Genomic DNA, 144,179 nt, shown 5'->3' with positions numbered 1-144,179 from the left:
AAAGATGCATTAGAACTCTTTGGCACTTACCTAAATATAAGTGGCCTGGTTAGCAGGGGTGTTGACTCACAGGTCCTACTGAAGTCAATGCAAACTGTAGGTGTTCAGCATCTCTGAAAATGAGGCCACTTATTTAAGGGTCTAAGCTAAGTTAAGGCACCTAGGATTGAAAATGCTGGCCTAAGTGACTGGCCCAAAGTGACGCCACAGTAGAACCCAGGAGGGGTGTCTCCAGTGCTCTGCTTTAACTGGTAGGCTCTACTGCCTCTTTAACTTAGATTGGTACCTTTCAGGGAACATTTATTGTGTCTATAATCTAGACCAATCATTTGGAAAGAGAAGTTCAAATGCACATTCCCATGAGCAGTTAGCTGGAATCCTGATCAATACCTGGACTCACTGGGTGACTCAACCAGGGGCGGTGCCAGGCACCAGCACTCCAAGCGCATGCCTGGGGTGGCAAGCCGTGGGGGGCGCTCTGCCGGTCGCAGCTAGGGCAGCAGGCAGGCTGCCTTCGGTGGCTTGCCTGCGGAGGGTCCACTGGTCCCGCGGCTTCAGCGGACCTCCTGTAGGCATGCCTGCGGGAGGTCCGCCGAAGCCGCAGGACCAGCGGACCCTCTATGCTTGGGGCGGCAAAATGTCTAGAGCTGCCCCTGGACTCAACCAAGCCAACTGCAGCTGCTAGGGGCAGGGAGCCATTGCAATATATCCTGCTTGCACAAGGGAAACTCCTTCCTACGTGAGTGGGGCATTTGGACATTTCTTTCTTTCCCTAAACTATTGGAAGGGGTTGGCCACACGCCCATCCTGATTGTTATTAAGCAGGGGCTAAGGGTTTGGGCTCTGTTCATTTCTTGGTGTTCTTAAGTGGGCACAAAAGCATGAAACATTTGCTCTACCCTGACTGTCTGCAGGCAGCAGCACGGAGCTGAAAAGATGGGCAACAGGGAGGGTCCTGAACACTGAAATTTCCAAAACCACTTTTATTCTTCAATTCACTCACTCTTTCTGCTGCTTCATCTTCCTCCTGTCATGTTACCCAGGCTCGGTAGAATTCACTCACTCTTGCTCTTTGGGGCAGCTCAGCAGGGGCTGCATTGTGAAGCCAAAGGAATTGCTCATACTTACGGCATGGGTGGTAATGGGAACAGAGTTAGGCTAAAATAATAAATAAAACAAGAATAATAACTAGCGCTTATATAGCACTTTTGCAGCACTTTTTGCAAATCACCATGTCAGAGGCAGGTATTATTAATTATTATTATTATTACTTACATAAAGTTTTACAGAGTTTGGTTTAAACTCTCTTCTTTCAACCCCACCCCATTCCCAAGCGGTTATAACCCAGAAACATCTTACACCATTCAGAAGGAGAATCTTAGCTAAGCTGTACAGTGAGCCTCATGCCCCCTAGCCATGGAGCTGGAAGTAACCAAACTCCTGTGCTGAGGGTCAGCATGCAGCTTGTGCACACTTTAAGTCCCATGCTGATTTCGTAGCCTTTGCACTTCTGTAAATGACTGTTCAGGGCAAAGGTTGTTCAGGCCAAAAACTCAGATAACCTGTAGCACTGATTCAATCTTCATTATATTCTCCTCCTAGAGACAATAATTATGGCTCTGGGTTATTGGAAAATGCTCAATTTTTCTTGGCTAGCTCAAGTTAACATTTTTTTAAAAAAGGGAATGTCCTGCCTAGATTAAACTGTTTGTTCTAAGTTTTCCCAGTGGAGGTTACAGAAATTCCCAACAACAACGTTGCTCTAATATTATTTGGACTAATGAACAGCACATATGTAGCATGTGGTTACAGCAGAGAAAGGAGAAAGCTATAGCCCCACCTCACTTCTACTGCATGATTGATACTCAGATTGTAATTGTGACCCTCTTTTTGTTACATGTTTGGCCAGTGCCTAGCCCCGTGGAGCCATGATCTCAATAGGGGCCGCTGGGTGATACCTTTGTGTCTAAATTAATAACCATAATAATGAGCAGGCCAATTTAAAACAGGCGCTGTGATTATCCCCAGTCATACTGACTGGGATCTGAGCAATTAGCTGCTGGTAACAGGAGAATCAGCAGAGAGCATAGGGCAGGGGCCTGAGAAGGAGCCAGAATTTACCAGTGTACATTGCCAGAGAGCCACAGTAATACGTCAGCAGCTCCCCATCAGCTCCCCTGCCCTGGTCCCAGTGCCTCCCACCCACCGGCACCCCCATTGATCAGCGCCTCCGCCTCCCTCTCCGCACCTCCCGATCAGCTGTTTTGTGGCGTGCAGGAGGCTCTGGGGGGAGGGAAGGGGAGGAGCGAGGGCACTGCAAGCTCAGGGAAGGGGGCAGGAAGGGGTGGAGTGGGGGCAGGGCTGTGGCAGAGCCAGGGGTTGAGCAGTGAGCACCCCCCCAGCACATTGGAAAGTTGGCGCCTGTAGCACCAGCCCCAGAGTCGGTGCCTATTCAAGGAGCCGCATATTAACTCCTGAAGAGCCAAATGTGGCTCTGGAGCCGCAGATCGCCACCTCAGCTTAGGGTCTGCACGCCACATTTGCACTAAAAGCCTGATCCAAAGCCTACTGAAGTTAGTAGAAAAACTCATTCAGCAGACTTTGGATCAAGCCATAAGAAGGGCCAAAGGTCTTGTGCTGGATATCTGCATTGCAGGAACCTCACCCTGGGGGGCTTATTGTTAGCACGGCCACTCTAAGTGCACCCAACGAGTGAGGTGAGAGTGCACCTAATAATCCAAACAAATTTAATGCAGCCAGAGCCTGCTCGCAGCAGCACTTGCCTCACCTAGAATTGGCAGCATGTGGCCCCACCCATCACAGGAACACGCTGTTTGAGTCCTCTTGCCCCTTTCTGGATCCATACCCACGTGCAGCCCAGCTCACAGAGACGGAGAAGCCCAATACAACCTCTCATGCCCTGATCCTGCAAAGGGTGATACATGTGCTTTACTTTACACAGGTGAGTGGTCTCGTTGAAGCCAAGAGGAGTATTTATTTATGAAAAATTAGGTGCACGCAGATACCATTGCAGGATTGGTGTCAAGCAATCATTGGTCTCCATAATCACTTGGGGGGATGGTTTCATTTTTTATGATGTTCTATGTTTTAACTCAACATCTGTTGTTGCAAAACCCCTTCTCCAGGGGGCCCTACTGATGTGCATGTTGCTCTGGCCTCAGCCAGGTGCTCCTCTCGAGTACAAATCTCTCCTCTCTTCCATTCCCAATTCCCCCCCCCCACACACACACCCATCTCCAGGAGTGATTTATGATCCTTTGCACAGTGTAATCTGCATTTCTATCACCTGCCAGAGCTAATGGAGCGTGCAGAGACCAGACGAGATTGGCCAGTCTCACTCATTCACTTTTCTTTTTCCTCTTCAGCCTCCTGCTCTGCCAAAAAAGTGAAGGGCTGAAAACTGAGATTCAGTGATGAGTCTATTAAAGTGTTTTTTTTCTTGGGAAAACGTGCTCCCATACCTTCGTTCTAGATTTGGTGTCTGATCTGCACACCCTCCCTGGATTGACATGGCTGTTGCTCTTTGCTAGCATCCTTCTTGTTGCAATAGTAGCTGCACATGGAAAATAGAACTTGTCAGTCATGTTCTTTCTGGTGGCAGGGGGAGGTACATCTTAGAACAATGAAGTGAGTTTAACACAGACATGGGACAAGCAGAATAGTGTAGACGCAGCATGGGTCTGGATTTCAAAGTTCAATGATGCTCTGTCCAGAGGTTCAATCCATTCTCAGAGACCTGATACTCCCATTCATACACATAGAATCATAGAAGATTAGGATTGGAAGAGACCTCAGAAGGTCATCTAGTCCAACCCCCTGCTCAAAGCAGGACCAACCCCATGTTGACCTTGGACTTAGATCCAGAAAAGCACCTAAACAAATGCATTGTTTTAGGCACTTTAATAGATCCATTGACTTCCATGGACCTACTCATGCTTAAAGTTATGCACATGCTTTGCTAGACTGGGGTGCTCCTCCACACGCAGACCCTATTGCAGCTCTTAGACTTTTAAATATTCAAAAATCATGTCAGGTTTCCCCTTCTCCTGCAAAAAATCATGAGATAGGCTTAAAAATCATGAGCTGTTTATTTTTTAATACATTAAATAAATGTTGGTTGCTTTTTACTTTCCTTCTGGGTTTTGAACCTTATGGGCTGATGTTTTCAAGCTTTTCTCTATAACTGTGAGGGCTAGAAACGTACTTTTTTTTAACTGAAAGCTGAGATTCTCACTTTAGACTGCTGCATCCCATCATCAGCCTGGGCAAAATAATCAGCCACACCCAGTTCAGTTTTTACCCCCTACTTCAGGACTCTATTTATTCTTTGCCAACACACACAGACATACAAAGAGAAACATTGAGCAATAATATAAAGCAGTGGGCAGGGGTGGTTATGCAGAGGTCTTCCAGGGGGTACATCAACTTATCTAGATATTTGCCTAGTTTTACAACAGGCTACATGGAAAGCACTAGTGAACTCAGTACAAACTAAGATTCCATACAGACAATGACTTGTTTATACTGCTCTATATACTGTGCACTGAAATTTAAGTACAATATTTATATTCCAATTGATTTATTTTATAATTACATGGTAAAAAGGAGAAAGAAAGCAATTTTTTTCCAGTAATAGTGTGCTGGGACCCTTTTGTATTTTTATGTCCGATTTTGTAAGCAAGTGAGGTGAAACTTGAGGTAAGCAAGACAAATCAGACTCCTGAAATGGGTGCAGTAGTCTGGAAAGGCTGAGAGCCACTGACATAAAGTAACAGTCGTGTTTCTAATCAAGCCTGTAGGGCCAGCTTAATGTCCAGAACCATCTGCAATCTAGGGGGTTCCACAGTGCCTGCTTGTCCTCTCATAGTCTTCTGCTGTAGCCACAGGAGAGTGTACTCCAAGCCTTCTCCTGGTCCTAGCCTCCTGCCTGGAGCTAGGCCCCTCCATTATATCCCCTAGCTGGGAATCATCAAACACAATTACTTCATGTTGTTCAGCTGAGTCAGATGATTCCCAGCACCTGCTTGCTGGGCTCCTCCCCGGCCATAAGGGGGCAGACCACCCTGATGTTAACATAATCCCGTGACTCAAGGAGCTGGGACTTTAAGATAAATATCAAATACTGTGAGACTCACCATAAAATCATGGCAGTGGTAACACCACTACTGCCACCAATGGAACTACTTGAGGAGTAAGCTACTATTCAACATGTGGCGGAATCTGGCCCAAAGATAGATGCCATTTGCAAATTTGGATCCTGATTCTTTTCCAAAATTTGGGTGTATGCACATGGATAAGAACTATGTCTCATTTTCAAAGATGCCACACTCCTCTGAAATCTGATATTAATATGAATATGAAATTAATATGAAATCTGATATTAATATGAAACATCTGTCACATAGCAGAATGCCTTTCCATCAGCGTTTGTAAGAGATTGTGAATCAGATCACAGACCCATACACACCCCAACTTTTCACTCATCTTTTTCAGGACAAAATGTAGGGCAAAGAACCCAGAAAGAAGCATACAAGAGAAATAACACAACAGCAACTACTTAAGTAGAGGTGCAGGGTCCATTCCAGAAGCATACACAAAATTTCGTATGGCTTCCGTTAATGCTGCAGCAAATGAACTCATGGCAAATACTGTAACTTGGCTGGGTTTTAAAGAGTCTGGATAATTTTATGGCCATCAATAATATTTGTGGGTTTGCAGTTTTTTTGTTTTTTTTTTAAACCCTCATCAAATTCCCTGCTACCAGCTATTGAGGTCAAGAAAGAATATTCTCTCCCATGTACAGTATTGCACAATTGACCTGGTGTAATATATGGGGTTCTATGGCCTTCATCTGAAGTATCAGATCAAGGTCTTGGGCCTTATCTTCACAGAGCTCCATGGCTTGGGCCCAGGGTACCTGAAGCTCCAGGACAAAGACCACGGTTGACAACTATGCCCCTCTGGAGCTGGAGGAGCAATGTGGAGTGTACCTACGGTGGCATGAGCAGAGGGATGGGCTAGCTGCCCAAGTACACACCTAGGGTGTCTGATGGGATCATGCTTGCGTGGCTATCCAATCCTGGTACTTGCACCACTGTGGCTCACTCTATTGTTAGCATGTTAGCTCAATCAGAGCTAGTGCAGGTATGTCTTCTCAAGCTGGAATTTATACCTTCCAGCTCCAGTGTAGACCTAATTTATGTTTGGCCTCTTCTTCCTTCCCCCATGTAGGCAGGGAAAGGGCTCCAGCAGGAGGCTAACTGGCATGGAATGAAGAATATGCAGGGATAGATTTTGCAGTGCCTCAGAATTTCACTCTGCTTGTGCCCATGACACTCCTCAGAGCCTGCGATACTGGGAAACCATGAGGTATGAACACACAAACAAAGCCTCAAGGAAATCCACCTTGGTGAAAAATCCCCTGCCAGAAACCTTTTGGGGATTCTGACTGGGGAGTTTGTGCAGGGAAAGTTGGGATTGTGGCCTTTTCCTCCCAAATAAAATCTTTGAGAAATCAATTCACTTTGCCTGCAGAGGAACTTTAGATGCCCCCTCACCGCCTAAGGCCAACAACCTACATGGCACTCTAGTACTCTCAAAAGGGCGGCTTTACATTGCGTCATGTAGTAAACAAGAACCGCCTCATGTCAAAGGGTAACTAGGCAAGCCATGCTGGTTTCCTAACTACTTCACTTCAGAGATGGCACAGCTTTGGTCTGGAGGCAGAAGTTGGAGGTTTCTATTCTACTTCAAAGTGTGTGTGTGGGGGGGGGGGAGGGGGGGGGAGAGACGGGGGGCAGAATCTGACATCCACATGGACCACAGTGTACTTTCAATCTCTTGGCAAAGCCAGGTTTGTTTTGTGTCCCCTTCTTCACCTTTTGTCACCACAGTGTTTTTCATATAATCAGCCTGTTTGTAATATAAATGGTGTGAAATGACAGCGACTTTGCAAAGTTCAACAAGGAAATTAGACCAAATGTCAAAAATTTGGTACCAAAGGGGAGGTTTTCAGAGGTAGAAATAGGAGTTAGGTACCCTTGACTTTCAACTCTTTTTGTGATCCCTGGGCCTTTGACAATCCACACCCCCTTCCAGCCAAATTTAGACAGATGATCAAGTTGCCCTGATTTGCAGAGTTGCCTTGCCTATCGGTACCCAGCCACAGCATCTTACGAGAGATTAAAATGACTAAGCATGATCATCAGGCAAGGCCTGTGCAGCCCAGAAAAGAAAAGCTACAGAATCTCCTCACATTTTTTAATCCTCATAATCTGCTTCTTCTCCCTTAAGCGTTTCAAAGCTCCAAGACCAGATCCCCATCTGAGCCCCAGTACAGTAAAGCATCTAATCATATGCTTAACTTTAAGATCATCCTTAACTTCCATTTATTTCAATGAGACTTAAGCATGTGCTTAAAGATAGACACATGCTTAACCATCCTTCCTAATTAAGTAGGAATTCATGATCTGGGGCCCTTGTGATGGTCAGTCGAGCCAGCTGAGACTCTGTCCTCTTCTGCCCTCTTCAAGATTCCCTATGAGGATATGACCTAGTTTCAGAGAACTCATATTGTTTAGGTGACCAGCCAAAACAAACTAACATGGATTTTGTATAATCAGGTATCGAATGATCACAGTGAGCTGTTTGTGATCAGTCCACTAAGTAAAAACAATAAAATTCACAATACTAAATTCTTGAGTAAATCCCAGGCATTTACAATGTGCTTTCAGAGATTTCCAGAGCCAAGAGATGTGAAATTCACCGAATCCATTTTTTGCTATGAATCATTCAGGAATCTCCAATGCTGCATCGCACAGAGGGCTGTGAGAATCCATCAATTGCTATTAAAAAAGCAAAACAGATTTATTATTATAATCATTATTGTGGTAACACTGGGTAAAATTTTCAAAGGCATCCACGTGCCTAAATCAATGGGACAGGCTCCTAGGTCACATAGCCACTTTTGAAAAATTTACCCACTATAATAAGACATCATGTTTGCAGCAAACCAGAGGGCAGTGGGCTAGAATCCAAGAGCTTTCTTCTTCTTCTAGCTCTACAGGGAAAGTCACTTCACTGCTCTATTTCTCTGTTTCTGCTCCTTCTCTTTGACCTGGTCTACACCTACATTTAGTTCAACCTAGCTACTTCACTCAGGGCTGCAAAACATTTAGCGCCCTGGGTGATGTCATTAGGTTGACCTAAACCCCACTGGAGACACAGGTTTGTTGATGGAAGAATTCTTCCATTGACCCAGCTATCGCTTCTTGAAGAGGTGGATAACCTACATCAAAAGAAAAATCCTTTCTGTCAATGTAGGACATGTCTACACTACTGCACTGCAGCTGTAGCCACTGCAGTGGAGACATACTCTTTGTCTTGTCTATTTAGATTATAAATTCTTTAGGGCAGGGACTTTCTCTTTTACTGTGTGTTTGTAATGTCTAGTATAATGAGGTCCCAAGGTGCTATTGAACAAAGAAATAACAACAATGAAGGGTTTTTGAGAAGTTAGCAATATTTAGCTATGTTGTGGAGTGTTCTGAGCCCTTTGGATGAAAGGTTCTATGCAATGCCAAGTACTGCATTATTATTATTGCTATTGACAGTGTAAATGGCAGCACCATAATAGGACAACAGCATCAGGTCTCTGGGAGACGCTAATGCACGCCGTCAAGTTACATCTTGTAGTATTGGAGCATGCTTGTGTGAGCGGTTCTGACATGTAGAACATGAACCAGATGTCCCCTTTCTTATCCCATATGATGTAGACTAGAGATTTGAATTAATTTATGTAGAAATGATGGCTATTTTGCTATTGCTGAAATTCCGGGTAGCAAGCAGGGTGGCAGTAGTTAATGGCAGCCTTCCTGTTTTAAAAAATTCTAGAAACAAACCTCCTCATCTCTGTTGCTAACCAACCTTTCTTCATCTCCTGCCCCACCATCACCATTCTCCAGGAAATATTCTGTTGAAATATTTAATTCTGGAGAATAACAAGGATGGAAAAATTATGTTATTTTCATTTTCACTGAACTTTTTTGCATAAAGTTTTCAGGTTTTCATTGAGACTTTGTTTTTTAAAAAACCATCATGTTTTGGTTGTCAAAAAATTGATGAGTGTTGGCATTTTGTGGGTTTGTTTTTTTCAATAAAAACGTGAAAATTTCAGACAAAGACAGATATTGTCTCATGCCAATTTCTGATTTTTTTAAAACCAGATCTAATGATGAGCCATTTGATTGGGAGACAATTGGGTCTAATGCTAGAGCAGTGGACTGAGCATCAGGACTTTGGGCAAACCACATCCCTTTTCTGTGCCTCAATTTCTCTATGTGTAAAATGAGGATAATGACAGTGGAAATAACAGAGGGATATCGAGAAGGTTAATTATGTAAAAGTTCTTTGAGATGGTAGGAAGGAAGATGGGAAAGGATTATTATATCCTTAGCAGTTGTGGTAGCACTAAGGGAGAGGGATTTGGGGTTGATAAATGCTCAGCATTTTCATGTCATAATGCACTCAACAGCTGGCTTCTAAGCTCTGGGATACACTTGAGTGTGTGTGTTTGGGGTGGAAGAGGCTGGGGATTGTGGTTATGATGGCCTCTTCACTCCTTTTCACCTTGAGCTGAGTGACATTTTTTAACTGTGTGTGTGTGTGTGTGTGTGTGTGTGAGAGAGAGAGAGAGAGAGAGAGATGCGGATTCAGTGACATCAAAACATTTTACTAATTTTTGTGAATTTCATGAAGTTGTTTCATTTAACAAAAGCAAAAAACTAAAAACCCATGAACCCTAAAAAATTGTTTTTATTTCAACATTTCTGAAATTAAACATTTAGATTTTTTGATGTGTGCTGACTTTGTGTTTTTTTTAACATTAAAAAATGCTCCAGATCAAAGTGAAACCTTTTGCTTTATTTCAAATGAAGGCTTGAAATCATCACATTTTTATTGGTAAATGTCGATTTCACCATATGCATACAAACCAATGGAAAAACATTTCCATCAATAATAATCAAAGTTTACAGAGAGGCAAAGTAAGAAAAATTCTGCTTGAAAACTTATTAGAGTTTGGTTTAAGGATATTTACTTTGTTTATTTTGATGTGATGTTGACAATTTGTGTTTTAACTGTTATAAAGCTTTAACTTTCTGAATCCCAACATCTACCATCATTAAGTAATTATTGTCTGACCCCTCATAATTTCCCACAACAAAAATAAAAAAATGCTTAAAATAATCAACATTGTCCATCAAAATTATAAAAACATAAAAATTGAGTTCTACCAAGTCTAAGTATCCTGCACCATAGGAGGAAAAGCATCTCTGTCATTCGGCCTCCACTCAGTCCTATTTAGAGATGTTGCAATTTCCTGAATTTTGACATTCAAACTTTTTAAATTTTTTTTTTGGGGAGAAAAGAAAACAAAGTTTCATTTAAAAATACTGGGTCTTCTTTCAAACATCGAAAGAACTGGTTGAAATTTTTTCACCAGTTTAAAAATATTGACAAGATACTGAAATTTAAAATGAAACAGTAGAATCTTTCAAAAAGTGTCCATGAAATTGTTAATTCCCACCCCCCCCAACCAGCTCTAGTCACCCATTGTGCTAACTCCTATACACTCCATGTGCGCATCATAAAAAACAGTGCCTGCCTCAAAGAACCTGTGATCTAGACAGACAAACGGTGTGAGAAAGGAGTACGATCATCTCTGTTTTATAGATGAGGCGTTCACAACCAGGGCTTATGGTCGGAGCAGGCATCAGAGATGAGCCACGGGTCAGAGATGGCACTGGGAGTCAGAGACCAGAGGCAGGGATCAAGAACAAGCCAGGAACCAAGAACGGGTCAAGAAGGCAGGAGTCAGGCAAGAAAGCAGGGTCCAGTGTAGCAGCCAGCCAGGGAGTCACCTAATTCTAGAGACAACTTCCTGTAGCTCCTCTTGCCTTAAATAGTGCAGCAGGACCAATTGTTGGTGCTGGGTGCTCCTCCAGCCAGGACACCCAGAGGCGGTGTCTCTGTGGGGAAGGGGTTCCATTAGCCAGTCAGCACACTAGTTACTAGGTGGCAGCTGGGATGTGACAGTTGCCTGGGGACCCGCAGACCCCAACACGAGACCTGTGGATCCCCACCTTGAGAAATTAAGTGACCTTGCCAAAGGGAATCTGTGAAACCGGATCTCCTGAGTCCTACTCCATTGCCTTATCCACAAGCCCATCCTTCCTCCTTTTGTAGAGATGCAGTTGATTTGGGGCCCAGTACAGCACAGTGCTTAGATCCCCAAGCTCCTCACTGACACTGGTGGGAACAGAGGGTGCTCAGCACCTGGTGGCATTGAGCCTTTCCAGGACTGTATATGGAAAGCACAAAAGCCTCTTGCAGTTGGCAGCTCACCAAAGCATTCTTGGCACCACAATCTGCATTGCCTGGGCTCCAAGTACCCACTGCTACCGGCACTTTCTCAATCATACATTGTCTGAATACGAAGTGATCCACAAGATACTGCCTGCTCTTCCCATCTCAACCATCCCTTCCCCCCCACACGGCCATTTTTCAGCACCTTCCCCGTGCAGCATGGCTTCCGCTGAAACATCCATCACCCGCTGTATCGAGTAGCCAACATCATCTTTCAGTGCGTTAGCATGCGCCAGCGCAGCTAGAACACATCTTTGACAGGGGGTGGAGGGGGAGAGGACGGTGTGTATGCAGGGAGACTCGTACACAAGACAATGCCCCACAAAAGCACAAGCATTTTTGTTTGAGCAGGCAAAGCCTGGCTGTGCTGAAGCCTCCCTTTCATCACCCGGTATTAGGCCCAAAGCTCTACCTCTTTGAATATGTACACAGCACATTCCATATCCTGTCACCAGGATGACAGATTTGTCAGGCTTCTCAGAGGCCTGGCACCTGGGGTGCAGAGCAAAGCCGGCTTTTCGGCTAAGAGTGCATAATGCCTTGTTTTTTTCCTGTCGGGGAGCGTTCTCCTCCCCGCTCTGCTTCCCCACCGTTTCCCCTCCCCAACCTGAATGAGCACTTCTTTCAGTAATGGGTTTTTTCCACCTGGTTGACTTGATGAAAGGTTTATGAGTTGACATTATGTGCGAGAAGAACAAAGCGAGCGTGGGGATGTGTGTGTGTGCAGGGGTGGAGGTGGAGGGAGGGCTCGACAGAGCTGCTGAAAACTTTATTACAAACCAAGAGACATTAGGAGCAATAAATCAGACGGGTGCTCGCTATTAACCAGTGGGAAATGCCGCTGCAGAATTGGATGGAAAATATGCAGGGCCTTGTTTCAGAGGCGCTGGACACCAAAAGCTTCCATTGACTCAGCACCTCTGAAGATTGGACCAGTGAGATAGAAAGAAAGAAGGAGAAACTGCTGAGCACCCATCGCTGAAAAGCAGGCCCCTTTAAAGTGTCTCAATTTGTACATCTCAAAACTGAGCCATCCAGAACCCCATTCCCTACTCATGTTTGAACATTTTAGGGTATATATAAAATAGGGATGGGGGAGACCGTCAAAGGCACAAATTGAAATTAAGCACCCAACTCCCATTGATTTTCAATGGGAGCTGGGCATCTATCTGCTTTTTGAAAATCTTCCCATCTCTACCTACAGAAGTTGGGAACCTATCCTGCTTAGAAGCTTCTAATGTACTTTTAAAAATTGCTGTTAATTTTTATGTCTTTTGCTAGTTGCTCTTCAAATTTTTTTAAATTTTTTTTTGGCCTGGCTAATTATACTTTGACACTTCACTTGGCAGAGTGTATGTTAGCTGAAATCCCCCATTATTAATTGGTTAAGAACAAGATCACATTCAAAGGAAACTACTGCAAGGGAGACATCATTTAATTAGCCCAGGGGGATACGGCTGGGAAACCAGAGCTAACAAAATCCGTACTCTTATGAAAAGTACCATAAAAGCCCAAGCAACCATGAGTGCCCACGAGCATGAGATACTTACTGTGATAACCAAAGGCCAGCTCCTCTAACTAAAAGCCAGCCTGGAACATCCTCTATAGCGAGAACTTGGAACTGGCTTGGAGGGTGTTGCCTGTGACACATTTGCAAACAAGGATGGTTCCAGCTTGTAAATATGTGCTGTTATTATTTAAGCAGGAAGAATTTTCAGATGGTTGGTGGTGGGGAGGTCCATGACAGGCTTCTCACAGCCTCATGCATGGGTTATTCCGTGACAATTGAGTGAGGATCATCTGGTTTTGTGCTTTGTTAAAAACTAGAGCTTCAGTCCAGTTTTCAACCTTCTGATAAACCACAAGCTCAGTAGTTGTGATTAGTGGTGTCATAAACTCTATAGGCCTGACTCTCATCTCACTTTTGCTACTGCTATTTAGGGCTAACGCTATTGAAGTCAATGGAGTTGAACTGGTGGGAGAGAGAGGAGCTAAGGTGTCCCCTGTCTGTGTCATCTCAATTACTCAGAACTTCCTCCTACTGTGAAAAGCAGAGCAGATCCCATCACCTGTTCCCACAAGCCCCTTTGAACCGTACAACTGCCAAGTGCCAGGCGATTCCGCTACGTGCACTCATTGCGATTTCTCCCTAGCAATCGTTTGCTCTACACAAAGACAAACAAGTTTCTATTTTAAACACTAATCCATGGCTACTTTGTGCCTTTTGGAGAGTGGATGTCCTGGAAATGTCACTGCAGAGCGACATGCTCAAGGGATTAGAGAGGTTTCACTATGCAAATGACACTGCACAGTCACAGATGTTTCTCTGGCCAGAACATTGAGTGCTGCTGCCCAGGCTTAACTTGCCGGATTTTGAATTAAAAACAAGAAAGACCAGATCCTGAGAGGTGCTGAGACTTTGTGAATTCCATTGACTTTGAGTTGTAGGTGCTAATCTCTCTAAGGCTTGGGCCCCAAATAAATAAAGCTACATTCCTCTAGCTCACTCAATAGGCATTTCCGCCTCTAGGCAGCTGAGTTCAACAGTGATTTGGCTCTCAGGTGAAAATATGTTTGGTGTTTCCACCCTTGCTGGATGTGGATGTTGGCCCACCCGTCAGGACAGACATACAGTTTGACATGGCTGACAATCCTTCTCAGGAAGAGGCTCCGACAGAGAACAGCCCCAGGACATGGTAGCTCAAAATTAAGGGGTCTCGGCGGACCTGGGTGTTGAGCCCAGAACTGAGACATCAGTCGGGGGAGGGAAGGGGAGCGAAGGTTTAAGTTAGGGCTGGAGTGCATTAGAAGAGCTAAAAATAGCAGTGTAGACATTTGGGCTCAAGCCGCAGCCTGGCCTTTGAGACCCACTTCCCTTACGGGGCCTCAGCACACAGACTCCAGCCCAAGCCCACAGGTTTGCGTGGCTATTTTTAGCCCATTAGTGCGAGTCCTTTCAGCCAAAGTCAGTTGACCTGGGTTCTGGGATTGGTGGCTGTGGGTCTTTTTTTTTTGCAGTGTAGACATACTCTAAGGTGTATGGGCAGAGCTGTGGGGAGGGGAAGCCTGTACAGAATCTGCCTGAAGTCTATGGGCCTGATTCTCCTTTTGCCCTGCATCTTGTGTTGTCATTTACACCTGCACAAAGTGGGTGTAAGACACTACCAAATCCAAATGTCAGCATTTTACACACAGGTCAGTCTTGACACATGCTGCAGATCAGAGGAGAATACGGCTCTAAGGGCAAGATTGTCAGAGTCACTAGTCATTTTGCATGCCTCTATTTTTGGCTGCCTAATGAGACAGGTTACAGGGGCTTAATTTTCAGCAGGTGGGCGCTCAGCACTTTCTGCAAAGCAGACCCCTCTAAGATCTCTGAAGTCGAGCACCTGAAAACTGAGCCTCCCTCAGTCACTAGCCACCTCGGAAAATCTAGTCCTATATCTGCAGTGCTACTAGCCATTCACTCTCAAGAGTGAGCCTTGCTCTGGCTGGCGTGCAATGACATGCACCAACCACAAAAACTCCTCCTAATTGTGAGTATCCTGAGTGTGCGATGGGAAGTGTTGAGTTGCACTTTAAAAAAATAAAAATCAATAAACAAAACTGCAGCTCAAGGGAGGCTGCCTGTGTGCTCAGCATTAACTGTTTGCTCCTTCCCCATGGCTCACATCTGCTCTGTATTTTGCATCGTGAGGGATTCTGATGCTCTGTGAAGCACAGCAAAGAACTACTGACAAGCCTGAAATTAGAGCCAGCACCATACTAAGGTTCTGGTTACCTAGAGCCTGAGACACACAGAGACAGTAATTATTCAGGTCATCTAGCAGCTGCGAGAATGTGGGAGGGTGCAGTGCCTTACCTAGTTATCTGAATTTTCCAAATCATAATTTGAGTAGGGTCGCCAACCCTCCAGGATTGTCCTGGAGTCTCCAGGAATTAAAGATTATGTTATATAATGAAACCTCCAAGAATACATCGAACCAAAATTGGTAACCCTAAATTTGAGTCAAGCACATTGGCCAAACCCTGGTACACCAGAGCAACCTCACTGAGACCAGCAGGGTTGCTTAGGTGGAAACAAGAACAGAGGTTTGTCCCTGTTCTCTGAATTGTGATTACAGCTTTAAAGGGTCACATGTGACCTCTTCATTTTTTTGTTTCAGCTGGAACTGGATGGACTAAAATGTCATGAGCAAGGCTGTTCCACTGTACTTAAGAACATAAGAACGGCTCTACTGGGTCAGACCAAAGGTCCATCCAGCCCAGTATCCTGTCTGCCGACAGTGGCCAATGCCAGGTGCCCCAGAGGGAGTGAACCTAACAGGCAATGATCAAGTGATCTCTCTCCTGCCATCCATCTCCACCCTCTGACAAACAGAGGCTAGGGACACTGTTCCTTACCCATCCTGGCTAATAGCCATTAACAGACTTAACCTCTATGAATTTATCTAGTTCTCTTTCAAAGCTTGTTATAGTTCTAGCCTTCACAACCTCCTCAGGCAAGGAGTTCCACAAGTTGACTGTGCGCTGTGTAAAGAACTTCCTTTTATTTGTTTTAAACCTGCTGCCCATTCATTTCATTTGGTGGCTCCTAGTTCTTATATTATGGGAACAAGTAAATAACTTTTCCTTATTCACTTTCTCCACATCACTCATGATTTTATATACCTCTATCATATCCCCCCTTAGTCTCCTCTTTTCCAATCTGAAAAGTCCTAGCCTCTTTAATCTCTCCTCATATGGGACCCGTTCCAAACCCCTAATCATTTTAGTTGCCCTTCTCTGAACCTTTTCTAATGCCAGTATATCTTTTTGTACACTGTAAACAGTATTCAAGATGTGGGTGTACCATGGATTTATATAAGGGCAATAAAATATTCTCCGTCTTATTCTCAATCCCTTTTTCCATGATTCCTAGCATCCTGTTTGCTTTTTTTTTCTCTCCTTCTGGTCCAGGTAGGAGAAGTGATGGGAATCACTCCAGGAAACCTATTGTAGTGGCAATTCCAGATGAAAGACTTTCAGATAAGTATTAGTGTTCTATCCATCCTTAGATGGTTCTTCCAGATTCCTGAGTGGGACTTTGGGAACAAGCAGCCAAAAAAAAATCCCAGATAATGTTTACACTGGGCATGGTGCATCTGAGGTTGGGATTTTGGGACAGATATTGACAGAAAGTATATATGATTGGGAAAGTTCAGGCATGTACCCCACTACTGCATCTATGTGGAGATGCAACACTATCTAAAGCTAATTAAACAGGGGAGAAGTTAGTGAATTGCAACTCATACTAGATAATACTAGAGGGGCTGTGGGGAAAGCATCAAAGGGGAACAAAGAAGAGAATGGTGAAATGAAAATAACTCTTGTATTTAGGAGTGAAGCTGGATGAATAACTGATTTTTCAGTTTCCCCAAAATTGGAGATGTCGGGGGTGAAATCTGTTCAGATTGAACTAAATCTAAAATTTTTCAGAATTTTTGGTGGATCAAAAAAGTCCCTATTTCAGGACAGGGATTCAAACCAACCTCAGGTAAGTACCCTAACTACTGAGCTAAAGATTATAAAGGGGGAGGGAGGGTGGGCATGGCACCTTCCTCTTCCTCCTCTGGCCATTTTGTGAATTTGCAAAGAGTTTGGGGGTCAATCGAAATTCCATTTTTCATCAAGTAAACTTTGTCTGAAAAACGCTGCCCAGGTCTATTTATGAATTTGATGAAGTGAAGAATCCAGTTTATCCTGCTCTCTTGCTCACATCAGTCATGATACAATCACAAGATAAGGATATGAATCTCTTGGGGCTTGTCCAAAATCATCTAAACCTATGAAATCCGCCAGCGGCTCCTGCAATTTAAATCTCTCCATGATGAACGTTCACCATGGCTACTATTGATCTTCTCTGGTGGAAAATCATGCACAGGCACATGGGTGTTGCCATACTTGACAAGACCAGTGGTTCCTGTAGTCTTGTTTTCCTGCCTCTTGTCAGACGATTGCTCCTCAAGTCCCGATTCCTGCCTCCTGTACACTAATCAGGCCAAATGTCTCTTTAGTTTGGTATCATGCAATGGGTAAGGTCAATGTCCATCTAGTACAGTTTCTCACTCCTTGTTTTTCCAGACCAGATTGTTTGCCCACCAGTTTGTTATCCTGCTTCTTGCCTTCACTCACTTCCCAAAAAGTGACATTAACTCACAGTGCGCTGACAGATTCCCGACTCTAAATTTCTGATTTTGCAACCTTAAACCTGCGTTTCCCTTTCTCTTGATAAGGCACCTAAGCCTTGTGTTTGCTGACTAATGCTAACAAACTAGGCCAATTCTCGCTTACTGGAATCACCTCTCAATGAGGAGTTGACAGCAAGAACAATGTGTTTGTTTGCAGCCTGTGGAGGCCGCCAGGAGTATCTGTCATCAGAAGAACTACATGTCAAAAGGGGTTTCAGGCTCTGAGTGATTCTCAGAATAGGAAGAAAGAGAAAGGCATGTACAGACCTGTAGCTGGACTCCTGACGTGTCTTTGGTGGAGCTTTCATCTACCCCTTCTCTTTGTTTCCACAGAGGACTTTATTCTATAAGATGTGGCTTTTAATTATGAGAGCTGTATATACAATTAGTGGTTTACCTGAAGGGAAATTTGAACCATGTAAATAGGCATCCTTTTGCTATAACCCACATAGGCTGGAAGAATTCTCTTTTGATATTTTCCATGGTGGAAAGGGACATGAATGTGTTAGAAGATTCACTCCAGCTAGTTCAGGTTTTATTGGAGGAAGGAGTTTAGTAGATCTAAGTGCCACGGGCAGCATTGTAACTGGTCAGGTGAGAGAAAGTCAACTAGCAATCACAATATAGGCAAGAGAGGTGACATCAAAGAGAAATTCCTCTGGGCCCTTTAACGGTTAGTAAACCATGTATGTACAAAACACTAAAGGAAGTGTAATAACATCTTCCTTTTATATGGGGCCATGCTGAAGGATCATAAAGCACTGTGCAAACTGTAGATGTAAACACTAGGGTTGGTCTCTGGATTTTTTCCCCCCCTTCAATTTAATGAAGATCTTCAGAATTCTGAAACTCTTGTCATCTTGCAGGATCACAAACAGACCCAATTTTTGACTTTTATTGAAAAATCAATTTTTAGCAAATGAAAAATTTCAACCACGGTATGAGAAAATTTTTGATTAAATAATGTTATGAAAATGGAACATTTTGAAAAAGTCCAGTTTTTCTTTTGTTGTAGAAAAAAGTCTATTTTTCAAAGAAAAAATAATTTCATTTGAAAAATTTCAATCAGCTACAGTAAATGCCAAGGGTGATAATAATAATACCCAGCACTTACTCAGGCAAAACTGATGAGGACAAAGGGGTGATGGCAATATAAAGAAGTATTATTTTAATGTAACCAGCTAGCGTAGAAGTTATTTGAGTGCCTGTAAGAGTATTTGGAGCACAGAAGTAACTAGTATCTTAGTGTAAACTCAGGGCCAGATCTGCAGCTGGTGAAAATCATTGTAGTTCCCTTGACTCCACTGGAGCTATGCTGATTTACACCATCTGAAAATTGGGCCTCCAGGTTCTGTTCTGTTTCTGGAAATATCTGCAGGTCCCTATGTCCTTGTGAATTACACACATCCTGTTAATCAGCCTTTCCTATGCATTGCGGCTTTTTTGTCTCATAATGGGGTCAGGTTTTCAGAAGGGCTGGGAAGCCACAAACACCACTGAACTCAACCGGAGCTGTGGGTGCTCAGCACTTTGGAAAAGCCAAGCCAGGGAAGCAGAGGGAAAAAATAAAAAGGCTGGATGGAGAGCAGCAAAGAAGGTTTTGCCTGAGAATGAAAAATAAAATCCTCTGCATTATTTAAATCACTCCCTTAGGTGGTGGGGCTCCACTGGGAGGTAATTGATCCTGATGCAGGAGTGGGTCTGCAGCCAGCCTCATCCGTCTCCTGGCAGAGCCCCATTTGGTGGGGCGTGGGGAGCTTTGCTTCAATAGAAATCAACTAAGTATTTTAAGTTAATCTCTGTCTTCTGCTGGGAAGAAACATCGTTAAGCGCCCTGAACTGACCAAGGCTGTGGACATTCAAATTGCAATTCCTGTTATTAAAACTATAAACTGTGAGACCATTAAAACAAGGGAGGGGGCTGGTGGTTAGGAGATTTAGTAAGACTTTGCTCTTCTAATCTCATCTCAATGACCCTGCAGGGATTTCAGATCGTGTAATCCTCCAGAATGACCCAGTCGGGCGGCTAGTTTCCCCCCTCTTGCAGACAGGCCAATAAATAATATGTCTCTCCATATGTAGAATTCTTCTTAGTGTAAATTCTGTTCTCCTTGCTATCTTAGGCTCACAACATTGGAGGCTCCTTTATGCACACAATGAGCATCTGCCTTGTGCTAGAAAGAGAATCAAAAAAAAAAAATGGTTTTGAGCAATGCTCGTAGGGACAGCCCTGTACCTTGGGCTAAAGTTGTGCAATTACCATATTGCTAGAAAATGTTGCAATCTGAAAATGTTTTAATTACTACTGTTGTGTTTGGTTGGTTGGTTGGTTGGTTTGTTTGTGTTACGGTATTTCCTAGGAACCCCAGGCCGGGTTCTGTGGTAGGTGCTGTTAAGACAACTAGCAGAGAAGACAGTCCCTGCCCCAGGGACCTCACAGTCTATGGTCAGACAGAGCAAAACAGGTAAATGGGGGAGCGGTTTGAGAGGAGGAGGTAACAATAGAAAGAACAGAGTTTAGTAGAAATCAGCAGTCACAGCAAAGCAGATGATGCCATTTAATGCTGGTTGGAGAAGCTCCATCTTGCCTATGTGAATGTTTGTGTATTTCATAGGCAGTATAAGATATATTGCCCTGATTTTCAGAGCCTTCTATTAATTATAATGGGAATAGCGATTCCGCTGAGTCCTATGGAGCACAGAGCATTACCCACCTTCCATTTCACATCTGTATCTCTGCAGATTTTACCTTTGAACATCTCTTTCCCCCTTGCCTATGTTTCTTTTCTCTTCTCTCCTTCTGCTTTTGCCTTGGGACTCAATCCTGAGAAGAATAAGATGATTATGTGGGGCTTGGGGAAGCAACCGGAGGGAGTTGGCAGGGGTTATAACAGTTCCCCTGACGGAGGTGTTTGGCCCATTATTTGTAAGCAATATTTGCAACTGGTGGGATGATTAGATTCCCCTCTGTTTTTTAGATAACCAAACAGCAGCTGTAACCAGGAAAAACTTTTGGCCAGGAGGTTACAGACAATCCCGTTGGATGCAGACCCAGCTCCTGTGAGCCATGGATGGGACTGAGCCTTCAATGCACTCTACACCAGTGGAGTCACTCCAGATTTACTCCCATCTGATGGAGAGCAGAGTTTAATCCTAGGAGTCTAGGGTAGTTTCTTTCATACCAGTGCATTATTATGGAGACATGCGTCTGACAGGGCTGAGACTATAATGAAGAATGTTTATTTTGTCTGTAACCCAACTGGCTGATTCACTGTATTTCAAATCCCTGCAAGTAAATAAATGAGGGGAGTCCACTTTCCCCCTCTACACTACAGCGTGTATACATGAGTGTTATTTCGTCTATCAGATTCCTGTACAAAAGACGCTGCCGGACCATTAATAATCTGGAGAAACACCTTGAAACTTGACTCAATGAGGGCACATTGCAAATGGGCTCTAATGGCTTTTATTTCTCATCCCTGTCATCTCAGATCTAATCGGCCACATTCTCATTTTTTATCCTATCTGCTCCCTTCTAAAATCATCCAGCAACTCTTCCCTCCGTGCTGTGCAAAGCACCAGGGTGCTGAGTGACAGGGTCAGCAATTATTTATTAGCAAAGAAAGGTCAGGCGTATCATGTAGCAGTGAGCAGAATCCCAGAGCAGAGGGGAGAGGATTTGGTGAATGTTGGCTGCTTTGCACCCTGGTGGAGACCAGAACCAAAGGGAGGGGAGAGGAAAAGTGATGGATTTGCCTTAGAAGGCAAATATCATTCCAAGCCATGGAAGGGCTTTTCCTCTGGAAACTGCAGCTCTTTTTATTCTGTGGCCCTCAAGAAAAGGCTTCATGGAGTAGGAGAGGCCTCATGCTCACTGGCCACAAGAATGGGCTCCCAACAGCAGCCATCGGGGTTCAGCCCAGAACTGTAGTCTATAAAGAAATAATAGAAAAGGGTCTGAACTGGATCCCTGGGTACTGGCATGCCTGAATTTTAAAGTGGTTCTCCATTTCTGGGCTGAACCAACCCCTTGATCCAGGATGTGGTTCAAAAGCTGGAACCTAGTCACAAGTAGGCAGCTTGGGCACCTCGCTATAAATGACTAATCATGCTCAGAATCATGGTATAGCTCTTCTAATCTGCTGAATGCTTAACAAATATTAACTAGTTATTTAATTAAGCCTTACTTGCCTCTAGACAAACCCAGTTTGAATTCCAAGTGTGAAATGAAACACAAAACCAGACTATTTGCTTGTAGGTTTGGGTTTCACTGAGAACATTTCACATGGCTCTAGTAATTACTTTAATTGGACCTGGGCCAGGGGACTGGGGTTAGCACCTCTAGGCTTACAAAGGGATAATTAATTACCTTAAATGATCAAGGCCTTGGGTCTATATCTCACAAAGCAACGGGCTTTTTAGATTTTTTTTTTTTAGAAAACAAAGCAAAGGATATTTAGTTCTCTTTCCTCTAAAAAAATAAATCAAAGGGAGAGACTCCTCACCCCTTAAGAAGATATTGAACAAGCATCAACTGCATTCTAGTATATGAATTGGGTCCTGGATAACAACATGACAGATAGATAGATAGATAGATTAGTTACAGGGGAGAGCAGGGAAGCAGTCACCTGAGATATACAAGTTCAACAACATGTGGCTCTTGGAGAGAGGTCTTAAGCCCTTCCCATCTTAACCCACCTGATATTACGATCTGTTTAGAGGTCCCATTATTTCTGTTTTATTTGATTACACAAACATTGACTTAAGAAATATTTCCCAAGCCTCTGGTGGGAATACAACCTGGTTTTCATAGACAATGACTAACATTCCTCTTTCAGGAAAGGAGGAGATATAAGACTTTTGACTCAAGGTTGTTGGGTTGGTTTGTTTTTTTTTCACTCCTTCTTCTAAGTATCTCTTTAGTCATCACTTTAATTACCTAATCATAAATTTCTTTAGGGCGTTACTTGGAAAGAAAATTAGCATCAAAGCTTGGCAGTAAATTCAGAGGTTTTTGGAGCAGGTCCAAGCCGTTTCACCTGTGATTAATTAGATGATTTTTTTTTCTTTAAGTGCCAGAGGGCTGTTGAGGTCTTTAAGCAGTTACATGACTGCTGGCAGCTGAGGAAATATGATTGATGTATTAGTCAAACGTTAGGGGCTGCAGCTTCTTTTTGGTGTGTGCCCGTGTGCATGACAGTGTGTGTGTTTGTGTGTGTGAAATATTGGTATAGGGCTAGACCAAATTTTTCAAAAATGGATGTGTGAACATAGGCCCCTAAATCCACATTTAATCTATAAAAGTGTCCTGATTTTCAGAAAAGCTGGGCCACCAGCAGCTCCTGTTCTAATGGGAACCGCTGACTACTCAGCATTTCTGAAAATCAGGCCACTTATTCTGGCATATAAATATGAGCCTTCAGCCAAGATTTTCCAAAAGGAGTAGGGGTTTTGGATATCCAATTTAAGACACCTTAAAGGGGCCTGATTTTCAGAGGGTGAGTGCTCAGTAACGAAAAATGGAGGCACCCAACATTTTCAGTCACTATTAAATAACTTGTTCCAAACTTTATGTAGCTATTTCTGAAAATTCAAGCTCTTGTGTCAGTGGGATGGGGAGGGGGCGAGGCTTTCGTGTCAACGTATGTTTTAAAAGCAGGATGGATTCAGAGACACCAGCCAGCTTCTGTTTCTACCCAATGTCCTTGCATAAAAACACAAACTTCAACAGTAGCATACGAGGGGCTCCTGGCAAAGGGACTTGGCTGGGGAAGGAGGAAAATGCCCACAAGTCAATAAAGATTAAGTTCCCAAACAGTAACAGGACTGAGTCATGGCAGCACTTTTTGTTTCAGAAGCCTCCAGTAGTGCGAGTCTGTTAGAGGAAGAACACGAGAAAAAATAAACAAAAATAACTCGCCCACCCCAGTGCTTGAGAAACAAAGCCTCCTGTAAAAATACGGGGGAGGGGGGTTTCTTCTGGGTCTGATGGTGCATCTTGGCTTGTTCTGTATCTGCCACCCAGATGGTAAGCTCTCTGGGGCAAGGACCATCCTTGTCTGTGTCTCAGACTGGGCCAACTTGTAAGTACGTTGTCAGTGCTAATCAGACATTAATTTTTAATAGAGTTAAGTGGAAATGTGTCAGCAACAAAGACTGCTGGCATTGGAAGCCCCAGAGAGAGGTCAGGGATTGAATTGAGAATGAACTTCCCCCCCTCTTCCCTACTGCTGGTTACAGATGAAGCGCAGTCATAGAATTATAGGGTTAGAAGGGACTGCAAGGGTCATCTAGTCTAACCCCCTGCCAAGATGCAGGATTTGCTGTGTCTAAACCATCCAAGCCAACTGGCTATCCAGCCTCCTTTGGAAAACCTCCAGCGAAGGCTCTTCTGAGACAGCCTGTTCCCTCAACAGTTGTGCGGTGAGGGATAAGGATAAGAGTTCAACTCCATCACTTTTCACCTGTGTGAAATTCATGTAGAGCCATAAACAAAAATTGAGAGACCAGGAAAAAAAATCCAAGATTCTATTAAAAGTTTTGTGGAACTTTTAATGAAGAGCCCCCGCCCCCAGGAAATTGCAGTGATACCTTTCAGGCAAAGCAACATAAGCTACATCCTTAGTTTCCCATTTCCGCCACCCATGGACCCCCACCAGTCCAGTGGGGTGCATGCTGGGTAGCAGTGTGATAGTAGAGGCCTTCTCCCACAAGCAGAGCGGACAGCGGCTGAGGTTGATGGACAGGAGCAGCAATGAATAGGCCCCCCTCTCCCTAGTGGATTGGAGACTGGCATGAATGGATGGAAGAAGGCAGCAGTACAGAGCCCTCTGCCCTGCAATGGAGCAAGTAATGTCTGGTGGGGGTCACCGGCCAATAATTCATTACAGGAGAGACTTCATGCAGCTCTGGCATGGCTCTGGTGTCAGTTATTTGGAATTTGTCTGGAGAGATGAACATTTCTGCAGCTCTCAGGCGGGACGCATACTCTGGGTGAGTGGTCATGTGTGCTCAGAGGTGCTGCTCCTGCTGCCATATACCATTGCCATCCAAGTGCTCCCAGATGGGTGAGGAGAAGCCTGCTTGTATCAGAAAATGGTTCTTCAGGACCCTTGTGAAGTAGCTTATCTCCACGGGGGCTCTCACGGTCCCTGCTTGGACAATAATGAAACTCAGTGTTAGCAGCCACCTCTTGTTTTGTCAATGCCCAGCTGGCCTCATCCAACATTTATAGAATCTGGGATTTTCATCAAATATCTGTCAGTCAGTACCTGCCACATGCTGCACTGTAAAACGCAACACAATGCACAGCAGTGACACCGCTCACCTCTCCCTGTGCTGGATTACAGGTGACGGGGGAGGGGGAAGAGGCAGAGTGGGGCTGGCGAACAAGTTACAGGCCGAGAAAACACAGAGATAGCTGCATGTGTGTATGCGTGTGCATGTGTGTCTCCACAAGCATGGGCTGTGAGTGTAGGGGTGTGCAGAGTCTGCACACGGGTATGGGTGTGCATGCATGGATGTCCCCAGGTATGGGCAGTATGTACAGTGTGCACACATGTGTGTGTGTGTATAGGTGTGAATGGGTGTCTGGGGTGGATGGGTGTGTCTGGATAAGTGTCTATGCAGGTCCGAGTGCATACATGGGGAGTTTACAGGCACAGATGCCCAGTTCCCTGTCCACAGATGCCAATTCCTCACCTACCAGCCTGAGATCTCTTTGTCGATCATACCATAGTGTGGCCCAGTGGACAGGACACAAGTATCTGGGAGTCAGGTGACCTGCTTTCTATCCCTGGCCTGCAAATGACCTTCTGGGAGCTCTTAGGGAAGGCACTTCCTCTTTCTGTCTCTCAACTCCACCCTCTGTAAGAAGGGGGCGGTGACGCTCACACCTTTGTAAATTGGTTTGACATCGCATGTGCAAATTGCTACATAGTAATTTTATTAATGTGCCCTCACTGCCAGCCAGCCAGCTCTGAAAATGTCATTGCTTTCGCATGGCGCTCTTAGCCCTGGGTGCTCTCCACCAGAGGGATATTATAAACGTGTGCCTGGGGACAGGAACGAGGCAGGCTGTACACCCTCAGGGGTTGATGACTTTAATAGCCCCTATTCAGTCTCTGTGGTGGAATTAATTATTAGGCATTCTCCACATAGATCAGAGATTTAGGATTGAGTGGTAGAGAGGCAGCGCGGACCAGTGGATAGGGCACTAGACAGGGCATTGGGAGAGGTGAGTTCTCTTGGGTGGCCTTGGCAAGTCACATCCTCTCCTACTCTTTTTCTATTTTGTCTATTTAGATTGTCAGCTCTTCTGGGCAGGGACCACCTCTCACTATGTACATGCACACCCCCTGGCCCAGTGGGCTTCTAATCTCCTTTGGAGGCCTTTAGGTGCTACAGTACTAATTAAAAAGAACAAGTTGTCTTTCACTCACAGCGGTGACCTTTGCAGCTTAGGACAGAGGCAGATCAGCAGGGAAAAGTTGTGGGGTGGGGAGATTGGACATCTATTGTCTGTCCTGTGCCCACTTTATGGAATTCACCCACCAGGGCTTTTGACACTGGCTCTAAACCACTTAAAAAACATAAAATAAATAGAAACCAGACCAATGCATTAGAAGATCCTGTAGCTGAAGAGTCAAAGTGAATAGCTTCAGAGCACACATGCACACACACAAAGATCCTCTCCTACACCTTTGCTTCTCATAGTTTTGTGACAACAGAGATTATTTCTCACTGGAATAATGCAGCATTGTTGACATAAAAAAAAAAGTCCCCTGCTTTGCTTGAACAGCACATGCCGTCTTGATCAGCTGTCTGAGGCGCCTCATCCGTACAAAGCATTTAAAGCTGTCTAACATCAAAAGTAAGGTAAGACAAGTCACTTTGATGCTCCACAGCACATGCCTAACATGATTATTGCAGAATCTTCCTGGTGATAATAGACTTATGCAAAGGAGGCCTTGACTCATTAACTCTTTTACCTTTCTTAGAATCCCCCTCACCTCACCCCCCACCCCGCGCTTCTTTCTCTCTTGCAAAGCAAAAATACATTTGCACATAAGTGACAACCAAACAACAAGCTGGAGTAAGCAATGTGAAAACCACCCAGTCCCCCTCCTGAAAAAGAACCCTACCAGGGATAAGAAGTAGAGGCTCTCAGGTAAGGCAGGTGGAAATATGCCACAGAGGGAAAGCTCCCTCACTTGAGATGGGCTTATTCCTTTTTCACTTCCCATATCACCCCTTTATCTTCCAGAAATCTTATGAATGTATGAAAATAGAGCATCTGTCACCAGTCATCAGCATGGCTGATGACTGACAGTCTCTGGAACATGACTGACAGTCCCACATCTAAGGAGCCCTTGGAGGCAAAGTACATAAACAAACAAGCAAAACAACTAGCTTCAGGCTTCTCTTTTAGCTAGAAAGAAAAAGGGCAGATTCACCCTGGAGTTATTCCAGTTTTGCACCATGTAATGTAACCCAGTGGTAAATTGGGCCTGGAATGTTTAATGTGTCTTGCAGCTGGATAAAACAGAGTTCTGAGAACTATAGATACCTCAATAATGAAGAAGCTCCTCCAATGTTTATCCATCCATTCTAGGGAAGGCCGATGATTTGGGACAAAGGGAAGGTTGAAACTCTGCTGGCAAGAAAAAAAATTAAATTTCTCACATGCTTTGAGAGGGGCTGAACATGGGGAACCTCTGAATGAGCGGACTTTGATGTTCTTCAGAGTTCTCTTGGTTAAAATCTCTTCTCAATGTGCAGGAGCCCGTTAGAGAAGCAAATAAGATGCCTGTGTGAATGCCTTTTCTTTTTAAGCAATAGAACAATAAAGAATGAAAAAAACTGGTGCTTCCATTCTTCATATGTGCCTGGATTTGGCTGAGGAATCTGCTGCTGAGATTGAAAATGGATCCAGACAAACAGTGTAGGTGGTTAGCAGTGAGCTTTATGTTTGAAGAATCCACAGGCTCCATGTAGAGTCAGAATTTACTGCCTCTCCTTCCCCTTCCTAGGTGTTTGACTTACAAAGACAATGCAAAGTCCTGCCCAAGAATTCTCCCCAATCTAAGTTGTTCCTTGGGTTCTTTAAGACTGTTCAGTCCAATCCCTATGTCTTCTCTGCCTTAGACTTAGAGCAGGTCTACACTACCGCTTAAATCGATATAACTTTCATTGCTCAGAGGTGTGAAAAAGACACTCCCCTAAGTGACGCAAGTTGCAGTGACCGAAGTACTGTCCACACCGGCACTATGCTGGCGGGAGATGCTCTCCTGCTGAAATTGCGAGAGGCAGAAACTGAGATGGAGGAATTATGCCTATGGGAGAGTGCTCTCCTGTTGGCATAGCATGTCTTCACCAGACGCGCTACAGTGGCACAGCTGCACCAATAGAGCTGCGCCAATGTAGGGCTGTAGTGTAGACTTGCCCTCTGTCTACCAATTTACAGTGTTTAAATGGCCCTGTTATCATAGTATCTGAGAGCCTCGTAATTTTTAATGTACTTATCCTCACAGCACCACTGTGAGGCAGGGAAGTGCTATTATCCCCATATTGCAGATGGAGAACTGAGGCACAGAGAGGTGAAGTGACTTACCCAAGGTCAGACAGGCAGTGTGTGGCAGAGAAGGGAATTGAGGACTGATCTCTCAAATCCCAGGGAAGGACCCTAATCACTGCACCATCCTTGTTCTTTAAGACCCAAGACCTCTCATTCAGGGGAGCTCAGCTCTGATACCTGCTTTCTCCTTTTCTATTCCCCTCCAGGCTTTATACTGCAGGCAGATGTTTTGGGGAAGGGCAAGCTGTCTCCAAGAGAGAACATTAAACTCTTCCTTCTCTGATACAGTATAGGGTTTGTCCATCCAGCCCATCTCAGCAAACAGTGCAGCTCATGAGTGAACCAGCCAACAGTACTACTCAAATAGGCCATTGACCAGCCAGCAGATACTATAGATATCCCGATGCTGTAGATCTGCATTCCAGCTAGTGACAGCAAAAGGCCCCACAGCCGATCCCCCTGAGCCATCCAGGTCCCTTGGCTTGGGTTCTTTTTTAATATTTACTACAGACTCATGCATGAGCCACAGTGGAAATCAATGTGAAATCAATTGACCATGTTAAAGAGTAACTAACGCATTAAGACAATCACTTTTCGCACTTGAAAATAATTGGGCTGTGCTAGTCTGTTGTGGGAGGAAGCAGAATATATGCCATCTTGGTGGGTTTTCTTCTTTTCTCTGTATAAGAAGTTGTCCAGCCCTATTTCCATCAAAGGGACCCTGCTCCACAGTGACAGGCTTGCAAAGTTTCTCTTCATATTACAGGTCTGGGATTTATGTATTTATTTTTAAAGAGAAACTACACTAAAGTTTTAGTTAAGTGCCCCAAAGTTAGGCGGCTTCTCCGAACTAACAATCTTCTGAATCTGGGCAAAAAAGTTCAGCGTAGTTCTAATTTCACTTAGAGCAATTTTGCTATCCTCCATTGAAGCCATGTTGATTTTGGGCTGCACAAAAGGAGTTTGTGTGGAGGATTTCATGGTAAGTTAGCTGGTGCCATAGCAGGAATCACTGCATGAAATTCTCAGGCCGGTGTTATGCAGGAGGTCAGAGAAGATGCTCACAATGGTCTCTTCTGGATTTAAAATCTCTGAATGGATCAAGCAAAACGCACCCTAAAAAAGCCCCACATCGATGAGCAAAGCCAGCCAGCTTGGCTGAATGCAGTGATGGAAATTCCCAGCATGTGTTATGGAACCATTGAGCTGTAAACCTGTCCTTCAGTGATATCTGGGTTTGCCTGTGACTCTCCATCCCCCTCCCAGAGATTAAATCTGTTACTGTCACGTACCTTTTCAAAAAAACCTTTTACATTTAATTTCTGTCAGCACCTTATTCTCACCTGCCGCAGGTGAGACCCCACCTCAGAGTCTGCCACTTACACAGTAATTAGTGCAATCTCATGGGATTTTTGTATGCATGCGTACAGCTGTTTTTCTTACACATCCCTCCTTCTGAGAGGAATTTTTCACCAACTTCCTATGGAAACATCATGAGCCACAACAGCTCCAAAAACAGATCCCACAAGAGCAGACTGAAGGAGTTTTTAAAATAAATTATCTAATTGCTACTAGTTAAAATAATACAGGAGTAGCTTGAAGAATGCTGCAGAAGGATGATCCTGTGGTTAAGGGATGGGACTGGGGGTCAGGAGACTTAGGGTTGGTTCTTAGTTCTGCCACAGACTCACTGTGTGACTATGGGCAAGTCAATTAATCTCTCTCTGTTTCATTCCTCCTGCTGTAGAAATGGGAGAAGAGTATTCTCTTCTTCCCACCTTCTGATTGTCTTGCCTATTTAGATTGTAAGCTCTTCAGGACAGATCTTGAATTACTTTTTGTCAGTACAGAGCCTAATACAATGGGTCCCTGATCTCAATTGTGGTCTCAGTGCTACTGCAAACAATAAAATAATAATAAAAATAATTAATAAAGAACCTTAGGTCTCTACCTTTAAATTCCAAGGGAACCCAAATATGTTTCTCTAAAATAAATTCCATTTTCTATATTGGCTAGGAGACATTCTTTGTTGGAGGCAGGATCCTGGACTAGATGCAGTGCTGAAATGCTGTAGTCTAGCAATTTCTATATTTTTAGGGATGTGTGCAAGTTCCAGTGTACTGATTTGCCTTTGAGGCTTACTTATAGTGGGTGGTTTTTTCCCACCAAAAAATCAGCCTACAGTCTTGGTCAGGTTTTGTTCTACAAAGGGCTGGCAAGGGAAATGAGTGCTTCCTATGTTATTTTGTTTCCTCTGAGCAGGTTTCTCCCATCCCTACTTGCAATCTGTCCTGAACAGAAAATGCATGATTAGTTTGTTTCAAGAGAGCTGAATCTGAGTCATAAAGCTCAGATCTGTCTCCAAACCCAAGACCTCCCCAAAGTTCAGGAATGGTCCCATAAGAATGGCCATACTAGATCAGACCAATGGTCCATCTAGCCCAGTAGCCTGTCTTCTGTCAGTGGCCAATGCCTGTTGCTTAAAGGGAATGAACAGAACAGGACGAATTATTGAGTGAGCCATCCCCTGACATTCAATCCCAGCTTCAAGCATTCAGATGTGAAGGGACACCCAGAGCATGGGGTGGCATCACTGAGTGTCTTGGTTAATAGCCATTGATGGACCTGTCCTCCAGCAACTTGTCTAATTCTTTTTTGAAGCAAGTTACACTTTCGGCCTTCACAAAATTCTCTGGCAATGAGTTCCACAACTTGACTGTGCGCTGTAAAGAAACACTTCCTTTTGTTTGTTTTAAACTTGTTGCCTATTAATTTCATTGGGTGACCCATGGTTCATGTGTTATCTGAAGGGGTAAATAATACTTTTTTGTTCACTTTCTCCACACCATTCATGATTTTATAGACCTCTATCATATCCCCCTGTCATTTGTCTCTTTTCCAAGCCGAACAGTCCCAGTCTTTTTAATCTCTTGCTTCACATGGAAGCTGTTCCATCCCCCTAATCATTTTTGTTGCCCTTCTCTGTACTTTTTCCAATTCTAATATATCTTTTGTGAGATGGAGCAATCAGAACTGCATGAATTATTTAAGGTGTGGGCGCACCATGGATTTATATAGTGGCTTTATGATATTTTCTATCTTATGATATTTTCTGTCCATCTGGAGTGTTGGCTAAAACCTGTCTCTAGATGCTTATTATTATTATTATTTCTATCATGGTAGCACTTGGATCCTAGATCAGGGTCCCATTGTGCTAGACTCTACACATGGTAAGAGATAGACCCTGACCTAAAGAGCCTACAATCTAAATAGACAAAGGACCAATTATTATCCTTAATTTACAGATGGTGAATTAAATCAGAGAGATTAAGTGATTTGCCCTGATCACACAGAGTGTTTGTGGCAGAGCTGGGAAATGAGCCCAGATCTCTTGAATCCCAGTTCAGTTCTGTAGCCTTCCTCTCAATAACTGTGTAGGCTTGGATGTGTCCATTGCATAGGCCACAGAGACCTGGCACACTCCTTCATTTAATTCAACCTTTTTTCCCCCTTTAAAATAGAAAAAGGGCTAAGACTTTCTTCCTGAGCTTCAGGGATCCGTTAATTGGCTCCCTAGTAAAATTACACAGAGTCGGCTGCCTGATAATGATTGTAAATGACAGAGACTATCAGGTTTACCTTGTGATGTCCCTGGGGAGCTTGCAGTTAGTTTAGTCTGAACTCTGCTTCAGCTGTTCGGGTTCCTTTCTTCTCGGCATGCGGTGGCTGGACTCAAGCTGCAGTCTTTCAAACCTAATTAGCGTTAGGGGAAGAGGGAAAAAAAAACAATACCCTTTTTCCTTCCCTCGGCTGACTTTGTAATGTAAGGACAAAGCCTAATTTATGCCACAAGTTCCTTTTGAGTTTTTATATTTCATAGCAATATCTTCTGTTGTGTTCGCATGAGAAGAGTATTTTAGAGTATTTGAACTGTGAGGTCCTTTCTCCCTCGGCATGGTTAAGAAGAACTAATCTCCCAAGAGTAGTTAATTATGGCTGTTCCATGCATTGTTCAGCAGAGATTTAGGTATCTTCTGCCTCATATTAGAGAAAAGATATTATCGTACTCCTCCTCTCCCCGGGTGTGCTATTAGCATTTGAGCTCATCAACATCTTGAAACATCAATAACAATTTAATTTTCAAAATCCATCTCTCACCCAAAAAGTAAAGCAAAACCAAAAAAAAGGACAAACATTCCTTCCACATGCCCATACTTGGACAAACTCAAGAGTTGGTTGGCCTTTTTTGGAATTTCAATTTTTTATTTTTATTTAAATCACATTAAGAAATTTCAAATTTTGAGGAACTTGGAATATTTTCTGGGAGAAAAGGCCTGATCCTCTAGCCTTTTTTCCTGAGCATTGTCATGGGTTTTTGAACATCTTTGTTCAACTGTCCTTTGCCCAGATCCTTAGCCTTCCAGCTGACCCATTTGTTGCTGTTGTTTTACACTTGAGAAGAGCAGCTTGCCAGGCAAGGAAGCTTTTCCCCCTTGGCACAACTGGCACCTATAAGATGGAGGTGGGGACTACCTTCTCTGAAGTATCAGGTATTGGCCATAGGCAGAACACTGGGCTTGAAGGACAGGTAGTCTAACCACACATGGTATGTTTCAAAGAATCTATATTTTACATTTACTTGGGAGGAAGCTCAAAAATAAAGGGAAAGGGGGAAATGAGATGGTAAATGAAAGATGAGAGGGGAAGACAGAGTGGAAGAGAGACAAATCAGAAACGTGTATTTCACAATTAGGAATGCAGTGGGGAGCTCCCTCTGAGTCTGCTGCTCCATTGAAGTCAATGGGAGTTTTGCCACTGATTTAACAGCACAGGGCCAAGCTCTCCATGCCATCTTCCACAGAAGGGCAGCAGATAGCTACACTTGGCTTTGCCCCTCTTCTATCCCTGTTTCTGTCTAGAAGGGAAAACTGTTACATGCCTTAGCTTTGTGTGTGGCCTGAGAACCAAGGGGGAGATACCTTATCAGTAATAAGTGGGTAATGCTAATTGGGGACAGATGGGTTACTTTCAAAGGTAGAGCTGGGAACTGGGAGCCCAACTTCCATTGAATTGCCTCGCAAGCGAGGCAATAACAGCCTCTTTCTTTGATGGCTACTTAGAGATTAATTATGAAGAAGATGATTGGTGAGACACAAAGAGATTTCATGAATTTTATTAATACCACAATCATTATAAGCGAAATCACAGGATTAGAAAAACATGAACAGCAGCAGAATTCACATATTGTATACTCATGAATCCATGGGACTGTGGGTTCCCCTTAAGGAGAGAAAAGCATTAAGGTTGACACCATCCTGAATTCTTGCCATGGTTCAGGTTCAATACCCCTGTATGCACCTATTTCTTACATCCACCTATTTCTGAGACCGTATTTGATTAAGTCTCGACCTCCTGTCTATTCTTGGGCATTTGGGCTATCTATTTTGGGTATTCCCACTATTGTCGTAAGGGTAGAAGGTTCTCTGTTCAATGACATTAAGGAAGTCTGGCTAAATACAGCCTTTGCAGGCTAACAGTCTATCACAGGATACATATTGCTAAATCTTCTAATCCAAGGTTACTTACCTATGCTAACTTACATTAGGCCTAACGTGCCTCATGCTAATAATTACTACTACTAGGCCCCAAGCTAAATATTGTACCCCAGGTCTACTGCAAAGCCTATTTGAAAATAATCCTTACATTTCTTTGGTTACTCCTACTTTGCATGAGAACTTGAGTTTCATTGGTGTTAATTTAGAAAGAGTTAAGATGCTTGCTAAGTTATAAATGATTATTTACCTAATCATCTGAGTTCAGGTCATGGGTCAAAGGTTAACATGGATGCCTAACTTCTGTAGGCACTTTTGAAAATCCCAGCCTGAGTGGTTACACAGTTGCTCATGTCAGTGTTTAAGCATTTCAAACTGCCTGCTACATCCCTAGGAAAAAATGACCAAGAAAGCTCATTGTGGGGTCTTATTAACCAATACATTCTTTTTTATTTCCAGGGAATACATCACAATATCACGTCATTCTGCTTTCTGGAGCTGACCATATGGTTCTGATGCCTCCTTGGTGAAAGATCCTCACAAACTGACAGGTCACTAGTTGCTGTGGTGCCGAATGGGACAACGCAAAACAGCATATCCGTAGGTAACATCTTGAAATCATTTGGGGGCCGAGCAATTGCATACCTGGAAAAGCACCAGAACATGAGAATCCAACAGCTCTGTGGGCTCCTATTACCTTTGCTAAGTAATGCTCAGGACAGCTAGGGAATAGCAGCTTTTTGCAATGTCTAACTACACTTGAAAAATCCTTTTGAATAATTAGAACAGGGACTGCGAATGGCTAGCCAACTACAAAAGCAGTTTCTCCTTCCTTGGTGTTCACACCTCAACTGCTAGAAGAGGGCCTCATCCTCCCTGATTGAACTAACCTCGTTATCTCTAGACTGATTCTTGCCTGCATATTTATACCTGCCTCTGGAAATTTCCATTACATGCGTCTGACGAAGTGGGTATTCACCCGCAAAAGCTTATGCTCCAATACATCTGTTAGTCTATAAGGTGCCACAGGACTCTTTGTTGCTTTTTACAGATCCAGACTAACACAGCTACCCCTCTGATACTAGAACAGGGATCGGCAACCTTCAGCATGCAGTCCATCAGGGTAATCTGCTGGCGGGCTGTGAAACATTTTGTTTGTATTGACTGTCTGCAGGCACGGCCCCCCTCAGTTCCCAGTGGCCATGGTTCACCGTTCCCGGCCAATGGGAGCTGTGGGACACGGTGGCCAGCACGTGCCTGCAGCCCACTGCTTCCCGCAACTCCCATAGGCCAGAAACAGCAAACTGCAGCCACTGGGAGCTGTGGGAGACTGTGCCTGTGGACAGTCAATGTAAACAATTTGTCTCGTGGCCCGCCAATGGATTACACTGATAGGGGGTGGTAACCTTTGGCATGTGGCCTGACTTAGAGGGTGCATACTATACAGTACCATTCATAGGCTTTCTTCGCCCTCAATTATACCTAGGAGTAAGATGTAAGTTTTTAAGTGAGGTTAATTAATCACTGGAAGAGATTACCAAGGGATGTGATAAAGTGCTTTATCACTTGGAGAGTGGGTGTCTTTTTAAGAGAATTGCTCTAGTTCAACCAACATTTTTGGCTCATTGCAGGAATCACTAGGTGGGATTCTCTGGCCTTGGTTATGCTGGAGATCAGATTAGATGATTATTGTGCTCTCTTCTGACTTTAAAATCTGTGGAATCTATGAATTTGGACAACCCCACTAATGTCACATTCTGGCCTCTCGCTAACGGCCAGTGTTCACATGTAAAGAATAATCAGACATTAAATAAGCATCATTGTCTCTCATGCTAGCCCATAGTAGGCACTGTAACCACCACAGAATTAGATATATCTAAAGGTCTTTGTTCAGGGGATATCCAGGGCCATAACAAGGGTCCTTAGTTTGACTCAGAACTGGGGAAGGGACCAGAATTAGGATATCATGGAGGCACAGCACTGGAACAGATGGGGCTGCTCTAGTTTAAGATTAAGGTTAGCATCTTAGCTGCAAACCAAGACTGAGGTGTCTTGTTAGAGCCACATGAAGGCTTCATCTGCCTGCACTGCACATGTAATTAGTGAATGCTGTGACTCCTTTGTTTTCATGAGCAGTCCAAAATTGATTGTATCTCCTTTCCCACCATCTAAAATAATTGCTGCATTATGATTATGCTTGATTAAACAGATATTTTTTGGATCTTTCTTTCCCAGCTCAAACTGAAGTAAATATAAAACACTGTTTCAAATAAAATGCACTCCCCTATTCCTGTGCGGATTGGACTCTTCTGTCAGACGGTAGAGTCCAAAGCAAAGGATTCCAAACAAGTCTAATGCTTTGCAGTAAATGTCTCCAAAGGAATCCTGCAGTGAGAGAACAAAAAGTATTCTTATCTGGAGTGGTCGTTCAGCCCTCTGGTGAGGTCAATTAGCAGATTTATTATTATTGGTATTTCTGTAGCACTGAGGAGCCCCAGTCATGGACCAGATCCCCATAGTGCTTGGTGCTGTAGAAGCATAGAATAAAAAAAAAGGACCCAGCCCCAAAGAGTTTTTACAATCTAAGTAATATTAAGTAAGGATATCTGACACCCTTAGCCACAGATTCAGATCCAATTTAATGAACCTGAATTTTACATATGTCAGCTCAGTCTTATATCTCCACTAGAGCATGTGGGAATGGTTGTGTTTCATACTCAGCAGCCAGAGAAAAGCCAAAGCCAAATAAATTAGATTCAGCAAAGTACATAAGCATGTTCTTAACTTTAAGCACTTGCTCAAGTCCCATTGACTGAAGGGCTTTGCTGAATCAGGGCCTTTATTTGGAGAGTGGTTTTCAAAATGCTTAATAAGGATGATCATTGCCTAGTCTTGAAAGTCACATTCACTAGCCTTGGTACATGGTACATGCCAAGATTCCTCACCTACCACCCCCCTCCATTGGTCCCTGTGGATTTGTATGAAGGATACAATAATGACCACTGGAGAGATGACCATGGATAACAATCAGGGCCAAAGGAAGCCAGGTATCTTTGGAAGACACACATTTAGGCCAGGCCCTGGTCAGTAGGCACCAGCATTTTGGTAAGAGAACAACAAGAGGATAAGTTGATAGAGGCAGGGGCGGCTCTAGGGATTTTGCCGCCCCAAGCATGGCAGGCACACCTGCAGGAAGTCCACTGAAGCCGTGGGACCAGCAGACTCTCCGCAGGCAAGCCGCCAAAGGCAGCCAGCCTGCCGCCCTCGCAGCACCGGCAGAGCTCCCCCCACGGCTTGCCGCCCCAAGCACATGCTTGGCGTGCTGGGGCCTGGAGCCGCCCCTGGATAGAGGGTGATTCAGGTGATATTTCACTCTGAGACTTGCAGGAGACCAGAGTGTCAATATCATATTAAGACACCAATATCCCAGCTACACAAGTGATTCATGGGATATTTTGTACATCGTCATATTCTTATTAAAGTTCCAAAATATCTTGCTGTAAAAATAAAGGATATTGTTGAGACGGTCACCGCTGGCCACTCATGGGCTATCTCAGGTCAGTGTCACATGAGTGTCTGAATTTGAGTCCCACTCTTGATCCTGCATCACTGCTAGCCTGTGCTATTCCTTAGTTAGTGATATTGTTTCATGGAGTGGAAATGGTGCTTGTTGCATTGTGTTGCCGTATAACCCTCAGGCCACCCTGCACTTGTATGCAATGGTACTTGTCAGCACATGACTTAATACAAAAGACTGAAGAAGCAGGATGATTTATCCTGTGATACAGGTGTGGCCCAAACCAATTGCACTTGTATCTTAGTGGTACTGGAGCAGGTCTTTGGCAGGTGTAAATCGGACAATTTACAGCCATCTGAGGATCTGGCCCACTGTTGCCAAGTAGTAATAGAAGTTGGCATCAGACTACTGTGGCAAATTGCCGGTACTGTTATGCTGGGCCTCGCGCTTTCTCTTCTTTGGGGAAGGTTCAGGGCACCATTGCTTGCCTCTGAACCGGTATTTTTAATTACCCCACTAGTGTCCTTGAGGAGTGGAGTGGAGAGGCAGGGACCTGGGCCCACCCTCTTCTCCAGGTCCCAACCCAGGGGCCCTGAGGTTAGTGGTAAACCACTTGTACTGGTGGTTCCTTCCCCTGGGTTACTTCCCTCTCCTGCCCTTCAGCTTGTGGAGGGGCTTCTTGCCTTCCTTCTACACAAGCCAGGTGCCCCTTACCTAGGGTTTTTGGACTTCTCAGCCCACCGCAGCACTCTTCCAAACTTTCCTTTTGTCTCTCTTCAAAACTGTTCTCTGCTTCAACTCCTTCAAACCACTCTCTGCTTCAACCAAACCTTCCTGCTCCAACAACCCACACTGTCTGACTGAAGCAGGGGTTTATATCATGTGACTCACTGCTGGTACTCTAATTGGCTTCAGGTGCTCTAATTGGCATCAGGTGCTCTAGTTAATTTATAGCAAACCTTCCACCCCTTGCAGGGAATAAGGCTCCCTGCTAACACTCTCCTGCTGCCCTCTGGCCATGCTGTATCACACTACGTACGTGGTGAGGTTGCGTAAGGGAGGAGATATTTACTGACTGCACTTGGTAACCAACCCACTATTCAGTGAGAGGTCATGAAATATTTACCCCATAAAACACTGAGATACAGGACATGTCATATACACAGGATAGTCTGTTCACACTGCTGCACTGAATAGTGATATGGGACCTGATTGTACTCTCAATATTGGTTTTTCGTTGACTTCAGGGGAGTTACTTCTAATTTACACCAGTGTGAGATCAGAACCAAGCCCACAAATAGCAACACTAGCAAGACTGTGCTATAACTCACCCGGGAGTCTGTTAACAGTCTCTTAGACAGTGGCACAAGTGCAAGTTTGCATCTAGCTCTGGGGGCCACGTATGCCATGCTGTTGAAACTGCCACTCAGCATATTCTTCTCTGCCAGCTGTTCCTCCAGTTCAGGGTTTGTCCCACCCGTCACCAGAGTCTGGAGCAGAGCCAAGATGTGGTGGTTACGGTAGGTCTGGAAAGGAAGGTGACAGCAGACAGGAAAACCTCCAGTTCATATCAGGCTGACAAAAGCGATCACCCTATTAGTTTAAGATAGAAATGACCTTTGGGTACCTCTAGTACAGTAATCCCTGCAGTGCAGGATTATTCTCTACAGTGTGTGCTCCAGTGGTTTGACTAGACCTGGTCAGAAAATGGGACTTCTCCCCACTACCTCACCAGCCCGGCCACCTCTCCTCCAAATTAGATGAAAATGAAAAAGAATTCCTGTCCTGAATCAGGACAAAAGTGAAAAAAATCTCAGCAATCTTAATGAACCAGAAATCTGGGGGAGGGGTGTGTGAAATTGAATTGGGTCAACAGAAACGTTTCATTTTGATTTTGAGCTTTTTATTTTCTTAAATGCTTTTTGCAATAAATTATCTTAAATTTCTAAACAAAAAATTGTTTGGAGTAAAAAAATGGAACACTTCACTTAGAAAATGTCAAAAAGGGGACATTTTGGCAATTTTGAAACTTCTACTTTTAAATATTTTTCAAAACAGGATATTCATTGAAACCAACCCTTTTCTGAGAAAAGTTTTGGTTTTGATGAATTTGTATTTTCCAATGAAAAAATATTTAGTTGACAAATTCCCATCTATCTCTGATTACAGTCTAAATAGACAAGTCAGACAATGGGTGAAAGGGGAAACAGAGGCAGCAAGTAGTGAAAAGACTTGCCCAAGGTCACACAGAGGTCAGTGATAGTAATGGAAAGAAAACCCAGGTCTTCTGATTCCAAGCACAGCACCCTAATTATGTGGCTATATTTTTTTAAAGTTATGCAGCATGCTTTAGCTTCATGGGCCCTCTGTTTTGGAAAAAGACTGGTGAAGACAGAACTAACACATAGAGCTTTCAAAATATCACCCCAGAGTGGCGAAATAGAATACTCAATAAGTGTATAGTCCAAACTCTGCAGGACGCAGTGGGTCTGGTCCTCTATTGTCCTGCACTTTGTGAATTCATTTATACCAATAATAGTAGGCAAAAAATACTACCAGCTCAGAAAGATAGCTTCTGAAACACACTCTTCACAATGTAAGCAACTCCACAAGGAGAATCAGTGCCAGCCATTTAACCTAGAGAAGGAGGCTCTCTGGAGAAACTGTAAAGCACACCTTGAAACAAGGTGGGGTGGGGGGAGGGAAGACAACTGAGCTTTTGCAAACCTGAAAAAAAAAAGTGTCTGGTTCAAATTCAATTTTTTTTGGGGGGAGGGGAAAATAGCATTTTTCTTATATTTATCTGAATCAATTCCCTCTGCCCATAATCTCAATGCATCAAATCATTTAATTTCTACTCTTTCTCAAAAACTCATTTCCCACATGTAGCAATCTTATGGAATCTGTCACCTGCATTCTCAGGAGGAAAAACTAAACAAGCTGTGGAGAAGGAATGGTGTTACTAAATCCAAGCTAAACTCAAATCCGCTTAAGAACATATGAACATGTTGTTGGGCAAAAGGCTATAATGCTGTTAGAGTAATTATCAGCCTTTTAAAGTAAGGAGCTGTAGTGCAGGGTTATTCTGAAGTGATACTGTTCCAGAGGAATCTGCATTTTACATATTTAACTGAAGAGCACTGAGCTATTTAACATATCATTGCTGTACTTTTTGACATCAAAAGAATTGTATTTCCATACTTGGGTGAATTAATAGGATTTGCATGTCACCCTCATTCTGTACTTTCTTTGCTCAGTTATAATGTAGAAGTTTGAAAGGGGCAAAACAAGTAAAGAGATGTGTAAGAGTATATGCACGCAGGCAAGTTTCAGCGTGCATAAAATGGATCTCCAAGCTCACTGTAAAAGAGCCAAGTTCTTGTGATGAAATGGGGAGACACCACTGACTTCTCCATCTGTTATTTGGTTACAGCCTGAAGAGTGTGGATGTCCTTGGAATGCCACTGCATAGAACAGGACAGGCTGTGAACCCTATTCTCACATTACTGAGCAGTTACCTTGCTGAGCATGATAGGAAATCCAGACCAATTGTAGGTGCTGAGCATTTGCAAACCTGGCCCTGCATGAGTTGCCCCCCATCATGCAGAAAACCTGTGGCAGATCCATTAATTGCACTCTTTTCAGTGCCTTACCCACAAAATCATCCTCTCTCTCTTCTTGCGCTATATAGCTCCTTTCTGCCCAGCTAGCCATCAAGTATCAGGTTAGCGCGAGAGCCATTTCTACTTTGGACTTCCGAGGGGGTTATGCTTCACTTGACGGAATCTACTGTCGTTGCTTTTCCTCCACACTGACCTCTCTAGCACCGTCCTTTCCAGTTACAGGAAAACAACAAGCTGGCTCTCAGGCAGCCTCAAAAACCCAGGAACTTTCAGCAGATCTTCACAATGATGGGAAAGCAGAGATGATATTTAACAGCTGAATGCTTTCCTCTAGTCTTTATTCTCATTCGCTTGCTTTGCTTTTCCCAACCCTCTGCCTGACTAAACAATATCATGTCTCTTTTCCTTCTTTCCTACATTTAATGACCAGCTGAATCTGACCAAAGACGTTCTGCTGAAAAATTAGACCTGAGAGTTGATCATTCCTGGACTGACTTGGGATCTGAAGCCTGAGTGAAATTTTATCCTTTAAGACAGGTCATGCTAGATCTCAAGTTACTTTTACACTTGACACCAGCAATCCTTAATTACAGTCAGGCTGACTGACATATCAGTGACTAGCAGCAATATAATACTTTCCCTAACACTGGAGCCTTCTCAGGAAAGCATAACTGGACTTGACACTCTTTTTTTCTGGACTGCTTATCCCTTCAAGAGGTTTGCTGTGTATTTATTCAATTTCTTTAAAACTGCCGCCCAAGCAGTATCTTGTTACACCTGAATCCAAGGCACGTCACATGTAACTTGCCTGCAGCACTGAAGGTCGAGGGGGATGGGAGGTGGCACAGTTAAGAAAGAAGGGCAGCCAGTTTGGGAGATGCAGGCTTATTATGAATTGAGCTGCTGTCTTGCTGACAAAATGTTGGCTTAACTGTCCCACACTTTCCATCATCTGTGTCACTACCATCAGGATCACTCACGTCTGTCAGCGATCTGACATGAGTACGTTATGGGGGCGGGGAACTGTCATATTCTCTCTGCTCTCCTTACATTTTCAATCCCGTGTACCATGTTAAACACACTCTTAAAGATACAAATGTTATACGGAGCCATTGCCAACAATTTCTGCAGGTTCACAACTTTACCTCTTTTGTAAGGGTCCTAATCTGATGTGGCTTGCAGACATCTGGACCACATAGGGTCTATGATTGTGGCAACACGTGTAGCATTAGTTGTACACCTAAATCTCTTTGTAGAAAACATACCACTGTCATGATACATAGCCCACGGAAGTCAATAGAACTACTCCCATTGACTTCACTTTTCAATCCAGCCAAATTGAATTTCCATGCTGGTGCCAGACGGACATCCCTGGAGAATGAAGTGTTCTGTTTATCCCCACATCAGTTATAGCAGGGTAGTGGTCATGCAAATGTCCCCCACACTTCAGCTCACCAATGCACCTCAAGCCGGACATGGAGGTACCTTCTCCCACTCCCCTTGTCCCCCCCTCCCTTGGATGAACAAGAAGTTTGAGTCTTCATGGGCCATTCAGTTTTTGGCACTACTATTGTGATTTCCAACAAAGGGTCCAATTGGTGTCAAAGGTAATGATGGTTTGAACAAATACATTTCCCTTCACAGGAACAGCTTGCTCCTGATCTAAATCATGCTTAAAAAAAAAGTCATACTAATCCTAAATATCTTTTACAGCAAGTAAGAATTCTTTAAAACAAAACAAACAAACAAAAAACCTCTAATGAAAACACTATAAAATAACTCCAGATAACTCTTATTTATATAGCGTAGGGCAGCGGTTTTCAAACTGTGCGTCGGAACAGCCTGTTTTAATGGGGTTGCCAAGGCTGGCCTTAGCCTTGCTGGGGCCTACGGCCGAAGCGAAGCTTGAGCACCACTGCCCAGGCCAGAAGTTGTTGTCCAAGGGCTTCAGCCCTGGGTGGTGGGGATCAGATTACAGGCCCCCCACCTGGGGCGGTGGGGCTCAGGCTTTGGGCCTGCCCACCCCCACCCAGGGCAGTGAGGCTTGGGCAGGCTCAGGCTTTGGTCCCTCCTCTTGGGGTCGTGTAGTAATTTTTGTTTTCAGAAGGGGGTTGCGATGCAATGACATTTGAGAACCCCGGGCATAGATAATGAGAGTGCTGATAATGGTGTGCACTGAATGAGATGTCTCTTGGAACTTATGGTTCTCCAGATTCCCTTAACCCTGTGGAACTCACTGCCACAAGATATCATTGAGGCCAAGAGCAGGATTCAAAAAAGGAGTAAACATTTCTCTGGATAACAGGAATATCTAGAGCTATAAAATGTAAAGGATTAAAAATATACAAGAGTTTTGGAAGAGCTATAAACCCTCCTGCATTAGGGCATAAGACAAGCTCTAACTAATCCAATCACTACCTACTGCAGGGTTTCTTGCACCTTGGTCTGAAGTAGCTGGTATTGGCTGTTTTTGGAGACAGGATGGGAGACTTAGTGGATTTATCCCATATGGCAATTGCTATGTTCCTTGATCAGTTGTCCCTGTCCTAGCGAGTGGTTGTTTATGAGGCAACCAGTTACAGGAGTCAGTGATGTACTTACAGTGGACAAGAGAGAATCCAAAAAGCTATCTGAGAAGATAGCTTCACTGGAAAAGGTGGTGGTGAGATCCAGCTCCTGTCCTGGGATGTGAGAGGTGCTGCTAATGTTGTGATCAATGAACTGGACATTCGATGTAGCGTCTGTAGAATCAAGCAAGCAAGCAATCAATAAAAGAAGGAACACTAAAGATCTTAAAAACACTGTAGTTACCATACAGGATGAGAACAGAACAATGATTCATCTAACCTAGCCCATTATCCTGTCTCCTGCACTAGCCAGAATCTATTGCTTTAGAGGAAGAAGAGAAAAAAAGCATTTAATGAACCTGACCAGTTGTGCACTGGGGCAAAAGTGTATCACACCAAGAACCCCCACCTTAGAGACACAGGGAAAAAGTTTCCAAAGCACTCAAATGACTTAGGAACTAGTCTCATTTTCAAAAATTATCTAAGTCTTAGGTTCCTAAGTTCCCAAGTCACTTAAATGTTTTGGAAACTTTTACCCATAATGCCTCACTATCCTGTAGCAGTGAGTTCCACTAGTTAATTACATAATCATAAAAAAGAAAAAAAATGCTATGTGTTTAAATGTATCTAGTTAATTTTTTGAAACCCTTGCCCCATCAGTTCTTATGTTATGGGACATGGTGGGACGTCAGGCCGTCTGTCAGTCTTGCCCACATTTAAGAGCCAACAGAGAGTTTTTGAAGAAATCCTCATAATAAAAAATGGCATTGCTTTAACTTTCTTATCTATTTTTAATCGACTGTGTAAATCCATCCAGGCAGAAGGCACCTGCTGTGCTCCTGAATGCACTAGGTATATGCTAGTATTTTAGTGATGCCAGTGAGAATGTTGATGAATGACAGCAACACAGCTGGAGTGGGACAGAATGAGCAAAGGAATTAAGACCAAGAACCCATTTTTCCCATTAAAAATAAAACCTTAACAAGTAACCTTTCTGTGATTACTGATTAATGTATTTTGTGCCCTGCAGAGCTAGGAGGCATTTGAACAGATACTTAAAGCAGATGACTAAAATTGGCCAGTTTCACATTGCTGTTGAAAGACTTCTGATACCCAGTGACACTGGCGTTATCATTCAGCAGTGTATATAGAAATTTAACCAAACCTAGATGTTGGGGGTCAGACCCTCAACTGGTATAAATCAGCATCGCTCCATTGATGGGCCCATAAGAATCTGGGTATAAAACCCATGGACATACTAGCATAGATTGAAATAACCTGTTTTGTTTTTTCACCCATTCTTTTCCATTTAGGGGGGTTGTTATTGTTTATGTTTTTTGTTTCACTTATTGGCCTCTTGTGCCAAGGGTATCTAGCTGCCGGAACTCCAGAGGAACATCCAGTCATCCTGTGTTTGAGGGAGTAGCCGAGCAAATCAGAAGTTTGTTGCGTTGAAAATCCAAGCTCTGCCAGCCAGTTCCCAGGGCTGAACAAAAGCCCACTGCACTCAGTGAGAAATTCTATTGACTTCAATGGGCTTTAGATCAGCCTGATGGGAGTGGCTGGTTTGGCTAGTTCCCTTCCTTGAATACTCCTCCTCATGTCCCCATAAGTCAGGGAAAAGCAGCAGTCGATCAGAATATAAGGGCAGTAACACAACTCTCCAGATGTGGGAATGATCCTCCAACAGCTATATCCATGCCTATTTCCTTCATGGGTACTCAGGCCAGTGTACTTGGCCAGCCAAGCTTGGCAATGCTGAATCAACTAAGATATCATATTGCTGATGAGAATCCTGAGGAAACGGCTTGGCTCCTTTTAATACAATGGGTCTGAGTTCCTGGAGAGCATTTTTTAACGTAGAAATTGGGTCTGCTGATGCCTTCTTATGCCTGTTGGGAGCTGGGAATCTGTAATGGGCTTCCTTTGGTAGGTGGTGACTGAAGAACTCCTAGGAATTTACTAGTTACCCGTTATATTGTGGCAGCTCCTAGAGGCCTTTGCAGTCAGTACTCCATTGTGCTAACTATTGTATGGACATAGAGCAAAGGCCAAGCCTTGACCAAAAGAGATGGCAATTTGAAAGAGAGAGGATGAAATCCTATCCCCATGGAGATTAACGTCAAAACTCCCATTGACTTCAGTTGGCCCAGGATTTCACCCAAAGATACTAAGGGTCTAAGATATTAAGGGATACCAAGATGCTTCTTTTGGCAGGTTTTGAGCAGCGTGTGACTGGTATCCAGAAGATGCCTTTGGTAGATGGCAACATTGGTAATGGATGTCCTATTGCTGACATTGGTATGTAGTACCCAGCAGTGACCAGAGGTTAGCCACAGACCTGATCCAAAAAGCATTTATGTATATGGCTAACTTTAAGCACACAAGTAATTCCTCCATTGGCTTGGAACTAGTCATGTGCTTAAAGGTAGGCACAGGCATAAGTGCATCACTGGACTGGGGGCTATATGATAGACTTTTTGCAAGACAACTGTTTTTGTGCTTTCAGGTCTTAAACTCTTGAGGGCATTTGCCTTCCTACCTTACCCCCGAGTCTGAAAACAGATTCCCAATCTGTTCTAGGCCACAGTGGGGGCAGAGAAGCATGTGCTAAGGGACTGGCCTCAATTCCTTCCTTTGTCAAAGATCTAACGTGACTACAATGCAAAGCCATATCAACTGATTGCAGGTGTTTTCCCCTCCACTGCCACGTGGAATCCTGGAGGGAATTGTGCACTTCGTCCATTGCCTATCTTAAGCCACCAGCTTGACAGCATATTCTTTCCTCAGTGGGGCTGGATCGTAGCAGCCTGCTTAAAACATTCTGAGATGATGGGAGGCCAGAGACATAAAAACACAAACCACAGCACAAGTGAATATCAAAGCATAACTATGGGAAATTCAAGTGTCAGAGTGGTCCATAGGTCTGAGATGCTGGTAGGAAAAGTGTTATTATTTGATTATTATTTCTATTGCAATATTGGCTAGAAATCTCAGGCATGGATAGTACCCCATGGTGCTAGGTGCTGTACAAAAAGATGGTCAATGCCCTGAAGAGCTTACAACCTAAGTGAGGTATCATGCCCTAAACCTATGCTTTGTAATTGCTTCCAAACTATCAGTACCAAGACATGGGACAGAACACTGATGAAATCAGGCTGGAACCCTCAGAGCTCAACCTTCTTTCATGATTTTTGCTGCTTCCTGGCACCTATGGGAAGTTAAGCTGTGATAAGGCAGCATCAGGACCATAGTAAGATGTTCTGAGGATGTAAATAAGGATAGTCTTGTGGCTAAGGCACTGGATTGGGACTCAGGAGAGCTGGGGTCAATTTCTGGTTCTGCCCCAGACTTCCTATATGACCTTAAGCAAGTCATGAGATCTCTCTATACCTCAGGTCTCCTTCTGTACATAAAAACGGCCATACTGAGCCAGACCAATGGTCCATATAGTCCAGTATCCTGTCTTCCAACAGTGTCTAATGCCACATGTGTCAAAGGAAATGAACAGAACTGGGAAATTGTCAAGAGATTCATCCCCTGTCAACCAGTCCCAACATCTGGCAGTCAGAGGCTTAGGGACATCCAGATCATGGGGTTGCATCCCTGACCATCTTGGCTCATAGCCATTGATGGAGCTATCCTCCAGGAACTTAACTAATACTTTTTTGAACGCAGTTATACTTTTGGTCTTCACAACATCATCCCCTGGCAATGCATTCCAACGGTTGACTCTGCATTGTACTTAGAATAATAGAATCATAGAATATCAGGGTTTGAAGGGACCTCAAGAGGTTCATCTAGTCCAACCCCCTGCTCAAAGCAGGACCAATCCCCAACTAAACCATCCCAGCCAGGGCTTTGTCAAGCCTGACCTTAAAAACCTCTAAGGAAGGAGATTCCACCACCTCCCTAGGTAACCCATTCCAGTGCTTCACCACCCTCCTAGTGAAAAAGTTTTTCCTAATATCCAACCTAAACCTCCCCCACTGCAACTTGAGACCATTACTCCTTGTTCTGTCATCTGCTACCACTGAGAACAGTCTAGATCCAACCTCTTTGGAACCCTCTTCAGGTAGTTGAAAGCAGCTATCAAATCCCACCTCATTCTTCTCTTCTGCAGACTAAATAATCCCAGTTCCCTCAGCCTCTCCTCATAACTCATGTGCTCCAGCCCCCTAATCATTTTTGTTGCCCTCTGCTGGACTCTTTCCAATTTTTCCACATCCCAAAACTGGACACAGTACTTCAGATGAGGCTTCACCAGTGCCGAATAGAGGGGAATGATCACATCCCTCGATCTATTGGCAGTGCTCCTACTTATACAGCCCAAAATGCCGTTAACCTTCTTGGCAACAAGGGCACACTGTTGATTCATATCCAGCTTCTCGTCCACTGTAACCTCTAGGTCCTTTTCTGCAGAACTGCTGCCTAGCCACTCATCCCCTAGTCTGTAGCAGTGCATGGGATTCTTCTGTCCTAAGTGCAGGACTCTGCACTTGTCCTTGTTGAACTCCATCAGATTTTTTTGGCCCAATCCTCTAATTTGTCTAGGACCTTCTGTATCCTATCCCTATCTTCCAGCATATCTACCACTCCTCCCAGTTTAGTGTCATCTGCAAACTTGCTGAGGGTGCAGTCCACGCCATCCTCCAGATCATTAATGAAGATCTGAACAAAACTGGCCCCAACACCAACCCTTGGGACACTCCACTTGATACCAGCTGCCAACTAGACATGGAGCCCTTGATCACTACCTGTTGAGCCTGATGATCTAGCCAGATTTCTATCCATCTTATAGTCCATTCATCCATCCCATATCTCTTTAATTTGCTAGCAAGAATACTGTGGGAGACCGTATCAAAAGCTCTGCTAAAGTCAAGGAATAACACGTCCACTGCTTTCCCCTCATCCACGGAGCCAGTTATCTCATCCTTTTGCTGGTTTTAAACCTGCTGCCTATTAATTTCATTGGTGACCCTTGGTTTCTGTGTAATTTGAAGAGTTAAATAGCACTTCCTTATGCACTTCCTTATTCACTTTCTCCACACCATTCATGATTTTATAGACCTCTATCATAGCTCCCCTTAGCTGTCTCTTTTCCAAGCTGAACAGTCCCAGTCTTTTTAATCTCTCCTCATATGGAAGCTGTTCCATCCCCTTAATAATTTTTGTTGCCCTTCTCTGTACCTTTTCCAATTCGAATCTCTCTTTTCTGAGATGGGGTGACCAGAACTGCATACAGTATTCCAGGTGTGGAGGTACCATGGATTTATATATTGGCATTATGATATTTACTGTCCTACTATCTCTCTCTTTCCTAACGGTTCCCAGCATTCTGTTAGCTTTTTTGCCTGCTGCTGCACATTGAGTGGATGTTTTCAGAGAACTATCCACAATGAATCTAGGATCTTTTTCTTGAGTGGTAATGGCTAATTTAGATTCTATCATTTTGTATGCATAGTTGGGATTATGTTTTCCAATATGCATTACTTTGCATTTATCAATGCTGAATTCCATCTGCCATTTTGTTGCCCAGTCACCCAGTTTGGTGAGATCCCTATGTAACTCTTTGCAGTCAGCTTTGGATTGAGTAATTTGTGTCATCTGCAAACTTTGCCACCTTACTATTTACCCCTTTTTCCAAATAATTTGTGAGTATGTTGAACACTACTGGTCCCACAGATCCCAAGGGATACCACTATTTACACCTCCCCTTTCTGAAAACTGACCATTTATTCCTGCCCTTTGTTTACTGTCTTTCAACCAGTTACAGATCCATGAGAGAACCTTCCCTCTTATCCCTTGACTCCTTATTTTGCTTAAGAGCCTTTGGTGAGGGACTTTGTGATAGGCTTTCTGAAAGCCCAAGTACCCTATATCCACTGGATCACCCTTGTCCACATGTTTATTGACCCCATCAAAGAATTCTAATAGATAGGTGAGGCATGATTTCCCTTTATAAAAGCCATGTTGACTCTTCTCCAACAAATTGTGTTCATCCATGTGTCTGATAATTCTGTTCTTTACTATAGTTTCAACCAATTTGCCTGGAACTGAAGTTAGGGTTATTGGCCTGTAATTGGCAGGATCACCTCTGTAGTCTTTTTTAAAAGTGGTGTCACATTAGCTACCTCCAGTCATCTGGTACAGAAGCTGATTTAAGTGATAGGTTACATACCTCAGTTAGCAGTTCTACAATTTCGCATTTTCAGAACTCTTAAGTGAATGCCATCTGGCCCTGATGACTGATTATTGTTTAATTTACCAATTTGTTCCAAAACTTCCTCTATTGACACCTCAATCTGGGACAGTTTCTCAAATTTGTCACCTAAAAGAAATGGCTCAGGTGAGGGAATCTCCCTCACATCATCTGCAGTGAAGACTTTTGCAAAGAATTCATTTACTCTTTTATTCATTCATTTACCTCTGTAAGATGAGGTAGTCATACATCCCTACATCTTGGGGTGTTGCGAGGGTAAATTAATTAATGGATGTGAGCTGATAATATACTATAGGAATGGAGACCTATATGGGTAGAATGTACAGTCACTGGACCTTGGGTAGCTTTGGGGAGGATCATGTTTATGTGGAGAGCTACGTTTTTCTCTCTCTCCAGCTGGTGCAGCTTCAATTAGCTCAGCCAAATAGACTCTCCTAATAGAAATTTTGTTATTTTTTGAAACTGTCTCTGGATTCTTCATTAACAGTTATTCCAAGTGTAATGACTACCAGGTCACAAGCAGCACCACCACAGCCATCCTTGGAGCTTTTCCGTACTTTTACTTCCTGCCCCAGCTGGAACTGGGAAGCACAGGGGATCATGGAAATAGGAGAAACAATAAATAAAAAATAAATACATAAATAAAATAATATTATTGTCAAACCTCAGACAAACAAGTAAACCTCCTATTCAAACCATCTCAGCCATTCCTACCGCCGCCTCAGGGGATCCAGCTTTGAAAGGGTTACCATAAGCTGTGCTGCAATGATCCTGAGAGATGGTTACAGATGGACAAGAAGGAAGGGTAGGTCATTGGTTCTGGCTCAGTTATGAATGGAGGGTGGTTCTGGAATTGACAGAACTGTCACTGAGTTGTTCAGTGCACATGGCACTTTTAAAGGATCATGCCAAACAAAACAGTGGCCGAGGGAGTCAGGGCCCAGTCAGGACGCCTAGCAACACACTATGCTAATTTGATGAGTACTGCCTTGTGTCAGCACTCTAAATGGAACTAAACATCCGCATCCCTGGAGACTAGCAGCCCAGCCATACCACTCTGGTGTCACACTGCCTGCTATGTTGGTAGTAATCAGTTAATCATTGCAGATGTTTCTAATTAATGGATTTAGTATGTAATCACCAGGGGATGAAGATGAAACTGCCAAGAGTAGCATGAAAAAGCATTGTGGGTTGTCTCTGTTATAAATGAAATCCAGAGTGGCTGAACAATATGGGATGTGAAGGACAGACGTATTCACTGGGTCTGATACTAAAATGCGCCGAGCTCTCGAGCTGTCTCCAGACTAATATGGACCCCATCACAGCAGTGTCTGAATCCCTCACAGTCATTCTGAATTATCTTCACAGCACACCCCTGTGAGGCAGGCAGTACTTAGATTGCATGCTCTTTGGTACAGGGACTGACTTTCTGGACAGTGGGCTGAAGCCTCCAGGTGACAGTGTAGTACAAATGAGATGAAAGAGAGAAAAGTGTTACTAGCCCTAATTTTACAGATGAGGAACTGAGGCACAGAGAGATTAAGGGACTTGCTCAGGTCCCAGAGGGAGTCTGCAGCAGAACCAGGAACTGAACCCACATTTCCTGAGGTCTAGGTCAGTTGCATAGCCACCAGGGTATCCTTTCTCTCCTCAATAGACTCACTATACACTGGGGATTTTGTAACACACAGTTATAGGTTTTTTTCCCTGACTTCTTCAAAGCCACCAAATTAACATTTAAATCAACCCTTTTAATGCTCCTTGGACATGCAGTGCTTGTTGTTTTCTGTCTGTGAATTTTAAAGGGGGTCTGGGGTAAATAAATAATGCAGTACGCATATCGCTTCTGTGAAATTTGTTCCCAAAGAATAACTTACTCAGCTCTGTGATGACGGGGATCCTTTTATAACTTGGCTGTGATTCATTCTCCAGTGTTCTCACTCTGCCAACTGCCTCTGCAGAAACAGTCAACAACAACATGAGGAGAGAAGAGAGAGGTAAAGGCGGAAGACAATGGTTCAGAGACTGACATGTGCAGAAAGGCACTTACCTGAGCCTAAAAAAATGTCATTGTCATGTAAAAATCCCAAAGCACTTCCTATAAATAGAAAATTTCTTGCCTCGGTTTGCTTTTCCAAGCTGCATTTTATTCACTCAGAGTTTCAAAGGATTAAAAAAGAAAAGCTCTCCTGGGAGCCGCTTATTGACATCGTAACTAAAATATAATTACCCTCTGGGGAGCAGCAGGGCTGGTAATAGTGTTGTTAGGCACAAAGCCCCTCGTAAGCCCATTTGCACTCCGAGGGGTTTTTTTTTTCCCTTGAAGGAGACTGTAAAGAAATGGGATAGGACATGTGCAGCAAAAGTGAAGGGGAAAGCAAACAGGCCTGCGTTTTGGAACTCAAGACCTAAGCCAGTGGTTTAAGCAAGACATGTGAAGGCCTCCTGGAAAACATTAGACCGGATTCTCCTCTTACTTTACACTCTCCGGGTGCCTTCAAGGAGTTAGTTCTGAGTTACATCAGTGGAAGTGAGAGGAAAACCAGGCCCATTTTATTTAAGGACAGTTTTCAGATACTGTGCTAGATTGTCTGCTTTCCCCATCTCTTGTTTGGATAGGATCTGATTCTGTCTCCCTTATTTATTTTCTATCAATCAACATCTAAGTGCGTATATTAGTGCCCATCACTGTAATATCTGAGTAGGTGACTATTAATTGAACCTCTCATTGAGTAAGGCATTATTCCAAGTAAAGATGGCAGAATCCAAACTGTACTAGGGACTCTGACTAAAAGCAGGGTCTCGTCTCAGTCAGAGACAGGATATTGGGTAGTGGATCATCTCTCTTACAAATCCTATATAAAGTGGCTGAACAAACGGGGATAACAGAAGTATTATCTGGGTCTGGAAGTAAAATGCATTGAACCTTCTCTCTGTCTAGACATTGATATGGTCCTAGATGGGCCACTGATCTAATCTATCCTGACAATTCCTAAATTCAGGTGACAGAACTGCCCAAAAACATTTGAAATATGGGGCAGAGAAGCAACACAAAAAGCACCTCCTGGGCATGCACTGGCATTTCTGAACATCTGCTGGTGACATCAGCTGAATGCCTGAAAATGAATTATTGCCTTTATTCTATCTTTGCACATAGTGTAGTAGCTGATTTGAATGTATGTCAGATCATTGCCTGGATACATTTTCCTTATGTCAATATTTTTGCTACCAAACAGTACACAGCACTGTACCTGAAATCTTACAAACTGGCAGGGTGCTATTACAAAAGATTACTTAATTGTAGATTACTACTGTACATTTGAATTTCAATAGCATATTAAGTTGTCAGACTTAATTACTGTTATATATTTAGATTATGCCACAGATTATTTAGTTCAGTACCTAGGTTTGCCAACCTGTTCACTTTGTGACATGACAGGGTGATAATTACAGCATTACTGGAAAACCTAAAAGTTTTCATGGGAAAGACTAGGAGCCCTTGGCATTCAAGCTGACCCTAATAAATGGTCACTCCTGTGGGCGTAAATAATGTTGACCTCCATGGGGGCCTGGTTCACTAAGAGCTCTTCAATTGTATACCTCTGGGGACAGGTAATGTGTGGAAGAGATGTGGTGGGCTCAGATGGAGCTCTCTGAAATGTTTATGATGAAATCCAAAACCACAAGACACGTGACTGGTTCAGGCTTTGTTACAAACTCCAGACTCAGATCATATAGCTGCAATGTTGACATAAGAGGCAATGTTCACTTAACTTTTGAGGAACCTAGCTAGGACTTCTGCCTCAAAATCATGACAAATGTCCAACTTTTGCAAGGTTGCGGATTTGAAATGAGGTGGTTTTATTTACAGCTGCAAAGTTTAGGATGATGGAGAATTAGGGTCAGTAAGGTGGCTGGATGTCCAGCCAAGTAATTGAATGGTCCATCAGCAACTGATAAATATTGCACAGAAAAGTCCAGCTTTTAACTGTCTTTTTTAAAACCAGGCTTGCTGCTTCATAACATACATAAATAGCTATTTGAAATTGGTCCCTTCTGTACTTGCTAGCTCCTCAGATTATGATGATGTTAAAGAAAGATCTTCATAATCTATGCTCTCTCCTCCCAGACCAATAGTTACTGTCAGCCAATGCTTTTCTACTCTTGGTCCCCAAGATCAATCTGGGTCATACCAGGGGCAGGTCTTCATCAGTCATTGGTTCTCTGGTATGAACCCCACATCCCCTAAAAACAGAATCTTGCATTCATGGGTGTGCTGCAATCCCACTTATTTCAGATGGACTAATTTGGACTATTTATTGGTTCCCCAGCACTTACTTTAGTTCTGCTTCTCTATTTATCTTCTACATGTCTCCTCCCTGACCCCAATTCTGTGAACAGTTAGATTCTGTATACATTGGGTTTTTTTTTTTTAATTTTGTCTTGGAACTGTCAAGCTATGCCAGTGAAAACCTCAGTCTAGATGTGCTGCACTGGTATAAAATGGAGCTTGTACAAGCTAGTGCAATTTATTCTAGTGAGTTTCCGTGGTGGGTTGCAACAGTAGAAGCCCTGATTTGCTTCTACTGGGGAACAGGTCTGCATTACTATTTTCATCTCAAGCATCCAAAATATAACTATAGGTGTCTATCCTGTGCTGTGGGCACCTACTCCACACATTAAAAAAATCACTGAATAAGAAAATGGCTGCCTATAAATACATCCATTCCTTCCTCCAAAGCGTCATCAAAGAAAAATAAAGGAGCTGTGTTAGGGGTTTGTAGCAGTGCAACCATTGTGTGGTATATAGACTGGTCCAAATTTCCCTAGTCTAAGCCAAACACCCATTTAACTTTAAGAACATAGTGGTCCCAAGAAAGTCAATGGGACTATCTGCATCTTAAACTTAAACATGTGTCTAAGTGTTTGCAAGATCAGGGATCTTTTGAGATAGAGCCCCCGCATGAATGGTTTTGCCAGCCTCACATCAGCTGAGTTTAGCAAACTGTTTGGACATTATCTATCTCTGTGGGCTCTTTTCTCTCCCCTATCCCCTTCTAGTTCTTTTACTTGGCTTAAATCAAGTACCCAAACTCATTTCTTTTCCCCCTCACCTCACCAAAATGGAGACAGAGAATAGAAACCCCCCACCCTTCCTCATTTATATTTGGATCATCAGCTGACCTCATGAGGTTCCTTAGTTGCTAGCATTATTCAGCTGTTTCACCTGGAAGTATTCCCCTCAACTAATGCCACCTGAGATAATCTCAGCAGCAGGGAGCTACCTGCTAGAATTTTATTGCAAGAGATTTTAAACCCCTTCAGCACCACACACAGTGGCCCTGCTGTAACAATGCTCATAAAGAAAGGAAAGATCAACCCTAATTTGCACTTGAGGCCAGATTTTCAAAGGTATTTAGGTATCTAAATATGCAAATAGGCACCTACTGGGAATTTCAAAAGTGGCTAATCAAGTTAGCCACCTAGGGTAGGATCCATGAAGCAATTTAGGCATTGCAATGCTGAATGTTATAACACCTAACTTTTTAAGTGCCTAGAAAATCACAGGGACAACACTGTGATCAATAAAGCCAGGTTAGGCATCTAGATTCCCTACTAACAATGCATGGGGAAAGAGAGGTGCCTCAGAATGTGATCCACAAAAGCCACCTAAGCTAGCTGATGGGGGGTGCTAAGCCCTGCTCCTCCCATGGAACAGTCAGAGAGAAAGAGGGAATGACCCTATAGTATAGTGGTTAGGGATCCACCTGGAAGGTGGGAGAGGACCCGTCTACCTACTCCAATCACTTGTTATTTATCCACAGTGGAACAGCTTCAGCAGGAGACACTGAAGGAGCCCCACATCAGACTATCCCATAGCTCAGTGGTTAGACCCGCTCCTGAGAGGTGGGACCCCCTCTATTCAAATCCTTTCTCTCTGCTGACAGATGGGGGAATTAAACCTGGGTCTCCCACATGAGTAACAGTTATAAAGTGGGTACCACTACCTTCTCCTCCAGCTGGCTTTTGAATGGGACCCAATCCAGTAGATGTGCTCAGAGGAAGCCTACTGGATTGTGCCCTGTACATGACTTAGGCAGCCGAATGCCTATCTTCCCCCAGCTCCGGAGTCACTCTGAGGTTTTGGCAGGAGATAGGTGGCACAGCATAGACAGTGGAGCAGCAGTGAGTGAATGCTAGGGTCTAAAGCTTAGGCACTTATGGGATTTTTACAGAGGAAAGCTAGGCACTGAGTTAATTTAGGTGTCTACAAAGTTAGGTGGCAGCCAAGCAGGAGATTTGGTGCCACACCTGGGGATTTAGATACTTAATGCATAGGTACCTTAGTTACTTCCTGGATTGACCCTTCAGACAGCCTAAGGGCAGCTTTCAAGTACAGGACTATTTGATCTAGCAAGGCTGGGAACTTTTTTTTCTATGTGTGAGGTTATTAAAAAGAAATAGTCATTCAAAACAGTAACATTTTTACTGTATCTTCTGTCTTTAACCACTGATGCCTTTACTGACCACTATTTTGATTTTTACAGGTGGACTACAAAATAATTAAGAGGAAACAGTGAATCTAGTGGTTATAGCAGTGGGAGCTGGGACACTTGGGTTCTACTCCAACCTCTCTCCACCTTAGTTCATAACCTGCTGGCTAACCATATAGCCTCTCTGTGACTTGATTTACCCATTTGCAAACGGAGTGTAATAATAATTTACTTCTTCCTAGGGGGCGAATGTCTATAAGACGGTTTTGAGATCTTCATATGAAAAGCCCTATAGGAGTGTAAAATATGGCTTCAATCTTTTATCGGATCAGCAGGGACTTCCTACAGGTGGACCCAGGTGCAGGATCTGGGCCTATAATTAAAAATAATTACAGCAGCAAGGAAGAAAGTGGGCTGGATATTTTAACAACACATCTAATGAATCTAGAAAGAGGAAAGAGCTAATTTATACTCAGAAGGTGAATCACTAAACAGATTTAATGGCTGGCTCAGGAAAAAGGTTTTTTTTTTTTTTATTGATGATAATGTCCTTTAAGTGAATACTACTTTTCTGTCCCCAGAAAATAGTGTAAATCTGAGAAATGACCTTAACTGAGTAGCCAAGGATTTATGAAATTGGGATTGTAGTCACTTTAGGGATCCAGAACTCACTAAAAAGTGAGTTAGGAGAGAGGCACCTTATATATACCTGAGTGAAAAACATAGAATAGATAGAAAGGGATCATGTTGGGGAACTCTGTCTTTTGTCAGAAGATGTCAAAGCTGTTCGACTCAGTGGTGATAGAATCTCTTTCCTTTTATTCAGATTATTTTTTTAGAAAGAACTGATCACAGTAATGAGTAATAAAAACAAGAATAATTTGCATTTCCACATTGCCTCTCGGCCAAAGATCTCAACTCATGTTGCCAACGGTAATTAATTTGGCTTCACAACAATCCTATAACTTTGATTACAGACGTGTACAATTGGGGTGCAGAATGGCTAGGTAGTTGCCCAAGGACACACAGCAAGTCAGTGGTAAGGATAAGAATAGACCTGATGCCAGGATTCTTGCTCTAACCACTCCTTCCCAAACCCATAAATAGAACCCAGGAGCCCTGACTCTCAGTTCCCTGCTCTAACCACTAGCCCACAGTCTATCCATAAGTCAGGAAGAGAACCCAGGAGCCCTGATTTTTAATCGCCCCATCTCTAACCAGTACACTAGACTCCCTCCCTGAAACATAACCTAGGGGTCCTGGCTCTCGCTCCTATGCTCTAACTACTAGCCCTTTTCTCCCTCTCCAGAGAAGCAATCTGATTCCTTATACTCTTGTCAGTATCCCTGTTTCTCCTATTCTGGGGCTGAGCATTGACTGAGCTTTTCCATTATCCATGATATAAGATTCTTTTCCCCCATCCCTCTTGGTCATTTTAATGAATGAGGAAATCAGAGGCATCTTATTCCACATGCTCTGCTTCCGTGGAACAAATCATCTTGTCATCTGTCCATCTCCCAACAGAATTGTTGTAAAGCGACATGGTGTGAGGAAGGATAGTCTTGTAGTTAAAGCCCAGGAGTGAGGATCTGAGATCTATTCCTGCCTTGTTGCTGACATGATGTGTGACCTTTGGCATGGGCCCAGATCAACAAAGGTATTGAGCCCACAATGCCTGAATACCCTTGAGGACTTGGACCATGTTGCCTAACTTCTTTATGCCTCAGTTTAAAGAACTGTTTAAAGAATTGTAAAACATTGATAATACGCACCGGCCCAGGGGCTTACTGGGGTTAATTAAAGTTTGTAAAGGGCTCTGAAATCTTCTGATGGACAAAGCTATAGAAGTATTTCCAAGAGAGGTGGGTAAAAATGTACTTGAGGAAACTGCCCAGATGGGGTGGGAAGAGTTGTTTTTCTATTTTTCTCTATTATTGTTATTGCAGGTAAGGCGTTTGGATTCTGCTTATCACAAGTTTTCATGATAAAGGCAAAAATGCTGAAGAGAAGAGAGCCAGTGATTGATAGTAATAAATGTCTTTTTATTCCTGTAGATCGATTGATCGATCGATCTATCTATCTCCATACGTATGTACAAAGATGTATGTACAGTAGCTATATCTATCTATTATGGATAGAGAGATACAAACATATATATATATATATATATATATATATATATATGCATACATGTATGTATATACGTATATACACATACACACACACACGGTATATCTATCTATCCGTATGATCGATATATAGATCTATAACTATAGATCTAACTTTATATCTATGTACAGATCGCTTTTTAACTAATATATCTGTTTCAGCTACATGTACCTCTTACTCAAACATCCCTTATTAGTCACTTTTTCTTCTTTTTTAGTCCTATATTCATATTGTTTTGTCAATTTATTATTTAAAAACGTGTCTCTGCCTTACTCTAATCTTTCCTTTGGCACAGCAATTGTTTTAAAAGTCTTGTGAATGATAATAAAGTATGGGAAAACACTTAGGAGAGCCATATATTTCTCAGCCCGTTTTCAGTTAATTAATACTTCTCCTTTCCCAAGAGGAGGACAAATCTTGGCTCCTTTTCCAAATGAAGGGAGGAAGAGAGATGCAATAAATATTCTGCTGGACTGGATGTTTTGCTTCCATGGCAATTCTGTGCTACAACTGCTGCTTAGATGAAAACAGCAGCAACCCCCCCGCCCCAAATCCCCCATGGGGAAACATACAAATCTCTTACCTGTGTTGAAGGTTAGGGAATAAGAACATAAGAACATAAGAAAGGCCGTACCGGGTCAGACCAAAGGTCCATCTAGCCCAGTATCTGTCTACCGACAGTGGCCAATGCCAGCCCCCCCCCTGAGGGAGAACACACTAACAGGCAATGATCTCTCTCTCTCTCATCCATCTCCATCTTCTGACTCTGACAGACAGAGGGATGGGGGGGACCATTCTACCCCATATGGCTAATAGCTATTTACCATGACTTAGCCCAGTATTTTTCCCCTTTTAAACATTGTTATTATAGTAGCCTTCACAACCCTCCTCCAGGTAAGAGTTTGACTGTTGTTTGCTGCGTGAAAAAAGAAAGTTTTTTTTTTTTTTTTTTTTTTATAATTTTTTTTTTTATTTTTCTGACCCTAGTTCTTGTATTATAATTAATAAAAAAAGTACTTCTCTTTTATCCTCCCACTCATCATCATTTATACATTTATTATATGTCCCCTCCCCCCCCTCTTCTCCTCTCCTCTTTGAAGAGTCCTTTCTCTCCTTTCCTTTCCTCTCTTAATCTCCTCTCTAAACCCCTCTCTATTTTTTTCTTTTTTTTTTTTCTTTTTTCTGAACCTTTTTTTTTTTTGATTTGAGGAGACAGAGACTGTACACAGGATTTATATAAGGGCAATATATATTTCTCAGTCTATTTCTCTATCCCTTTTTAATGATTCCCAAACATGTTTTTTTTTTTTGACCGCTCTGCACACACTGTGGACATCTTCAGAGAACTATCATACTATATAAGAGATCTTTTTTTTTCCTGACTAGAAAGCAGCCCCCCCCATGTTGTGTGTATAGTTAGTTGGGGTTTTTTTTAATGTGTTACTTTACATTTTTTATCATTTAATTTCATTTGCCATTTTGTTGCCAAAATCACTAGTTTTGTGAGATCTTTTGAAGTTTTTCAATCTGCTTCTTATCTAACTTCTTCTTTCTCTTGTTGGTGTCATCTGCAAACTTTGCCCTGCTCTTTACACTCTTTTCTCCAGATTTCTTGATCATTTATGAATAATTGAAATAGGATGGACCTGAGGACTGACCCTGGGGGGATTCTACTCCATTACCCTCTCCATTCTGAGAATTTACCATTAATTCCTACCCTTTTTCCCCTGTCCTTTTAACCATCTCAATCCATTTAAGGACCTTTCTTTATCCCATATGACAGCTTAGCCTTTGGTGAGGGACCTTGTAAGGCTTTCTCTAAATCTAAGTACACTAAAATCTAAGTCCCCCTGTCCCACCCCCTGTGTTGTTGTCATAAGAACTTCTAATAGATAGTAAGACACGATTTCCCTTTTTAGACACCCTTTACAGAATTGAATGTGTAATGCATCTGCCATCTACCACTGCCCATTAGCTCCATTCACATAGGCTTTTGCAAACAAAATTGAAGCTACTAAAGCTTCAGAAGTAAGCATGGATGCACCTCCACATTCCCCATCCTCAGAAGGTGGAAACCCAAAGTATTGCTCTGAATTTGGAAGAGTCACTGATGTATTTATCTTTTGCAGGGATAGGCTAATTACCAGAGCAGTGGTAAATGAGGGGGCAATGCCCAGTGGGTGGTGGAGAGAGAGAGGACACAGATGATTCCTCATAAAATTTTTCAATTTGACTTTGTCGTGTTTTGCTATAACACACTGGGTAGCTCTCTGAGCACGTGGAGAATAGGTCCCAGAGACCTTTCCTTCCCATTAAACACCTGCTTGCCAAGCAGAAAAGTGTCCTTCCCCACTCCCTGACTCACCTCATTACTTAAGCTTTCTCTGTTTTTAATTTTTTTTTACAATTATTTTATGCCAGGGGTTTCCTAGAAACCAAAGGATGGCCTGTGGGACACCTATGCCCCTATGGTTGTTCCTGGCAGTGGTAGTGGGTATATTTCCCAATACACACTGCCCATTGGTGAGAGTAGTCAGGTTCCTATTCTCCCTGACCCTTGCCAAGGAGTTGCTCTTAACTGGTGCCCCTCACCTCAAAGCTGCAAGATAGTGGGAACTGCTACCTTGTGTCCCTTGATTACTACCAAATCTGACACCAGTACTAAGGCAGACAGAGGGCAGTGGCTGCATTTTTTACTTCTTCATGTTGGACAAAGCAGGACAGGAACTGTGGCAAGAGCTTCAACCTACAATCCGTCACTGGTGGGACCTTGAAAAACCTTAAAATTGCCGACAAAAAGTGCATGTTACCACCGTGGATGGTGTTAGTGCAAAGTCCTGACCCCTTTCAAGGTTTATGCAAAAGTAAACTGAAATATTCCTCTTCTAATGCTGCTGCTTGAGAGAGGAGACAGAGATTATTTTATTTTCCCTTGCTTCATCACATCAAGATGCTCATCTACATAACTGAGAAGTTCTTACCTCCAGCAGTTGAACTGCACTTAAACTGCATGGACCGGATGTTAAGAGTGGCTAAAATGCTTTCTGTGTCCACCAGAGTTGGGTTGGTGGAAGCCCTCAGGTTAGAAGACAGGATGGTACACATGGTGCAGTACCTTATGTTAACTGCCCTCAGATCTGCACAGGAGAGAGCGCTGCCCTGGTAAAAAAGGACAGATAATTGGAGTATGAGACTGAGAGAAGGGTGAACATTAAAGGGTCATAGGTTTGGTTCAGATAAGCAAACACATTTCAGAAACTTCTCCAACATTCCTCTCACCAGCAAAGGTCCAGAAACAGAAGTAGAAACTGCAAAAGCTTTGAGCTTCTCCTGTGAAATTTTGGATACCTTCCCACTTCTTCTGGGGAGCAGGTTCTCTGCGCTTCTGCAGGAAACCAGAGAGTGCAGAGGCACCCGTAAAAGAAAACAAACTTTGGAGAAGTGAAAATTTCTCAAGAAATTTTTGGGTTCAGGTTCAAGTTTTGGGGCAGAGGATCAGTTAAGTTCTTGTTGGATCTGAACGGATTTGTCCATCCCTGATGAGAATACAGAATTGCAGAAGGAAAATCCAGTGGAAGTCAAAAGAAGCAAAGTCCCATCATAAGGGGAAAATGTCAACATTGGAGTTTTGCACATGGTTACTAAAAACATATTGAACTTTAAAACTGTCTAAAAATGGTGTGAGTGTGTGTATATGAGAGAGAGAGACAGAGAGACAGTGAGAGACTGAACAGAGAAATTCTTACCGGGAATAATAGCAGCTTTGGGAAATTCTGGATAAATTTCCACTCTCTTTTCATATATTCCAGAGACCCGACAAAGACGATGTCTTTCAGCTCCTGGTAAGTGAAGTTACTGGCTCGTAAAGGCATCACAAAGTTCCGTAGCCCAATCAATGTCGAGTTAGCATCTCCAAAGACACAAACCACGATATGATCATGCAGAGGTGAAGTAGTTTGTCCCTGGTGCTTCTAAATTAAAACAGAACAGCCCCCATGCTGCTAGTTTTTTACATTTTTCTTGGATCATTTCCTTACTGGATAATACCCCTGCCATGGAATCAGACTTTGTATAAAATGAAACAATTCCTCATAAGTTCTTTGAGTCCAAACTCACTCCCCTAAAGTTTTGGTGGCAGGAATACAACATAGCAGAGAAGATAGCTTACAAGGGTGAGGTGAGCTACATGTTCAAATCCCAACAGTATCTGCTGAGCCCTACAGTCTTCTAAGATGGTAAAATAAATGCTAGGCAGTATTGTATTTATGAGTCTTTCAGGTGAGCCTTTAAAAAGTAAGGTCCTGTTAGCTGTGCATGGATATTACAGATACAAGGAACTTTTTCACTAAGGGTTGAAAGTTCACCTTGAAGTTGTGGTCAAAATCTCTCCCCCCACCCACACATACATTGCTGTGAAGTGTGCTCCTCTCAGTACACATGAGCAGTAAATTCCATGAAGCTTGCAACTTCCTGTCAGAAAACACAGGCTGATTGCTGCAAACAGAAGAATTTTACCTAGACACCAGATTAGAACCCATTCCTCTGGATTTTAAAGTGACACTCTCCACCCTTTCTGCACTGGCTACTCCTACAGAGCTAAGGTTTTGAGTGTGTTCCATATCATAGCTAATCAGTACTTCATTGCAATGGTGGGATTAGAACTCCAATCATCTTGCTCCAAAAGCACAGAGCAGTATTGCTTGGAGCAAGCTATTAGCAGTATAGGGCCTACAACGCACAGTGGAGCAGTTCTTAGTCCCTCCAGTAGAGAGCAGTGGTGTACACACACAATTTTAAACCCTCTTCATTCCCCTCCCTCACTGTCTATTCACCTCAGCTTTACTGCTCCTCTCATCTGTGTCCCCCTCAAGCCCCTTCCCTTCAGGGTCCCCGCTCCCTTCTTTTCTGTCCATTTATCCGATATCTTCCCAACCAAACCCACCCCCAAATAAATAAATACATACATACTTTGAATTGTAGCACTAACGTGACATCTGCTGCCTGCACACTGTTCTCTCTGCTTGTGTTTTATACCATGTTCCCCATGCTGTGTCTGCTACCCTGTGTTTGTGCATGAGCCCCCATTCTTGCTTGGTTCCTAGGCACTACTGCAGTCAATATGATTAATAACAACAACAACTTTGGCCAATTTGTTATTTGCATAGGATCATATTTATCCAGTTATGTATGTATTATTAATTTCAGGGTTGGGGCCCCATTGTGCAAGGCAAGGTACAAATGCACAGGAAGACATGGTTAGTCATTGTCATCTCATTTAAAGCACATAAATCAGGGGAGAGGCAGAGCAATCATGTTATGGAGTTTGTTTCCCTATTTTTTGACCAGATGTATATTTGGGTTTTGCATTTCTGGTTCTGTGACGTCATGTTTCCTTGTGACACACTACACCGTTGTTTTCATCATCCTCTCTGCATGACGAAGTGTTGAGTAATGAGATGTGACTGAGGAAGCCTTACTTGATTGGTACATGGTATGTGTCCACATTAACCAGTCAAGAGCTGTCAATGTACATGGTGTGTGTCACCTTAGCCAATGAGGTGTCAAATTAGTAAGTCCTCATAACATTCTTTCCCCAACCGCTTTTCTTCCCAGAGAAACAAAAGCATTATGGCAGAGGAAACTTTCCTGATGAGAGATTACAATCATAACTAAATTAAATGATTGTCTCTAACTAATTGGATTAGTTTATATTGAATAATGAAACCTTCAGCTGTATTTAATGCAACATGCCTTAAGTCCAATGGTTAATTTGTTGAATGGAGCTAAACAATTAAAAAAACACAATCTATTATATAGTGTATTTAATAGGAACAATTGGAAAAACTATGGCTGCTGGAATCTGCAGAAAGAAATACTGTATGCAACTGCTAGATCAACAGGAGCAAGTTTGGTATAATAAGTGAGCAACAGGGACTGGCATGTCATTTTGGAGAAACAAGTCTACACGCTTGGGGTGTAATTCCCAGCTTAAAGAATCACACTGGTGCTAGCCCTGATAGTGCTAGTGCACTAAAAATAGCATAACATGAGTAACGGGAGGGGCTCACCACCCTAGTGCGTATCCACCTGAGACGCTAGGTATGTAGCTGTGTTGGTTAGCACCCCAGGCTTCTTGCACTGCTGTGGCTACACTCTATTTTTAGCACACTGGTTTGATCAGACCTAGCGCTGATATGATTTCTCGAGCTGGGAATCCCCAGCCCCAAGTGTAGACATACGCTAAGTATTTGAAAATGGGACTTAGGTGCTTTTGAAAATGCTACACTTGGTTTATCTGACCTGAGCCTCCAGGCCTTTCGGATATTTATCCCTTTCTATTTTGGAGGTTGATGGGTTTTAGGATCCTTTTACATGCTCAGAAGGAGGATGCTGCATTTCAAGCAGCATGAATTCCAACCGGCTGCAAGTCTCCCAGCTGGCGGAACAGCTTGAACATTCTGTATGTCTGATGAAATCTTTGATCACCTCACTGCAAGATTTGGTTGCCTCCTCTCAGCATCCTGGCAGCTCAGAGCACCGCCTGCCATTTCTAAATGGAATTTTGTTCTTTTAAAAGACTAACACTTATAGTAAATAAATGAACTAAAAAAAAAAGTTTAAAGATTCCCAGACTGGTAAAATCAGAACACAGAAAGTCTTGAAATTTGCAATTAAGTCATTTTAAAAACAAAATATTTGAAAATCAGTTTCCCCTTTGCCTACCTGCCAGGACCCTCTAGTGAACCAGCTGCCTCCCCACTCATGCTGCATAGGAAAGGCTTTGCTGAGGAGTGATTATGTATTATATTAGAGATATATTAAAAAAAGCCCCCTCTCTGTGCCCCGCATATAGCCCTAGAAAGGTTGGGGTTCAATTCCCAGCTCAGCCATAGACACCCTGTATGACCTTGCGCAAGTCACTTAGCCACTCTCAGCCTGAGATTCCCATCCGTAAAATGGGGATAACACTCTTATCCCTGTCTTCTGCATGTAGCATATACCTTCTTCGGGAGAGGGACGGTCTCCCGTGTGCATGTCAGTGCCTAGCATGATGGGGTCTTTGTCTTGGTTGGAGCCTCCAGATGCTACTGTCGTACTAAAAATAATAACCAGCAGGAGAAGATGGAACACCCTCAAGGATGGTACAGCTTCCAGACATTCCCATTCCCACCTGTCCCTGAGGCTCAACCCTCAGGGTCTCGTAGCATAAATCAGTGTCTAAAGGGCACAGTGTATCCCGAAGAGAACAAGAAAGAACACAAGTAAAGTGAGTGAGTGAACAGTGCAGGTGTGAATGTCCTTGGTACTGAGTACACAGTGGGTATCAACCTCTGCAGACAGCAGAGCCCTTCGATATTTAAAAGGGCATGTTAGTTCCATACAGCCTAGCTAATTACACCACACCTACCAGGATAGCCTGTTCCAATGGGACAGCCTCGCACCAGTGGAACATTCCTGTTGAATCCAGCAAAGCATTTCTATCCTCTTCTATCACGAGAGCTGCAGTCCTAAATAGACAGAGCAACTGATCAGCTACATCGCAGCCATGGTGACAGTTTAGCCACATTGAAATTATCTTTGTACCTGTTGGCAAAAACCCATCTTTGTCTGACTCATGGCTAGTCTGTCCCACTGCAGCAAGGCAGATCAGTTGTGTGGAGCTGTACACTACACACAAGAGCCCTGTCTTGTCCCTGATGGTACATGGTTACAGTGATGGTGGAGCAATTTAGAGAACACAAGAGGGGATTATTTAGATGAATCCTCTTGTTAATGTGCTGTGTAGAGCCAAGCAAATGCAGGGAAAACATATTCATCAAATATTTATTTGAATTATTATATGGATGGTTCTAGTGGCTGTTTTGTGCTTGCTTCCCCTGAATACTCTAAGCATCAAGTTCATCAGCAGGGATGTTCATGGAAAGAGTGATTTTTATGCAACCCTGGTCTAGCCCCAAAACCCAATGAAATCAACAGGAACCTTTCCATTGACTCAGACAGTGCACCAGTGACGCTCTGGACTGCAATCTGAACTCTCGATGCAGGTCAGGTAAACAGGAAAAGCCCCCTAACTTTTTTGAATATTTCCTGTTTGCCCAGCGTGGAGCTCGATCAGCATGGGGGGCGATGCATCAAAAATCAAAAAAAAAAAAGCTCCCCATGGGACCATGCGGATGGATCAGGCGGCAAGCAAGCAAAATCGTTCTATCAGCGCTCCGTTACAGAAAATGAAAATTTAAAAATTTTTTTTAAAAAGGGCAAAGAATCAAATGGATGCATGGACTGGAGGACTGAAGCTATCCCACAGTTCCTGCAGCTCTCCGAAAATTTTTTGCATTGGGGCTGCTCTCAAAAAAGGTCAGTAAAAGGTAAAACAATCCTCTGACTCTTTTACATGTCACCTATCTTTTACTGAATGCTGCAGATAGACGTGATATGTGCAGCACTCCAAATCCATCCTCATCATCAGCAGAGCTGATCATAAAAAAGCTGGAAATCCATATCATCATCAGCAGCTCTGCTGATAAAAAAAGGACTGCAACCGCCCTGTCATCAGCTATTATGGCCCTAATTTTTTTTTGGGGGGGATGGATATGGGGCTGGCTAACAACCATCATCATCATAACAGGGCTGATCAGCCCCAAGAAAGGCTGGGGAAGACGGAATCAACACTGTGAATAGCATACAGATAATAATTTCTGCAGGCTCTGACACAGAGCAGCTGTGCTCTCTGGGTTCTATGATACGGGTTCTCTACACACACACTACATTATTTTAGGCAGCACTGATTTTTTTTTATACCAAAGGAGGGGATTTGACAGGAGTCATAATGGTACAAAACGATGGAAGGTGCAATATGGCTAGTAACCAATCAAAGGACTGGTAGCCATGATCATCCTCAGTTCCAATTTATGAAGGGTTTGGATGGTGCATGGCTAGTAAACCATCTCTCTCTGCATGCAAAAAAAAAAGCATGCTTCTGTGTGCGCGCTGCTGATCTGTTGAGTTTTAGATCAGGACGATGTTGCAGTGTATTGACAGAAAGTACATTTCAGATATGTAGTTGTGCTTCAGAGTGTTATACTCATCTAATCAGGGAGCAGAAACAAGACCATGTGACTTACATATCCAATCAGGTTAAATTCTGAATGTTGTGATGTTACTGTTCCTGACCTCAAGAATTGTTTGGAGAATACTTCTGAATGACAGATAATTATGAGTAAATCACTATCTGATCACCACCAACTCTTGAACAGAAAAAGAGGTGAAATGTGTTGAATAAATAATTCACTCAGAACGATTTTCTCTGGTTCTAAAGTTGGGGTAAAATCAACCTTGAGCAATTGTCAAGAACATTTGTCAAGTCAGGTACAAAATCTACTTGATCACCCTATGACTGTAATGACCACAATAATGGGGGAATTAAAAAAAAAAACACTTACGGGATTAGATCTTCTGCTAGCATAAATTGGCATAGCTCCATTGCTTCCATAGAATTACATGAGCCTGCACCAGCCGAGGTACTACCCCTTCCTATTTTACATGTCTTAGGGCTTGTCTACTCTTAAAAGGCAGCAGTGTTGCTGTAGTGCTTCAGTGAAGATGCTACCAATGCCGATGGGAGGGCTTCTCTTACTGGCGTAGGTACTCCACCTCCCAAAGAAGTGGTAGCTATGTCAACAGGAGAAGCCCCCCGCCCCATTGATATAGCACAGTCTACACCAGGAATTAGGTTGGTATCACTACATCATTCATGGTGAACAATGCAGTTATACTGACATACCTTGCTGGTGTAGACCATGTGTCAGTAATCTCTCACCTAAACAGAATTAGCAAGGTGAGGTTCACTGAATGGGAGGGTGTTGCAGGGGCAGGAGAGAGGTGTGAAGGGAAAGGGTGACATTCCTTTATGAGGCTTGCAGGGCCTTTCTGAGTCTGTTTCTTTCCACAGGAGACCTCATCAAAGACCAGGCTGGAAGTTCCAGTTGGCTGCTGCTAGCTCACCAACCTTAGGCTAAGGAAATAACAACAAAGCCCCAGGGTGTCCTCGTTAGAATGGGTTGCCTTGTTCTTTTTAAATTAACATGTTTCTAGGTTTTATAAACATTCACCCATCATGAGACCAGCACAAAATATAAAAGCCACAAAGGGTCCATTAATGGCACTGAGCAAAGCTGTAATGACTGCAGCTTGCCAAGCAGCCTGCAAGCCTTCTCTGCAACATGTTCAAGATATTAGAACATGTGCTGAGTTTAATTTTAATCAGAAGTCAGAGAGCTGGCTCCATTGCAGACCTGCAGTGCCTTCTTAACCCTGTTCTCTCTTAGCTAGCACAGTCCAGCAAGGTCCAGCACCAGATGTTTCAGAGGAAAGTGCAAGAACCCTCATCCATGGCAGATATGGGATAATCTGCCCTCCATGATGGTCTCACTTTAGAGACTGTCTTAAACACTGAACCATAAGGTCTTATATCTCTTCCGAATTTAATTATTATTAACTATTAAAACTCTAGATATTATTGCTACCATGTAAATGTCTAGTCCCTCTTTGAATCTTGCTAAATTCTTGGCCTTCATGACATCCTCTGGCAGTGAGTTCCACTACCTAATTATAGGTTGCATTAAAAAAAAAATCCTTGTATCAGTTTTGAATTTTTCACTTTCCAATTTTATTTGCTCTCCTTTTGTTCTAGTGTTATGAGACAGGGAGATAGTCTAAACTTGTTCTTTAAACAGAACTGTCTACAGTAATTGATATATCCAGGGGAATAAATAAACCTGCATCCCTTTACATTTCTCCAGTGTCTCTGTACAGTCTGATGCCAAATAAAGACACTTTTGTCCATTAGCCATACTGCTCCTCCCCAGTATTCAAGGCCTCCTCCCTGCTGCCCAGATAATGAATGTCCCAGCCAGTGATTAAATGGTATTTTGGCAAGTTAGAGACAGTCTTCTCACAAGCCCTTTTTACTCTACTCAGCTCTACCAATCAATCAATGCACCCGTTTTCTGTCATAATAAAACCATCATCTATATATACAAGCCGTCATGGGTGACATCTCCCTTCATTCCAATATTATAGGAAACATATATGCCTTGGAGGAAACACCTGTTGGAACCCTGAGATGAAAAAAAAAAAGAAAGACTGCAAGAAACCCACTTCATCATAAAGGCATCCACCTGATGTCCTTGCCAAAGTAAAGGGGATTGTAATTTAGCTCACCATTCTTTAACTAAGGTTCCCTTCTGCCATATGGTCTGCAAATGACATGATCCTTGCAGAAATCTGCTTTCCTTGGAAGAGGAATAAATCAGCCTACACTGAGATTTTAGGAATTTGAAAGTGGGGAAAAGAGTCTTACTGGTATATAGATGCTTAGGTCCAGATTATCAAAAGAGTTCAGGGCCAGCTTTTCAAGAGCTTGTCACTTACTGTTGGGGCCAAATTTCTCAAAAGGGCTGAGAATGTTCGGTGCTGGGCTTTTTCGAAAATCTGGCTTGGGTGTCAGAATAAGAGCTGCTGCTTACTGAGTGCTTCGGAAAAGCTGAGCCTTGTTTAGATGCCTGAATGGGAGCTGAGCGGTTTGAAAATCTGGCCACAATTGTGAGTGCTGAATGTTTGAAAATCTGGAGATAGATGCATATCCCACTTGTGGATGGATGCGTAGGGATGTGGGGGTGTGGGGGGGGTGTTTTCAGGTCCCACTCTGTGTCTGATCCACCCAGAATATGAATCTTTTATAGCCTCACCTGACAATGCTTGGCTGTTTAACCAAGCGTAGAAAGACTTGTGCTTTCAGCTCTAGAGGTCCCCAATTTAATCCCCTGTGTGTCAGCCAGGATGGCAGCCATCACAGGTGCTCCAGAGTTGAAATGATAGGTAGATAGATAACTACAGTTTGATAGCGAAGTTTGTTCTTTTCCTATATCAACTCATAGTCAAAATTGTAACAGAAACTCATCAGTCACGTCTTAGTGAACACTAGATCAGTACCTCAGCTCCAAGGTATGCTAGAAGACAGACAGATCTATTATGTTTCAAACTTCATATGAGAACTTTGAACTAGCATAAGTGATTAACAGTTGTTTATAGCATTGCAAGACAGGAATGGAAGCCTTTTTATCATATCTTCAACTGCCAACAACGTACTGCTGATAAGCTATCTTTAAATCCTTCACAATGTCTTTGCAAAGCTCTGAAATCTTTTTTGAATCTCCAGCCTGCAGCATTATGACCTTGGATGTTTCATTCTCACATAAGAGAATGTGCTTGAAGTGAGTCTTGGTGTCAGGGTTTTTTTTGGTGTTTGCTGAGTTCTTTGCTTACTTGTATTCCCTTGGCTTCGGCAAGCCGAGAACCTTTGCAAATCCTCAGGACACAATGCTGCCTTCTGTCTCCCAGTGTTGTAATGAGGAGAGGAAAAAGACATAAGACTGACTGCAAAGCATCCTACCATTAGTGGTGGATGGAAGAATTTCTTGATTATGCCTGAACAACTAACACACATGGTAAATCCCTGAGGGGCCATTGCAGAAGATTTCAGAAAGAAGAAATCTCTGGGTACTTGAATGAAGCAAGCAGGTTGATTCAACAGCTGGAGCTTGGAAAGTCCTCATCCCACCAGCCTGGACATCGTTCCATTGTCTTCTGCATGTTGAGGCTCATGAATGAGTTAATGCATGGAATATAGGCTATTCAGTTCACATCCCATTTGGGAATCCTCTTTATTGTTTTTTTAATCACTCCCAGATATTGCACCGCACATATGTTAGTCTTATACTTCAAGGAGGAGTGGGGCTTCAAACACAAATCAAAAATTGCCTGTGCCTGAGCAGGTTGCTACACAGTCTTCCTTTCATGGCCATGGCTGCATTGTGAGAATACTGCTTATTCATCATCACAGATTAATTTATATCACTTCAATCAGAATGGATCAAAGTGGTTTACGTACTTTGCATGGAACTGTGAGGTGTAATTAATTAATGTATGCAGAGGAGCTGTGCATAATTGCAAAGTATCATTATTTGTAGTATTGCAACAAACAGTTAACAAACATATCGAGCAACACGTAAAACCTATCTAAAAAATAAGCCTTTTAGAAAAAAGTATTGTAATTGTATCCATTGAACCAAACAGCTCCTTAACAACATACATGCAACCCCCAGTGAAGTGAGTGGAGTTACACAGGTATCACTAAAGTTGCAACAGACAATTTTATTTATAGTACAGAAACACCTAAAGGCCACAGCTGAGATCAGGGCCTTATTATACTAGGTGCTTTGCCTGCACAGTGTAAGGGACAATCCCTGCCCCCCAAAGCTTTCAATATGAACTGACAAGACAGAGACAGGATGGAAAGTGATTTGCCTGCAGTCACACACTAGGTGGATAGAAGGGCTGAGATCAGACCCCAGATTTTCTAACTCCCAGTCTAATCCATTAAGCCACAGCAAGGCCATATTGAGACATACCGCGCTGCAGCAGCACAGCTATACCAGATGCTCTGTTCAAGTAGCTATACCAGTAGCTCAGGGGTCTGAAATACTCACACCTCCATGCAACATAAGTTTTTCCAGCATAGGCTGTAGTGTAGACATAGCCTGAGACAGCACCAGCATTGTGCCAGTTGCTTTATGTTTAACTACAAGAATAAAGTTCTCTGTAACCACAAGGTTAGCAACTTTTGTTTTAAACGAAATTACATGATTATTACAGATTATTACATGACTGGAGGAGCTGGGCTTTAATAAAAACACCAAATATCACATGATTTGTGATAAAATCATGAGTTAGCAACTCTGTGAACAAAACGTGGGTGCAAATGTACAATAGGTAACAATGCTGCACTGTTGGCGAGATGGCCTAGGTGCTCTCATGGGTCCTTTCCACCTCTAAACACTATGAAGCTGTTTGACCTTCCTTAGTAAGCCTGTCATCTGATCTGTATGTCCCCTCTCTGCCCTCCACTCTAATTAGCTTCCTCAGAAAGGCTGCTAGCACTTTACTGTACAAGGACACGTTGTGCAGCACGCAGATAAAAGCCAGGTGCCATAACTCCAGCACTGACGTGTTTAATAACCACACCATTATCACAACAAAGCCAGACGCCCCGGTTGCAGATTGAATGTGTGTGTCCGCAAATTGTTTTAACAGAAAACAATAGCTCATTATGAGTGGTGTCCATTTTGAGATCTCTGCTGAAGTTCCCAAGGGTTACTGTAGGGCCATTAAAAACGCAGTCCTGCCCACACCTATGTATAATGTATTGCAACTGAGAGATGGTTTAAAATTGCAAACCACTGACTCAGAGTAGTATCAGCTTCAGGACTCTGGCAGCCCCTAACTAGGTTAGTCTGGGACCCAACCCCCCTCCCCCCTCCACACACACAGATACACTCAATTCACCAGCTGTGACATCACCCGTGATTGCCAGAACATCATTTTGAAGGGGTATTGTCCTGACACGACACTGTCAAAACTACTGTTCCCTGTGGTGTCCTGCTCATGGTTCCTTCCCACCCTCCCTGCATTCCAACTTATTTCATGTCACTGTACCACTGATTTAAATTGAACCATTTTCACCGAGATGAGGAAAAATGCCTTTCACTCACAGCACAAACTTCTGAAGGTATACTGCTGAAGAAGTGATGTGGTTTGCCTTATGGTGGAAATTGGTGAAAAGCCCATATTTGGCTGGTTTTATACTATGAGAGAACTTTACACACAGCTGTACTGATGGAAAATGACCACAGAGATTTACAGTGCAAAGTTTTGGATTCAAGCCCATTGTCAATCAGAATGGGGTGGATGCTAACTTTAAAAAAGTAGGGCCTGATTCTGCTACTCACACTTTCAGCAGTGGCTTTTCTCGGTGACAGACTGATCAGAGAGTAAGGCACCACTCAGCTTGAGCACGGGTGGCAGAGTTTGGCCCCTAATTATTTAATTAAACCCCCAAAGCACTTGATATGTATGAAGGAACAACGCTGAACTTGGCAAACAGGGAAAAACAAATCTGGTCATAATGACCAATAATCTCCAATGACAACCTTGTTTTTCTGAGAACTTCTCAACAGTTCCCTCTTTTTTGTTTTTTTGGGTTTTTTTGGTCACTGCTTATCAGAATTTGCATGGCTAATTAGTGGGTTAATTTAATTATGAGCAGCACTTCTGAACATCCTGAAGGGGGATCTGTGGAGGGCAACAGAATCTGTTCTTGAATTATGAAATTGCACACACTCACACATCTGGAAGCCATCGTGGAACAGATCACTGTCTTGTAAACACATGTTGAGTGTTGCAATATTGTACTAATCACTTCCAACCTGTCAAAGTTTGCAGGAGAATAGTGACTGGGAACATTTGGGATAATTTGTAACTTAGTGCCATCCGCTACTTCCCCCCACTTATCATGACATAATTAATAGCAAAATAATCTAAAGAATAGAACTTGGGTTAGTCAAGATCTTCGATGATAGGAGTGATTTTTCACTAAGGCCAATATCCAGCAAAAGCTGGGACCCAGCTACACAGCAGCATATCATGTGATTTTTAGATGAACTGAATCTCTAGCATGTGAGACGGACTGGTCTGAGTCCTCTACAAGTGGCATGCAGCTCTGATGCTGGCTTTCTGCATTGGGGTGGTGTTGTATCAACCAGGCAAGGTACTAACAAACTTCAAAAGGACTTTATTTTTAAAGTGGAAGCCTCTTTACCAAGTTGCTGCTGCACCCCCTGTAACTCTCACTCTACCTCCTCAACTCCTCCCCTCTCCTTCCTGTTTCCTGTCCTTTCAGACTCCCAACAGCCAGTGCTCCCAGTTCTAATCATCACAAGCAACATCTAAACACCACATTCCCTCCTCTCTTAAGAAACTCTCCCAATTAAAATAAACATTGTTGTTCTAACCACAGGAACAAATAGGAAACAAGACACTATACTATTGGCAGAAATATTACACTGAAACACTGTAGATACTACATAACATAGTCTCTAGTCCAGATGGGTGGTCGTCTGGGTCTGAGAGGCCGTCTCTCAAGCCCCAGTTCCAATGCAATGTCTTGTTGTGTTGATACTATTGTGAAGTCATCCAAGCAGACTGGGTGTTGGTATAATCTCCTCTTGGTGCATAGGCAGGTGCAAGATAAGAAGCATTCCATACCCGCCCTTCAGAAAGTCGATAGGTGTAAGGTCCCTTCTTCTCTATGATTTTAAGAGAAGCTGTGAATTTATGGTCCCCTTTGCATAAAAATCCAGGTTTTTGTATTCTAATGAAGGAACCACACTCAAACGTTGTTTCCTTAGCACCCCGCCGCTTGTCTGTGAAAGCCTTATACTTTGCTTGGTTCTGTTCAACTGTTTTTCCTCACCTCATCCTCGGCTGGGGCCTCAGGTTGTGCCTTTAACAATCCAGCAATGTTCAGTTTAGTATTCATCTGTTTCCCCATGCAGTAACTCTGCAGGTGATCTTTGCGTTGTGGCATGTCATGTAGCCCAGTATGCTTGCAAGAAATCAGTAGTGAAGGGTATCCACAGTCGCCCTTCCAGTTTAGCCATTTGCAAACTCTCTTTCAAACTTCTGTTAAACCGTTTGATTTCCCCATTGGCTTGAGGGTAATATAGGAATGACCTTCTGTGTAAAATGTTCCTCTCTGCTAGAAAAGTTTCAAACTCCAGGGAAGTAAATTGACTACCATTATCTGAAACCAGTTCTTTGGGGTTACCGTCCCTGCTAAAAACTGAAGAGAGGAACTTAATTACGGTAGCAGAAGAGATTTGCGATGTAAATGCTACCTCAGTCCATTTACTGAAATAGTCTATTAAAGTGATGGCATAACGACAGTCAATTGGAGCAGCATCAAAGGGTCCTACAATGTCAATCGCCACTTTTTCCCATGCAGATTCAGGAAAAGGAACAGGCTGTAATGGAGGGGTACATGTCACTGCTGTCTTATCATGCATTCGGCAAGTGACACAGGATTTTCTGAGTGCTTCAGTTTGAGAGTCCATCCCTGGCCACCAATACAGATCCCGTAGTCGTTGTTTGGTTCTGACAATTCCTTGATGAGTATCGTGTGCCAGGTGTATGAGTTTTAATTGTAATTCTTCTGGCACAAGTAGCCGGTGTGTACTTTGTAGACCACAGCCATCGAGCAAAGAAAGTTCATCCAGAACTCTAAAATAAGGCAGCAAAACTGGGTCAAAGTTTTTAGGGTTACTGGGCCATCTCTGTCAGAAATTCCCAGAGTTTTTGTTGAATTGGACACGCTGAACAAGCAGCTTGAAATTGTTCTCTTGTAACTGCAGTAAGAGTGTTTGTAATAAGTGTGACTACTACATCCTCATCCTCCAGTGGACTATCTGGTGAAGGCAAAGCCAGGCAAGAAAGGCAATCAGCTACCACATTTTTGTTTCCAGGCTTATATTCCAGTTCATAATTGAAAGAGAGTAGTCTTGCAGACCACCTAGCAATACGATATCCTGCTCTTCCCAGTCCTTTCGTGGTGAGCAACATCGTCAAAGGGCTGTGGTCTGTGCGCAACTTAAACGTGCGGCCCCACAGGTAAGTTCTCCACTTTTCAGTAGCCCAGACATAAGCAAGTGTTTCTTTTTCAACTGTAGAATATTTTCTCTCAGCATTACTTAGTGTCCTTGAAGCAAACGCAACAGTCCTCTCTGTGTTGTCCTCATGAAGTTGTGTGAGGACAGCCCCAAGTCCATAATCAGAAGCATCAGTAGTTACAACTGTGGGCAATGCAGGACTGAATAGTGCAAGTACTGGACTATGTACAGTCAAGTCTTTCATCATTTCGAAACTAGCTTGTGCATCCACTGTCCACACTAAGGTTGAACTTCTCCATAGTAATTCTTGTAATGGTTCAATGATGGAAGCATAATTGGGAATGAATTTTGCATACCAGGAGGTAAGACCCAAGAAGGGACGTAAGGTTTGCAAATCTGTTGGAGGAGGAGCATTTGAAATTGCCAGGATATGGTCTGAATCAGATTTTAGTCCAGCCTGTGAAATTGTATGCCCCAGAAAGGAGAGTTCAGTTTGTCATTTGCATTTGGACTTATTGAGCTTGAGGCCTGCTTTGTTGATGCAGTTTACTACAGACTGCAGGTTATCATCATGCTCCTCAGTAGTATTTCCAAACATGATAATATCATCCAAATAGCACTGAACTCCTGGTTGATTCTTCAGAATCAATTACATCATTTTTTGGAAGGCACTTGGGGCTGATGCGAGACCATATGGAACACATTTAAAACAAAATAGTCCCTGATGTGTAATAAATGCTACGAGGTCTCTGCTATCTTCATGCAACATAACCTGGTGGTATGCACTCTGCAAATCAAGAGTAGAAAACATCTTTGCTACACGGAGTTCTGCAAATACTTCTTCAATGTGAGGAAGAGGATGGCTGTCAATCACAATAGCTTTATTTGGCTCCCTTAAGTCCACACAAAGGTGAATGCCTCCACTGTTCTTCAGCGTCACTACTATAGGTGAAACCCATCCCGAGGACTTAATCTCTTCAATAATGTCCTTTTGAACAAGTTTTCTAAGTTCCTCTGAAACAGCTTCCCTGACTGAAAATGGTAAGTGCAGTAATTTCTGTCGTACAGGCATCACATTATTCCGCATTTTAACTTTATGCAGAAACCCATAAGCACAGCCGAGTTTCTCCTCAACCTGGTGTTGGGTCCCAGCTGAAACTGGTGTGTGTACCACAAGAGTGCTTTGCTGAGGAAGGTCAATTCATCCATTAACTACCCTGAGATTTAAAGCAGCCAATAAATCTCTGCCAAGGATCGGAGTGCCTTTGTGGACAACGTAGAACTCTGCAGTTACACAGCAATCACCAAAAGTAACTGTTGCTGGCAGGCAGCCATGTACTGGAATATGGTTTTTCAAATACCACACCAACTGAAGTTTGGGTTCAGTAAGAGGCACATCTTTAAAGTAATGCAAATAGATGGAATCAGGTAGTGTAGATACTGCTGAGCCACTGTCCAACATTAGCTGACTAGAGTGTGATTTGCCTGAGGGTATGGCGGAAACGTTTACAGTGCACATTATCTGTTCTGGAATATGTGCAGTAGTGGTTTTGTTCACACTCAGCACAGTAACATCTGGTATTGTAACTGCGTGCACCTGTTGATTGAACTGGCTACTGCGACATACTTTAGCAAAATGCCCAATCTTTTTGCAATGATTGCACTGAGCTACTTTTGCTGGACATCCTGTGTAGCTCGCAAGGTGTCGTGGGGATCCATAGCGAAAGCATGCTTTTACTGTATTTTGAATTTGCCGATTCAGTGGCTTTTCATTAGTTTTCCTCCTGCAATTGTTTGTCTGCGGCAATAGTGAACTTTTCTGCAAAGGAGTCACAGCCTGGACTGTGCCTCCTGTATCCCTGCTCATTATTTTGGCTTCAGCTGTAGCTGACTCAATCTGAGTAGCAATGGTTATTGCTTTTTCTAGTGTAAGTCGTGGTTCTAGAAGTAAGCGTTCTCTTACAGGAAACATGGTTGTTTTCTCAATGAGCTGGTCTCTAATCATCTCATCTGCCATATTCCCAAAGTCACAAGTTACAATCAGACTCCTCAGGGAAGCAATATACTGCATTATAGTCGCCCCTGGTTTCTGCTCACGCTGGCGAAATCTGTAGCGATTAGCTACTACATTCACTTTTGGCACAAAAAAGTTCTTTAATGCAGTGAGTGCAGTCTTATATTTATCATCTGCAAGGGGAAAAGTGTAAAATATACACTGCCCTTCTGCTCCAAGGCAGTAGATTAGCAGAGCATGCTTTCTTACTTCAGAAATCTCTGTAGCACTGATTGCAAGCAGTTAAGTCTCAAACATATGGATCCAGGCAGTAAAAGCAATTGGAGGCTCACCTGGGCTTTGCAGAAAGGGGGCAGGTGGGTTCAGAGGCAGAAGATCCATCCTCGTCGCCATAATGTTGTATCAACCAGGCAAGGTACTAACAAACTTCAAAAGGACTTTATTTTTAAAGTGGAAACCTTTTTACCAAGCTGCTGCTGCACCCTCTGTAACTCTCACTCTACCTCCTCAAATCCACCCCCCCTTCCTGTTTCCTGTCCTTTCAGACTCCCAACAGCCAGTGCTCCCAGTTCTAATAATCACAAGCAACATCTAAACACTAAAGGTGGATTTAATCCAATACAAAACAATCATTTTCTCTTAGGGAGACATACCTGGGGGAGTAGTGGGTGTTTGGACTCAGTGAAACAAAGAGGACTTTGTTGAGCCAGGATTGAGCACAGAAGGTGAAATTCACCCCACACAAGGCCAATGCACCATTTAAGTCCTGTTTAGGCCCAATTTTGAGTGCTTCAGTGGTGCAAAGGTCTTGTGGCTAGCCCTCTGCACAGGGCTGAGTTCCACCCAAGCAGACTAAGGAATTCAGGACTTGGCACTGTCAAAGAGGCTTCCTACCAGTATTTCTCACATGCTAGCGCACCAGTTCAACCAACAAAATATGTCTGCCTGGTACTCCAAGGAGCTCCAGTTCGTTGTTAATCCACTGCATACCTGTTTAACTCAAATCCCCATACAGTAATTAAACAGTTTTTTTTAAATGAATCATTACAATGTGATTTATGACTTTTGTGTAATTGTCAGAATTATTGTAGGTAATTAAAATACAAAGTGCATGCTGCCAGAGACTTCAGTCACTCTCTGCACTCTCATTAAAAATCAGGAGCTGACCAAATTAGAAATAGATTGGTTTGCACAAGTTCACAGGGAAAGCTAATTATGAAACTTATCCTTATGCACTCAGAACTCACATAGTCAGTCACACAAAGTCTTAAAGCGATAATACTATTGTACAATGTGAAATGGAGTGAGCAATATATGGTGGGAACAACTCTCATTATGCTGTGCAAAGCAACTTCATTTTGCATAGTAAGTATATGCCCAAACCCTTTGGAAAGCTTGATAATGGACATGAGAGAAGGGAATAAAGAGGCTTAGGGGAGAGAGAAAGACTATGCTTTCACATGAGATTTGAAAAGAGGTAGGAAAATGCAGGGAGGAGCAGAAGTTGCAGAGAAGAAGGCTCTCTCACCAACAGTGGCAAGCTGGAGAGAAAGAAACAGAGTGAGGAGAGTAGCAAGCAGAGCTGAGAGAGATGAAGTCTGTGAGGTTGGCTGAAACAAGTCCATAGGCATCTTTAAAAACAAGGAAGGGAGATTTGTACTGGACTGTGAAATGCATGAATAAACAAAGAAGTCAGCAGACGGCAGGGGTTGAAATGACACTAAAGCAGGCTGGGAATTTTTTGGCAAATTGTTTTCACATCAAAATATGTTGATTTCTCAGAACTGAAACTGTTTGCGGGAAAGGGTTTGTTTTGATTAATTTCTTGACTAGAAAAATTTTTGGAAAAAAAAGTTTAGAAATCGTTGAAAAGTCCAGTTTTTGATGTTTTTGAAACAAAAAATTTCAACTTCACAGTTCACGATGACTTTTCCTTTTGAAATTTGGGCTAATAATAGTATTTTTTAATGGTCCAGATTGAAACAAAATGTTCCTAAATTACCTAAACAAAATGTATCAATTAACCCAAACCATTTTTTTTCAGTTTTTTACAGGTTTGTGAAAATTTGAGATTTTGAATTTTCATCCTGATTTGGAATGGACATTTTTTTCCCCTAAATTTCTAATATTTTCCCAATATAGAAAAAAAAAACATTTCCCACCCAGATGTAGTTGTCACCTCTTGATGCATAAAATTCTGCATGTCCAGCTGTCTGGAGAGCAGGGACAAGAGGATACGGAGGCCAACATACAGATTTCAGCTGAGTTTAAGTCAAGAAATAAATTGTTGGTGAAATCATGGTCCCATTGACATCAGTGGCAAAACTCTCATTGACTTCAATGAGGACAGGATTTCTCCTCCATAAATTATAACGTGTCCTTAAAATTCCAGATGCAAATGGACATTTTCTCATTAGTGGTTATGCAAAAATTTGGTACTTGTGTTTTGGTACCAGTAAATGAGTCAGATTTATATGTAAACAGATTTATGATGTCACTAAACCAGGCACCTCTTGACAGGTTTTGCACTCTTTGCACAGCTAGAGCTGTCACTAAGTCTCTTATACATATCACCACTTGATCCAGGCTATAATGCCTCATACACTGGTGTGTTGAGCTTTAGGTTTATTGGTTGAGTTATCCTTAAGCTGAAAAAGACATCAGAGCTCCAAGATCAAGACTCACCCGGCGCTGTGTTAGAATAATAAGTGAGGACGTTTCAAAAATTATTTTATAAAGGAAAAGAGGAACTAACAAAATGCTGCTGGAGCTGAGGTTGAGTTGTGTTGGGTTCCTTACAGGATTCTGGGGCTTAGGGGTTGTGGAGAGAGAAAGAGAATATAGCTGAATGTATCCCACCTGATTTCTCCAGTCCAGATAAGTTCAATGAACTGCATTTATCAGCAGATCTTATCTATCAATTTATCTAACCTGTCATCTTGACACAGACAAGGACTTTTTGCTAATACACAACATGAAGCATAGACTCCACTCTAGGGTAAAGAATAGAATGCAAAATAGTACCCTTGCTTCCCAAAATACAAAACAAAACAAAAACCTGCCTTAGAGATCAGGTTCACAAATATTAAAAAACAAACAAAAAACAAAAACAAAAAAACCCCCTGTTCATTTCACATGAGTCTACCCACCCCCATCTTTCCCCTACAATCTGCCAGCACTCTTCATTTAAGGTCATACGGCAAATCAGATTTTCAAAACAAGATTTGGGAAAATGTGGATGAAATAAGAAATGGCCTACTAAACATTTTCCAAAAACCCAGTCAGAAGGGTTAACTTTGTTTTTTATTCCTTGTCCCTCTTAAAATTTCAATTTCCAAATGACATTGGAAAGCCCAAAATTTCCTAGATAAAAGAGGCATGAAGAAGCATCCAAACTTTTCACATTTATCCAAACCCTCTGAGGTTGCACTATGGCTTTAGACACCCACTGACATTTCCATCAACAGAAAAACAAAGGGAAAGTGAAACTTGTTTAACTTGTAAGTTAGGTTTTCCCCCTGACTGAAACACAGGCAGCTAAAGTTTCCCAGAACCCCCGCTCCTTCAGGGTAAATGCCAGGTAGGGATCAAAAGCACGCAGTGCATGCTGACAAAAAGGATCTTGCTTATTGTAACAACACTTTCTCCACCTCTATCTATCTCCCTTTTCTTGAGAACGCAGTTTTACACTTGTCCTTCATACAAATAACCCGAGGGTGAGAATTATTCAGAAGGCTTGTGTTTGACACCCCATCTGTTCATTTCTGACAGCGATATATAATGTAAGGCTATAAAAACTTGAAAAATAATGCAACATAAAAAGGGATTGACTCGGCTCCAAGAGGCCATAAACGGTAACAAATACCATTGTATGATTTATTTCATGCTGTAATCTTTACAGTAAGTCATCTTTCAGACATTTCCATGTGACAGGTTTTAATAATATTAATGCCCAGAGCAATCCAAATCATCGCCAATAGACATATTTATCAAGCTGCCAATCCAAGTAAATGAAATTCTATAAGCAATAATGTAACATGTTTAAAGGAAGCTAATAAAACAAGTCAGCAGAGAAATATTACTTCAAAGTATTCTCTCTCTAATCCGGCCCTGGATGTTATACAGCCAAAATGCAAATCTTTCCCCTATGTGATTTATTGCTCCAAAAATACCAGTGACCTTTTCGTGAGCTCCTGCACAGCCCCTCACACACATTCATAAAGATCGCGATGCATTCTGCCAGATTAGCTGAATGCTGGAGCGCTTACCATTATTGCTTTGTTTTGCCTTGCCTTTGGATTGAGATGTGATGGGTAGCATCAAAGAATATGATTTTACATCTTTAAGATTTATTAAAAACTGACAAGCCCTAACGTAGGCTTCGCAGCTCAGCAGGTATTTAGGAACAATTATCCAGATGCTAGATAAGTTTCAATTAAAGAGGAACTAAAATTTGGTTTTTTTAACCTGGTTTTCCCTTTCATCTAATTCAGTTTTTATTAATCCTTTGTTTGGCTAAACGATCTCCCATCCAGGACAAAAAGGAGCCTAAGACAGCACAATCAAGAAGCAATATGGGATCTTATGCACAAACACTCTTTAGTACCTATCTAGAAATAGAGCAGGAATGAAAAACAAGAGTCATCAACTCAGCAAAAAATACACCATTAAATTTGTCATGCCTATAGGCAAGAACATGTGGAAAAACCATGTCTAGTAAAGGAAATGTATTGATGGAAGGACTCATAAGTGTCTCAGGATCCTAACAGGTTTTTATTCTTTCACTTATAGCCCAGCTTTATAGAATTTCTTTTGTGAAATGGTACCAGTTAAGTTAATTTCCGGGATATAAAGACCCACTTCCTGGTGATCTATTTTGGGTGAAAAAATGTGTATGTGTGTGTGTGTGTATGTATTTGAATTTTGTATGTGTAGTTTGTGAGAAGAAATAATTAATCAGAGCTCGGCATGCAACCAAAAATCTATGCATGGCCTGGGCCCGGTGGGTGTTTGAGGTCTAGTAACCCTGCCCTGTTCCCTCCAGCTGGACCTCCTTGAAATTTTCTGAATTTCAGGTTCTTGATGAAATTTTAAATTGAAATACATTTTTTTGACAAAGAACCCACTGTCGACAAATATAGACACAAGTGTTTTGTCAAAAAAATTGAGTGAAAACTTTAAGCTAGTGAAAACTTTTCGTGCAGTGAAAAAGTTTGCTGATTGACATTTCAAAAGTTCTGAAACTTTATTAACATATTTTGAAAATTCCTGGGTTTTTGGGGGGGGCAGAGGGGTACCTACTCTACCTTCTCTCTCACACACTCCTTAGATGGAGTCTATTTTAGTTGTATCTGAGCACCCTTTTTATAGAGTGCTTAAAACTAAGTGCCTTAAAAGTCCCCAACTCCCTGTAACCTTCCTAAACAAGGGGTCATGTGATCTCTAAGTTCTTGTCTATGGAAGGGAATAGAGCCATTTGTAACTGAACTGGTTTAAGCATGAACAGTTCCGTAGATTTACACTAACTAGAATGAATTGGTTTAAGATCCTTTGCCTATTCCCTAAATATTGCACTGTCCCTAAATCATTTCAACTGCAATGCCCTCTTGGCATCCATCCTAAAGTTCTCACCATAGCTCCCAGAAGTGGTGCATCTTGAAGATTTTGAACAGCCTCTTGTACACAATGTGAACCAGTGCAGTTAGTCTGTGTCCATATATGCGCTGCAATAGTTCAAGACGAAGTGGCTTCTAATGCTGCAGCAGCAGAGCATACTCCAAATGGTATTAAGCCAGTTTGGAAAACTTTTGGAGCACTTCTGTGCATGAACACAAGGGCTGGGATTTCAAAGGAGCATCTGAGAGCTAAGTACCCAGCTCCCACTGAAGATCACTGGGAGCTGGGCTCCTAAATTTCCATAGATCCTCTTTTAAAATCCCAATGGAGGTGCAAAGGATCCCTAGTTCGATGACATTTCAATTTGTCAAGAAGGGTTTTGGTCCAGGGCTCAAGCCAGGGAGACACATTCTACTGCTTAGTGGTCAGGGCAATGGCCTGGGATGTGGGAAACCCAGGCTTAAATCCCTGCTTTGCTGCATTTGGGGTCCAGAGCAGGGATATAAACATGGGCTGTGCACATTGCAGGCCACTGCCCTAACCTAACCTCTGTGCTATGGAGTGTGATAGTCATCCTCTCACTAGAGAGCCCAGGATGGAAATGCTCAGGCATGTTCACTCAATTCCACTGTTGCAAAACATGCACAAAGTTTTGTTTCATTCCATGCAGAACAAAACCAAATGTTGAAACCTGGAAAGTGACTTTAACAATGTACGGGGTGAGTACGGTAGTGCCCCTGCAGGGGAGGCAGCCACACCCGGAGGGGGTGGTTTGCTTGCAGTTGGTCCTGGCCACTCACTCAGCACTCACTAGTGGGTCCAAATAGCTGCATGTACACTGCAGTGTCATACCCTAGTACATTACCTCAGCTGGCATGCTAAAGCTAGTGAGAGTAGTTAGTGGTGGCAGCCGCTAGAGAAGGGCATGCCTGGCCCTCCAAGGAGTCGAGGTCATACACTTGTGGAATATTAGACAATAGAAACTGAATGAAGAATGGAAAAGACTTCATTTGGCCCCGTTGTCATTTCTGAGAATAAGGACGTGAACCAAAGAAGAAAAGAAGTTACCGAAGCACGGAATTGTTGTGCTCTGGACAATTCTACCTAGCAGAGTGTGTATCCGCTTTGTGAGTTTGGGCACATCACTTCCCCTCTCTGTGCTCCCCTCCCTTTGGGCTTGTCTTCGCTACAGAGCCTTCTCTGGCATAGCTATGCCAGCAGATCCCGCTAGTGGAGACGCAGCTTAAGCAGACTGAAGTTCTTCTCCCAGCATAACCACACCACCTCCCCGAATGACGTTAGCTAAGATGACAGAAGCATTCTTCTGTTGACATAGCTGGGTCTACACCAGAGGTTTCACCAGTATTGCTCTGTTGGCTAGGGGTATGCTTTTTTCCCATTCACAGATGACGTAGCTATGCCAGCAAAACTATGTCACATAATCTGAGACTTTGGCTGTCTTCTCCATTTAGACTGTGAGCTCTTTTAAAAAGAGACTGTCTCTTACTATGTATTTACACAGTGCCTCCTGATCTCAATAGGAGCCTCTAGGCACTATTATAATGCCCATAATAAGTACTACTACTAACTGTAACATTGTAAAATGTTCTCCCATGGGAAGCAGTAGAAGTCCAATCCCTGGTGGCATTAAATCTAGACATCCGAAAACCTTGTGTAGGGTACAATGATAACTTGGCTGGATGGGACATCACTGCCTCTTTTGTGATTTGATGGTGGGCGAGAATCTTGATGGGGAAGGGAATTATGTATTTGCGTATTTGGCTGCATCTTCAGGAAATTACAGAACATCTCCTAGTAAAATTTGTGTTCCTTTTCGTTAAGCGGCAGCAAAGATATCAACGAAAAAACAAATAAATAAGAAATTCCTAATCCCCAAGGTGTAATGCCAGAGTATGGAAACTCACTTTTCTTGAATACCTCCCTCTGGCATAATTGACTTTTCATGCACATTTTAAAAATGATATTTCAGCAGGTTGTGAGGGCTCTTTTTTTTTTTTTTTTTGTAAATTATGTTGTGGGATGTAAGGGGAAAAGAGACGTGTTATAAATTAATTGTGTTTTCACTTATATTTAACGAGTCAGCACAGTCTAACAGCGTGTGTGCATGTGTTTACTATGCAGTTCCAATATTTACAACTGACCTAACTGGTTGTAGAGCAGGAGCAATGAACAACGTTTTATTGTTCTGATCCTATGTAAGTGCTGGGGACAGCTGCTCAGCTGCAAAGCTACCCAGAGGAGACCCTGGAGTTTTTATTATGCCAATGCTTGTCTTTGCTGTCAAAACATAGAAAAGGATTGTGTGTGAGGGTGGTGGGGGTGGTATTTATTAAGATTTGTTTTCTTCAGGTCTCTGGTGTTCATGAGCTGTTAACAGACTTAGATCTCGAGCCTTTGTAGAAGGAAGGTGACAAACATTGTGTGACGATATCTGATTAAAATATGACCATGTAGATCGTTGTTGCTACCACTGTTATATAATTGCAACAAATCTTATACAAAAAGTGTGTCTAGTAAGATGTCAATAGAAAAGTTATGATTTGCTGAAAATTATTATAGTGTCACTGTGCATCTCTCAGGGTCACAACTGAGAATATCAAATTCAGGACAAACTGCTGAGAAATAGGATAGACACACCCCAAAACTGGTGGTTATTCTCCCATCAGATATACCAAACCAGCAACAAAAGTAAACTTTGATTTCACCACACTGGCTAACAAGAAGTCAGGAAAGCAGTCTCCTTAGGCATTCCAGTCCTGGATTCAACACTCAGACACTAGACTTAAAGATGAGTGGTTATTTAAAACCAGTTTCATCAAACAAAATGATTCTTCTGATTCCAAAAGACCAGTTACATATCCAGGTCAATATATAACTCAGATCTTACCCAATAATCACACTGTTGCCAATCCTTTACTATCTAAAATCTAAAGGTTTAAGAAAGAAAGAACGAAAGTTAAAATTGGTTAAAGGAATCAAATACATACAGTAATTGCAAAGTTCTTGGTTCAGGCTTGTAGCAGTGATGGAATAAACTGCTGGTTTGTTAAGTCTGTGGGTGCTTCCAAATCACTGGAAGGTCCTTGATCCCTTGGCTAGAATGCTCCCATTAGTGTCAGTCCATAGTCCAGAGATTTGAGCAGGAAAGAGGCAAAATTGAGGTGTTTCCAGGGCCTTTTATAGCTTCTCTCAAGTGAAGGGAAACCCATTGTTGTCACTGAGGAAAATTACAGGTGACAAGATGGTGTTTGGAGTCACATGGGCAAGTCACATTTCCATGCGTGATTTTGCTTAGTCATAGCAGGAAAGTACATTAAGTGTAGATGGGCGTCTTCCATTGTGAGTTAAGTATTCTTTAACGGGCCATTCACTTGAATAGTTTCTTCACAATGTGCTGGCTAAATACCTTATCGGTGCTACCCAGAAGCAAACAATACATGCATAATCATAGCATAATCATATTAAGCAAATCATAAGTTTTCCATTGACACCTTACTTGACACACTTTGTATAAGATTTGTTGCAATTATATAACGGTGATAACAACAATGATCTACATGGTCATATTTTAATAAGATAACATCACATGTTGGTTGTATGTTCCTCCTCAGCCAAGATCTTGTGCACTCCCCACAAGTCCTTGTATAACAACTCTTGCCAATATGTGCTTCATCCCCCTCTAGTGCATGGTTCATCACAGTATAACAGCCAACTACTGCTGCCAGCTATGTATCAGATAGTGATTCCCCTTACTTGGCTGAGCAGCACCTTACACAATAAGTAGTCCCACTGAAGGTCAGTAGGGATGCTTGGGAAGGTAAGTACTACTCAATGTGAGTAAGAGGTAGCACAATCTATCTTAACTGGAGTGACTCCTTTAGTCCCTGCAGGAGAGGTCTCTAGTGTGGTGCCCAGGTTCAAACTCTACTGATGACCATATATCCAGTGGAGACAGCTGGAGGAATTTAGACTGTGAAACCTGGCAGTACTGCCACCACTATGGTCAGCAGACTGATTCAGGCTGGTGCTTAGGCTAGACAAGTGGGACTGCTGTCAGGGGGTTCTCTGGGATTCAAGGCCATTCAACTTTATATCATCCTTTTCCCATGATGCACCAGAGTCCAGATTTGCTAAATCTTCCAGGCATGCAAGCACTTTTTTGTCAGGTGCTGAGTTCAGAATGCCTGGCTCCTTGCAGAATTGAGCCCTTCGAGGAAAGTATGGGTTGATGGACTGAGAAGCTGGATGTGTATAGGGCTGAACTGAGCTTCTGCGAGGCCATTCAATTAATCAAAGCAGGGAGGAGCCATTAAACCATCTTTTGCAATCAAAACCAGTAGCAATGCCACAAGAAGTAGTAGGTGCAAAGGGTTTTTAGTTCCATCCTGAAAGAAAACACCCTGCCATTCTCATCTCTCACACAAATATTCACTGCAGCAGCAAGACCAAGAAGAGTTCTGAATTTCTTACCTGGGAGTGATACCTGAAATAGGAAGAACCCCAAGAGACATCGACTTTACTGGCTCTCGGTCTGGAAGGTACAGTGTTTCTTGGGGAATCTTCAGCTTGTCTGAAAACAAAGGCAGTGAAAAGGAACTTGCCCCTCTATATATCCCTTGGTTGTATTTATATACTGATTGCAAGCGGCTACCGTGCCATAGGAGAGTTCTGCAGGGGCTTAAAAATGCTTGACAATGGGGCTTTGGGTAATTGCTTAGCCAAACAACCACACAGCTAATAAAGCATGCTATTATATTATGGTGCATATGTATAGTATGTACATGATAGCCTTTAAGTGACTAATACTACATAGGACTCATGGTTTCATTCCAAAGGGCTGTTCAAATAAATCTTTTTGTTTGTGGTTTTTAGGGGATTCATATAAACCAAAAAACTAAAAGTAAAACTCACTCAAAACTGCCAAGTTTTGCCCTCCAAAACAGGTGACTCTCCCATTTATCCTTTGGTAATGCAAACTCCAAGCTATATACCATTGGGTTAAATCGGACTTTTCCAGTGTCTTTGGTAGTTGTCTTATTCAGTGAAAGGTGAATACCTTTACCATGCACTAAGGGCTTGTCTGTGTGGGGACACTCAGGAAAAGTAATCCAAATTAACAAAGGTGTGAATTTAAAGTGGATTTGTTAAACCCCATGTGGGCGTGCTCGTTCAGAATTAAAGGGGCCTTAACTCAGGGCTTGTCTATACCGTAACTCAGTGTGAACTGTGGGAGTATGAATTGCAGAAAACACCAAAGTGTTGCACTCTGCTTCACGTGAACACTGCTGGTGTGAACTAAAAGGTACACTGTTTGTCATAATAAAGTCCTGTCTGAAAGAGGACTGCATTAACTGGTAATTATGGGGTATTGGCCATGTATATGGCTGTCATGTGCATACTATATGCTATAGTATAGTTTGAAGGAGGACTACGTTAACATGAACAAGGTACCTTTCAGTTCGCCCCAACTGCATCCACCTGGGGCAGTTAGAGCACAGCTCTTCAGTGCACTCTGCCATTCACACCCCTCCAGTTCACACTATGGAGCTGTATAGCCGTAGCCTGCTCAGTTTAGTTTAATTCACTTCCAAGGTGAAATAAAATCAACCAAATTAAGGCCACTTTATAATTCTGCATCAAACTGTCCACATGGATTTAAATAGGTTTAGATTTAGTTCAACTAATTCATTTTAAAGGTAATTCAGATTAACTTTCTTGAGGCTTGGTCTACACTAAAAAGTTATAACTGCATAGTTATGTTGATCAGGGGTGTGGGAAAAAACCACACCCCGGACTGACATCGCTATACCAACACAATCCCCTGTGTAAACACAACTATCTCTATGAAAGATGACTTCCATCAGCACAGCTAACTTCATTTGGGGAGGTGGTGTTCCTGCACCAACAAAAAAAATTTAAGTTAGGCCAGTATAATCTCCATGTAGACATATCTTTACTGTCCCCATGTAGACAAGCCCTTAGGTCCTATGGTATAACACACACTTGCACAGCCTGTTATACCTGGGTGTTCAACTGCATTTTGTGGGAAGAGAGTGGGGGATGCTCTTTATGTGTGAGTTACGCTTAGATTAGAGAAAAGCTCCAGACAATCTCTTCCTCCTGATTAGAAATAAAAGTCATAGAGGGAAGAGCGAATTTGTCTTAGGCATTATATGGACCCCATTACTCACGCAATTGTCTGATCATCTCATAGTCTTGAACCTTTTTATCCTCACAGCACTCTGTGAAAAAAGGCAGTGTTATTACATCCATTTTACAGATGGAGAGGTGAGGCACAGAGAGATGAAGTGAATTGTCCAGTGTCACACAGGGAGTCAGCAGTTGATCAGGGAAATTAACCTAGGCCTCCCAAGTAACAGACTAGCACCCTAACCACTGGAGTATCATTTCTCTGAATAAACTGATGTTCCATCTAATCCTCTCTTGGCCAAATCCTGAGGTCCTTCCTGCTGAGTAACAACTGTGCAAAGGTCTCAGGATTTGGCCCACTGCTTCTCAGGCTTTGGCTACACTTGCATTTCAAGCGCTGCGCGCAGCGCGCTTGGCGCGTGTGTAGCAGTCAGCGCCGCCAGCGAAAAAAAAAACCTCTGTCCGCCCACCCCCTTCCCCTCCTGTGGGGAGCGCGCTGGCGCTCGCTCGGCGCGGGCTTTGACTGCACTGGCGCGCTTACGCGCGCCGCGCTGCGCGCAGAGGAGGTGTGTGTCACACCCACACAGTGCCTGCACCCAAATTGCATTGCCAAGCCCAGAGTCTCTTTCTTGCCGCCTGCCTTTCCACTCTGCATTCCTATCACTGTCGGAGCCGGACAGGAGGCTCAGCAAAGATCTCTACGTTACGTGTGTCCAAACATGTCCCATGTGTGTATGTGGGTGGAACTTGGACTGAAGAGGCATTCAGACCCACATATCTCTTCATCGCACAGTCTGACAGAGGAAACCTATCACACGCCCTTTATTTCCTTCTGATGTTGTAACTCTTCCCAAATTGTTCTAATCCAACTGAAAAGTCTCATGAGTTAAAACATACACCTGGCAGAAAAAGGACATTTTTTTCCCCATGAGCCATTTGTCAACTTTAATAAGTAGCAATTGTACCACACAGGTGTGTTAGAAGCAGGTGCATTTACTCCTGGTAACAAGATAGCTCTATCTACCATTCTACCCACCTCTATTTACTTACAGTGTCCTGTCTCAGTTTATCCAAGTGACTGATATTTCCTTATCTGGGGATTTGTTTTCTAGGAGGTGGGTGGGAAAAAAAACAGCTCTCTGAGGGCACAGCATGCAGCTGTCAGCCTTTACAGGAGATCAGGCTTAATAAAAGTATGGTAAGCCAAGACAGATATGGTATAAAAACAGCCTAACTAGCTTCAGGAGAAACAGTCATCTGAGAAATCTCTGAGTCTGAGAAAGGATGGTTTTCAGGTTAAGGCATTTGACTGTAAGTCAGGAGATTTGGGTTCAGTTGCTGGCTTTGCCACAGACTCCCTGTGTAATTCACATAAGGCCAGATTCTCAACTGATATAAATCAGGGCCCTTGACTTTCAAGGTGGTAAGGCTGAATTTTGTCATCTAAGAGTTTGAGCTGGGATTTTCAAAAATGCCTGACGACCTTCTTTAAGCACCAAGGGATTTTTGAAAATCTCATCAGGTGCTGGTTTACATCTGTAGATGACAAAATGCACTTAAAAATCTGGTCCTAAGTGGCTTATGAGCACAAGATCTATTAACTTAAGTTACTTAGGGATTATCTATATGTGGATATTTATTGATATTACTATATATATACACAGACGCTCCCCAACTTACGCAAGTGTTCCGTTCCGGAACGCCTGCGTAACTTGAATTTTGCATAAGTCGGGAACGTATACCCAACCATTACACACACACACACACACACACACACCACCTTTCTAGCTTACAGAATTTACAGAACTTTTTCCGTAAGTGCGGATTTGTGTAAGTCAGGTTTGCGTAACCCGGGGAGCATCTGTATATTGTGACAAAGTTCCTCCTCTACTTTAGTGGGTCCTGCGCTTATTGGCAGATTTTCTCACCTCAGTGATCTTCCCCACAGTCTGGATCAACTCCTCCTGTGTCTGATCAGGAGTTGGGAGGTTTGGGGGGAACCCGGGCCCGCCCTCTACTCCAGGTTCCAGCCCAGGGCCCTGTGGATTGCAGCTGTCTATAGTGCCTCTTGTAACAGCTGCATGACAGCTACAACTCCCTGGGCTACTTCCCCATGGCCTCCTCCAAACACCTTCTTTATCCTCACCACAGGACCTTCCTCCTGGTGTCTGATAAGGCTTGTACTCCTCAGTCCTCCAGCAGCACACCCTTTCACTCTCAGCTCCTTGCACCTCTTGCTCCCAGCTCCTCACACGCACTTCCTCTCCTCTGGCTCCTCCTTGACTGACCGGTGTGTGCTCCTTTTTAAACCCAGGTGCCCTGATTAGCCTGCCTTGATTGGCTGCAGGTGATCTAATCAGCCTGTCTGCCTTAATTGGTTCTAGCAGGTTCCTGATTACTCTAGTGCAGCCCCTGCTCTGGTCACTCAGGGAACAGAAAACTACTCATCCAGTGACCAGTATATTTGCCCTCTACCAGACTCCTGTACCCCACTGGTCTGGGTCTGTCGCAATATATATATATTGTATAATTATACAAGTATAACTATAGCTGTAGATTCAACTATAGTGAGATAATTATTGCAATGCTGATAAATTTCCTGGTGTAGACAAGCTCTAGGCATGTTTGAAAATCTCAGGCCTTGTCTACACTTAGGAGGGTTTGCCGGCATAGATATACTAGTAGACCTATATTGACCACACCTCCCAGTGGAGACACAGCTTATACCAACAAAAGAATTTGATTGAACTCGTTCTCCAAATGGAATAAGCCAAACCGGAAAAAGGACTCTTTTCAACATAACTGTCTACACTAGGGCTTTTGCCAGCATTGCTATGTTGGTTGGCATGCGATTTTTTTCACATCCCTAGCTATGCCAACATAGCTATTCCAGTAAAACTTTCTAGTGTGGACCAGGCCTCAAAACTACTCGAGATGTACGTGGTCTCTAGATAGAGGCTTCAGGCTGGCTCCCTTCTTAAAAATACTATGGCAGCCCCAGATGGCGGAAGGTTATGTTTTATTACCAATAGCTATTGGCAAGATTTAGGTATTTTGCGGATATGGCAGGAATAGCCCTTGTGTCTGATTTTAACAGATTGCCCTTGCTTTTCACAGCCATGTGTATGCCAGTTAAATGCTGACACTGTATGTCATGCACAGTGGGAAAGCTTTTGGCTACTTTAACTGAAGTTCAATTCTCTTAGGTTCCTGCATTCATTTGAAGATTAATGAAAATGAATCATATCCTTAGCTGGTGTAAAATCAGACTAATTTCATTGAAAACAATGGAGAGGGGCTGATTTACACCAGCTGGGGATCTGGCTCATGATTCCTTATCTCACTTCGGCTGACAGTGGAACTAGAGGCAGCTAGGACATTATGTACTGATTAAGCTGCATTACTTCTTTTGTCACAGACCAAAGCACTTATTTTTATGCAGTGTTTTGCTCTGATACATCCAAAATGCTAGCGGGAACTGACGGCAAGTTCTTATGTTTAGTAATACTTTGATCCCTCTGAAGCACATGTTTCCCTGCAGTCTATCTGGTGCAGAACTGTAAACAATTGTTTTTTATCAGGCTACGTTTATATTAAAATCCCATCTTGCCCTTTCATCCAACTGCCTTAAATTGCACAGGAAGGAAAAGGAAAAGCCGTCAGGTGTGAGAGCTCTTACAGTCTCAATGTCTGTCCATCTGTCTCTTGATGACTCTTTTTGAGATATCTTTGTATTATACAGAAGCTTCTGTTGTGGGAATCAGCTGGCTTTGGGGGACTTTAGTTGCATCTACTTTAATAAGTATGTGGGACTGAAAAATGGGCTACAATTTCTCTTTATAAACGACATTCCTACATGGAATCCTCCAGGTGTCAGCATGCTTATGTTTGTTCACTTGGCCTGTTTTGTTGAGCACTCTCTATGAATGAGTTTTTCCTTGATCTCAGCCTTGTGCACTTCAGCCAGATATTTAATAATGGGGCTTGGCTGCCATCTACTGCTGAAAGGAGATTTAATTTAAAATATATATTTTGTGTGTATGAATTTGCTGAGTGCTGATGAAAGATACCTGACTGACAGCGGTGTACAGCAACAGTCCTATATCCAGGGCACAGACACAGTGGCTGAGAATTTCAAAACAGTCTAGATTTACAGATACATTCGTCACTAAAACTAGGGGATTTAGACACAACTCTTCCATTAGACTGCTTTTGAAAATTTCAGCCAGTATGTATAGCTGCTGTGCATGGGTGCTCCAGAGGGCCACCAAAACGGAGCTCAACATTATTTTGAGGAGAACACTTTTTGAGAATAGGAGAGTATCACAGTTCCATGGTCTTTCTGGTACGGCCGGCTCTGGCTTTTTTGCCACCCCAAGCAAAAAAAAAAAAAAGTGTGTGTGTGTGGGGTGGGGGTGGCCGGAGCAGCAAAGCAGGGGAAAAAACCCCCCAAAATAAAAACCTGCGGCGTGGCCAGATCAGCAAAGTGGCGGGGGGGGGTGTGGAATGGCGCGTCCAGAGCGGCAAAGCAGGGGGGGTGGGGAAAACGTGCAGCCGGAGCGGCAAAAAAAATCCAAAAAAACCTTGCGGCGCGGCCGGAGCGGCACAGCAGGGGGAAAAATTTTTAAAAAAACCTGTGGCGCAGCTGGAGCCAGGGTGCAGGGAGATTCCCTGAGCTGCAGACGTGCTCCGGCTAGCAGAGGGGAGAGGGAAGGAGCGGGGAGGAGAGAGAGAAGTGGGGCGGCCAGGGCTTCAGTGGGGCACTTCCCACGCGGCCCCGACTGCCGCGCAGCCTGCCAGGAGGGCTCTGCGCCGCTCCAATCGGCTGGGAGGGAAGGACGCAGGCTGCCATGCCGAGTTTGCTGCAGGGCACTCCTCTCCTCCATGCCGCTGCCCCCTACAGGGCGGCTAGATCGGTGAACCAAAAAAACCCCAAAAACCGGCCGTGCCATCCTAGGATTGGGCGGAATACCGCCCTGTAGAATCTGCCGCCCCAAGCATGAGCTTGCTCGGCTGGTGCCTGGAGCCGGCCCTGCTTTCTTGTCATGGTGGTAGAATACAAGTTGTGATCTAGTCAAACACAAGTTATTGAGCTCAATATAGAGATAAGTGGGTGAATTTTAATGGCCTGTTATGTACAGAAGGTGAGATTAGATGATGTAATGGTACTTTCTAACCTTGAACTCTATGAATCTATGAAGCAAGAAGAGTGTTAATTAGTAATGACCAAAGTGATGTACATTTTGGCGTGGACAGGTATCCACTAAGGAATGAATTGAGATCCATCAAATCATTCATGTAAGCCAATGAAGAACCAATGGACTGAAGGAATTTGCACTTTTTACCTGGCGTAGATTTCAGCAGGTGATATGGTACTGAAAGGCTGTAGGTCCCATTTCCAATGCCAGGGAATTTGGGGTGGGATGGGAATGAGCCATTCCACTGTTGCACTGGTGAATAGGAGTTTTTCCCATCCAATCTATGCTTTCCCAATTTTTAGTCTAAACTCCTTAAATCTTATAATACAATCTTGCTCAACCTCAAATACATCTTTGCTGCCTTCATTTTTATTATTTCCTAGTCTTATGATGATGATAATATCTTATATAGAGTAATATCTTGACATCCATACTCATTGTCATACGCAACCTTTACTTAGGGTAATTCCCACTGACTTTAATGAGAGTTTTGCCTGAGCAGGAATTGAATACAAACTGAGTAAGGACCTCTGGGTTTATCTTGTAGTACCTTTCACACCAAAGCACCTCACAAACTATACACATCTAGCACCAATGAAATGCAATTGCCCCAGACTCCAGTTCTGGAGTTAAAGAGCAGCAGCCCATGCAAAGTATGACAATGAGCATAGGGGAAATTCTGGCCATGGAGATGTGGCTCTTATAAAAATGCAATAGGAACCTTTACTGTCCAGTCAGAGTAGTTGGGATCAAAAGGTCTTCTGAGAACTCGTCTGAAAGATCTGCACTCAATAAATTGTATGTAATTCAGCTTCAATCTTTCAGAAGGATAAAGGGTTATGTTCAAACCTACATTTTCACAGACAGAATAAAGAAGAGGATGGCTCAGTAACCTAAGAATCAGGTATGAATTAGCTAGCTGCTTCCTATTTCCTCTAACTGAAACCCAGTCTGAACAGAACTTACCTGAAAAGGATCTTGTCCGAGATTTGCTTCTGCAGTGACATTTTTTAATCAGCTCCGGATTATCAATATCACTATGGCAAGCTTTACAGTAAAAATGAGCCCTGAGCAACAAAAGAAAATCAGGAGAAATTGGATTAAATTTAGCGGAGTGGAAGAATAGATCCAAATGCATTTGTTAACTCTTGAAAGCTCTACTTTTCTAGAACTTTTTTACTGTAGGATAGTATGGAAAGTTACCTTTTGACTTCCACCTTGGATTTGGCAATAAAAAAGCCCATTGTGTTTCGATGGATCTTTATCTGTGCAGATGGGTTGACCAGGATGCTATTGGAAAACAGTTTGGAAACAAACAAACAAAAAGGGAAAATTACCATTCACAGATTCCAAGGGTAAGGTTTTTTGGCCTGTGTTCTGCAAGGAGTCAGAGTAGATGGTCATAATGGTTCCTTCTTACCTTACAGTGTACGAGGCACTTATACACCACCTCACTATCACTGTTGTGTTCAAGTTTCACAACACCCCCGTCATTCGGTGAAGTGTTATTTGCCCCATTTTACAGATGGGGAACTGAGGCAGAGAGATTGACTTGCCTGTGGACACGTGGGGAATCTGTGGAAGAGCCACGACTCAAACCCCAATCTCCTGAGTCCCAATCTAATATCTTAATGACAAGACTAATCTTCATAGAATTACCACGATATAACAACATTTTAAAAAATGTTTTAAAAATGTTTTTTAAATGTTTGTTAGATTGTTAAGTTTATAGGAAACTGACTTTTTTCATTCTCCAAACAATTTAAAAACATTTATTTTAATGTAATGGATAAATTCATAGTTTAGCTGCAGTTGCTGAATATTCCAGATAGATCCAGGTGCACCCGCTGTGTTGATGAGAATGCCAAATACTTCCCATTGAAGCATGCCTGTTGTGCTGTTAAATGTATTAGGGATGTGCAGGTTCAATGCACCTGCTGCGCTGCTAAACATACTATTACATCCTGGAAAAAGACACCTGAACATCCCAGGCACATTCAGAGAGCGTGCACCTGCTATGCTACTATAAGTACTAGGTAGATGTAGGTAGAATCCCCTTGCAGTGTTACTAAATTTATCAGATACAGTTAGGCAGAGCTGCTCAGCTGCTGGATGTACCAGTGACATTCTAACATCCTACTTATTTCAACCCAGTTTTAATGGATCTTGGCAGTACAGCTGGAGCAGGGAACAGCCACATAAGGATGCATCTTTTTGCTTCCCACCCAAAAAGGAAGAGTACCCCTCTCCTCAGCTCCTTCTCCTCTTTAGTTGCCCAGTTACTAATGAACAAACAACTGAGGCAGAAGAAAAACATATTCCTTATTAATTATTATTATTATTATTGTGACAGCATCTAGAAGCCTCAGCCATGGACCAAGGCCCCCACTGTGGTAGATTTTGTACCAACACAAAACAGAAAGATGGTCTCTGCCTCAAAGAGTTTTCCCCCTTGTCATCTTTTTCTCATTCCCATTATTTCCCTACAGACACCGGAAGCACCAGATTCACCCAGGGACTGACTTGCAGTGGAGCTAAGCACCCATGACACTCACTGACTTCACAGTTGTGAGCATTCAGCACCTCTGGAAATCAGCCCTGTGGTATCTTTAGTAGTTTTCTCTTTCCTCTAGCCCTGTTTTGTTGTCAGTGTTTCTTTTCATGTTCTCAGAAGTTTCCCCCAAACAGGCAGACACTTCATTTACAAAGGCAGAAAAAAAATAATTGCACTTAATAAACTGCTGTTTTCTGGATAATTTCTTAATGTTCCCTAAAATCTGCAGTATTGGCTCATTCCCCTTTTCTCAGCCAATTCCAGCATCCCCATTAGGGTGTCTTGCATTTCATCCTTAGAGCAGTTAGGGACTACTATCTGGCTCTGGCCCAGATCAGCTTCAGATTTTAGCAGATTCTGCTTTCAGCACTGACAGACTATGCCTTTGTGACCACACTTCATGGAGTTGAGGAACCTTGGCAACTTCTGAGGTTAAAACCTAGGGAAGTGTTTCTATTAGCGATGGAAAGAAATGGGCTCAGATTGAGCTGGGTCACCCCAAATCAAGGTGAAACATCTGCATTTTGCACATGAGATGCCAGTTAAGATCATGAAGTGAGGCCTAAACTGCTGAACAATTCCTGTTTTCATGTGCCTGTCTCTGTCCATGGTCATCATTGTCATGTCCCTGGTACCGTGGTCTTGTACTGGCTGGGAAAAGGGCCACTATGCCAGTCATTATTGTATAATTGTGCTATACAGAAGAAGTCACATATTGACCTTCCCTCCTCCCTCAACACAAAGAAAACCACAACTTTCTTTGTGCCCGAACCCAAGAAGTGCTGCCAACCTTCATCTGCCATAAAGCCAGTGGGAGATGAGAGTGCTCAGTAGGAGGGCTGGCTGCAAAAAATCCAGAGATTACAAAATTTGTTTTCATTCCAACATGGAGTGAAACCAAAACCTTTTGAAATTCTTTGCAAAAACAGAAAAAGAGAGAGACCTGTCTCAGAATAGCCAGCACACTCAACTGAGATGTGGAGGACCCCAGTTCTAATCCCTATTGTAGATCAGGAACTTGAACCTGGGTCATATCCCAAGTGAGTCTCACTTAAGTCTTGCAACATTTCTGCCCAAACCAATACATTTTAGTAAAACATTCATTTTCAACAAAATAGTGTTTTTCTCTGAACAAAAAAAATTTTCAACCTGTTCTGCTCAGCCCCTTGCAGGAAATGCTGAGTCTTCCACTAAGGGCTCCCTGAGTTTGAACTATTCAGAGGCTTTTAGAGACACTTCCTCCTGATATTACCTCAGCCTGTTATATCAAGTCACATGTGATGTGGTGTGGCCTCACGGATTGAGTACAAGGCTAGGAATGAAGTGATCTGGGTTCCATTCCCAGCTCTGCTCCTGGCCTGCTGAGTGACCTTGAGGATGTTACTTCACATCTCTGCCTCAGTTTACCCATCCATAAAATATGGCTAATGACCCTGACCTCTGTTGTAAAGTGTTTTGAGATCTATGGATGAAAAATGCTGTATAAAATTATGATACACTATTGATGATTAGATCTGAGAGGATGATGGGGAAGAGAGTCACCCAGATCCAAAGTGGGATCCATTCTTCTTGGGGAATGGGCAGTCACTTCAGTACAGGAGTGGACAATGAAAACAGTAGTTCATTTGCCTCTTCTGCTGATCATCCTGGAGGTGAAGAGGAAACTAATCATATGGGGTGAAATTCATCCCTTTGCATTTGACCGACCCAAAGACTAATCTCACATATGTCTTCAAAATAGGCCTGAAGTGGGGTTTATGTTATGCAAAGACCTTGTGCTAGCTGTCTGCCCAGGGACAAATTTCATCCAAAGGGGACTGGGAATGGTTACTAAATAGACAAGTTCTTGTTAAAAGAAATGGATCAGCAGCTTCGCTAGTCACCTGTTTTCATGAACGCCAGATCTGAATTCAATTGCGAGCAGCACAAGGTCCAGCTTCACAAAGCAGAACCTGGGGAAAGGAAACAGGCCTGAAGTGGATTGGTTAAACTGCATTAAGTCCCTGTGTGAACACTTTTATTCAGAATTAGTGTGTCCTTATTCAGCTCATCTTAATTCACTTTGGAAGTGAATTAAGTGAAATCAAATTAAGGCTCTAATAGCTCGTCTACACAGGGAATTATTCCAGGATAGTGATTCCTGATTAATTCCATGGGTGATGTTCTGGATTAAGAGCTTCCAACGCATGAAGTTAATCAGGAATAGTTAATTCACTTTAAATTTACACCCTACCTTATTCTGGATTGACGTTCAAAAGGGAAGCAGGGAAGTAACACTGAACTCTGTTCTACCTACCGGCAAACGTCTGGAAAAGTCATGTCCACAAAATCATTGGAGAGCCAATGAGTCATCACTTTGTAGTCATTGCCGTCAAAAACGTTCCTGTGCTGCAGGCCTTTTCTCTTCACCTAAAATAAATAACCATGGAGCAAATGTTGTTTCGCGAAAGAGGCAGTGTAATACTGGGCTGCCTCTGGCCATGATTATATATTAGTGCGGCAACCCTGACAGTTACTAGAATTCAGTGACACCCAATGGCTACTGCAACAGCCACATGAGCAGCACTTAGAATAATGGGCCAAGTTAAACCATAAGTGATCTGAACGCTTCACACTCATACATTAATTGAGGCTGGTTGTTTAGCAGGACTAAAAATGGAGAAAGTCACATAATGACGAAAACATACAAAGAAGTTCCAGAGTCAAATATTTTTTAGCAAAAATTCCTTTACTTTGCAATAACAATTACTCTGTCTACCTATCTATTATAGGGCTGGTCTTCTCTTAAGAGTTTTAGTGATGTAAATATGTTGGTTAGGGGTGTGATTTTTTGCGGGCCTAGTTATACTGGTAAAAGCCATAGAGTAGGGGCAATTATACTGCTATAAAGGTGCTTTATATCAGTATTGCTTATTTTGGTTCCTCAATTGGAATAAGCTATACCAGTATAGTCTCTTTAAACCAGTATAACTGTGTCCATCCTAAGGGCGTTGCTGCTTTAACTATACCAGTATAGTTAAAATAGCAAAAATTTCTAGTGCAGAGAAGTCCTTAGGGTTTTATACTGCCACCCATCACCGTGGTATATTACTGCCTGCCAAGAAAAACAATTAATGGAGCTGTTTGAAAATTCTCTGATGAAAAGGTTTTGTTTTTTGTTTTTAAACGGAAAATGGCTTTGTTGACAAAATAGAAATTTTGGCAAAAAATTGCTGATTGTCAAAGCCTTCCAGGGTTTCATAGAACAAAATTAAAAAAAAAGTTTTTTGTTTTGTTTTGTTTTTGTTTTTCTGGCAACCAGAAAAACAGAAATTTTGATCAGAAACTAAACACCTGAAAAATGTTGCAGGAAAGAAAATTTCCTAACCAGTTTGAATAATTAATAGTAGTTAACTAATATCTTGGGCAATTTATTCCATGGCCATAATTACTGTTTGATAATGGACCGTTTCCTTATATCTAACCTGAATTCCATTGTCACTTGAAAAATCACATATACAATTTTTTCTTGGAAGGAAAAGGCAAAAATATTTTTTAAAAAATGTGACTAGTAGAAAAGATACCTGTATTACATCCAGGCGCCATGCACTTGACTTACTAGCTTATGTACAGTCCATGTTCCTGCACACTAAAATAATTTATTTTATGTAGATTCCAGATTTTTAAGAGTGGCTACCAACTGTGAGTGCTTCTGTTCTGGGATGCTCGATTGGAGAAACCTTGGGCCTGGTTTTGAGACATGTGGAGCACCAAAAATTCCACCGAAGAAAGAGGGAGCTGAAGTGGCTCAGTACGGGGCCAGCCCTAGACCAAACGGTGCCCCAGGTGAGGAACGTCTTTGGCACCACACCCATTCCATTTATTAATCTTTTGAATCCCTTATTTTTTATTGCATTTGTAACCCATTTCACAACTTTGATGTGCAATTTGCATGCATGATTTATCCTTGTCATTTAAGGTGATAAATTTGAATGCTAGGACCTATAAGTCTGTATTTATTCATCCCATATATAAGCAAATAAAAAAATTGTTTCCTTAGGTATGCTGGTATAAGCACTTTTATACCAATATAACAGCATCCCTGCTAGAGGTGTAGTATCCTGTTTAACTATAATTAAAGCTGAAGAACTAAAGCAGGCCACAGGATGACAATTCTGTTTTGCAACATGAGATTTCAGAATTTGTTTTTGTTCCACATTGTAACAAAACGAAAACCTTCTCAACGTTTTGTGAAATGGAATTGTGTCAAAATATCTATTTTCCAATGCAAAGCATCAGGTTTGCAATGTGGGTCTCTCTTTTTCTCTGGTCAGCAGAGAACCTTGCACATTAGACCTTCCCGTCAAAACTGTCAAAAATCAATAATTTTTTTCAAAACATTTTGGCTTTGATGACACAGCATATTTTGATGAAAATATGTTTAGTCAAAAATCTTCCAACAAGTTTTAGGTACAACTTTTGTATATGAACCAGACCTATATTTATTTCATATTCCATTCACTTAATCTGTATAAGCAAAACCTGTGAATGAAAAGTATCAGAAGTCAGAAATGGTATAATTCTCTTGCCACTGTTCTAATCTAGAATAGAGGGAAATTCAATTAGCATAGAAGCCACTTATGGAAGGCATCTCAAACGGCCACTAGGTGATAGTAAAAACATATCCATTGCAGCACGAGGAAACATGAGGCTTCTCTAAACAACTTAATGCCTGACAGTTATTTCTTTTTATACATCTTCTGGCATTGGCTGTAAGAATTGCGAGCAATTTTGTGTACTGAAAAGTTAATATTTTACTTGCTAATTTTTCTTCTTTAATAGGGACAGATCAGGAAAGGGAGAGTATATTAGTATTCACTCTTTTGCAGAATGATAGTACCTAAGTCCTGTGCACACTTAAGCCCCAATTAAATTCTATTTGGAGGGTGTAAGTGGTTCAGTGGCCTTGTTCTGTCCCTCTGTAAAGGCTGAATCTAAGGTTATGTCTACACTTCCCGGCAGCTCAGACTTCAGGGGTATGAATTGTGGTGTGCACCAAAGTGCTGTGCCATATCTCCCCCATGTGGATGCTGTGGGCATGAACTAAAAGGTTCCTACTTTGCATTAATGTAGTTCTGTTTACCTTTTAGTTCACACCCAAAGTGTGCAATTGGGGGAGTTATACTAGAATGCTTTGGTGCACACTGCTTTTCATTCCCCTGTTGTCTGAACTGCCGGGCTGTGTAGACAAGCCCTAAGCCTTGGTCAACACTTAAAACACACTTAAAACACAGAGCTACGGTGTTCAGGGGTATGAAAAGTTCACAATTCTAAGCACCGTAGCTATGCTTATCCTAACCCATAGTGTAGACACAACTAGGTCAATGGAAGAATACTCCCATCAACTTAATTGCCTTCACTTGGAGAGGAGAATTATCTACAGCAATGAAAAAAACCCTTCCATCATGGCAGGAAGCCTTACTACGGCACCCATAGCGTAGACATAGCCTAACTCTGTAAGAATAAAACAAAGACGGGAAATTAATGCACACAGAGAGATCCTAAACCCTGAGAAGTAGGGTATTAACTACACAGGATGGAAAACCTACCCCGGGACTGACTCTCACCTCATTTACATCAATCAGTTCAAATCACGAGTAATTCCACTGAAGTCAGCAAAGCTACACTGGCTTGAGAGGAGAATCAGGATCCATACCTTTAATCATGCTGTAAAGCATTATTGCAAACCTGTGGTACTACATTCAAGTGTTAAATAAAAATAGCCTATTAGACTAGCTAGTCTCCCCTGCCAAATTAAGTCCCAGTTTAATCAAGATAAGCCTGAAAATACCCAGGCACAGCTTCCACTAAAACGAGGGATACATGCTTGTCAGATAAGATCCTGCAGTGGTCAGTCACATTATTTGGACAAGTGAAGGGCTTACCTTGGTACTCTTTTGCCTAATGAACAGGCTTCTTAGGAGTGTGGACAAGCCTGGGACCAAGCAACTCTGTGCTATGAAGCCTAGTTTTAGTTCAGACAAACAGATGATGCTGTCTCCTCTACTCCAGTCCCAGCTGGGGATGTTCGCCAGGTATACCTGTCTCAGGATAAGATAGTGAAAACAAGTGAGGGTCAAGACAGGCAGGTACATGATGTTCCTATAAAATAAAAACTGTCTTTTCTGTCTCCATTTTTTGATTTTGAAAAAAATAGTTATTGAAATTTTCAAAATAAGAATGTTCTAAAAATGTTTACAAAACCAGTAATGAAGATTGTGAACAGCTCTAGGCCAAAGTTTTTAAAAGGGTCTAGAGATTTTGGGTGCCACTTGGTTTAGGTGCCCTACCTGAAAACCTTAAAGGAGCTAAACACTTTCTGAAAATCAGGCAGCTTTAAGAGGTCTCACATTGGCCACCAAAACACCGAGGCACCAAAAAAATCACTATTTTTGAAAATCCTGGTCTAGCTCCTATCGTTCTGAAATCTAGCCCAGTAGGGATCCCACACCTTGCCACAGTGGATCAGACTAACTGTCCTTCTAGTTTGATCCCCCATATCTTGCTATGACTAATACTTGAAGCTTTGCTGGAAAGCAAAAATAAATCTCTGCCAGCTGAGCAACGCTTCTGATGGGGACAGCACACAATGCAGAGTTAAAACCTAAACATATATTTTTAAAACAAAAAATCTAGCAACGCCCCTTTGATGGCACACAATGTGCACGAGAGAAGAAGATTCAGTTATTATCATTTAGTAACATTAACAGACATACTTGATATGGTAGTAATGGAAGGAGGAAGATCTATGGGGTGAAATCCTGGTCTTACAGAAGTCAATAGGAATTTACCCATTGATTTCAGTGGGGCCAGTCTTTCACCCATGATTAGTAGCACTAAAGGAATAAGATTAGACTGACAAAGCTACTGGGCTACCTTTTTATGAGACTGGATTATCTGTATAATGACTCTCATCTTTGGATAGTGATTCTTGACAGACAGTGCCCTGTGTGAAAAATATACCTGTTGGTTAATGTGCTTTGTCTGGGCGAAATGCCCTCAGGTTTCATAGCCTCATCACAGTGGTAACTGCACAGCGTAGCAAGAGGGGAATGTCTGGTGCCGGGAGAGAAGGTGGGCTAAGGGAGAACAATAATTCATATAGTACTTTCCCATGGTGCCTTTCCCACAAATGATGTTTTACAAATGCAACAAATTGATATTCCATCTATAGCAGGGGAGGCACTTCACTCCCCATTGAAATGAAGCCACCTCTGGTGTGAAATGAAAGGGTGCCTGACAATGTTATCAGACAAAAACTGGAGAACCATACCCAGTGACATTGGAACAATCATACCGGGGGCGGGGAGGGGGGTTGTTTCTGAGAGCCACCGAACAAAACTGCAAACCCTGTATATGATGAGAACCACTTCAAGCCAGGGGGTGCTGCCACACCCCCAGCACCCATAGTTCCAGCACCCCTGATCAGATCTGTATCCATTGAGAGCTGCAGGGGGGGGGGATTCAAGGAGGTAGCAAGTATTCTATGATTTATTTGTATTGCAGTAGCACTGAGGAGCCCCAGTCCTGGACCAGGACCCCACTGTGCTAGGTGCTGTACAAACACAAAATGTAAATAATTATCTAGCTTGGAATTTGGGCCAGATCAGTACTTCTGTAATGATTCTGAAGAGGAGCAACACACCTATTGAATCACTAGCACCAGATAATACAGCATCTACAGGCACTCTAGGACTCTCACATACAAGTACTGACTTAGCCTAATCACTGCCCAAGGTAGGCCACCTGAGAGTGCAGGACTGTTTCCTCAGGATAAAGGCACCTGTCCCCTTGAGAGCTGCAACAGTATTCATGAGGGAGAGAGAGCAAAAACATCATCCACTGTGGGGTTTGGGAGGTTAGAGAGCTGTCCGCCTCCTTGGTCCTCTGATACAAAAGGTGATGCTAGGGTTCTGCTTGCAGCGAAACTTGTGACAGGGTAAATACATTCTGCTCCTTCCTGGGTCTGCTCATTGCATTTGCAGGTGCTAATATCACCCAGATACAGAAAGAGAATGCTGGAGGATCTCACCCTACCTCATGATATTGGAGGTGTCTTCAACATAAGGGTCCGAAGAGCAAGTGTCTGCTAGGATCAGACAAGCATCTGCAGATCCCATCTGTTTCTCAGGAGAGAAAAGCAGATTCAGAGTTTGATTCCATATGAAGTACAATAATCCCCTGTGTTTAGCTGACTTACTGTCAAGAATCTCTACTTTCCAAAAAATGCTACATTTATTAGAACCATTTTATATGTTTATTTTAAGGCCAATTGGTCCCAAATCGTTTTTGTCATTTATTTTCATTTTCCATCTTTCCAAATCTTAATCCATTAAACTCAAATTTTTAGGATTAGATTCTTGTATCCTTGTTCACGCTGAGTTTCACCTTACACAATTGTTCCATTGAAATACATGGGAGTGCTTGAATAAGGTTCTAATCAATGCTAGTAGTGGCAGAATTTAACCATTTGGGTGGATGGAGCTCAGCTGGAGCCTGGATTTTCAACACTGTGACTCCTGGAAAGAAAATGGTGGATGGAAAAAAGGGGGTCTTACCGCAACTCTCTTCAGATCTTTATAGTTCAGTGCAGAACCATGGAAGAAAGTGGTATAGGCAGAATAGCATTTGAATACAGTTTCCAGCTCCAGACTAGGAAGAGTTCTACATGATAAAAAATTCAGAACAGAAGAAAAAGGCTGATCAGCCCCTAAAAACAATGTTCTTGACCCTTCCCCCGAAAAAAAATTTCCTTTGTTTATGTGCCGTTTTAAAAATCTGCTTAAAAGGGACACTGGCAGATCAGTGAAGGCACATAATTTAGGTTTTATGCAGCCTAAGTGTCATGGAATTTAAAGAAGTACAATTCCATTAAAATGAGTGCAGCCGCACTCTGCAGCATAGTGGTACTGCATGAGAAGCAGAAAGCAAGACTTGCTAAAGCCCTGATCCTGTAATCTGCATCCTGGTGGAACCACAGGTCCATTTCTCTCCTCCCTGTGCACTTCAGGTCACCTCCTTCCTTTAAACTCAGTTATTTTCCTAACTCATTTCCACGCTCTCATTTACTATTACTCCAAATACAAGAGACGTGACCCAACCTTCCCTTGCAGAATAATAGATTTTAAGACCAGAAGGGAAGCTGAGATCATCTAGATCATCCTGTATAACACAAGCCAGAGAATTTCAAGCCATTACCCCTGTATTCAGCCCAATAATTTATGTTTGGCTAAGGCCAAGAAAAGCATCCAGTCTTGATTTGAAAACAAGGGATGAAAAATCCACCACTTCCCTTAGTAGTTTGTTCCAGTGGTTAATCATCCTCACTATAAAAAATTATGCCTCATTTCTAATTTGAAAGTGTCTGGCTTTAAATTCCAGCCACTGGTTCTTATTATGCTTTTCTCCACTAGATTAAAGACCCCTTTAGTACACTGTACTTGCTCCCCAGGAAGATATATGAACACTAATCTAATCACCTCTCAATCTTCTTTTTGAGAAGATAAACAGATTGAGCTCTTTAAGTCTTTCACTGTAAGTTATTTTTTCCAGTCCTCTAATAATTTTTGTGGCTTTTTTCCACATCCTGTCCAATTCTTCAACATCCCCTGCAAAATGTGGGTGCCAGAACTGCATGCATTACCCCAGCGCCAGTCCCATCAGTGCTCCAGAGTCAAAATCACCTCCCACTCATTTTGCTCAGACTGTAAATGGGAATCCATTGTGAACCAGGCAATACTTAATTTGCATGTGGCCAGCCAAAGAGAGATAAATGTCTCCTCCCCCTGACAGACAGGAGTATATGGATCATCTTTTGGTGACCTGTCTTAACAGACCTAGAGAATATATTTTATTGTATATACATAACTCCTCACATATTTTCCATACAAACATGTCTTTGTGATTATGATGAGCAGTGTGACATAGACTTTCACTAGAGAAATTAAATGATATTCTCTGACAATAAGTAGATACCAGACCCTGTAACCCTTATTTACCCCTGTGCCCTCTGCCAGATAGCTCCAAGAGATCCTTGGGTGGGTCATAGAGTCTTATATAGAGTGAGTCCAAAATGCCAGATACACTCAAAAAGGAGAAAATTTTTATTCTCATTAAACATTTATCACAGAGAAGATTTTATCATAAAGCTTCCCAAGGTGGGAAGGTCTCACATGACTCTCTGCTCTTATTTCCCATTAGTTACACAGTGTGACTTCCCTTGCCCAAAGCCACCAGGCAAGAGAAGTATCCTCTAGCTCCCCCAAACAACTGTGCTTAGGAAGTGACTTTGAAATGTTTAGTGGGAATACTTACTCTCCCAGAAAGACAATCTCAGTGCAAATATCTCCCGTGTCCTGGGCCAGGAAGTTTCTTAAGAAAGCTGTCACACTCTCCAGAGTGATATCACCGCAAACAACAATGTACCTACAGAAAGAGATTCAGAGAACTCTCTGTTATGTTTGAAACCTGTAGAGTGCTTATTATAAGCATGGCATTGTGTGTAACAATTAATTAGCCACTAGATGTGTCTGTGCGCTATATAGAGTTCCAAACAGAGTGTGGTCCTGGGTAAATATGGCAACAAAGTTGGAACTCAAGTTGTGTGGAAGCCTTTTTGTTTGTATCTGTAGTTATGATTGTGATTCCATATATCATGATCCTGTAGGTTAGAAGGGTTATTTTGTAAACAAGGGGGATATATAACCCTTTACAAGTATTCAAATAGTGAGGACACCAAAGGGAAAAAGGACTCATTTAGGAAGGGTTTGGGGGATACTGAAGAAAAGTTTAAGAGGTGACTTAATCAGAGTCTGTAGGTGCATACACAGGGACAAGATATCAGGTAGTAAAGGATTTTTTAGTCAAGTAGACAAAGGCATAACAAAATCCAAATAACTGGAAGTTGAAGCTTGACAATTCTGAACTGGAAATAAGATGTACATTTTTAACAGTGAGGGTAATTCATCATTGCAACAATTTACCAAAGGATATATAGTGGACTCTCGTCAATTCAAACCTTTAAATCAAGAAGAGATGTCTTTCTGAAAGAGATGATCTAGTTCAACCACAAGTTATGGGCTTGATACAAGGTTACTGGATAAAATTCTATGCCGTGCTGGAGGTTGGAATAGATGATCTCACTGGTGCCTTTTAGCATTTAAATCTCTCAGTCTATGAATGTATAACTAGGAGTGATGAGATAAAATTAAGCCAAAAATAATTTAAAATTAATATCAGAGAGAAAATGTTACAAGTGATTTCTTTAATACAGTGGGATACTCCCCCAAGGAAATGGTGGGAGCTCCATCACTTGAGTCACTGAAAAACAGAGTTGGCTGACAAACAGGTCAAGGCAAATTAAGGGACATATTTCCTTTTATTCATTTTTTAATTAAAAATAAAAAAACCTCAAACTCTGAAAATGTTGACCTACTGACATCATCCCCCCATTTTTGTTGATATTTTAAATTTCAATGACATTTTTCACTGAAATTTGCAAAATGTCAACTGATTTTACTGAAAAATAGAATGGACTAAGCACTGAAGAATATACGGGAACAATCCTGCTTTGTTTGAAAGGGATGGGCTAATTGAAATGATAGGACTCATCTATCTGTAATTTAGACTTCCTTTCTTCTTAGGCTATTTCTACACTACCGCCTATGTTGGCATAACTTACAGTGCTCAGGGGTGTGAATAAACCATCCCCAAGTGACACAAGTTACACTGACATAAGCACTTGTGGGCACAGTGTTATGTTGTCAGGAGAGCTTCTCCCACCGACGTAGCTTCTTCCGCTTGAGGAGGTGGGTTTTTTATGCCAACAGGAGAGCTCTCTCCCATCAGCATAGAGCGTCTTCACCACATGCACTGCAGCAGTGCGGCTGTATTGGTACAACTGCACGCTGCAGTGCTGTATGTATAGATATATCCTTAGAAATAAAACTCATCCTGAAAACAGCTGTTGTCGACTAGATGTGCATTCAGATACTTTGGTGATGAGGGCCAAGATGGATGGGTGGAAAGATAGAAAGTTTCAGGCTTTGGCTCAAGTTATTTTGTGAAGATTCAAATCGTTCCTTATTTCCTCTGATCTAATCTGCAACCTAACTAGTAAGCTTCTCTTTGTTTTGCAAAGACAATATAAACAATCACACTTACTTTCTTCCTCTCACTACCTCATACGAATCTCGGTATTGTTGATTGCCACCAACGATATCCACAATTTCAGGGATAAAATTTGCAAACAAGACCTAGAGTGTCAAGAAATACAATCCTACTTAGAGCCATCTCTACTTTTCCCATTGTCCAAAGGTACTACTCGTTGCATCCCCTTGCGGCTGTGTCTGGGGATTAGCTCTGTCCATTCTGACACCCACTTCCTTTGGTCACTCATGCCATGACTCCTCTTGCTCTCTAGAAGCTGCAGTGCTTCCGCTTCATGGCTTGGCCCTCTGGCCAGACCACTGTACAGTTTTCCCTTTCTGGAGTAACAAAGTCTCACCAGACCAGCTGCCATTCCAGGCAGTCTCCCCAATTCAAGACTGTTGCACTTCCCCAGTGGCTAGGAGACCCAGGCCCTCCTTCTGCAGCTTTCTTCTCCACCCCTGCTTTGGGTAAACCTTTCTGTCAGGGTCAGAATCCCAGGGCTTCCGCCTTCTCTTGTCACTAGGCCCAGAGAGTGAATGTTACACCTCCATGCTGTAACCCCCTTCGGCTCTCTCTTCCTGATTTTATACAAGCCCCCATCAACTGCTGCCCAGATGGACTCCATCTGCAATTAATGCTTGTCAGGGAAGCCTAAGTCTCCCCCTATGTGCAGCCTACTAAGTTAATTAGTCCTCTTCTGAGCCACGTTAACCCCTTCAGGCGTGGTGTGGAGTGAACACCTCACCCATGTTAAATTTCAGGCCCTAAATTGTGAGTCACTATAGAAGCTCACAATAAGGCTTGATCATCCTATAGTCATCATAAAGACTGGGGGAATGCCCATTGGGTACATGTGCGATACAGGAATTTTCTTGCTTATTTCAGGGGTCAATCTAGTTCAGTATCCTAGCTCTGACACTGGCCAATACAAGTTGCTTCAAAGAGAAGTACAAGAAACCCTGCAGTAGGCAGTTATGAGAGGGGGCAACTTCCCCACACAGACACACACCCTCCAGATGCCTACTATAGTGATGGAAGGATGATCTAGAGGATAAGGTATATAACTGGGAGTCAGATGACCTATGTTCTAGTCCCACCTCACCCATAACCTCCCTATGTGACCTTGAGCAAATCACTTAATCTACCATTATGCCTCAATTCTTCATCTTTAAAATGGGGATAGTAGTCCCCTACCTCATAGGGCTGTTGTTGGATTCAATTCATTAGTGATTATGAGGTGATCAGATACAACAGTTATGAATGACATATAAAGACATAAGATATTTTCCTAACTCTGATTAGTCAAAGCTTGTGCCCTGAAGCATGAGGGTTAATATATTAAACACTTGCAATTTTTTTGCTATTAAAATCCTGGGTATCCTTCTTAATAGATATATATCCATCCCTTTTCTAATCCTCCTAAGCTCATGGCCTCTACGATACCTTGTGGCAGTAAGTTCCACCGACTAATTGTTCATTGTTCAGAACAAAAATATTTATTTTTAGCCATTTTATATTTGCCAACTTTGGATTTCATTGAATGTCCCCTGGTTCTTGTATGGTGAGAAAGGCAAGTGAATGCAGTTCCCTGCTCTACTGCTAGTCATGCCAACATCTATCACAGTAGAAATGCTGAACCCTGAGCTTTGGTGTTGGCATTCAAATCAACTAAACATCTTGTCATTGCATTAAACTCCAGAGAACTGGCCACTTGTGGAAAGGAGATAATGGTTTCTTACCAAACCAGCGATGATGAAGAAAATCATGAAAATACGACCCAAGGACGTTTTAGTCACAACATCGCCAAAGCCAACTGTTGACATGGTCACCATTGTCAAGTATAAACAGTCAAAATAGCTCAGGGACTGGGAATTTTGATGGTGGACCCAAGGATCTCCACTATTCTCCACCTGCCGGAATTATAAAAGGGTAGGAAAGGGTTTGAATCCAAGATTTTAGTTCAGGTCCATCTCTAATTAATGAGTGTGTCATGGATACATTTCAGTGCATTCTGAAAGAGTCAATGCCTTTTGAAAAGGTTTGGTTGAGTGGCAAATCTTGCTGCTGTCTCTCTTTCTTTATTTTCCCATGAATGAAACAAGCATTTTTGTTGTTATAGGATCTGCTGCTTATTTCCTAGCAAGAGTCATAATAATCCCTTGCCATTGATTTCCCAGTTGGATGAGTTGCCAACTGCTCTGTTCCAATATATAATTATATAATAGGGCTTACCTCCCCCACTTTCATCTGCCCTGTGAGCTAGGGTTGGGGAACCTCTTTGCCGGAAAGAACATAAATGAAATTTGCCCTGTTGTAGCTACATCCACATAACTAAACCCATGTAACCCCCTGATGCACTAGGGTAACCAGACAGCAAGTGTGAAAAATCGGGATGGGGTGGGGGTGTAATAGGAGCCTATATAAGAAAAAGACCCAAAAATCAGGACTGTCCCTATAAAATCAGGACATCTGGTCACCCTATGATGCAGATATGTGACAGCAGTGCAAAATGGGGCTTGCCCCAGTGTAGATTAATCTGGTCACACACCTAAGCAAGTTGTGTTGGTGTAAATTCTGCTTGGCTCAGGTACAACATGTCTGCATTAGGGATTTGAGCTGATGTCTAACGGTCCCCTACTCCTTTGGGTGATTAATTTCTGAATCCACCTCACCCTTGTTCCCTGCCTAGGAACAGTTTGTCACTGTGCAGCTAAGAAGAAACTGCTTCCCTGTTTGTCCTATATTCCATTAACGTTGCTACCATCATTTGGGGAGGCAGTGTTCCTACCCTTCCACTGATGTAGGCTGTCTACCCTATGGGGTTATGCTGGCATAGATACGGCTTTGTAGCTATGCTGGTCCAATCTCTGTAGTATACACAGACCCTTACAGTGGTCTTTCAGACCAATATCTACTTCTGTCTCATCTCTCCCCTGTAAACGTCTACATTTCCCCAGCAAAATGTACAAAGAGAAAATGCCTAAGCACTGTTTTATGGTTATCCAGGAAGGATGTGGAACTAACTGTACATACCAAGTGAATAAATCCTGCAGCTGTGAGCCAGGTGCTGAGAACTGCAGCTAACAATTTGGACAGCTTGATTGAATTACTGAGGACAGGAGGGGGAAAAGCTCATTAAAGACATTGCATAAGTTATGTTACAATTTCAACCGCCTGCATGACTCCATCTACCTCTTGCAAGAGACCTCCTACTGGGCATAATATTTTTGATTTTCCTTCTTCCTTCTTAATAGATCAGCCAAAGCCACAAAGTTGGATATAGGATAGTTTGTGCAGTTCAGATTCAGGGTCAGAGGCCAGATGCAATACACGGATCCACATGGAATCCTGGATCAGAATTGTCCAGCAATGAATTACACCCACTTTCTCCATTTCCTAAACCAGTCAAAATACAGGAGCCAGGAGACAATGATACATGGCAGACATCACTTGACCAGACTTTGTCTTACCTAGTCCTGGTGATCTTGAGAAACTGCAATATTTTGGGAAGTTCTAACAATCTGAGTGCTCGCAAAAACCGCAGACCTGTAGGAAAACAGCAAAGGAAAAGGACAGAGAAAAGCAATGTCTAGCAACAATGTCTCTGTGTGTGTGCGTGCGTGTATGCGTGTAAGCACACATGCACACTTCTGTTTTCATCGGTAGCCAATGTCATATCAAACTTGGCTCCAGGACCATGCGCCTCTTGAGTTCAACTTAAGCCCTCAAGACAGGGCTTGTATTATACAAAACTATAAGGACTGAAGTTCCCATACCTATAAATCACCTTCACCTCTGCATAGTAAAATAATCCTGGGAACAAGATGTGAAATAACAATAATGGGGAACTAGATCTCCAAGTCCTACTTACCAAGCCAGTTCCTCTTTAAATAGTAGGCAACACAAATTGGAGGGATGGTGAAGAAATCCACAATGGAATTGAGCTCGAGCCAGAATCTCAGCTTGTTATTTGCTGCCATGAACTACAGAAACAGGCAAAGTCAAGGAGCATGAGAACAGTGTGAGACTGAAGCACAACACAGCAGAAATGAGGCTTCTGTGGGTACCCAATGAACGTTTCCCAGTTTGTTTTAAAGTTGGGCAGCTTGGGGCAACTTAATCCCTAGTGTAGCTGAACTGCACTGACTTCAGTGGAGAATGGAGTTACAATAAGAGGATTTGGTCCATTATCTCACAGTCATAGTAATGAACCCTATCTCCACTGACATCTAGTTACCCATTTTTTTTCTCATAGAATCTAAGTGCCGATGACACTGAACTAGCAAATCCAATGGTTGGCAAAACCCACAACCATTGTTACCCAAATCTGTCAGAAGGAAAATCCTATTTTCTAAAAACTTTGCCAGAGTTCTAATGCCAAAAACTAAGACAAAAGGGCATTTCACATCAGTGCAGTCAATGGTATCTTAACAAATGCACACTATGATCCACTCCATGCAAGGGAGAATGGAGGCGAAATCTAGCTAATTGACGAGATGGTCTGAGGATTAGGGGCAAGGAACACATTGTTCACAGTGGGAGCTGCAAAAGGGTTTAAGAATTTATCAGGCTGGGGTAAAAAACAGATTAAAAAATGGAAAGACAGAAAATTCTTATGAGCCTTGGTAACATTTGTACCTTGGCTACAAAAGCTAAGCTAAGGCCATCAGATCTCATGCTTCAGAGCACAGACATTGCTGCCAGGACAGGAGGGAAGTTTCTTTAATGAACAGTCAGTCTGGTGCATTAAGAAAGTATTCACTTTTTTCTGAAACATCAGGTTTTGCTCACTGCCACCAATGGTCCGAACCAGTATGGCAAATCCTATGTTCCTAATTGGCAGCAACATGGTTCACAAAGGGGATACATCTATCTTAGCACTGATATGGCCCCTCCCCATCACCATGGTACCTGAGCCTCACAAACTCTAACGACACTTAGTTTGCAACACCCGTGGAGGTAGGGAAGTATTTTTATCCTCATCTTACAGAGCAGTGAAATGACTTGCCTAAGCTCACTGAGGGAGTCTGCGGCAAAGTTAGGAATTGAACCCAGATCCTGATACCCAGTACAGTAACATAACAGTCAGACCATCATTCCACCATAGCTGTTAATGCTGGGGAGAGATTCTGATAACCTTGCTCATGGCAAATAATGCCTTACTTCACTATTGGGGTTAGTATGGAGTAATGTCACATACTATGTCATACTATGTGATGAAGGATATCAAAACCTAGCCTTTTGTAATGATGCCCCTGGTATTAGGACATATTCCCTCTTGCTATCAGAAATGTCCAGTCTCGCTTACATATTGGAATTTGAGACATGATTCTGATCTCATGCCAGTTCCATACTGGTGTAATCCCATTGATTTCCGTTGAGTTAATTCCTGCTTCATATTGTGGTGAGAGGAGAAATATCCCTTTCATGTTCCTTCATGCTGTCACATGATTTCCAAGTACTTATTATTTTAACTCAGCTTGATTGTAAAGTGCCCTTACCCGTAATCCAAAATAGAAGAGGAAGAATGCATTGAAGCTCATATCTATAGAAAGGGTGTGGTCTGTGAAGTAGTGCTCTACAGGGCTAAGGGAGGAAAAGTCATCATTATTTGCACTGATATTGCTCTTTTCATGCAAGAATCTCCAAACGCTTGACTAACTAATTTATTAAACTCTTGCCAGATGCTTATGAATTAGGGATTATTCCTCCGTATTTGTGATGATTCACAGCCTGATCCAAAGCATATTAAAGTCAATAAGTCTGTCCATTCACCTCAGTGGGCTTTGGATCAGACCCAAAATGAGACACAGGGGGATTAAGTGATTTGCCCAAGTTCACACATGAAATCAGTGGCAGAGCTGGGAATGGGACCCAAGATTTGGAGTCCCCTATTCTAATCCATACTCTTTCTGTAGTGCCACCATGTAAGAGAGGCACTGGCAGAATCTAACACAAACAAAGTTGAAATGCGTGTGTACCTCCATGATGTCATTGTCCCATTTACACATTTAGGTCCTGATCCAACATCCATTATATCCAATACAGAAACCTGCAATGGCCATTGATCTGGCTTTTATATTGGTTGTGGAATTTTCCCAAACTATAGGTTAAGAACACACCAAGCAATTTAAATCTCTGCTTTCTCAGTGAGTTGGGATGTATAAACTAATAGTGAGTTAGATTAAATTTTTTTTTTGAATCAGGCAAATTTATTGGACATCTTAATTTTCATATATTTACATAGTATTTTATTTGACACTTATTTGTAGGGTATGTCTACACTGCAAGCAAAGGTGTGATTGTGTCATGTGCTAGCTTTAATCTAGCTAGTGCAGATAACAGGAGTTGTGAAGACATGGAAGCACAGGCTTCAGTGTGGGCTAGCAAACCAAATACATACCCTGGCTCCTCGGCAGACTTGAATTTAGGCTGTTAGCCTGGACTGAAGCCTGAACTGCCAGTTGTTACTCACTCTAACTAGCTTAACGCTAGCCGGGGGTATGCCTATGTATGATGCAATCACACCTTCACATGCAGTATAGACATGCCCCTAGTGTGAAATCATAGCCCCACTGAAGTCAATGGGAAAGCTGCCATTGACTTCAATGGGGACAGGATTTCACCCTGAGAGAGCACTAGATTCTCACACCTGCTATCTCTGGCATGCCACCTATGCCAGAGTTGGCTGTGAGGGCTGCCTTAGGAGCTGGCTGTGCACCAGCTGAAGACTCTTCTATGTTAGGGGCATTCTTAGCTGGAGAGATCTGGCCAGCTAACCTGGCCTTATAGGTCAACCAGTGTAAAAACTTAATATACTTTCTCATGGAGAGAATTCGATATAAATAAGAGTATGTACTTGTTTGTTTATTGAAAAGAAACTCTTTTCCCTCTGTAGCTACTCCTAACTGTTTGGCAGGTTTCTGATGTCTTGGGATTAAACACAATATTGGATTGCACTTGATGTATAATTCTGCTTCTGAGGTTTACCCTTGCTGTTTGAACTCACTTCAGTTTGTTCCAAAGCTTTTATATTTTATTTATTTTGTTTTAACATTCCATTTTATTTTCCCAGTATTGTGCAGCAGTCTAAATAAAGTGTTGAGAAAAGAAACACTGCTGTGGCATATTAAATTGATCACAAGGCTTTACATACTAATATATTTTTTACCCCTGAGCACTTCGTGTAAAATATATGTATTTGGGTGAAGATTGCTGGAGGCCACAGTAGGTTTCCTACTCAGTCTAGTTATTTTATTTCTGTCAAATTGTTTACAAAGGTCAGATTTTCAAAAAGAGCTCAACTCCCATTTGGGCACCGAAATAAGAGGTCAGATTTTCAAAAGAGTTCAACATATTGGGTGCTGAGCTCCTTTGAAAATCTGGCCCCAATTGTGGGTGTTGAGCACATGGAGATCTGGCCACAAGATCATTTGAAAAAAAATTTAGCTCCACGAGGGGAAAAGAAAAAAGAATTCAGTTTAAGGAAATTTGAGCAGAAGAATGTTCATGGAATGTTTTCCTTTTCTGGTTACATTATATAATTCACTGAGTGTATTTATACTGCAATTACAGTGTAATTACATTTTAGTTATGCTTTCTTGCACCTCTAATTATTACTAAATTTGCAAAACTGGAAGTTTAACTATATGACTGAGTGGGTGATTATTGTGTAAATATAATATAATGAATGTTCCTGAAAGCTAAAAATCCACATATTAAGTATGAAATCAAAGAGATGATAAAGTGTAATTCTGTAATGTAGTTAACGTCTGGTGACATGAATAAGTGGTAATTAGCTATTGTAACTACAGTGTAACTACCATGTAATTACAAACATTTAATTTTAAAGTATAGCCCATTTTCTTTCCCCTTTTGCCCAGGAACATCATGCGCTCTGTTGTGTGGGTCTTCTTTAGAATAATAACCTTCTCATTGATCAGTTTCAATGGGATAACTCAAAGAGGATATTATCACTACATGACTTTTTAGACCAGAGCATGTCACAAAGAACACAATTACATTTCTATACTGTCTTGTTCTCAGAACAGCAACTGCATGTAAGCATAGTCCCTTCTTTCTCAACATCAGATCTGTTGATTTTTATGGATACAAATGGGATTCACTCTTATTAGCAATTCCAATCAAATGCAGCTGTGCAGAAACTAGATGGATTCTATTCTGCCTGATGCATCATCAGTAGAATCATCAGCTATCTTCTTTATTGCTGTGGATGATGGGAGAAGCAGCTGGATTTTGTCAGCTTGATATTATTTGACTTTGCTGCACCAGCAGTTGGGAAAAAAAAGATAATTTAACTCTTAATTGGAGCCAACTTGATTTGGAGTTTGCTATAAGAGAATCTATTATCTATCTAGTTATTTATATGCCCCCTCCTCACCTTAGCATCTGAGCAGTTCATGGGTGTTAATAAATTTATTCTTACAACAACCCTGTGAGGCAGGGAAATATCACTATCCCTGTTTTGCAGCAAGGGAGCTAAGGCAGACAGAGTTTCAGAGTCAGCGGTTAAAAAATGCTCAGTCCCCAGAAATGAGGTCACATGATCAGAAGTGATTTCCAGAAGCCCAGGTGAGAGCTCCAGGATGCTGAGCACCATACTTTGGAGAATCTGGCCACTTTATTTAGGTGTAGGGTGACCAGATAGCAAGTGTATAAGAAAAAAAATCGGGACTGTCCCTATAAAATCGGGACATCTGGTCACCCTACCTAGGTGGGAACTGATTTGAAAATCTGGCCCTAAGTGACACAGCAAAGGCCACAAAGGAAGTCTTTGGCAGACTTAACAATTGAACCCAGGACTCCTGGGTCCCATTTTTGGATTTTAACTATAAGGCCACTTCCTCCTTAAAATAAGGCTGTCATTTCCAAATGAGCCTAAGGGAGTTAGGCATGCAACTCCCATTGAAATTCAATAGGAGCGGGGTATGCAACTCTCTTAGGCTCCTTTTGCCTGTGTTTGTAGACACAAGACCACCCTTTAAGAACATATATCATTTTGGGCTTCTACAGCTTGTTCCCATGTATAAGGAAGCAATAAACATTTTGGATAAATGCCTAGATTCTACTTACAAGGCACAGTTGATAAAGTAAATGATGAGGGATCCAATACTCAGTAGGAACACCAGTATCACCTAAAAACATAGGCATCAAGCAGGAGATGTCATGTTACTTGCCTGTCTGAAACTGACATAGATTCCAAAAACACAGCTAGAGTATCCCCTGTGGAATTTATCTGTGACTTTGGGAAGAATGTCAGGAAACAAATAATCAGTTATCTGAGCTCTGTGACAAAGGTAGGAAATGGTTTTTAATTTAGATCAGTCGCAACAGATGCTCATATGTTGTTAATCGACATAGCTGCAGTAAAATCTAATGTATTATGCCAATTTACCAATACCTAATACACAGAGGAAGGACAGATAAGTTGGGCAATAAGTTCTGATGACAAGTGGCAGTAATTTGACCCAGCACTTGGGGAAATGAAGAGTGACTGTTGATGGATCTTCTTCCCAGTATTATATGGTCCAGGTTTGTGCCTGATTTTGTCTAGTTCATAATGATTATTTGACTTAGATTGTAAGCGTCCTGGGAGAGAGAGGTGTTTTCTTTCATGTTTATGTAAAGCAGTATGCGTCTACGCAACACTCTGCAATAAAGTCCCAGGTACATCTAGGGATCTGTGTACATTAAAAAACTGGGTAGATGCAAGTTTCTCTGTTTATTAATTCAGAATAACTTCATTTACAGGCATTTCTACTACAGTCATCATCATCTGCATTAGTGAACAGAGATCATTACTCTTTGATGGAAGGAGAAGGTACTTTCAGTCTAGTCGAGTGACATTAAATAAATAAATTGCTGTCATAGTTGGCCCCTGTACTTGCAGTCTTGGTTAAGGGGGCAAGCACCCAATGGGTCATGAGGACTGAGTCCCTTTGATTATCCACAGGATAGAGTGACTGTGCAACCTGACCCAGCAATCTGCCTCCATCCTGACCTGGAGTGACCCCAGGGCTGTGAATATCTACCATTTCATTTTGTATTTCTTCTGCTTAAGGAGACTTTTCAGATTACCCTACCACCCCAATCATGTCTGGTTAGAGGAACAGGGTGAATTGTTGTGTGGTTCGCTGGAGCACCACCAATGGGCTTTCACTTTGCTTAAAGAGTCTCAGAAGATTGTTTGACAGGCCTTATCATCCCTAGCAGGGGACAAAACCCTGCTAACCAATCCACTTACCAGCACACGCCCCACACATGTTTGAGCTGACAGCATCATCTCCACTGACTCCAGGAAGGCTCCTTTCCAGCGAATTGAAATTTGCCTCATTTTGGGCAGCCACTGAGCACGTTGTTTTTGCTCCCCCTAAGAGAGACACAAATAGTTTGGGACCCTAGGAAGTACCAGAGTTTACATGGCTTGCTAGGATCGTGAAAGCCACTGAATGGGATCCTGCAACATGCATCCAGTACAATACGCCAGACTAGAAAGAAACCTATATGGTGCCTAGTCTGCAGCTCTCCCAGGTGAGCTAGCAGGAAGAATTTCCTTGGATGAGGTGGCAGGAGCTGTCCTGAGATTCACTTTGCTAGAAGTCATGCTGGACAGACATGACAGAATCCCATTGTCACATCACAACAGCATATAGGTTACTTTCTCCTCTGCCACATGGTAGTCACATGGCCACATAGTCAATTAATAACTGATTGGCATCTAATGAAAACAAATTGTCAGAAGAAAATCAAACCCCCACAGACCAACCCCATAACACACAAACCCAAACCCACAGATATTCACCTGAGCGCAAACACACAGAACACATACACACAAATACTCATATGCACACACACTATTCTGAAAAGAAAGCAGTGAAAGTATTCTTCCGGCAAACAGCCACATAGGTTTATCACCATCAATAAGCCATATAACTGTACAACTTAAATGTGAGTTAAACAGTATTCCAGAGTAATCAAACTTCATGATTCAAGATATCAGTTGACTGCCTGCAGGGAATGGAAACGACATTTTACTCACCGTACATAGCACTGTGCATTTGACCAGATCCATTATGCTAGGTTTGCTTGCCTTTCTGTTTGGGTCTCTGTTTGGGATAGGATACAGGACTGCCTGGACCAGTGGCCTGTCTGATGATGGAGTATTTTATGCTCTCATGGATGACATATGTCAACAACCCTTATGTTATGGCCCTTTGTAACCTTGGACTGGAGGAAACTGGGTCAAATTCACCCAGGAGTAAGCCAGCACATCTTCTATGGGGTTTGTGAGATGTCACTCCTGCTTGCACCAGGAATGAATTCAACCTATGAACTCTAGATCATTTAAACATTGCTCTCACGTATGCCTTGGAATATCCCAGCTCTCGGTTGTTGTTTTAATGTGACCTGCAAGATTCACCCCTTTGTTTTTCCCTTATATGTGACCCCAACATGACCCAGGACTGGGGCTTTCATTGTCCTTGCAGCATCAGCTAACTGTGATTAGCTTACCACATTTGCAGGCTTCTTTCTTGTCCTATAGGTATGGCTATTAATTAGTAGAACATATACCCAATGCGGATTTATTCTGTGGGTAGAAAACTGTGAGCATCTCCTCCCACCACAATATTCAGACACTTGCATTTTAGGTCTGATTGTCTATTAGTTTCCTTTCCCTTTTCTTTTGTAGCCAAATTTAAAAGGCCCAAGACTTCCAAAATGTAGATTTTCCCATGTCAGCACCCAAACATGCACTACTTCAAGAAGACTTTGTATTTACCTTTGTGCTGAGAATGCACTTTGAGATGAACTTGTAAGCATATTTGGCTACCCTGGCAGCTACTATGAGGAACAGACCTCCTAAGAAAATTGACAAAGAGGAGAGGATAAAAGCCAATTGCACGTATTTTGTACAGAAGGTTCTGTCCTCATGCAGGTTAGTACTAGTCATTTCCCTCTGCCTGCTTCTTTCTCAGCTTCCTCCACTGCTCTCTGTGACATTCTAAGACACACCATGCTTTTGTAGTATCATTGTGACATCGTTATCAACATGCAGCACTGTGATGTCACTGCTGTTACAGGAAGAGAAGAGGTGGAGATGCAAAAAAGATGGATCCAGGGCTTTTTTAATTTGGGCTATCTCTTATTATTAGCGATACTGGTGTATTTTTCTTTGCAGTCATAACACATTGTAGTACATGCATCTGACAAAGTGGGTATTCACCCACGAAAGCTTATGCTTATGCTCCAATACATCTGTTAGTCTCTAAGGTGCCACAGGACTCTTTGTCACTTTTTACAGATCCACACTAACACGGCTACCCCTCTGATACTTGACACATTGTAGTACTGTTCACTTCATAAATAACCCGTAGCTTTTTCACTGAAAATCTTTCAAACAATCCTACTCTCAAACTCTGAGCTTCTTCTTCTTAATAAATAATATTAGTAGAGAGAAAAGATGGTTTTCTGATTAAAGAATTAGACTGGATCTCAGTAAATCAGGGTTCAATTGCAGGCTCTAGCACAGTATAAAAAAAGGAGCATCTCACAGTCTCTCAGAGCCTCACTTTCCGATCTACAAAACAGGGAGAAAAATCCTTCCTTTCTTCCATTCCTTGTTCATCTTGTCTATTTAGATTGTAAACCCTTAGGGCAAGGACTGTTTCTTAGTACAACACCATCTCAGTCTGGAGCTCCAGGCACAACTGTAATATAAATAATAATGCCATAAGAATTGGGGTTATTTGCCAAATTTGGATACAGAAAAGCTTCAACTTTGGGGCATCCATAATATTTGGGGCAGGGGTGATCAGTTGGGAGTTCTTGGCTGGGTCCACCAGTTCAAAGAGAAATACAAACAATAGGATATTTGTATTTTAAAACAAGAGGTGATGAAAAGGGCTCAGATGGCCGGAATTGACCAAGGGAATTCTCTTTCTCTTCTGTCTGAAGACTGGTTTATTAAATTTCATCAACATACTTTAAGGAAAAAATAGTTCTTCAGGAGAAGTTGACGTTCTACCTTTCTGTCCAAAGGTGGCAGCATTTCCTTAGCGATTAGCTGGCAAGCTATTGCATTCTGATATAAGAAGGATTCTTTGAAGGGTTGGTGTCATAACTTGGCCAGAGGGGAGAAAAACAGAAGAGGAGTAGCACAATATGCCATAGTCAATAAATTGCTCAATAAAAACAACAGCCCATCTTCTTCCATTCAGGGCCAGCCACCAGATCTGCAGCTGCTAAGTTGGGTTCAGATGCAACCAGTTAACTCAGTACTTTTTTCTTTTCTTTTTTTTTTCCACCCCACTGAAATATAATTTCATCAAAAGCTCTAGGGCTCCTCAAGAGTTTTAAAGTCTTTTATGAAGCTTTCAGATGAATAATGCAATCAGATTCTTCTTCATGCAATCAGGCCAGCTGAGTGTGAAAGTGATGATTTCTCCTGAATGGGGGAATGCATGCACATGAAAACCAAGTGGTAAAATAACAGCCTAGCAACTCATCGTCTGGTGGGCACAGAATGTATTATTGTGGCCTTTAAATACAGTCATTATTTAATACTCCCCATCTGAAGTGCCAAAAGGGACTGTGAGTGATTGGAACTAATGGGACGTGTTTTGAATGGTGAAGACTGTACTTGGACAGTTTGTCATCTGGCAGAATTGTTATTTGTGTATGTCCCTCTACACTTTGACACGCCACAATTACAATCAGCTACCCATCTAAGACTCCAAAATGCTTGAGCCAGGAATTGAAGGCTGTTGAAATAAGTTCCCAGAGGGAGATAAAAAGACTATTGTCCTAAGCTGAGTAACTTTCCCCTGGTTTTGCGTGTTTTGTTCACACACACTGAATTTGGCTGTGTACTCACAACCTCTCTCCGTGCCTGGATTTTCTGGAAGGGTTTTGAGATCACAGGTTACAGGGAGTAAACAATCCAAAATTGTCTGAAGTTCTGACCCTGCTTGGAACTGCCAGGTATGGAATCTGCCATTGCCAGAACTCTCCAAGGGGATTTCTCTAAGGTGTAACCTCATCTGGTGGCAAGATTTTCTGTGTATGTCCCCTGCATATTACCAGAGCTAAGTTTCAATCCAGAAGCACCAAGGACTGTAGGCAGAAGCCCTCCTAGATGACCTAAAATAGAACACTTGGGAGGAAGGATGGTCCTGAGTTTAAGGCACCAGGTTAGGACTCAGTTCCTGGCCTTGCCACAGGTTACTATGTGACATTGAGTAAGTCACTTAATCACTCTATGCCTCAGCTTTCTATCTGTAAAACAGAGATAACTGATCTTTTGCTCACTCCAGAGTGAAGCTCACTTTCAGTAGTGAAGTGATACCTGTGTGTTTATAATCTGTGGGGTGAAAAATGATATTATTCTGGCTCTGAAACCAATCTCCCTGTTTCTAATGCATAGCTACATGCAAGAGTGAAAGGCTCTGGTGTTGGGGAGGCAGCGGGGAAAGACTTCATTAGCTTCCTTCTGCCAGAGCCCTGTGGTGAGGAAAGGCTCTGGTCGCAGGAAGATGCCAGAACCTTTCCCTGCTGCCACAGTTTTTCCCTGAAGCAGGGATAGGCTGCAGCAGTCAGGAGGCAGCAGGACACTAAGCTGCTAAAAATAGCAGTGTTGACAGGGTATATACACACTGGCTTCAGGCATGTCTTTACGGAACTTACCTATGCAGTGCCCCACCATCTACACTGCTGTTTATACCTGTGCTGGGGGGATACCAGTGTATGTACTCTACATGCCAACAAAAGTGTGCCGTGTAGACATGCCTGTGCTGCCATATGGAGGTGTTGCCTCTGGGTGGCAGCATTTGCATGTTTTTTGCATCCAGACGGGTGAAGGGCTGGGTAAACACAACATCAGCTCATTTCTCAGTCAAGTGTCCCCAGAGCAGAAACTTAGTCAGTCACAAATCACAATCATTCAACAACAGTACAGAGCTGCAGAAGGAAAGAAAGTGATTTATTAGCATGCAGCAGTGCACTGTCCTGCCTTCACAATGACAGGTACACAATCCAGGAAGGAGAGCTTACCGGAGAGCAGATTTTTGTTTTATTTTCTTTGTAAGTTGTAGCTTATGTTTCACTGATGTGGACATACAAAAAGAGAGACTCAAGGTCACTCAAGAAGTCAGTGGGAGAGCTGGGGTCAGCCCCCAGGAGCAGAGCTGAATTGCACATCGTTTTCCTGTCCCACAAAACATTTTTGAGACATCGAAAAAATTTCCCATCCCAAATTAGGATGAAAAGTCAAACTCTGGAAAATTTTCACAAAACAAAAAATGTTTCCATTCAGATCACTCAAAATATTTGCTTCTGATTTTGATCATTACATTTTTTCTCTACTATAATTAGCTAAAATTTCTAAACAAAACATTGTTTTGAACAGGCAAACCAGACATTTTGTTCAGATAATGTCAAAACAAAATGTTTTGACCGTTTGGAAACTAGGTTTATTTAAAAAAAAATTGAGTTGAAACATTTATCGAATTTGACCATTTCCCACAAAAAATTTCAGTGTTGACAAATTTGCATTTTCCAATGGAAAAAAAAAAGGGTTGACAAATTCCTGACCAGATCTGCTCATGACTCCCTCACGCCCAGGCCTGTGCTTAAGTCACTTAACCATATTCCCCATGGTCAGATGATCTCTGCTGTAACAAATTGGTGTGGCTCTACAGGACTTGATGATTATCGCCATGTCACAACATAGGGTCACTCAGAACTTCAATGCAGCAGTGGGGATAGATCCCAGGTCCACATTCTCCAAAATCACAGAGCCTTATCACTTGGGCTAGAAGAGAATCTCCATTAGGTACTAACAATATAGAACCTATGACCCACGCCTGAGCATATCTGATTCATCCAATTAAGAGACTAGTATGCACATGTCCATGCATATACAGACACAGAGTTCATCACAATCCTCCATTCCTAAAGAGGACTTTAGAGAGGAACAAACATTTCTTTATAAAACATTAAGCTTAAAACATTGGCTCTTCTTTCTTAGTAGTTTTGGGAAAATTGAAATGAAAAATCCATTTTTTTAAAGCAGTGCTACTCTTTTTTACAGCACATTGAAGCCTGGCCAACCATAAGTGGAGCTTTCTTCTTTCTTGCTAGTCACTGGGACTGTTGGCAAAGCTCTGTCTAGCTACTTACATGGACTCCATCATGGAAGGATCTAAGCACCAGTGCAACACAGCAGAGAAAGTTTGACTTCTAGAATCAGATGTGCAAACTGCTGGTTAGCCTGTAGAACTCATTGCTGCACTGTATTCCTGGAGCCAGAAGCTTAACAAGATTCAGAAAAAAATAAAATATCACAGGTTGAGCAAGGAATTGAAGCTCAGCTCTGACCTGCACATGAATCAGGATCACATGATGGTAGCCAAGAAGTGGCACCTACTATCTGAGGGGCTGCCTTTCACACAGTGAGAGAGCTTCAGGGAGCAGGAAGTGTCAGGACTAGAACCTGGGGGAAGAGATGGAGGAATTGTTAAACCTTGAAGGGAGGGCTGGCTGGCTGGGTTTTCAATGGTCCATAGATTTTAATGGCAGAAGGGACCACTATGATCATTTAGTCTGATCTCCTGTATAACACAGGCCAGAGAACTTCACCCAGTAATTTCTGTACCAAGCTCATAACTTCTGTTTGGGAAATAGCATCCAGTCTTGATTTAAAAGCTTCTGGTGATGGAGAATCCACCACTTCCCTTGATAAATTGTTCCAGTGTCTAATTACCCTCTCTGTTAAAAATTTGCACCTTGTTTCTGGCCCAAGTTTATTTAGCTTCAGCTTTTGGCCATTGGATCCTATTTTACCTTTGTCTACTAGATTTAAGAGCCCTCTACTACCAGAATTCTCTTTCCCATGTAGGTTCTTGCAGACTCTGATCAAGTCACTTCTTAATCTTTCCTTTGATAGATTACATAGGTTGAGCTCCTTAAATCTGTCACTATAAGGCAAGTTGTCCAGACCTGGAATCATTCATCTGGCTCTTTTCTGAACCCTTTCGAATAGTTCAACATCTTATTGGAAGTGCTGACATCAGAACCAGACACACCATTCTAACAATGGTGTCACTAATGCTAATGGATCGAGCTGTATGCATATTAATAAACTAGATGCTTGAAAGGGAAAGATTTAATCTTGGAATGCATTAATTGTGTGGTGTTGGACTGGAAGAATGAAAGTTGAAGTATTGGGTGCCGGGACTGATAGGGATTAAACTTCTGTTTGGATAACAGAAACATCCACTGTTACATTAGAGTGGATAAAAGAGAAAAGGGGATATAAAATCTGCTGCTCCAGAGCACAAATGAAGCACTAACTGATGGAGGCAGGGAAGAATCTTCTCCTATGGGCAGGTTATGGTATAATTGCCCATCGCATGCACAATTCTTGTCAGTGCTGGCTATTGTTAGAGACAGGATGCTGAACTAGATGGATCCATTGAAAAACTCCTATGTTCCTATTAGGTCAAGAGCCAGGACACACCCTGACAACAGCAGCAGAAGGCCCGGGCTGAAAGACAAAATCCTCATGTCGTCTTTGTGCTCTCCCTCCATTCCCTCTCCAGTTAGGATGCTGGGAAATTAAATGGGGAAGCTTGATGCAGAGGCTGTACTTGCCCAGCTCAGTCTCCATTTTGCAAAGAGATATCTGTGCATGAACGTGACACTTTTCCCATCCTCTGCCTGGTGAACTGCTTCTGCTTTAGCTGTGCTCTGAACCTTCCAGGTGCAAAATAAAATGGATCGGCCTGGAATTTGGATGTGAATGAGCCCGGCTGCTTGCTCTAGGCTTCCAATTTAATAAACATGCATCTACACCTAATGAACAGTCTGTCACTTCCCTTTAATAGAAATCACCTGCTCCTCTAATAAACATTAAACAAATTGACAGTGCAATAGCCAGGGCCTCTCATCTTAACGCCACTTGCACCAAAAGGAAAATAACCCACTAATATCTCTTCAGAAAGGCCATTATTCTACCTAATATGAGAAACTTGCCCGACGTGACAGAGGATCAAGCGCGTTTGCGTGGAGAATATTCAGAGCGGCATATTTTTTAGGAATGAGATCATTTCTCATTTTCTCTTGATGATAATAATAATCCTTCATGTTCCGGCAGTGCTGCTTCTCTGCCAGAGCCAACCGCCAGCAGCTTTATAGGCTCTGTCTGAATGAGCAGGTGGCAATTGATGCACCTACTGCTGGGACACAGCTGCCTCTGCAGCGGAATACAGCCCGGACACTAGGCAAGAAGAGTGTCTTCTAAGGAGAGAAGGGATAACACTGTTGCAGAGTGGCCAGTGTGTAAACAAGCCACTGCCCTCTACTGGAAGGAATCTGAATTGCTCTATTGGATATCATAGGCCTTATATTGCTAACTGCAAATGGATGTTGTCTCTTAGCTTAGCTGGTTGAAGCCTGTGCTTTAAGGATCAGCAGGTTCTGAGTCCTTTTCTGGTTGTTACCATGACCTGTTGGATGGACACGGTGCCTTTGGAGACCGCTGGTAAACCCTAAGATCTTTCCAAAGCTTTCTAAGGGACCCCTGATTTAGATTATTTGTAATCATATCCAAATCCCCAAGATGGCTTTTGAAAATTTCAGTTTTATATTTTCATTACGAAAGTGAAAACAGGGAACTCTGCAAATGTTGCCAATAGCGCCACAGGCCCTTTAATGAGCATATAGGGTCAGGACCTTAGACAGCTCCTGGTCATGCCATCTGCTTGATTCTTCAGTACTCTCAATGGCCTGTCTCAGGATGATCTGTTCCTTCTCTATGAGCTTCTTGAACCCTGTCCACTGGTCTCTGGCCTTGACAATCTCCTTTCAATTGGTCTTCAAAGCTTTCTCAGCTTCGGCAGTCATTACAAAGGGATACTTGAGGTTAACGAAGGGTTTTAACAGCCTTATGCAACCTGCTTGATTGGCTCAATCACACTGATTTGGAAATCATGTTTTATCTGATGGGGGCTCTTAAAACTAACGAGGGTACAAAAAATGTTGGGCTAATAGGAGACTGAGTGCATAAGGGGCGGTGACAGACACAGCTCCTAATTAGCAGCACTTTTCCGGCAGCACTGAGAAGGGCTCTCGAAGAAAGAGAGTGGACTGGGAGAAGTGGCATTTTAAAGGCAGGTGCATGGCACCTCCAAAAGCCAGGAAAAGTACAGGTTGTGTGCTAGAGCAGCAGTTCTCAAACTGTGGGTTGGGACCCCAAAGTGGGTCACAACCCCATTTTTATGAGGTCACCAAGGCTGGAGCCTGGGGCCAAAGCCTGAGCTCCACCAGCTGGGGCAGAAGCCAAAGCCCAAGGGCTTCAGCCCTGGGTGGTGGGGCTCAGGTTACAGCCCCCCCCCACCTGGGATTGAAGCCCTCGGGCTTCGGCTTCCCCTATCCCTCCCTCACACACACACGGGGCAGCGGGGCTCAGGCAGGCTGAGGTTTTGGTCCTCCCTCCTGGGGTCGTGTAGTATTTTTTGTTGTCAGAAGGGGGTCATGGTGCAATGAAGTTTGAGAACCCCTCTGATAGAGCCTGGCAGCATCCTGTGTGATTCCAGAATGTGGCCCACATCCTCCCACTGCTTTTAACTGCCAGGGGCAGGGAACCTGGGGAGCATCTGAGGGGAAGTCTCCTTCCTTCCTTTCCAGGGCCTGTGTTTCTGGAGCCAAAGCTCCTATATTCTAAGCCCTCAGGCTGCATGCATGTGGTTTGGATCATGACCAAGGTGCCAATCTCTGCATTATGCAGACTTTGAAAATTCACCCTTCTACACTAGGAGGAGAGGCGAAAGTTGTGCTGCCATTGTCCATACTCACCCCATTCAAGGGAACATTCACCCCCCATGCTCCAGTTACTTTCTGCCAGCTACACTGGTGCAAATAGGTCACATGACCTCCTTGGCAGCATCCCCCTGGCATAAAGCCAAAACCATCTGCCCTGTGCTTCCTCCAGGACTTCTCCACTGCATGTAGGCATACTGGGGGAAATATGGGTTTGGGTGAGGTGGATGTGCACTGGGGCAATTCCTGCCTGCTGCAAACCCCTTAGGGTTATGGCAGAAGGAAACACAAAGTTTGGGCAGCCACAGAGATGCCTGAGCCTGCATCTGTAGAATAGGGGCATTTCAAGAGAAGAACCTTGCAATGGATAGCACATGGATGAAAGAGGCTCAAAGAGAAGCTTCCATTTAGCTGTTTATCGGGCCCTTGTCACTGTAGTATCTGAGCACCTTACAATCATTAGGTTTTCCTGTAAGCTAGGGCAGTGCTATTTCTCTCATTTTACAAATGGGGAACTGAGGCACAGGATGGATTAAGTGATTTTCCTGATGTCACAAAGGAAATCTGTGGGTGAGTGGAAATAACCCCATGTCTCTTGAGTCCCAGAATAGTGCTCTGTCCCCACGGCCATCCTTACTACCCTGTTGGGTTACAATTCAACTCTTCTCATCAAACTCACATAACAGGGTTCTACATGTATTTTCATTTTTGCCTTCACCTTTGAGTTTTATGGGGTTTCTACCTGAAGTGTCAGTGTCAATCCAGATCCCTGCTTGCTTCATTACCACATTACTATACGTTCATTGCATGGAGCTCGTGTATACTCAGAGCTATGATTACATTCCACATATCCACTGAGGCATCGAAGCTGCAAATTAAACCCTGTGAGCCTTCTCAGGCTCTCCGGGAGGCAGTTTCTCTCTCTCCTCTTGCTCATTTAGTCTTCAGTTGGATCCTGCTGGCTATGTCTTAAGTCTACAGGGTCTAGAGCCTTCATATGCACACAGTACCAGGAGTTTGTGGATAAAGGGATATTAATATCCCTTTATGATTATTGCTAACTTTATTACTAAAAATAGCACCTTTAGTACAAGGATTTCAAAGCACTTTACTAACACTGACTAGCAATCCCCCTGTGAGGTACTGTTCCCCCCCCCCCTCCCTTTACAGATGAGGACACTAAGTCATAAAGAGGTGAACAGAATTTCCCAAGCCTATGCAGTGAGTTAGCAACAGAGCTGGTAATGGAACCCAGAAGTCCTAATTCCCCGGGACCAGTTCTCCATCACTTTGTGATATCATTTACATCTGGGCAGAGTGTCAAAACATGACCATTCTGATCCAGTAGCATCTGGCACTCTCTGTGCATGGGTGTGAATGAGCAACCAAACAGAAAGGAAAGGGAGAATCAGGCCAGAGGCATCTGCTTTGGCCACCCCCTCTTCTTCCCTCTCCACTTCTTCGCAGTAGACTCACAATAGCGTCAGTGGCACAGGACCCTCTGTGATTGTGGGTTTAGGCAGAATTTACTCCTTGGTGCACAAGAAGAGGGACGCTGTTCCATGGACAAGGAGCACAGCTGGATTTGGGGAACAACTAAGAGGTGAAAACATTATCTAAATGTTGTATCTGTTCTTATCAGTTTAATATCTTCTAGTTACTCTATGAACTGGACTGGCAGGGAACAATCATAGGCTATTTATTAAAACTTTGACTGTCTTACTTCTCTCTTGAAATGAACCAGATTTCCCAATGGGAAATTCCCACTGTGCTCCAATAAAACTCTATCTACTTTTTTTTTAGGCAGAATATCTAAACCAAACATGCAGTGAGGCCTCCAAGGAGCTGATGTCAAGTGTTTGTTGTGCTTTCCTCACGTGGCTAGTTCATATAGAAGATAACAACCTACTACCACTACAAGGTAACAGCACAGTAACTGTTAGCACACTTCCCTACCATTTGAACTTTGGTGCTGAGAGTTCAAACACTGCTGATGACCTATGAGAGAAATCATTATGTTAATGGTACCCTCAGCAGATAAGGCATAGTTATCTGTTCCAGGAGAAGAGGAGGATGGTATGGCTACAAGCATTAAAGTAGGAATCAAAGGGTTTAAGGCCCTTGTTATTCTTCTGCATCCAAAAAATGCCCAAAAGTTCATAAGGACCCACATTTAAATATCCCAAAGAAATAAGAATGAATCAGCTCATTGTCAAACTACTCAGCAGTCAAAATTAAATGAGTGAGTGTCATTACAACATGGGGGGAACAGGGGAAAATGGGTAAATAATATTGACAAGAGTGCTGGTGAGAACCAGACTCTACCAGCATTTGCATGAAAGTCCTAAAGTAGCCTGGAATGGCACTGAATGTTATTAGTAGGATCGCCATTACTTTTCCCAAGCCAATCTCTGATCTCACCAGGCCAACTGGCAAGCAGTTTGTTAAATAACATGGCTGCAAAGCAGTACAGACTGTAAAAATGATTAGGCCTTTGGCTTCAGTGATGCTGATGTTGCAATCCAGAAGAGAGGCTTGCTGATATTCTGTCTAGTACTGTAATACCTGCAGAGGCACCTGCAAGGAATCCAGGAGAAGTGCTTTGGCTTTTACATACCTGAGTCTGTGTTATTCAGTCACAAGTATTTCGCTAAGCAGGATCCTGCCTCCTGAATACTGGCCTAAGAAACCTCCAAGGAGCATCTAGGTGCTGCAGAAAGCAATGCTGGTAATTTAAGAGCAGTCTTCTGTCAAGACTCTCAAAGAACTGGGACAATAGCCAGTGTAAATGTTGCAGCACCATTAATTTCAACAAAGCTACACCTGTGGAGCTACACTCATTTACACCAGCTGAGCTTCCAGTTCTATAGCCCTACTTTTACACAGAGTGACTTGAAATGTTTAAAGAGCACACGTTTTACATCATGTTCAGTTTGAAGTTTGGGATGAAAGTTTGGGTCAGTCCTTCTTTTAAATCAAACCCCTTTACCTGTTCCAGATATACTGGCATGGGGTTTCAAAGGAGACTAATGTAGTCAGCTGCCCATATGTCACTGAATTGCAATGGGTGTTAGGCTCCTAAATCACTTTAGTCCCTTCTGAAAACCTCCTCCATTATGCTTTTGTTGGTCTTGCTGTTCACTTAGAACAGAGTAGTTTGGAAGAACATCCATACATGTAATGGTTTGGCCTGCTGCATCTACTGCTATGCTAATAAAAGGAAAAACAACTTACACTGCATATAGGTTAGTCTAACCAAACTGCATCAGACAGACAAAGATTAACATGCCTAAATGATACATGTGTTCTAATTAGAGAATGTAATCACCTCAGGCTGACTCATTATTGCTCCCTTTATGTTTATCATTTCAGCTGCATTAGGGTCCCTGGCAGTTCTTTTATCTGACTTTTATATTCAAGGGCATCAGGTTTTTAATCATTAAACACCTTAAATTCTTGTTTCTCAGGGAACTTTGAAGAATAATAATTTTTCTAGTGTAAGCTTTGTATCCCAGAAGCGTGGTACAAAACCTGTTCTCTCTGGCCACTGCATTCTTGTCAACAGGTCTCCCCTGAAGTCAGGGTATGGAAAAGTTGATCAGAAAATAAGGAACACACACACACAATTTTTTTTCACAGATTTGCATCAAGTTTAACTTGGAAAATTTCCAATCAGCTCTAGGATATGCCTAACCACAGCTAAATGTCAGAGCTACAGGGATTTTCATGACACTTGAGTCCAGGGGTCCATTCCTCCTCGTGGCTAACAAGAGCACGTAGCAGTTCACCAGTGACTGCGGTGAGAGTGGCAATTGAAGATCATTCCTCCTCATTCCAGTTTTCTTTCAGGCACCTTCATGCTCACATCCATGCTGCCCTCTGCTCATTGAGGGATCTCCCTGTAAAAAAAAAAAAAAAAAAGCAGTTGCTGCATTGTATCCTTGTCAAATCCCTCCTTTAAAATTCACTTCTCTGGAGATGCCTGCAAATCACTCAACAGTGGCTACGCGGTTGTTCTGATGACACTTCTCTTCATTAAGCCATCAAAAAGTTTTCCACTGTTTACCTTGTCCCTCACCCCCTGCCCATTTATTTCTTTTAATCTCCTGTGGTTGTCAGTCAGATCTCTTGGAGAGGCTGTAAGCTATTTGGGTCTTTTCGTTACCTGTGTACAGTGCCTGGCACAATACCATCCTGATTTCCCCAATGGGGCCTTTAGGAGCTACCATCATAAGATTAATATTTGTTGTGCTGATAAATTTAAGACCTTGGTCTGCATAGTACTCTAAAGTGCCCACCTGCCACCTTTCACTAACATTAAATTCAGTGACGAATAAAAAGAATGGCCTGGAAGAAGGAATGTGTCGTGAACAACATATTATGGCTAGATCTGATACCTGGTTCCTGTTTGGGAGCAATTTTTAAAGTTGATTTCCCCAGAATTTGCCAGGTACTTGAAAACCACAGATTAAATTTCACACATTAATCCAGGTTTCATATACACGCCTCAGCTTCTTGTATTATTCAGAATCACTAGACAAGGCGAGAGGCTTTGGAGCATACAAAGTGTGGGCAAAGCAGAGAAGCTGTTATTCCCTGGTTCAGGTTGTGGTTTGGATTTTTTTTTTTTGAGGATTGGAGGTATTAAGAGTGATTTATATTCTGTCAATTTTATTCAAGAGAAATGATATTCTGCATTTCAGCCTTTTCTGATTAATGCTGGGGGAAAAAAAGAAACTTTTCTTCTCTACACTCTGCAACCTAATCTTATTTTTCTCTTTTTTATTTGGCACTAATGCTATAGTTACTGGCAGAGTTTTAAACTGGTTATGAAAAGCAACCTTTTTGTTAAAGATATTCTCCCCCTAAGTACTTTATATTTCATTGAGAAAGGCTCAGATCAGTTTCAATCAATGTGTGAATATATATCTATACTTGTAAGAATATGTATGTGTATATATAAATGCTTGTGTATACACATGCATACATTTTATGTTTACAAATGCTCATATTTGTGCATGCATATGTATTTGTGTGTATATCTTTACATATACGTGTTACATGGATGCACCTGTATATACACACATATACATGTTTATATGTGTGTATGTGCATATATTTATGCATGAATGTATGTGCATGTGAAGGTTTATATATATATATGTATGTGTGTATATGTTTCTACACCTATGTGAGTATGTGTTTATGTATATTTCATTTGAGACATGATTTATTTCATGCCTTCCACATTCATGACACTGATAACTGCCCATTATGAGTTTAAGGTTAAAACCTGAAATATAGGAAATATACATGGAGAGGTTCAGAAAAGACTTGGCATAACATTTCTCACATTTGTGAATACATGTTTTTATTACGTGGTTGGCTTCATGTGGTTCTGAGGCATGCATAAATCTGGCTCAAAATATAAAAATAGCCCACTATCCATCTTTCTGTAGCAGGAGATGCAGGTTCACTGGTGCAGGTAAGATGAGCACTGGAAAAAAACTTTACAGCTGCTTGCATAAAGCTGTCAGCAGATGAAACGAGGAGGTTTTTAAGCTCAAGGAATGAGAACCATATTGATACCAACTCGTGTAGCAGGAATACTGATGAGAACCCATATCTGGGTGTGGATGGGGCCAGGAAATCCAAGTGTAGACCTCAGTTTCTGTACCAGTATGAATACAGCAAGTTGTAGAAAACCACCACAGAAACCCAGTTCAATGCAATTCCTAGCGATAACATTTCCTCTTATCTAGGCCTTTCATCTAAGAATCCCTTCAAGCACTTTGCAAATGCTTAGGATAGTCCCTCCTTCACTGTGGATGCCTCATATTAGAGCTTGCCAACAGCAACTGGGCCTTAAATAATTAACTCTGACAATATCTTGTTATGCAATTATACAGAGAGGGAAAGAGGCATGTGGTGGTGAAGCCATGTACAAATGTCAGCCTGGGGTCCTGGCTGTCAGTTTCATACTGCAACCACAGCTCTTTCCATAACAATGTAGAGCTGGATTAAGAAGAGGCATAGTGGGGAGGATGTGGCTGGGTTGTATAACTTTTCTGCAATTTTTCACAGAGCCCTGTACTTAGATATAAACAATTGGAGGTGGTGCTCAAAGAGAAAATTCCATCAGCAGCAACCAAATCTAAAAGCTATGGGGCTACATGTGGGTACAGGGAGCTACTGGTGCAGAGCTGCCTGCTTGCTTGTTATAAACCCAATGATGCCAAAGAGCTACATAGCCCTGACACCACAGAACTCCATAGCCTAGACTCTACTCAGCACCCAAAGTAGGGTGACCAGATGTCCTGATTTTATAGGGACAGTCCTGATATTTAGGGCTTTTTCTTATATAGTCACCAATTACCCCCTACCCCCTGTCCCGATTTTTCACACTTGCTATCTGATCACCCTAGCCCAAAGATACAGTCACAGACCAAGTGGCTCAGATAACTTTTGTCTGAGGTTTGAAAGAAACTGGTTACTTTAAAATTTAAAATTTTGGTTGTACTTATGTCTGCACTTCTGTTTTCAGCTAGGACGAGAAGCCAACATACCATATCTGGCCATCCGCTCAAGATGCTCTTGGGATTTTCACTCTCCCATGAACATGTGCCATAAAAGCCAAAATATAAAACTATCCACACACGATTATTCTAGCTTTGATTTTTCAATCAAAGATATTCTGGATGCTTTATACAGACCTAACTCATCAGCGTTTTGTGGTAAACTCATCACACTGGCTTATGCTCAGATACAATTAAAAACCTAGATAGATAACTTTAACTGAAGCCCATACTGTGGGTTCCTCAGAGGAGCTCATAAGGACCCCAAGGCTAAGAAGACAAAAGTATATGTAATGTGAGAGTCCATGTGAAGCTGCTGCATTCCATAAGGAAGCCTTTTTGGCAGAGTCTCCAACCAGCCAGTTTCTCTTTAGGCCCCACAAAGCAATGCCAGCAGGAGCGGGTGGAAAGGTGTTCTGCTCTCACGGACCCTCCCACCTTGCAAGGTCCTAGACCCCAGGCTCCAGCCTGAGCCCAGAAGTCTACACAGCAATTAAACAGCCCCTTAGCCTGAGCCCCGCAAGCACATCAGCTGGCATGGGCCAGTGGCGGATGTCTAAGTGCAGTGTAGACATACCCATTAGATGCAGCTCTGTTAACAGCTGCCCCTCACAGCACAACCTAAATTTGATGCCATGAATTTATATTAAAGTGTTTGAAAGCTTTCGGATGTTTCTCTCCTGCCATCTTCTTCTGGGCCCTCATTGTCAGTTAATCACTGTGGGGAGTGTTTGTTTGTTTCATTATCAGCTTCCTGTCCATTGCTGGGGAAAAAAAATTAGGCTATAGAGGAAGAAGCTCAAAGGAAGGCTGCAAACTTGTACTGAAGAGTTTGTCTCTGCTGAGGTTTGCTGTGTCAGAGGAACTCAGTTGTGTCTACATGTTGCAAGTGACTGTACAGACACACCCCTGCATGGATTCACTTGCAAGATCAGAGCCTAAAAGGCCAAATTGGGGAAGTCCATTGTCTTTGTATAGCCGGAAAGGGAAGAAAATAGCATGCACTATTATTGTACTTAAGACCCCAATAAGATCAGAATCCCATTGTGCTAAGTTAAGTACATACAGATAGACACCCCACCCTCACCGCCATTCCTGCAAACAGTTGCACAGCCAAGTCTGTAGCGGAGCCAGGTGCAGAACCCAGGAGTCCTGACTCCTGTTCATGTGAGTTAGCCAACAGCAGAATGATAGTAGATGTGTAACATATCAACAAGAGCATTATGACCAAATGTGAACATGCAAATATTGATCCACTGGCTGCATTTAGGGGTGCAGTCTATATAGGGTCTGATCCAAAGCTCATTAAAGTCCATAGGAAGACCCTTCACAGTCTGTCTTTTGAAAATCATTTGATTGAGCTGCATTTGTTTCTCTGTAGAATGGAATGTCAGCTCTTGATATATACAAATAGTGCTGGTTTTTAAATTTTACAAGTTGCCTGGTGTTTGAGATTGGTGCTACTGACACTGAAATCAATCAAAAAAACCAGGAGTACTTGTGGCACCTTAAAGACTAACAAATGTATTTTAGCATGAGCTTTCGTGAGCTGCAGCTCACGAAAGCTCATGCTAAAATACATTTGTTAGTCTTTAAGGTGCCACAAGTACTCCCGTTTTTTTTGCGGATACAGACTAACACGGCTGCTACTCTGAAATCAATCAATCAGTCAACAAAAGGCACCAGCATCCTTCTCCAGCTCTGTCAGTCATGCAACTTTCACCTGGACCCAAATAATCACTCTAAAAGAAGTGGGGGGGGGGGAGGGAGGAGAGGGATTGTTTATATGTAGAAACTAAAAACAAAACCAATCCAGAATGTGCAACCTTCTCTACTCCTATTTATTTCTCACCATGCATTGTATTTACCTCTTCTTTTTCAGGTACAGTGCCTGGCTGTCTACAGACCTCAGTGGGATGAGGTAAAGGCTCACATTTACTTCACAAGGGGCCCAGTTATTTGCTCACACCAATGTAATCAGGCACAAGACTCAGTTCCACTAAAGCCTCTTTATTGCACTTACACCCATTCTAACGCCCCTTTCCATTGCCAGGTGAAAACCTGGGCCCGCTTGAATCAATGGCAAAACTCCCATTGACACCAATAAGTGACGATTTCACCCCAGAAGTGGGATAAGTGGACCTTAGTGTAAATGAGAATTCAGGCCACTCTTGTTAAGTAGAGGAGAATCAGGCTGTGTGCCCTGAAGGAATGGGTGCCCTTTTTATGATATAGGGACTCAGTGATATTCTCTGGAATTTACCCAGTAAGACAGTTGCCCACCAGAACTGTGAAATTTTTCAAAGGGCCTGACAGCCTTGTTCCTGTGAAAAATACCATGGACTCTTTAATGACCTGATGGCTGCATCACACATCATCTGAAAGACTGTTAGCAAATAAGCCTGCAAACCAGTCACTGTAAAGCAGTTCAGTGACTATATCATGCGGATTACATCACTTAGACACTGGCTAAACCACAATACTATGCTTCCAGCCAAGAATTCTCCCTGTTATTAGAAAATCAATTACACCTTCCAATCCCGACTGCAAATATCAGAGGTGACTAAGTACCCTGCACTCATGTTCACTCATAAACTTCTCTCCCTGCAGTAGGATCACCTCAGAGGCTATAATAAAATTTGTAACCGGTGGTTTGTACACATTTCAATATAATTTCCTGCAATTCAGCCTGGTGAATGGAAAACAAATTTAAATCATGATAAAAGCCCAGGCAGATGCTATCCATAATGTTAACTGCTTGTCATATGTGGAGATGTATTCTATATCCTTTGGGAATGGCAGTTCTCATTTCTCCTCAGTGCTAAAGCTGTAACATTTATTGTCTCTGAGCAAGAACTACAAGGTATTCTACTCGGATGATATGTTTGCTCAGAATGGGGTTCTGTGGTTTATAGTTTTCCTTCCTTGGCTTCCTCTTTCTGCTTTTATCCAGTATTACAAGGACTTTCTGCTTTTTTTTCCCCTTCCAAGTCTAATCAGAAAAACAGTAAATCACTCCTCCTGTTCTGCTTCTATGCATTTACACACACACACACACACACACACACACACACTCTAAACTCACAAGTGTCTGTTGTTTTTTTCCCTCTTGCAGCTATGCCAGATGATGGCACCTTAAGTTACTGAGCATCCCCTGGCACTTTTTGGAAGAATAGGGGGTTTGTCTCAGTGTGCCAGCCTAAATCCTCTCAAGATAACTGTTTTCTTCTTCCTTAACATCTCCTGCCCCCTTTCAAAGTGGATAGAGTATTATTCATTTCCTGAAAAAGTGTTTCATGGCATTGTTTCACTCTGCTAAACAGCTGCCATGCCCAGTACCAGAGGTAGATGCATTGTAGTTGTAGGTGACAAGATCCTACCTACCATGCAGGGATGTTTTGAAGTTAAAATTAATTAATGTTTATAAATAGTTGTAAAACTTCAGATAAAAGATGCTGTACAAGTGTAAAGTATTGTTATAAAGGAAACCTAAGTAGCTTTGATGACTAACTTTTTTGTGTATCACTACACCCACTCAGGTTACATTTTGCAACTTAGCATGTCAGTTCTGTGCCACAAACAAGCAAGGAAATGAACCCAGGCATGGGATCAATGATGGGGTTTGCCCTATGTTCTAGCATGGATTTTATGTGATCAGTGACTGAAGCAGAACAATTTCTCTCCATCTTTCCTTTCTGGCAAAGTGTTTATGATGGGTGCATAGACACAAAGACTAGTAGAATCTGCCCCCTACTACCTAGGCTTCATCTTTAATACAACATAGCAAGCTAACTGATCAACAGCAATGGAGTTGGTAGTCCATATGCAGAACTGACCTACTTGCTCATGCCTGCAGTAAACAACAAAAGCATTTGCATTTGCTAAAGTTATGACTGGTTGGAAATATAAACAAAATCAAATGAAACAAATAATAATCAGATGCACTTGGGATATTTTCTGGAAGCTCCTTCACACACCTGCAAAGGAAGTAATGGAATTGTTCCCAGAACAAATGACTATGCAGCCCATGAATATATTTAGCCTTCCTAACAGACTTGGCATCTCAGTTTTCTGTGTTTCTTCATAAATAGCAGGCATTGATACATTACTTGATCTCTATGCACATGGGGCATTTACTGGCAAAGCAAACTATTAGATAGATAGATAGATAGATTAGATCTTGCAACCTGAAAAATATATAGTCAGGCTCGTTAACAACCTGATCGAAAGCCCATTGAAGTCAGTGGGAGTCTTTTCCTAACTAGAGCCGGGAGGGAAATGATTTTTTTTTCCTGAAAGAAATGATGACACAACATTTTCTCTTCCTACATTTTTCAAGTTTTCATCAAAACAACAAAACTTGAACATTTTTCAATGAGAATTTTAAAAAAAATGGATTTTTTTTCATGAGTATTTTCATTTTGTCCTAAAGACATTTCCCATGAAAATAAAGAAAATATTTTGATGGAAAATGTTTGACCATTTCTTTACCTATCTGCCTTTTCTGCTTTTGAATATTTCTCCCTTCAGTGTGTGTGTAAGTGCTGTGCTAAATCAGGGCTTTACGATGTGTAAGTGAGGAGGGGCCTTGGTCAGCCATAGTGACCAATCAGATTCAGTGAATATGTAATGAAGGGGGTGGAGCCATGTCAGTTGGTGGGCTATCTCACCAGTCCAGGAAGGAACAAATGCTATGCCAAAGTCAGTTTCAGCTGCTTGCTTCAGGACACAATTTACTGGTTAAACAGAATTCTCCTGAGTAACACAAAACAAAACAATTCCTCAATTGCTTTACCCTGGTCTCTCTCAGCCCTCCCTTTAAATCCCCTATTGGTTATGTGACAAGTAGGTAGCCCTTAATCCTTTTTTGGCTGATTTGCCTTGTCACTAGCCAGCATTCTCCTGGCCTCAATGAACATCTCGGCACATCTCAGTCAAATAGCTTGCTTTGGGTTTTGTCACGTTTGAGGGATGTGCTTGACCATATTTAAACTCACATAGGCACACATCCCCACAAGAGACACTTCACTGAAGTTAAACATCTTTTCACTAACCATGTTTGGTTAGAAATTACAGCTATTAAAACAAAACAAAAACAAAAGAACAAGCAGAGAGAGAGAAACAACCCAACTGAAGTGTGCCCTGCAGAAATTCAGCTTCCTTGGTTAGTTCTAAAGAGCACTTCAGATCTGCAGGAATCAAAGTGACAGTGGTGTTAGCCAGCAGACTGGGTGAGTAAGGCTAGGAAAATGTTCATATATTTGTATTATTATTTTTGGCTTTCCTTTGTCTCCTCCTCTGTTGTGGTTTTCAAAGTGAAGCACATTGCAAGCCCTGTTAGAAATGAATGATTAGGCAAAACTAGACTGCAAACAGATTAGCAAAATTACACATGTGTAGTATTGGATAGCTTGGGCTATTGCTCCATTGCAAAATATAGGTGTGTTTTTACATAGACAGCTTTCTTGATATAAAATTATAGTGGAAACAAGATACTGTAGTTTTTACCTTGATGCAGGTAGTCAAGGTAAACTCCACATGGTGATGTAGGGTTCACCTCAACTAGCTACAAAGAAGTAAAACTACCTGTGCCTTGTTTCCACTGGTTTACATCGAGATAGCCTACTCGAGTTAGCTATCTGGATGTAAAAACACACCCCTTTTGGTAATGAAGGCAAAGCCCCAAGGGTCAGTAATGGATTACAGAGTCTTTTTCCACTACGCTGATGGATTTAAACTAGGATTAGTGGTGACAAAATTATCTTATTATATAAGTGTGTGGTGGCCCATGTGATTGGGTCTCAGTCCCATTCCTAGTGAACAAGTGCCCCTGTTACACAAACTAATGCCCACCACAATTAACACACTCTTTGACTCTCAGTCTCAGCAGAGAGTCTCAAGACTGAATGGGCATGGAGACTGCTCTATATTTGCTCTGTGGAGACAGGCTGTCAGTCTTTCACCCTGGGGTTGTCAGTTTGGTGTCCCTCACTGGCATTCTCCTATTGACTGCTCTCAACCTTTGAACTCAGTTGATGCCCCCAATCTTTTTTGGTCCCTGTCTTCTACTCAAGGGGATGGCAATCGTTGTACCAAGGCATGCCCTACTTCAGGGGCCTCTTCTGTTTTCCTATACTCAGGTCATATAGGTGGACACCTTCCACTGCTCCCGAAGCCCTGATTCTGCAACCCCAGTGGGAGTGTTGCTGTTTCTTTCATTGGGAGCAGAACTGGGAACTAAATTAACAAGCACACGTTTTTAAAAAAATGAAATGAGCAGGTGGAAAGAGCTTGTCATTTTTTGTTCCCATTTTCCCTTGATCACTTTTTATTTTTCAGAGCTTCAGGAATCAGAGCCATTATGCACCACCCGCGCTATTGAGATTAAGTAATTAATTTAACTAACGAGAGAATCTCTAAATGTGTTTTTTAATATAATTATTAATTTTTGTATGTGGTTGCCTAATTTCCTAGGTAAATACCAAACTATTGACATTTTGCAAGGCTCGCATTTATAAATAGCATATTTCCAGAGAGCTAACCTTAACAGAATCCTCTTAGAAAACCTATTATACTCTTTAATGTAATATAAAGTTTTATTACTTTTTAGCAATTACAACATTTGTTTTGCATAATTAATTATCAACTGGCTTCAATCTGAAAAACTCATCATTCCAGCCTCTTCTCTCCTTCCCCTAGCTACGCACTCTGAGTTCAGATCATTGCAATAATTACCGGAGATTAGAAGGAACAGGTAGATTTTTGTGTGTGTGTTCTACTATATTTGACAATAAACATATTTTCTTATAAAAGACTCCAGCTGGAATTAGATCCTTGGGCAAGACATTTTATGTAATAAGATTGTTGAAAGAAGAAAGGCAAGTTATCTCTTTTTTAAGGCGGGCTTTAAGCAGCTTGGAAGACTATACAGAACATTTATCTATTGACTGCTATTCATATATTTTGAGGTCTGTTGACTCAGGTATGGGAAAAATCTTTGAGAGATGATTATTATTGTCTACTATTATTGTTATGTTATTATTGTAAAGCCTCAACCAAGAATGAGGGCTTATTGTACTAGGTGCTGTAGGAACACTTATGAAAAAGTCTTTGCCCGAAAGAGCTTGCAGTCTTGAGCCCCAGTGCTGCAGGGAGGACCACGAGGGAAGATTCCTCTTCTTGTATGGAGCTCATGGCCACATCAGGACAACAGGACGCTAGTGTAGGTTTCATTCTTTCCAGCCACAAGTATATTCCAACTTAGCCTTCGAGTGCCCCATGTGTAAATTACATACGATCGGTGAGAGTCACATATTTCAAGAACAAATGGTGCTTAGTAAAGTTATGTGAATAAATTGTACATCCTGCATGTAGGCTCCAGTTTGGGAAAGCACTTAAGCACATGGCTAAATCTATCCCTGTTCAGGACAGAACTTGAGCATGTGCTTATTTTTAGCTATCTGCTTAAGTCCCATTGACTTCAATAAGCATACGTTTAAAGTTAAGTATATAATGCTGCATTGAGATGCCCTCCTGATTCAGAGACAACATGTGTAGTCCTGTTCATCTGAGAATATCAAATTATTTTACAACCAAATGCTAAGTGTTACGAAATCTCATTACAGATAGGGAAACTGAGGCACAATAATTGTATGTGACCTGCTCAAAATTACATGGCAAGTCAATGTCAATCCAGAGCCACAAACCAGAAGTCATAGACTTAAAAGGTTAGAAGGGACCATGAGGGTCATCTAATCTAACCTCCTGCCAAGATGCAGGATTTGTTGTGTCTAAACTTTGATTACTAGCCACTGGTCTGTTAATGAGACCACACTTATACGAATCTTTATAATCAGTATTAGCAATATGACACTAGATGCCCTAAACATATTTAGCCTATTTCTTGAAGAAGCTCTGCATGTGTGAAATCAACCCATGATATATTTGTTTCATCTCCTCCTTGAGAACTTGGTAGGAATGCACATGAATCCAAACTGACCAACACACACACACACACACACACACACACACACACACACACACACACACACGCCAGAATTTTCAAG

General features: G+C 42.4%; 1 protein-coding gene across 5 annotated transcripts; it reads right to left on the bottom strand.

Moving 5' to 3' along the window:
* Window positions 1-34,220: 34,220 nt before the first annotated feature.
* KCNU1 (potassium calcium-activated channel subfamily U member 1) lies at window positions 34,221-121,713 on the bottom strand. Of its 5 annotated transcripts, none has more exons than XM_039521219.1 (28): window positions 121,503-121,713; window positions 119,967-120,092; window positions 118,796-118,857; window positions 115,204-115,288; window positions 113,574-113,685; window positions 113,173-113,248; window positions 112,736-112,811; window positions 111,442-111,612; window positions 109,715-109,806; window positions 107,867-107,977; window positions 106,111-106,216; window positions 105,590-105,672; window positions 104,429-104,498; window positions 103,438-103,593; window positions 99,810-99,922; window positions 99,397-99,465; window positions 96,163-96,249; window positions 95,926-96,026; window positions 89,803-89,853; window positions 88,082-88,181; window positions 65,805-65,904; window positions 62,143-62,367; window positions 61,378-61,555; window positions 51,611-51,688; window positions 43,545-43,684; window positions 38,652-38,846; window positions 36,088-36,188; window positions 34,221-34,448 (listed from the first exon to the last, which is right to left on the bottom strand). In XM_039521219.1, exons 1-28 carry the CDS (start codon window positions 121,671-121,673, stop codon window positions 34,271-34,273), a joined length of 3,213 nt encoding a protein of 1,070 aa, XP_039377153.1. In that variant the 5' UTR covers window positions 121,674-121,713; the 3' UTR covers window positions 34,221-34,270. The 5 variants fall into 5 exon arrangements, with proteins under 5 accessions (XP_039377153.1, XP_039377154.1, XP_039377155.1 ...); XM_039521220.1 differs by having other exon boundaries at window positions 62,143-62,364; XM_039521221.1 differs by having other exon boundaries at window positions 62,143-62,235.
* Between the last annotated feature and the right edge of the window lie 22,466 nt (window positions 121,714-144,179).

Source organism: Mauremys reevesii, linkage group 2 (assembly GCF_016161935.1).
Source record: "Mauremys reevesii isolate NIE-2019 linkage group 2, ASM1616193v1, whole genome shotgun sequence".
Classification (NCBI taxonomy): domain Eukaryota; kingdom Metazoa; phylum Chordata; order Testudines; family Geoemydidae; genus Mauremys; species Mauremys reevesii.
The sequence above is the reverse complement of the archived record's forward strand: the minus strand, read 5'-3'. Positions and strand labels throughout refer to the sequence as shown.

Bases quoted from the DNA above. Each gene is read 5' to 3' on its own strand.
- KCNU1 (XM_039521219.1), bottom strand. From the start codon at position 121,673: ATGACTAGTACTAACCTGCATGAGGACAGAACCTTCTGTACAAAATAC. The intron at 115,289-118,795 runs GTAAGTAGAATC...TTCCTCCCTTAG, and splicing joins TACTTTATCAACTGTGCCTT to CCCTGTAGAGCACTACTTCA. The intron at 99,466-99,809 runs GTAGGTAGAACA...TCCTTTCCCCAG, and splicing joins ACTTTTCCAGACGTTTGCCG to GTTCTGCTTTGTGAAGCTGG.